The sequence below is a fragment of the Crinia signifera genome, chromosome 2, assembly GCF_055691185.1.
Source record: "Crinia signifera chromosome 2, ASM5569118v1, whole genome shotgun sequence".
NCBI lineage: Eukaryota > Metazoa > Chordata > Amphibia > Anura > Myobatrachidae > Crinia > Crinia signifera.
The window spans coordinates 450-144,628 of record NC_139218.1 but is presented as its reverse complement, the minus strand read 5'-3'; the positions used below and the strand labels follow the sequence as shown (position 1 = coordinate 144,628).

The window sequence follows — 144,179 nt, the reverse complement described above, 5'->3', positions numbered from 1 at the left end:
CTGCTATCTCAGGGAGACAGGGAGATCACCGCTATCTCGGGGAGATGGGGAGATCACTATCTCAGTGTAATCATCACCATCATCACAGCTACAGTATCTCAGGGAGACCAGGAAGATCACCACTATAAGGGAGTCAGGGAGATCACTGCTACAGGATCTCAGGGAGAAGTCATGGGCAGAAAGTATAACATATGGTGCCTAATATGTATACTCTGTTTGGTATAATTTCTCACTTCTCTCTCCTTTAGGCTCTTGTTGCTCTCTTGAAAGGAGAACGTTTTAGGAATTTGGATTCTGTTATTGTTTATTGTACGCGAAGAGAAGAGACGCAACGTTTAGCAGCGCTGCTCCGTACTTGCCTGCAGGGGACAATTGTGCAGAAAAGTCACACAGCTGAAGGGGAAGAGAATCCAATCTCTGTACGGAAGAAACTTCAGGGTGAGTTGTGTGATTGATACTGGCTAATATAGAGTATAAGGGGAAGGGGGTGATCACAAATAGAAGTGAGATATTTGCAGCAGGGATGAAGTAACGTGGCCACAAACAGCACATTTGATGGCTTAAAGTATAAATGCTGTCATTGGAATGTATCCTAATATATAATATTAGGATTAGGCAGCACCTAGCGATATTCAGTGTGACGCACATGGTAAGGGTGTATACACACGGGGCAATTTTATTCTTTGGGACGTCAGGAGCCACAGGCTTAACGTTGGGTAGTGAAGTGAGAGAGAGAATTCCAGCACCCAAGAGGTTAAACTTCTCCTGCTTCCCAGACAGCCAGGCTCCTCCCCTCTTCTACCCTGTCTCCAGGCCAGATAATTCAGTTTCTTAGGTGCTAGCAGGAGCCAACATGCACCTTATACCCCTTTTACACCAAAATCCCTGGTCGGACCCTGGTCTTTGAACACGGAAGTTTCCAGGGTCAGACCCTGCTTCATACCCCATTTACACAGCACTTCAACCTGGGTCGGACCTGGGTCTGCACCATTTACACTGAACCTGGGTCAGCCCTGCTTTTCCCTATGGATGACATTAAAAATTTAAATTTTAGGACTGATAAACTGCCAGCCAACCTTCCCTCAATGATTTAAATAAAAATTAAAAGACATGAAAAGTTAGCATTGAAAAATGTTGGTTGGTTTATTTAGCAAAATATTTTGTCAAAAAGTTATATTCAGTGATGAAGCGCACATAGCAGTATAAAAGTGCAGCATCACCCATGTGCTCCCCCCAGTCCTCTGCCCCTGCAGCAGCAGTCAGTTGGTCGACCTAAAGATGGTCAACAGTCATTAGGTCGACACCACTAGGTCGACATACTGCAAGGTCCACATGGGACAAGGTCAACAGGACATTAGGTCGGCATAGGATTTTGCACTGTTTAATGAGCCGACATATACCGACAGGCGGTATTTCATGCCCTAATATCCACTAGGGCAGTGATGGCTAACCTTGACACTCCAGCTGTTATTGAACTACACATCCCAGCATGCCGGGCTGAAATAAGTAGCCTTACTTCTTTAATTTATTTTATTTTTTTCATTCTTCTGGATCAGTGAAGGCAGAAGCACAGGGGGTCTATTACACCATTGGTGTGTGACCGCAACCGTTCCTGGGCACTCAGGAGACTGCACCAGGACACCGATGACAGGTAACACTCTCCCTGTGCAGCCTGATGTTGGGGACTGGCGGGCTGAGCTAACAAGAGGATGGCTGGTCCACCACCCGCTCCTTCTGGACCACCAGGGGAAAAGGTGTGTGGGCATCAGCACCAATAGCGGGCCGCCCTGTGCACACCGGATCCCTGCTATCTTACCGGCGCTGCATGAAGTCACTTCCTTGGGGGCCATTTGTTAGCAGGGGGGTGGGCTCTACTCACACAGCCACTCCCCCTGGGACAGTAGGCGGCACATCACACAGTGATTCCTGCCACTGATCCCTCCTGCCCTCAGCACGTGTAGCAGGGACACGGAGATCCACTCCTTCACTGCCAGAGAGCCTGGGCCAGTCCTCCCTGTACCTCTCCTCACAGGTTACAGAGTTGTGCTCCAGTCCACCATAGCTGCTTAAGGAGCTTAGTGCCATTTATTTCTTTGCATTGTATGCCTGTATGCTTACTGTGTACTGTATAACACTATCACTGCCTGTCCGCACTATACTGTATTATCTGTACCATATAGGCTGCCTGTCTGTCATTGCATTGTATGCCTGTATGCTTACTGTGTATTGTATAACACTATCACCGCCTGTCAGCACTATACTGTGTTATCTGTTCCATATAGGCTGCCTGTCTGTCTTTGCATTGTATGCCTGTATGCTCACTGTGTACTGTATAACACTATCACCGCCTGTCAGCACTATACTGTGTTATCTGTACCATATAGGCTGCCTGTCTGTCTTTGCATTGTATGCCTGTATGCTTACTGTGTACTGTATAACAATATCACCGCCTGTCAGCACTATACTGTGTTATCTGTTCCATATAGGCTGCCTGTCTGTCTTTGCATTGTATGCCTGTATGCTTACTGTGTACTGTATAACACTATCACTGCCTGTCAGCACTATACTGTGTTATCTGTACCATATAGGCTGCCTGTCTGTCTTTGCATTGTATGCCTGTATGCTTACTGTGTACTGTGTACTGTATAACACTATCACTGCCTGTCAGCACTATACTGTGTTATCTGTTCCATATAGGCTGCCTGTCTGTCTTTGCATTGTATGCTTACTGTGTACTGTATAACACTATCACTGCCTGTCCGCACTATACTGTGTTATCTGTACCATATAGGCTGCCTGTCTGTCTTTGCATTGTATGCTTACTGTGTACTGTATAACACTATCACTGCCTGTCCGCACTATACTGTGTTATCTGTACCATATAGGCTGCCTGTCTGTCTTTGCATTGTATGCCTGTATGCTTACTGTGTACTGTGTACTGTATAACACTATCACTGCCTGTCAGCACTATACTGTGTTATCTGTTCCATATAGGCTGCCTGTCTGTCTTTGCATTGTATGCTTGCTGTGTATTGTGTACTGTATAACACTATCACCGCCTGTCAGCACTATACTGTGTTATCTGTACCATATAGGCTGCCTGTCTGTCTTTGCATTGTATGCCTGTATGCTTGCTGTGTACTGTATAACACTATCACCGCCTGTCAGCACTATACTGTGTTATCTGTACCATATAGGCTGCCTGTCTGTCTTTGCATTGTATGCTTACTGTGTACTGTATAACACTATCACTGCCTGTCCGCACTATACTGTGTTATCTGTACCATATAGGCTGCCTGTCTGTCTTTGCATTGTATGCCTGTATGCTTACTGTGTACTGTGTACTGTATAACACTATCACTGCCTGTCAGCACTATACTGTGTTATCTGTTCCATATAGGCTGCCTGTCTGTCTTTGCATTGTATGCCTGTATGCTTACTGTGTATTGTGTACTGTATAACACTATCACTGCCTGTCCGCACTATACTGTGTTATCTGTACCATATAGGCTGCCTGTCTGTCTTTGCATTGTATGCTTACTGTGTACTGTATAACACTATCACTGCCTGTCAGCACTATACTGTGTTATCTGTACCATATAGGCTGCCTGTCTGTCTTTGCATTGTATGCCTGTATGCTTACTGTGTATTGTGTACTGTATAACACTATCACTGCCTGTCCGCACTATACTGTGTTATCTGTACCATATAGGCTGCCTGTCTGTCTTTGCATTGTATGCTTACTGTGTACTGTATAACACTATCACTGCCTGTCCGCACTATACTGTGTTATCTGTACCATATAGGCTGCCTGTCTGTCTTTGCATTGTATGCCTGTATGCTTGCTGTGTATTGTGTACTGTATAACACTATCACTGCCTGTCCGCACTATACTGTGTTATCTGTACCTATAAGTTGCCTGTCTGTTTCACTGTGTTTAGTGTATACAGAGTCTGGTTTTGTCTTCCAGGGGTAAATCCAGTAAGACAGAGCCCCAGCATGGTTGTCTTGCACAACCTGTAATGCGGGCCTATCCCCCCAGAACTATGTCCAGTACAGCTTATGCGCAAGCTGCTACAATACACAGGTCCCACCCACAGCTTCAGCCTCCTCTCAGTTGCCTGCCTGGGCCCCGGTGCTTACTCAGATGTTGGCACAGCTGGTAGATAGGCCCCAGCAGCCTGTGATGCCATCCTCCTCCCTGGCTGGATTGACCCCCCAGGCGTTGGAGTCACTGTGGGTGAGGTCATGATCTTCCTCTGTTCAGGGCCTACAAAAAAAACGGTACTTGTTTCCTAGCACGGCCACCACGATTTCTATCGTGGTGGTCGTGTCGGAAAAAATCGTGTCGGGTGCATACCAAAACGCACAAGACGCGACCGACGCGATGTACCCGATTTCTCCATAGGCTTCAATGTTAAAATAATTTAACATTGAAGCCTATGGAGAAATCGGGTCCATCGTGTCCATAGGCTTCAATGTTACATTATTTTAACATTGAAACTGAGTCCATTTAACATGGGAAAAAATGGTAAAAGGGCCAATATGGCCCCATTTCTCATTGGGTATGGCCCCGTCATGTGTGTAAAAAATAATGGCCCCCCATTGTGGGCGCCACCCCCACGGTCGACGCGAACCCGAAGCGTGGCGAGCGCAGCGGTGCGCGTCCTCCGACCTTTTCATTCCCCTACTATCCACGTCGGCGTGGAGTTGAGAATAGATTAGTGTGGCGAGCGCAGCGAGCCACCGAGCCCGAAGCGTGGCGAGCGCACGCTGATACCTTCACAGATCCCTGCGTCCCCTCGCGGGCTTCACAGGTATCAGCGTCCCCTCGCGGGGCTCGCTGCGCTCGCCACACTAATCTATTCTCAACTCCACGCCGACGTGGATAGTAGGGGAATGAAAAGGTCGGAGGACGCGCACCGCCGCCCCACGCGGGCTCGCTGCGCTTGCCACGCTTCGGGTTCGCGTCGATCGTGGGGGTGGCGGCCACAATGGGGGACCATTATTTTTTACACACATGACGGGGCCATAACCAATGAGAAATGGCCCTTATTCGGCCTTTTCCCATTTTTTCCTATGTTAAATGGACTCAGTTTCAATGTTAAAATAATTTAACATTGAAGCCTATGGACAAATCGGGGGCATCGCGTCGGGTGCGTATAGGCTTCAATGTTAAAATATTTTAACATTGAAGCCTATGGGGAAAGCGTGGGCATCGCGTCGGTCGCGTTGTGTGCCTTCTTAAGGCACACGACCGACGCGATGTACCCGAGTACTGCTTTTTTCAAAGGAAATCGCGGGCATCGTGTGCCTTAAAGTTAAGGCACACGATGCCCGCGATTGTGGCCGTGATATGAAACAAGTACCAAAAAACCTTACAGGGTAGACCTGATAAGCGCAGGGCTACGGTCAGGGAAAGCTCTTCATCTCAGCCCCTCCATCAACATGACTCTGACACGGACTGGGAGGATGAACAGGAGGAGGAACAGGAGGAACCTATAGATGTAGATGCTGATGCTGACGAGGAGGATGCCTCATGCAAAGAGGACACCCCATCACGCATTGATGTGGCGGCTTTAGTCACAGCGGTTAAAGAGGCCCTTCATTTACCGCTTTACCCGCTTAATCGCCTAAATCCTTGGGCCCTATTTTCAAATGTCCTAAACCAGGCATGTCCAAATTACGGCCCTCCAGCTGTTGCAAAACTACAAGTCCCATCATGCCGTGCCACAGTTTTGCTTTTAGGTAATGCTAAAACTATGGCAAGGCATGCTGGGAATTATGGTTTCACAACAGTTGGAGGGCCATAGTTTGAACATGCCTGCCCTTAGCGGACTCTAGCTTTATTTCCTAAAATCCTCTCTGAGGCTTGGAAAGGACCAAACAGGAAGTTTACCCTGCGTAGACGTTTTGCATCCTTTTTACCCCCTCCCTCAGGATGATAGGGTCCTCTGAGAAACCTCAGGAGAAATCCTCCTAAGGTAGACGCACATGTGGCTAAGCTAATGAGATCCTCTACGCTGCCAAAACCAACTGCGTCCCTCAAAGACCCAGCAGATTAGAAGTTGGAAAACAAAATAAAACTTCTCTACTCCACTGCAGGCGCAGTAGCTAGGCCTGCCCTAGCATCAGCCTGGGTGGCAAAGGCCATGGTGGAATGGGCAACTACTCACGCAGCTGAAGGTGTGCCCGCGGAGAACCTTCTATCATTGATATGGTACATCAGGTCGCCCTCTATTTAGAGGAGGCAGCGCTTGATACTGCCACCCTGACCCCCTGAGTTCGACAGTTGCAGCACAACGTTCCTTGTGGCCGTGCTCTTGGAAGGCGGCCCTGACTCTAAGGAAACCTTAGAAGTGCTTCCCTTTGTAGGTTCCCTTTTGTTTGGGTCCAAGCTAGATAAAATTGTAGCTACGGTGGCAGCTTCTAAAGCAGCTTTCCTGCCATTCGCTCCTACAACAGGCACATGGGTTCAGGATGTTGTCTCTCGAGGATACTCCCCAACCTTTCCGGAATTGTCCATCAAACTCGTTCTTTTCAACAAGTTCTCCAAGGGACTTGGGAAAAGCGCAGAGCTCTGGAGCAGGCCATCCAGAAGCTCCTGTTATCTGGGGTCATATCTCCGATCCCTGCGCCTCAGCGAGGCACAGGTTTCTAGGTTCCTCTTCCTTACTTGATTTACTTGACAGTGCATTAACCTAGAATCTACTTTTAAATGGGAAATTAATAAACATTATAATTAAAACTTTTTAATATATACATACCAAGAGTGTACCAACAAAGAGAGTCTACTTTTCTCTTCTATATCTTGAATCTACCCACTTGACTCTGGGGAGCACTGCCAACACATTAAAATCAGCCATAAAAGGCAAAAAAAATTAAGTTGGCTATCTCCTATTATCTTTTGAACTCGAGAGACAACTACTTTGTGGCAACACCAGTGTATGCTTTGATGATGTGGCAACACCAGTGTATGCTTTGATGATGGACGCCCTGTCAGCCTTGTGGCCATTGCTCTGATGTACTCCTTCTCTCCCATTTTGTTCCTCCTGAGAGTGATCCACAAGTTGAAGGCAGAGGGCAGCACACTGATCCTGGTGGCTCCCAGTTGGCCCAGATGGATCTGGTTCTCAAATCTAAAGGCACTGTCAGCGGCCCCTTCGATCTTATATACCCCTACGTCCAAACCTGCTCACTCAGGGACCGTGCCTACACCCTGATTTGCAGCATCTGCTTTTGACGGGGTGGCTGTTGAGACCTCCCTGTTAAGGGCAAGAGACTTTAACTCTAGAGTATTCTCAACCATTCTCAGGGCACGCAAACCTTCTTTGGCTGGTGCTTACCATTGCATCAGGCATGCTTACTTTTCCTGGTGTCGTGTTCGCCAATTCAATCCCAGGACTTTCCGCTTAGCCATGTAGTAGTAGTAGTACGTTTATTTATAAGGCGCCGCAAAGTGTCCGCAGCGCCGTACATAGCAAACAAAAAAAAAAATTACAAGGTAACGTACAGGGTATGTTGAAAAATACAGTATAAATAGGGGTATAGCTGGTAGAACTAAAATCAGCATCAGTTCAGAAGTAGGTGTCAAAATTGTCGAGGAGACTGAAGATGAAGTAGAGGAAGGGAAGAACAGGACAGGAGTACAGGTGAGGTAATGAGGTAGGGTGAGTACTTGAGGAAGGAGGACCCTACTCATAAGAGTTAACATACTAAAAATAGGTGGGTGGACGAACGAAATACAATAGGATAAGTAGGAACGGAGGAAGGATAGGAGGATAAAAAGAGGTTAGGAGGAGGGATAGGCTAGTCGAAAAAAGTGGGTTTTGAGGGAGCGCTTGAAGGAGGTAAGGGAATCAGATAGCCTGATGGGTGGCGGGAGGTTGTTCCAGTGCAGGGGGGCAGCGCGAGAGAAGTCTTGGACACAGGAGTGGGAGGAGGTGATTAGGTGAGAGGTCAGTCGGCGGTCAGCGATGGAGCGAAGAGGACGGGAGGGAGTGCGGATAGAGATCAGTGAAGAGAGGTAAGGAGCTGTGGAGGAGGAGAGAGCCTTGTAGGTGGTGGTGAGGAGTTTAAAGAGAACTCGGAAAGGAATGGGGAGCCAGTGAAGAGATAGACAGAGGGGGGAGGTGGAGGTAGAGCGGCGGGAGAGGAAGATGAGCCTAGCAGCAGCGTTAAGAATGGATTGGAGAGGTGCGAGGCGGGTGAGAGGTAGCCCAGAGAGAAGGATGTTGCAGTAGTCAAGGTGGGAGATGACAAGAGAGTGAATGAGAATTTTGGTCGCGTCAGTGGAGAGGAATGGTCTGATGCGTGAGATGTTGCGTAGGTGAAAGCGGCAAGACTGTGAGAGAGCACGAAAGTGGGGGGTGAAAGAGAGGGAGGAGTCAATGATGACACCGAGGCAGCGCGTTTGGTCGGTGGACGTGATCTCGGTTTCACCAATGCTGATGGAGATAGTGGGAGAAGAGGGGATGTTCGGGGGATGGAAGATTAGAAGTTCAGTATTAGCCATGTTTAGTTTCAGGAAGCGTTGGGTCATCCAGGCTGAGATGGCCGTGAGGCATTCGGAGACCTTGGACAGGAGTAATGGGGATAAGTCGGGGGAGGAGAGATAGATTAGGATATCATCAGCATAAAGGTGGTAATGAAAACCATAGGAGCTGATGAGGGTGCCCAGAGAGGTGGTGTAGAGGGAAAAGAGGAGAGGGCCAAGGACTGACCCTTGGGGAACACCGACTGGCTGCGGGGTAGTAGGAGAGGAGGAGCTCGGAGTGGAGACGGAGAAGGAGCGATCGGAGAGGTATGAGGTGAACCAGGAGAAGACCGTGCCAGTGATGCCAAAAGAGCGGAGGGTGTTGAGCAGGAGAGGGTGGTCAACAGTGTCAAAGGCAGCCTACAGATCAAGCTGGATGAGGATAGAGAAGAGGCCTTTGGATTTAGCCGATAGTAGATCGTTAGTGACTTTGGTCAGGGCAGTTTTAGTGGAATGTAAAGGGCGGAACCCGGATTGGAGGGGGTCTAGAATGGAGTTAGCAGTAAGGTGGTTTAGGAGACGATTATAGGTCAGACGTTCTAGGAGCTTGGAGGCAAAAGGGAGGAGGGAGATGGGCCTGTAGTTGGATGGAGAGTTGGGGTCCAGATTTGTTTTTTTGAGATTTGGGGAGACAAGAGCGTGTTTGAAGGAGGAAGGGAAGATCCCAGAGGATAGGGAAAGATTAAAGAGGTGAGCCAGGTGAGAGCAGACTGACGGACTGAGACGACGGATAATATTGGAGGGGATAGGATCGAGCGGGCAGGTGGAGGGAGAAGCGGATTGAAGGATAGAGTGGACTTCAGCAGCAGTGGTGGGGTAAAATGAGGACAGGGGTTGGAAGGAGGGGAGTGGAGATGTAGGAGGGGAGGAGGGAGAGGGTGAGGTCATGGCGGCAGTCCTGAGAGAGGAGATTTTGGTTGAAAAGTAGGTAGCAAAATCAGCGGCTACGATGGAGGACGGAAGAGCAGGAGGAGGGGGGGAGAGCAAGGAGTTGAAGGTGGCAAAGAGCCTGCGGGGATTGGATGATTGGGAAAGGATGAGGGACTTGAAGTAGGATTCCTTGGCCAGAGCAAGGGCAGAGCTGAAGGAGGAAAGAATGAATTTGAAATGGAGATAATCCGCAAGGGAGCGTGATTTCTTCCAGCAGCGCTTAGCAGTGCGAGAGCACTTTTTAAGGAATCGGGTGATAGGCGAGTGCCACGGTTGGGGGTTGGAGCATCGAAGGGGGATAGAGGAGGGAGGGCAGGCAGAGTCCAATGCCGAAGATAAGGTGTCATTATAGAGGGAGGCGGCGAGGTTCGGGCAGGACATGAGGGCGATTGGGGCGAGAAGAGGACACAGCGTGTTTGAGAAGGCAGCAAGATCAAGTGTGTTGACGTTATGCCGTGAGACAATGCGCTTGGGAGGGGGGGAGGGGGAAGCAGTGAGGGAGAAGTAGATGAGGTGATGGTCAGAAAGAGGAAAAGCCGAGATAGTGTTGTCAGTAAGGGAACAAGAGCGAGAGAAGACGAGATCGAGGGAGTGTCCTTGGATGTGGGTGGGAGAGGTAGTCCACTGAGATAGGCCAAGAGAGGAGCAGAGAGAGAGGAGTTTGGAGGTGCCAGGATCAGCGGGGTTATCCAAGAATGACAGATGGCAGGTCAGAGGAGAGGAAGTGTGGAAGCCAGGCGGCGAAGTTGTCAAGAAATTGGGAGATAGGGCCAGGGGGGCGGTAGATTGCAGCAACACGGAGGTGGTAGGGGTAGTACAGACGGATAGAGTGAGACTCAAAGGAGGAGAAAAGGAGAGAGGGTTCAGGGTGAATGACACTGTGGGTGCATGAGGCTGAGAGGAGAAAACCCACACCGCCACCTTGGCGACCGTCAGGCCTGGGAGTGTGAGAGAAAGAGAGGCCACCGTGGGAGAGAGCAGCTGGAGAGACAAAATCAGAGGTGGAGAGCCAGGTCTCGGTGATAGCAAAGAGGAGGAATGTTCTAGAGATGAATAGGTCATGGATGGCAGGGAGTTTGTTGCAGATGGATCTGGCGTTCCATAGTGCACAGGAAAGAGGGGGGGTGGGTTGTGTATTTATGTGGATAAGGTTTTTGGGATTGCAGAAACGAGGGGGGGTCGTTGGGAGGGTGGGGGTGCGGGGGCGAGTGGTCAGGATAGGTATGGGATGGGAGGGGGGAGGAGCAGTTGGAGAAAGTGAAGTTGAGAGATTAACAGCCATGAGGAACCGAAGGTGAGAGGGTAGGTTAGTGAAAGCAGACAGAGGGATTTGGGAGGACAGACAGCGTCTGTAGTAGATTTGCGAGGATGTGGTAGAAAACAGAGTGAGAGAGAAGGTAACAGGCAAGGAACTACTGTCAGAGAGGAGACAAGTGGGTAAAATCAGGTTGATTGAGTAATCCAATTAAGTATGAAACAACAACAAGTGAGAGGATGAAGGGAACAGAGAAGGTCAGAAGTGAGGCAAATGTGAGCAGGCGTGAAGAGGGAAACGGAGTGCAATAAATGTGTGGCAAAGATAAGAGAAAATAATAGTGAATGAGTAAAATGAAATACAATGTTGGAAAAAATATAGATAAAATGAATTACATGTCAAAATTGAGCAACAATATTACAATAAAATAGAATATGAAAATTTAGACTGTGTTCAAACTCACCTTTTCAGTATTCTAACTCACCTGCTTCAGTTTCTAACTCACAAGTCACTTAAGTAATCAAGCTTCACTTTAGTCTGCAAGCTTCCCTCTCAATGAGCATTGGTTCTGTCTTTCTTACAGAAGGAGTAAAACAAGGCATTTTGGTACTTGTTTCCTAGCACGGCCACAATTTTCCCATTGAAATGCATTGAAAATAGTAAAAATCGCGTCGTATGCGGCTAAAAAAGCCTTAAATGGTCCAGACGCGATGCCCACGATTTCCCCATAGGAAACAATGTTAAATGGCTCAATGTACCCGCGATGCCCCCGATTTCTCATAGGGAACAATGTTAAATACCTAAATTTCAACAAATCATCATAGGGAACAATGGTAAATGGGCCAGAAAGCCCCAAAAACACCCCAGAACAGTGAAATGTCCCCCCAAAAGTACTTTACGCCACCCCGCGATCAACGCGAACCCGAAGCGTGGCGAGGGGCGGCGGTACGCGTCCTCCGACCTTTTCATACCCCCACTATCCACGTCGGCGTGGAGTTGAGAATAGAATAGTGTGGCGAGCCCTGCGAGGGGACGCGGATACGTTCACAGGTATCCGCGTCCCCTCGCGGGGTTCGCTGCGCTCGCCACGCTTCGGGCTCGGTGGCTCGCTGCGCTCGCCACACTATTCTATTCTCAACTCCACGCCGACGTGGATAGTGGGGGTATGAAAAGGTCGGAGGACGCGTACCGCCGCCCCTCGCAGGCTCGCTGTGCTTGCCACGCTTCGGGATCGCGTTGATCGTGGGGTGGTGTAAAATACTTTTGGGGGGACATTTCACTGTTCAGGGGTGTTTTGGGGGGTTTATGGCCCATTTAACATTGTTCCCTATGATGATTTGGGTAAATTGACCCATTTAACATTGTTTCCTATGGGAAATCGGGGGCATCGCGGCTAAATTGAGGCATTTAACATTGTTCCCTATGGGGAAATCGCGGCCATCGCGTTGCGACCATCGCACCCGTTTTTTTTAGTGCTTGCGATGCCCCCGATTTTTTCCTCACGATGCCCACGATCATGATCGTTGTGGCCGTGCTAGGAAACAAGTACCAGCATTTTTTCCCCCAGCTCACTGAATAGTATTAGTAACCAATCTTGAACACTACATGATAATAGAATTCAGAGATATTGGTTACATATACCTGCGCAGATGTATGCTATGCCCCCAAGCCACATCAAGGCTTCTCTGTATATTGGGGGTCCCTAGCACTGTATCTAGGTGCAGGGTGTGGCACCCCAAAAAACTATCATGAGCTAGGAGGTCCAGTGCGGCATGCCAGTGAGATACTATAGTGTTAGTAATAATTAGTGATAGGAAGCCAAAGCTATATATAAAGAGAGATAAAAAATGAAATGTAATTAAAATGAGAGAGATAGTGTTAGTGAGGGGAAAGTGTTATTAGAATGTAAGGGCGTGCCGCACTAAAGCCACCCAGCCCTGGGCTGGGTGGCTTTAGTGCGGCACACCCTTACATTCTATTAACACTTTCACCTCACTAACACTATCTCTCTCTTATAATTACATTTCACTTCTTACAGAAGGACCTGGAGACTGGATTGCGCTTATCATCTTTGAAGGTACAGGTTTCGGCTTTGTCCATCTTGTTCTGCATTAGGTTGGAGTTGTTGCCGGTCTGCACCTTCCTGCAGGGGGTCCTACATATCTAGCCTCCTTTTTGTTCCCCCGGTAGTCTCGTAGGACCTTTCCCTGGTACCCGCTGCTCTTCAGGCCCCACCATCTGAGCCCTTACGGTCAGTGGACCTTTGCTGGCTCACCTGGAAGACAATTTTCCTGTTAGCAATTGCTTCAGCCAGGCGAGTGGCTGACCTGTCAGCTCTGTCCTGTAGGTCCCCGTTTCTGATCTTCCATTCTGATCAGGCGGTTCTTAGAACTGTTCCATCTCACCTCCCTGAAGTGGTGTCTAGGTTTAACATAAACCAGGAGATTGTGGTCCCAGCCTTTCAAGGGTCGGATGCTTCTCCTGCGCAATCTTCCTTGGATGTTGTCCGTGCCTTGTGCATCTATGTTCGCCACACTAGGGGCCGCATTTATCAAGTAATATTTGTGGCAAATTCCCCCAAAACACCTGTTTTCGGGGTTAGCTGCAAATATTAAGTATCCTCCTAATGTATCAAAGGGGACCGCAGCAGGAATCTCCAATCCTTGCTGCAATCCCCCCTTCACCACTGCTGGCCGCATCCGCCATAGGTTTCTATGGGGGATGCAAAGCTGCTCGATGTATGTATGAACATCGGGCAGCCCGGCTGTGCACCACTAGGCTATCGCCATTGGGCTGTTTGGGGCCATGCAACAGCTGGGCAGATTTGCAAGGCGGCGACTTGGTCATCCGCCAATACCTTCTTTTAGCCAGAGTGTACTTGCTGCAGCCCAGGTGTGTCCCCACCCTTAGTTGGTTGCTTCAGGACATCCCAGCATTAGCCCTGTGGCCCCTGATGTGTCCTGAAGATTAAAGGGAGATTTATGTGTTAACTTTTAAATCTCTTTCTTCGAGGCCTTCAGGTGCCACAGGGATCCCTCCCTGCCGCGCCTGTTTTAGTTATGTTACAGTTAATAGTTCCTCCGTTGATTGAACTCACATCTGTTCAGAATGTGTTTCTGTATGGTGCTTCTCTTCCTTCTCTCGTCTCCTGCCCTGGCTTGTTAAAAGCTGAGTTGCCTGGCCTGGAGGCTGGGTAGAGGAGGGAGGGGAAGGGAGGGGGAGGGGAGGGGGGGGGGCTGGTCTGCCTGGGAGGCAGGAGAACTTCAACCTCTAGGGTGCTGGAAGCTTTTTCTCCCACTCCACTACCCAACATTAAGCCTGTGGCTCCTGACATCCTTGAAGAAAGAGATTTAACAGGTAAAACATATCAAATTTTTGCCACTTTTCTAAGGGATTTGTCTAGATTGCTTAGAAATTAAGCACACATTGCCCCATGTGTACACCGCCATCGCCTACTCAATTCTTTAGCTCATGCAAATCAAGATCTAGATAGATCTACTGCGTGTGCAACCGAGTAAGGAGAGTGAGGCAGCACCAAGTAAGAAGAGTGTGAGGCAGCACCAAGTAAGGAGAGTGTGAGGCAGCACCAAGTAAGGAGAGTGTGAGGCAGCACCAAGTAAGGAGAGTGTGAGGCAGCACCAAGTAAGGAGAGTGTGAGGCAGCACCAAGTAAGGAGAGTGTGAGGCAGCACCAAGTAAGGAGAGTGTGAGGCAGCACCAAGTAAGGAGAGTGTGAGGCAGCACCAAGTAAGGAGAGTGTGAGGCAGCACCAAGTAAGGAGAGTGTGAGGCAGCACCGAGTAAGGAGAGTGTGAGGCAGCACCGAGTAAGGAGAGTGTGAGGCAGCACCGAGTAAGGAGAGTGTGAGGCAGCACCGAGTAAGGAGAGTGTGAGGCAGCACCGAGTAAGGAGAGTGTGAGGCAGCACCGAGTAAGGTGACTGTGAGGCAGCACCGAGTAAGGAGAGTTGTGAGGCGGCACCGAGTAAGGGGAGTTGTGAGGCGGCACCGAGTAGGGTTAGTGTGAGGAAGCACAGAATAAGGTTAGTGATTATAAGTTATAGTAAGGTGAGTGCGAGGCAGCACTGTGTAAGGTTAATGTGTGGCAGCACTGTGTAAGGTGAGTGTGAGGTCTCACCGTGTAAGGGGAGTGTGAGGCGGCACCGTGTAAGGGGAGTGTGAGGCGGCACCGTGTAAGGGGAGTGTGAGGCGGCACCGTGTAAGGGGAGTGTGGGTCGGCAATGAGTAAGTGGAGTGTGGGTCGGCACCGAGTAAGAGGAGTGTGAGGCGGCACCGAGTAAGGGGAGTGTGAGGCGGCACCGAGTAAGGGGAGTGTGAGGCGGCACCGAGTAAGGGGAGTGTGAGGCGGCACCGAGTATGGGGAGTGTGAGGCGGCACCGAGTATGGGGAGTGTGAGGCGGCACCGAGTAAGAGTTAGTGATTAGAAGTTATAGTATGGTTAGTGTGAGGCGGCACCGTGTAAGGAAAAAAAAAAAAAGAGGAAGCAGCACTGGTACTACAATGAAGTATTACACACTCTCAATAAAGATTTAAAATAGATAAATAATTTTATATAATAAGGAAATATATTAAAACATTGACATATGTGAATACATTGAATATAAAATAAAATAAAGAAAAAATTAATTAAGAGGGGTATCTCACTCTCAGGATGGACGCTTGATGTTAAGTCCAATGTAGGGTAAGTGCACTTAGCCCAATTGCTGGTGTTGGGGAATCACTGTACCAAGGTGGATGGGGGAATGACATCACAGGTCCTCGCTAGAACACGGAACTGTATCTTTTTTGCCGGTGGAGAATCCTGTGAAATGCAAATTTCTTGGATGCCCAAATAGTCCCCACTGATTGAAGTGGGGTCACCAATGGCCGCTGGAGGATGGGTGGTGCTGCAAAGTTGCTTGGATGACAGGGTGGGGGGGGAGGGGGGGGGGGGTCCACTGTCTGTGATGGGGGGGGGGGGGGTTTGAGTGGTTTTACCTCAGTGGGCACTCTGGTATATGTCCATCGGTGGTATTGGGGTACCGGTGCAAATGGTGATTAGTGAATTGCACCTGGAGCTGCCCACTGGGCCACTGATATTGGTGGTTTTGATTTCTGCAGTGTACCCCTTGTGGGAGAGGGGTGGGGTGGCGGTTGTCCTTGCACAGTGTAAGGGGACTGTGAGGCGGCACCGTGTAAGGGGACTGTGAGGCGGCACCGTGCAAGGGGACTGTGAGGCGGCACCGTGTAAGGGGACTGTGAGGCGGCACCGTGTAAGGGGACTGTGAGGCGGCACCGTGTAAGGGGACTGTGAGGCGGCACCGAGTAAGGGGACTGTGAGGCGGCACCGAGTAAGGGGACTGTGAGGCGGCACCGAGTAAGGGGACTGTGAGGCGGCACCGATTAAGGGTTAGTGTGAGGCGGCACCGATTAAGGGTTAGTGTGAGGCGGCACCGAGTAAGGGTTAGTGTGAGGCAACGCCAAATAAGGGGAGTGATTAGAAGTTATAGTAAGGTTAGTGTGAGCCGGAACAGTGTAACGGGAGTGTGAGGCGGCACCGTGTAAGGGGAGTGTGAGGCGGCACCGTGTAAGGGGAGTGTGAGGCGGCACCGTGTAAGGGGAGTGTGAGGCGGCACCGTGTAAGGGGAGTGTGAGGCGGCACCGTGTAAGGGGAGTGTGAGGCGGCACCGTGTAAGGGGAGTGTGAGGTGGCACCGTGTGAGGCGGCACCGAGTATGGGGAGTGTGAGGCGGCACCGAGTATGGGGAGTGTGAGGCGGCACCGAGTATGGGGAGTGTGAGGCGGCACCGAGTATGGGGAGTGTGCGGCGGCACCGTGTAAGGGGAGTGTGAGGCGGCACCGAGTAAGGGGACTGTGAGGCGGCACCGTGTAAGGTGAGTGTGAGGCGGCACCGTGTAAGGTGAGTGTGAGGCGGCACCGAGTAAGGGGAGTGTGAGGCGGCACCGTGTAAGGGGACTGTGAGGCGGCACCGTGTAAGGGGACTGTGAGGCGGCACCGAGTAAGGGGACTGTGAGGCGGCACCGAGTAAGGGGACTGTGAGGCGGCACCGAGTAAGGGGACTGTGAGGCGGCACCGATTAAGGGTTAGTGTGAGGCGGCACCGATTAAGGGTTAGTGTGAGGCGGCACCGAGTAAGGGTTAGTGTGAGGCAACGCCAAATAAGGGGAGTGATTAGAAGTTATAGTAAGGTTAGTGTGAGCCGGAACAGTGTAACGGGAGTGTGAGGCGGCACCGTGTAAGGGGAGTGTGAGGCGGCACCGTGTAAGGGGAGTGTGAGGCGGCACCGTGTAAGGGGAGTGTGAGGCGGCACCGTGTAAAGGGAGTGTGAGGTGGCACCGTGTGAGGCGGCACCGAGTATGGGGAGTGTGAGGCGGCACCGAGTATGGGGAGTGTGAGGCGGCACCGAGTATGGGGAGTGTGAGGCGGCACCGAGTATGGGGAGTGTGCGGCGGCACCGTGTAAGGGGAGTGTGCGGCGGCACCGTGTAAGGGGAGTGTGAGACGGCACCGAGTAAGGGGACTGTGAGGCGGCACCGAGTAAGGGGACTGTGAGGCGGCACCGTGTAAGGTGAGTGTGAGGCGGCACCGAGTAAGGGGAGTGTGAGGCGGCACCGTGTAAGGGGACTGTGAGGCGGCACCGTGTAAGGGGAGTGTGAGGCGGCACCGTGTAAGGGGACTGTGAGGCGGCACCGAGTAAGGGGACTGTGAGGCGGCACAGAGTAAGGGTTAGTGTGAGGCAACGCCGAATAAGGGGAGTGATTAGAAGTTCTAGTAGGGTTTATAACCTTCCATTGGCTTTTACTAATATTGGAGAGAATACAGCCTAATAAGTGTTATCTCTGCAGCCAAGAGTAAAATCCGCCGACCTCTGAAGTGGATGGTGGACTCATACCATGCTGGATTATCAGCGGCAGAGCGCCGGCGGGTACAGAACAACTTCATGAGCGGCCAGCTGCGGATAGTGGTAGCCACTGTGGCATTTGGCATGGGTCTAGACAAGTCTGATGTGAGAGGCATAATTCACTATAATATGCCGAAGAACTTTGAGAGTTACGTTCAGGAGATTGGGAGAGCCGGACGTGATGGCAAGGATGCTCACTGCCACCTATTCCTCGCCCCTGATGTAAGTACCCTCCACCTGCTGCTGCGATCACACTGCTGTTGTAGTGTCTGAGATCAATTCCTCTGGCTGGTCAGGCATCTCCCCGTCTCCCTTGCCCCCATGTCTCTTCCTCGCCCCCATGTCTTTCTTCCTCGCCTCCATGTCTCTCTTCCGCGCCCCCATGTTTCTCTTCCGCGCCCCCATGTCTCTCTTCCGCGCCCCCATGTCTCTCTTCCGCGCCCCCATGTCTCTCTTCTGCGCCCCCATGTCTCTCTTCTGCGCCCCCATGTCTCTCTTCCGCTCCCCCATGTCTCTCTTCCGCTCCCCCATGTGTCTCTCTCTCGTTCCTGTGTCTCCCGTGCCCCCCCATCTGTTCCCATCTCTCTTTCATCCCGTTGTCTCTCTCCTCCATCCCCATATCTCTCTTGTCCACGTGTCTCTCTTATTCCCACATCTGTCTCCCCGTCCCCATGTCTCTCTCGTCCTCATGTCTCTCTCTCGTCCTCATGTCTCTCTCTCGTCCTCATGTCTCTCTCGTCCCCATGTCTCTCTCTCCGTCCCCATGTCTCTCTCTCCGTCCTCATGTCTCTCTCTCGTCCTCATGTCTCTCTCTCGTCCTCATGTCTCTCTCGTCCTCATGTCTCTCTCTCCGTCCCCATGTCTCTCTCTCCGTCCCCATGTCTCTCTCTCCGTCCCCATGTCTCTCTCTCCGTCCCCATGTCTCTCTCTCCGTCCCCATGTCTCTCTCTCCGTCCCCATGTCTCTCTCTCCGTCCCCATGTCTCTCTCTCCGTCCCCATGTCTCTCTTGTCCCCATGTCTCTCTCTCTCTCGTCCCCATGTCTCTCTCTCTCTCTCTCTCTCTCTCTCTCTCGTCCCCATGTCTCTCTCTCTCTCTCTCTCTCTCGTCCCCATGTCTCTCTCTCTCGTCCCCATGTCTCTCTCTCTCGTCCCCATGTCTCTCTCTCTCTCTCTCTCTCGTCCCCATGTCTCTCTCTCTCTCTCTCGTCCCCATGTCTCTCTCTCTCTCTCGTCCCCATGTCTCTCTCCTCCTTTCGACCCCATGCCTCTCTCCTCCCCTAACGTCTCCTTAAAGAGTAATACATCCACCTGGACTATAAGCAATTAGTGCTGACGTCTGTGTGTGGTGGGAGCCACAGGTGCCCTCATTCTATGTATAACCAGATTTCTCCCACTGAAACTTCCCTCTGCTGCTGTATGACTGTCTTAATAAGAATGGATTTTGAACCAGATAAAATTTATATTGTAAACGTGTGTGTTACTCCCTGAAGGCCCTGCACCCTATACATCACTATATGGTAGTAACAATAGGATAATTAGGGGTTCTTAAACATTACGGCTAGTGGACATTCCAGTGACTCCTGTGTGGAATAGAGCACTCTGTAGTCTGATATACCCACCTGATACTGGGGAGGCAGCAGTCATAGTGTACGTGACGGGAGAGCGTCCCCTCGGTACCGTACTAAAATGTGCCCCATAGAGCATAATCCAATCCCTGTACATTCATGCACTTCAGTTCTCCACCCCTAAAGACTCCCCTTATATTGGCTGCCTGTATATCCCTAGGCCATACACATCACAGCACCTAATCTCCCAATCCCATCTGTATTGCTGCTGAGCCAATCTGTGGATTATTGTTCAACCTCCTGGGCCCTGTGTCTGCCATCCATGCCCAGCCTGTTATTGTGTGCAGCCCAATGGAATATAATGTATTCGCAGACATTGAACCTTCATATCATTATTGTATTACAGTCCCAGGATTTGAATGAGCTGCGTAGACATGTGTATGCGGATTCTGTGGATTATTTTGCAGTGAAAAGACTCGTACAGAGAGTGCTCCCTGGGTGCAAGTGTGGAGACCTACAGAGGAAACGAGAGGCGCTACGCAGGGTAAGGAGACCGGATCATACTGAGTATTGTTACTGGATGTCTCCTCTCCTAGACAGTGCTGCCATGTCAGGAGTATCCTGTGACATCACTGATACATGTATCACATCCCAACCAATCATATGCTGCTATGTCCTGAGTATCCTGTGACATGACTGATACATGTATCACATCCCAACCAATCATAATGCCCGGACCATACTGAGTATTGTTACTGGATGTCTCCTCTCCTAGACAATGCTGCCATGTCCTGAGTATCCTGTGACATCACTGATACATGTAGTACATCCCAACCAATCATAATGCCCGGACCATACTGAGTATTGTTACTGGATGTCTCCTCTCCTAGACCGTGCTGCCATGTCAGGAGTATCCTATGACATCACTGATACATGTATCACATCCCAACCAATCATAATCCCCGTATCATACGGAGTATTGTTGCTGCCTGTCTCTTCTCCTAGACAATGCTGCTATGTCCTGAGTATCCTGTGACATCACTGATACATGTATCACATCCCAACCAATCATAATGCCCGGACCATACTGAGTATTGTTACTGGCTGTCTCCTCTCCTAGACAGTGGTACCATGTCCTGAGTATCCTGTGACATCACTGATACATGTATCACATCCCAACCAATCATAATGCCCGGACCATACTGAGTATTGTTACTGGCTGTCTCCTCTCCTAGACAGTGCTGCTATGTCCTGAGTATCCTGTGACATCACTGATACATGTAGTACATCCCAACCAATCATAATGCCCGGACCATACTGAGTATTGTTACTGGATGTCTCCTCTCCTAGACAGTGCTGCCATGTCAGGAGTATCCTATGACATCACTGATACATGTATCACATCCCAACCAATCATAATCCCCGTATCATACGGAGTATTGTTGCTGCCTGTCTCTTCTCCTAGACAATGCTGCTATGTCCTGAGTATCCTGTGACATCACTGATACATGTATCACATCCCAACCAATCATAATGCCCGGACCATACTGAGTATTGTTACTGGCTGTCTCCTCTCCTAGACAGTGCTACCATGTCCTGAGTATCCTGTGACATCACTGATACATGTATCACATCCCAACCAATCATATGCTGCTATGTCCTGAGTATCCTGTGACATCACTGATACATGTATCACATCCCAACCAATCATATTGCCCGGACCATACTGAGTATTGTTACTGGCTTTCTCCTCTCCTAGACAGTGCTGCTATGTCCTGAGTATCCTGTGACATCACTGATACATGTAGTACATCCCAACCAATCATAATGCCCGGACCATACTGAGTATTGTTACTGGATGTCTCCTCTCCTAGACAGTGCTGCCATGTCAGGAGTATCCTATGACATCACTGATACATGTATCACATCCCAACCAATCATAATGCCCGGATCATACGGAGTATTGTTGCTGCCTGTCTCCTCTCCTAGACAATGCTGCTATGTCCTGAGTATCCTGTGACATCACTGATACATGTATCACATCCCAACCAATCATAATGCCCGGACCATACTGAGTATTGCTACTGGCTGTCTCCTCTCCTAGACAGTGCTGCCATGTCAGGAGTATCCTATGACATCACTGATACATGTATCACATCCCAACCAATCATAGGCCCTTATTCTGGTTGGTGCGGTCGAGCCGCATATGCGGCTGCGACCGCACCAGAGGAATCCCCGCCCACCCTACGGATCGCCACGGCCGTCCGTACACGGACGGCTGGCGATCCGCATAAAAATGGTGGAGGCTACGCCTCCACCATGGTGGGAGCTGCCCCCTGCATTCGATGGTCGTCGACCATCGAAGGCAGGTCCGCACGCCGCGGCAGCTCCCGCAAGCTGAGACCACACGGACAATCGTCCGTGTGGTAGCTTGTATGGGGGCTGAAAGCTGACATCCGGCGACGTCAGCTTTCCGCCCCCATGAGTTGCGTCATGGCCTCATTACCATGCGTACGCCCCGCGTTTGCATGGGAACGCCCATGAAACGCGGGGCGTACACATAGGGAAATGAGGGCATGATGCCTCTCACGCCCCTATACGCCCCCTTTGCGGCGGACGAAATCCGTCTGCGGCGAAGGGGGCTGCACATGCGCAGATTGACCTCTGCGCATGTGCAGAGTAAAAACATCGGCGGTACGGCCGCACGCGGGCCGTACCGATCCGATTAGAATAAGGGCCATAATGCCCGGATCATACGTAGTATTGTTGCTGCCTGTCTCCTCTCCTAGACAATGCTGCTATGTCCTGAGTATTCTGTGACATCACTGATACATGTATCACATCCCAACCAATCATAATGCCCGGACCATACTGAGTATTGTTACTGGATGTCTCCTCTCCTAGACAGTGCTGCCATGTCAGGAGTATCCTATGACATCACTGATACATGTATCACATCCCAACCAATCATAATCCCCGTATCATACGGAGTATTGTTGCTGCCTGTCTCTTCTCCTAGACAATGCTGCTATGTCCTGAGTATCCTGTGACATCACTGATACATGTATCACATCCCAACCAATCATAATGCCCGGACCATACTGAGTATTGTTACTGGCTGTCTCCTCTCCTAGACAGTGCTACCATGTCCTGAGTATCCTGTGACATCACTGATACATGTATCACATCCCAACCAATCCTAATGCCCGGACCATACTGAGTATTGTTACTGGCTGTCTCCTCTCCTAGACAGTGCTGCCATGTCCTGAGTATCCTATGACATCACTGATACATGTATCACATCCCAACCAATCATAATCCCCGTATCATACGGAGTATTGTTGCTGCCTGTCTCTTCTCCTAGACAATGCTGCTATGTCCTGAGTATCCTGTGACATCACTGATACATGTATCACATCCCAACCAATCATAATGCCCGGACCATACTGAGTATTGTTACTGGCTGTCTCCTCTCCTAGACAGTGCTACCATGTCCTGAGTATCCTGTGACATCACTGATACATGTATCACATCCCAACCAATCATATGCTGCTATGTCCTGAGTATCCTGTGACATCACTGATACATGTATCACATCTCAACCAATCATAATGCCCGGACCATACTGAGTATTGTTACTGGCTTTCTCCTCTCCTAGACAGTGCTGCTATGTCCTGAGTATCCTGTGACATCACTGATACATGTAGTACATCCCAACCAATCATAATGCCCGGACCATACTGAGTATTGTTACTGGATGTCTCCTCTCCTAGACAGTGCTGCCATGTCAGGAGTATCCTATGACATCACTGATACATGTATCACATCCCAACCAATCATAATGCCCGGATCATACGGAGTATTGTTGCTGCCTGTCTCCTCTCCTAGACAATGCTGCTATGTCCTGAGTATCCTGTGACATCACTGATACATGTATCACATCCCAACCAATCATAATGCCCGGACCATACTGAGTATTGTTACTGGCTGTCTCCTCTCCTAGACAGTGCTGCCATGTCAGGAGTATCCTATGACATCACTGATACATGTATCACATCCCAACCAATCATAATCCCCGTATCATACGGAGTATTGTTGCTGCCTGTCTCTTCTCCTAGACAATGCTGCTATGTCCTGAGTATTCTGTGACATCACTCATACATGTATCACATCCCAACCAATCATAATGCCCGGACCATACTGAGTATTGTTACTGGCTGTCTCCTCTCCTAGACAGTGCTGCCATGTCCTGAGTATCCTGTGACATCACTGATACATTTATCACATCCCAACCAATCATATGCTGCTATGTCCTGAGTATCCTGTGACATCACTGATACATGAATCACATCCCAACCAATCATAATGCCTGGACCATACTGAGTATTGTTACTGGCTGTCTCCTCTCCTAGACAGTGCTGCCATGTCCTGAGTATCCTGTGACATTACTGATACATGTATCACATCCCAACCAATCATATGCTGCTATGTCCTGAGTATCCTGTGACATCACTGATACATGTATCACATCCCAACCAATCATAATGCCTGGACCATACTGAGTATTGTTACTGGCTGTCTCCTCTCCTAGACAATGCTGCCATGTCCTGAGTATCCTGTGACATCACTGATACATGTATCACATCCCAACCAATCATAATCCCCGTATCATACGGAGTATTGTTGCTGCCTGTCTCCTCCTAGACAATGCTGCTATGTCCTGAGTATCCTGTGACATCACTGACACATGTATCACATCCCAACCAATCATAATGCCCGGACCATACTGAGTATTGTTACTGGCTGTCTCCTCTCCTAGACAATGCTGCCATGTCCTGAGTATCCTGTGACATCACTGATACATGTATCACATCCCAACCAATCATATGCTGCTATGTCCTGAGTATCCTGTGACATCACTGATACATGTATCACATCCCAACCAATCATAATGCCCGGACCATACTGAGTGTTGTTACTGGCTGTCTCCTCTCCTAGACAATGCTGCCATGTCCTGAGTATCCTGTGACATCACTGATACATGTATCACATCCCAACCAATCATAATGCCCGGACCATACTGAGTGTTGTTACTGGCTGTCTCCTCTTCTAGACAGTGCTGCCAAGTCCGGAGTATCCTGTGACATCCCTGATACATGTGTCACATCCCAACCAATCATAATGCCTGGACCATACTGAGTATTGTTACTGGCTGTCTCCTCTCCTAGACAGTGCTGCCATGTCCTGAGTATCCTGTGACATCACTGATACATGTATCACATCCCAACCAATCATAATGCCTGGATCATACGGAGTATTGTTGCTGCCTGTCTCCTCTCCTAGACAGTGCTGCCAAGTCCGGAGTATCCTGTGACATCACTGATACATGTATCACATCCCAACCAATCATGATGCCCTGACCATACTGAGTATTGTTACTGGCTGTCTCCTCTCCTAGACAGTGCTGCCATGTCAGGAGTATCCTATGACATCACTGATACATGTGTCACATCCCAACCAATCATAATGCCTGGATCATACGGAGTATTGTTGCTGCCTGTCTCCTCTCCTAGACAGTGCTGCCATGTCCTGAGTATCCTGTGACATCACTGATACATGTATCACATCCCAAACCAATCATAATGCCTGGACCATACTGAGTATTGTTACTGGCTGTCTCCTCTCCTAGACAGTGCTGCCATGTCCTGAGTATCCTGTGACATCACTGATACATGTATCACATCCCAACCAATCATATGCTGCTATGTCCTGAGTATCCTGTGACATCACTGATACATGTATCACATCCCAACCAATCATAATGCCCGGACCATACTGAGTGTTGTTACTGGCTGTCTCCTCTCCTAGACAATGCTGCCATGTCCTGAGTATCCTGTGACATCACTGATACATGTATCACATCCCAACCAATCATAATGCCCGGACCATACTGAGTGTTGTTACTGGCTGTGTCCTCTTCTAGACAGTGCTGCCAAGTCCGGAGTATCCTGTGACATCACTGATACATGTATCACATTCCAACCAATTATAATGCCCTGACCATAAGGAGTATTGTTACTGGCTGTCTCCTCTCCTAGACAATGCTGCCATGTCCTGAGTATCCTGTGACATCACTGATACATGTATCACATCCCAACCAATCATATGCTGCTATGTCCTGAGTATCCTGTGACATCACTGATACATGTATCACATCCCAACCAATCATAATGCCCGGACCATACTGAGTGTTGTTACTGGCTGTCTCCTCTCCTAGACAATGCTGCCATGTCAGGAGTATCCTATGACATCACTGATACATGTATCACATCCCAACCAATCATAATGCCCGGACCATACTGAGTGTTGTTACTGGCTGTCTCCTCTTCTAGACAGTGCTGCCATGTCAGGAGTATCCTGTGACATCACTGATACATGTAGTACATCCCAACCAATCATAATGCCCGGACCATAAGGAGTATTGTTACTGGCTGTCTCCTCTCCTAGACAGTGCTGCCATGTCCTGAGTATCCTGTGACATCACTGATACATGTATCACATCCCAACCAATCATATGCTGCTATGTCCTGAGTATCCTGTGACATCACTGATACATGTATCACATCCCAACCAATCATAATGCCCGGACCATAAGGAGTATTGTTACTGGCTGTCTCCTCTTCTACCTATAATGTCTGGAATCACAGTGGGTCAGAAGGTAGTGACAGTCATTTGTTGTGTTAGTCCTTTGGGTGAATCCGGGGTATGTATTGTAGTGTGATGTGTGCTCCCAAGCCTCATTCTAATATGGCTGGTCTTGGAAACCATAAGGGGAAGGATTGCTACACGCACTCCTATTCCCAGTCTTCATTCAGTGCTATTAGAGGAGCTTGTATCAAGCAGTGACCTAGGAACGTTCTCGCTGGTTTCCCCTGTTACCCGCTCATTTCTCTGATGTGCTGGGATCATGTCACTTGTCCTCCTTGTCATTGTGTCTCATCTCCTGCAGGGTTGTGAAGTGGACGATGGAGAAATGCTGGATTTCCTAGAGCAATGTGCAGAGGGGGAATGTAAGAAGCCACCAGTGCAGCGGATATGCCACAGACATGAGCGTGTTCTGCCCATAGAGGAGACCGTGCAGGCCCTGGATATAAGGGAGGAAGGTCAGCTACTGGTCTGCCATATATGTTGGAGCTTTGCCATCTGGCAGTACAGCTGGGGTCACTTGTCAGTCTGCGGCTGTGAAGGGCAGGGTGACCGGCGGCTGTGAAGGGCAGGGTGGCCGGCGGCTGTGAAGGGCAGGGTGGGTGACCGGCGGCTGTGAAGGGCTGGGTGGTTGGTTGGCCGGCGGCTGTGAAGGGCTGGGTGGTTGGTTGGCCGGCGGCTGTGAATGGCTGGGTGGTTGGTTGGCCCGCAGCTGTGATGGGCTGGGTGGGTGGCCGGCAGCTGTGAAGGGCTGGGTGGGTGGCCGGCGGCTGTGAAGGGCTGTGTGGTTGGTTGGCCGGCGGCTGTGATGGGCTGGGTGGGTGGGTGGCCGGCGGCTGTGAAGGGCTGGGTGGTTGGTTGGCCGGCGGCTGTGAAGGGCTGGGTGGTTGGTTGGCCGGCGGCTGTGAAGGGCTGGGTGGGTGGGTGGCCCGGCAGCTGTGAAGGGCTGGGTGGTTGGTTGGCCGGCAGCTATGATGGGCTGGGTCACAGTCATTACAGTATTGTAGGGTTGGGCTACTGTCAGATGCAGAACTTACATTGGTGCAGCAGGAGCATTGCACTGGGGCCCCTGAGAACAAAGAGGCCCATTGCTGTCCACACCAGCAATTACTTCTTAGGTTGAGGTAGAGGAGGGGCAAAAATTATGTTTTTGCACCTGGGCCAGTTATCAGAAGTTCCACTTTTGGCTACTGTATTGGGTTGCCTAGTGCTTACATTTGTCCAACCATGTCCTTAACTTTATCTTAGGTATCGAAACTCTCTTGTGCTACTTGGAACTTCATCCTTGTCACTGGCTGGAGCTTCTTCACCCCACTCTTTCTATGTGTCGTGTTACCTGCTACAGTGGCCCCCAGCAGCTCCGCACACTAGCTCGCAGGTAACAGTGTGTCACACTTCCCCTGGTGTATATCTGTGTGCCTGTGGTTATACACTAATGCTGGTAACGTCCCTTCCCCTGGTGTATATCTGTGTCTCTGGTTATACACTAATGCTAGTAACGTCCCTTCCCCTGGTGTATATCTGTGTGCCTGTGGTTATACACTAATGCTAGTAACGTCCCTTCCCCTGGTGTATATCTGTGTCTGTGGTTATACACTAATGCTGGTAACGTCCCTTCCCCTGGTGTATATCTGTGTGCCTGTGGTTATACACTAATGCTAGTAACGTCCCTTCCCCCGGTGTATATCTGTGTCTGTGGTTATACACTAATGCTGGTAACGTCCCTTCCCCTGGTGTATATCTGTGTGTCTGTGGTTATACACTAATGCTGGTAACGTCCCTTCCCCTGGTGTATATCTGTGTGCCTGTGGTTATACACTAATGCTGGTAACGTCCCTTCCCCTGGTGTATATCTGTGTGCCTGTGGTTATACACTAATGCTGGTAACGTCCCTTCCCCTGGTGTATATCTGTGAGCCTGTGGTTATACACTAATACTAGTAACGTCCCTTCCCCTGGTGTATATCTGTGTCTGTGGTAATACACTAATGCTAGTAACGTCCCTTCCCCTGGTGTATATCTGTGTGTCTGTGGTTATATACTAATGCTAGTAACGTCCCTTCCCCTGGTGTATATCTGTGTGCCTGTGGTTATACACTAATGCTAGTAACGTCCCTTCCCCTGGTGTATATCTGTGTCTGTGGTTATACACTAATGCTAGTAACATCCCTTCCCCTGGTGTATATCTGTGTGTCTGTGGTTATACACTAATGCTAGTAACATCCCTTCCCCTGGTGTATATCTGTGTCTGTGGTTATACACTAATGCTAGTAACGTCCCTTCCCCTGGTGTATATCTGTGTGTCTGTGGTTATACACTAATGCTAGTAACGTCCCTTCCCCTGGTGTATATCTGTGTGTCTGTGGTTATACACTAATGCTAGTAACGTCCCTTCCCCTGGTGTATGTCTGTGTGTCTGTGGTTATACACTAATGCTGGTAACGTCCCTTCCCCTGGTGTATATCTGTGTCTGTGGTTATACACTAATACTAGTAACGTCCCTTCCCCTGGTGTATATCTGTGTCTGTGGTTATACACTACTGCTAGTAACGTCCCTTCCCCTGGTGTATATCTGTGTGTCTGTGGTTATATACTAATGCTAGTAACGTCCCTTCCCCTGGTGTGTGTCTGTGGTTATACACTAATGCTGGTAACGTCCCTTCCCCTGGTGTATATCTGTGTGTCTGTGGTTATACACTAATGCTGGTAACGTCCCTTCCCCTGGTGTATATCTGTGTCTGTGGTTATACACTAATGCTGGTAACGTCCCTTCCCCTGGTGTATATCTGTGTGTTTGTGGTTATACACTAATGCTAGTAACGTCCCTTCCCCTGGTGTATATCTGTGTGTCTGTGGTAATACACTAATGCTAGTAACGTCCCTTCCCCTGGTGTATATCTGTGTGCCTGTGGTTATACACTAATGCTGGTAACGTCCCTTCCCCTGGTGTATATCTGTGTGTCTGTGGTTATACACTAATGCTGGTAACGTCCCTTCCCCTGGTGTATATCTGTGTCTGTGGTTATACACTAATGCTGGTAACGTCCCTTCCCCTGGTGTATATCTGTGTGCCTGTGGTTATACACTAATGCTGGTAACGTCCCTTCCCCTGGTGTACATCTGTGTCTGTGGTTATACACTAATGCTAGTAACGTCCCTTCCCCTGGTGTATATCTGTGTGTCTGTGGTTATACACTAATGCTGGTAACGTCCCTTCCCCTGGTGTATATCTGTGTGCCTGTGGTTATACACTAATGCTGGTAACGTCCCTTCCCCTGGTGTATATCTGTGTCTGTGGTTATACACTAATGCTAGTAACGTCCCTTCCCCTGGTGTATATCTGTGTGCCTGTGGTTATACACTAATGCTAGTAACGTCCCTTCCCCTGGTGTATATCTGTGTGTCTGTGGTTATACACTAATGCTAGTAACGTCCCTTCCCCTGGTGTATATCTGTGTCTGTGGTTATACACTAATTCTGGTAACGTCCCTTCCCCTGGTGTATATCTGTGCCTGTGGTTATACACTAATTCTGGTAACGTCCCTTCCCCTGGTGTATATCTGTGTCTGTGGTTATACACTAATGCTGGTAACGTCCCTTCCCCTGGTGTATATCTGTGTCTGTGGTTATACACTAATTCTGGTAACGTCCCTTCCCCTGGTGTATATCTGTGTGTCTGTGGTTATACACTAATGCTGGTAACGTCCCTTCCCCTGGTGTATATCTGTGTGTCTGTGGTTATACACTAATGCTGGTAACGTCCCTTCCCCTGGTGTATATCTGTGTGTCTGTGGTTATACACTAATGCTGGTAACGTCCCTTCCCCTGGTGTATATCTGTGTCTGTGGTTATACACTAATGCTGGTAACGTCCCTTCCCCTGGTGTATATCTGTGTCTGTGGTTATACACTAATGCTGGTAACGTCCCTTCCCCTGGTGTATATCTGTGTGTCTGTGGTTATACACTAATGCTGGTAACGTCCCTTCCCCTGGTGTATATCTGTGTGTCTGTGGTTATACACTAATGCTGGTAACGTCCCTTCCCCTGGTGTATATCTGTGTGTCTGTGGTTATACACTAATGCTGGTAACGTCCCTTCCCCTGGTGTATATCTGTGTGTCTGTGGTTATACACTAATGCTGGTAACGTCCCTTCCCCTGGTGTATATCTGTGTGTCTGTGGTTATACACTAATGCTAGTAACGTCCCTTCCCCTGGTGTATATCTGTGTCTGTGGTTATACACTAATGCTGGTAACGTCCCTTCCCCTGGTGTATATCTGTGTCTGTGGTTATTCACTAATGCTAGTAACGTCCCTTCCCCTGGTGTATATCTGTGTGCCTGTGGTTATACACTAATGCTGGTAACGTCCCTTCCCCTGGTGTATATCTGTGTGTCTGTGGTTATACACTAATGCTGGTAACGTCCCTTCCCCTGGTGTATATCTGTGTCTGTGGTTATACACTAATGCTGGTAACGTCCCTTCCCCTGGTGTGTGTCTGTGGTTATACACTAATGCTAGTAACGTCCCTTCCCCTGGTGTATATCTGTGTGCCTGTGGTTATACACTAATGCTGGTAACGTCCCTTCCCCTGGTGTACATCTGTGTCTGTGGTTATACACTAATGCTAGTAACGTCCCTTCCCCTGGTGTATATCTGTGTGTCTGTGGTTATACACTAATGCTGGTAACGTCCCTTCCCCTGGTGTATATCTGTGTGCCTGTGGTTATACACTAATGCTGGTAACGTCCCTTCCCCTGGTGTATATCTGTGTCTGTGGTTATACACTAATGCTAGTAACGTCCCTTCCCCTGGTGTACATCTGTGTCTGTGGTTATACACTAATGCTAGTAACGTCCCTTCCCCTGGTGTATATCTGTGTGCCTGTGGTTATACACTAATGCTGGTAACGTCCCTTCCCCTGGTGTATATCTGTGCCTGTGGTTATACACTAATACTAGTAACATCCCTTCCCCTGGTGTATATCTGTGTGTCTGTGGTTATACACTAATGCTGGTAACGTCCCTTTCCCTGGTGTATATCTGTGTGTCTGTGGTTATACACTAATGCTGGTAACGTCCCTTCCCCTGGTGTATATCTGTGTCTGTGGTTATACACTAATGCTGGTAACGTCCCTTCCCCTGGTGTATATCTGTGTGCCTGTGGTTATATACTAATGCTGGTAACGTCCCTTCCCCTGGTGTATATCTGTGTGCCTGTGGTTATATACTAATGCTGGTAACGTCCCTTCCCCTGGTGTATATCTGTGTGTCTGTGGTTATACACTAATGCTGGTAACGTCCCTTCCCCTGGTGTATATCTGTGTGCCTGTGGTTATACACTAATGCTGGTAACGTCCCTTCCCCTGGTGTATATCTGTGCCTGTGGTTATACACTAATGCTAGTAACGTCCCTTCCCCTGGTGTATATCTGTGTGTCTGTGGTTATACACTAATGCTAGTAACGTCCCTTCCCCTGGTGTATATCTGTGTGCCTGTGGTTATACACTAATGCTGGTAACGTCCCTTCCCCTGGTGTATATCTGTGTGTCTGTGGTTATACACTAATGCTAGTAACGTCCCTTCCCCTGGTGTATATCTGTGTCTGTGGTTATACACTAATGCTAGTAACGTCCCTTCCCCTGGTGTATATCTGTGTGTCTGTGGTTATACACTAATGCTGGTAACGTCCCTTCCCCTGGTGTATATCTGTGTCTGTGGTTATACACTAATGCTGGTAACGTCCCTTCCCCCGGTGTATATCTGTGTGTCTGTGGTTATACACTAATGCTGGTAACGTCCCTTCCCCCGGTGTATATCTGTGTCTGTGGTTATATACTAATGCTAGTAACGTCCCTTCCCCTGGTGTATATCTGTGTGTCTGTGGTTGTACACTAATGCTGGTAACGTCCCTTCCCCTGGTGTATATCTGTGTGTCTGTGGTTATACACTAATGCTGGTAACGTCCCTTCCCCTGGTGTATATCTGTGTGTCTGTGGTTATACACTAATGCTGGTAACGTCCCTTCCCCTGGTGTATATCTGTGTGCCTGTGGTTATACACTAATGCTAGTAACGTCCCTTCCCCTGGTGTATATCTGTGTGCCTGTGGTTATACACTAATGCTAGTAACGTCCCTTCCCCTGGTGTATATCTGTGTCTGTGGTTATACACTAATGCTGGTAACGTCCCTTCCCCTGGTGTATATCTGTGTCTGTGGTTATACACTAATGCTGGTAACGTCCCTTCCCCTGGTGTATATCTGTGTCTGTGGTTATACACTAATGCTAGTAACGTCCCTTCCCCTGGTGTATATCTGTGTGTCTGTGGTTATACACTAATGCTAGTAACGTCCCTTCCCCTGGTGTATATCTGTGTGTCTGTGGTTATACACTAATGCTGGTAACGTCCCTTCCCCTGGTGTATATCTGTGTGTCTGTGGTTATACACTAATGCTGGTAACGTCCCTTCCCCTGGTGTATATCTGTGTCTGTGGTTATACACTAATGCTAGTAACGTCCCTTCCCCTGGTGTATATCTGTGTGTCTGTGGTTATACACTAATGCTGGTAACGTCCCTTCCCCTGGTGTATATCTGTGTGTCTGTGGTTATACACTAATGCTGGTAACGTCCCTTCCCCTGGTGTATATCTGTGTGTCTGTGGTTATACACTAATGCTGGTAACGTCCCTTCCCCTGGTGTATATCTGTGTGTCTGTGGTTATACACTAATGCTGGTAACGTCCCTTCCCCTGGTGTATATCTGTGTGTCTGTGGTTATACACTAATGCTGGTAACGTCCCTTCCCCTGGTGTATATCTGTGTGTCTGTGGTTATACACTAATGCTGGTAACGTCCCTTCCCCTGGTGTATATCTGTGTCTGTGGTTATACACTAATGCTAGTAACGTCCCTTCCCCTGGTGTATATCTGTGTGCCTGTGGTTATACACTAATGCTGGTAACGTCCCTTCCCCTGGTGTATATCTGTGTGCCTGTGGTTATACACTTATACTAGTAACGTCCCTTCCCCTGGTGTATATCTGTGTCTGTGGTTATACACTAATGCTAGTAACGTCCCTTCCCCTGGTGTATATCTGTGTCTGTGGTTATACACTAATGCTGGTAACGTCCCTTCCCCTGGTGTATATCTGTGTGTCTGTGGTTATACACTAATGCTAGTAACGTCCCTTCCCCTGGTGTATATCTGTGTGCCTGTGGTTATACACTAATGCTAGTAACGTCCCTTCCCCTGGTCTATATCTGTGCCTGTGGTTATACACTAATGCTAGTAACGTCCCTTCCCCTGGTGTATATCTGTGTGTCTGTGGTTATACACTAATGCTAGTAACGTCCCTTCCCCTGGTGTATATCTGTGTGTCTGTGGTTATACACTAATGCTGGTAACGTCCTCTCCCCTGGTGTATATCTGTGTGTCTGTGGTTATACACTAATGCTAGTAACGTCCCTTCCCCTGGTGTATATCTGTGTGTCTGTGGTTATACACTACGTCCCTTCCCCTGGTGTATATCTGTGTGTCTGTGGTTATACACTAATGCTAGTAACGTCCCTTCCCCTGGTGTATATCTGTGTGCCTGTGGTTATACACTAATGCTAGTAACGTCCCTTCCCCTGGTGTATATCTGTGCCTGTGGTTATACACTAATGCTAGTAACGTCCCTTCCCCTGGTGTATATCTGTGTGTCTGTGGTTATACACTAATGCTGGTAACGTCCCTTCCCCTGGTGTATATCTGTGTCTGTGGTTATACACTAATGCTAGTAACGTCCTCTCCCCTGGTGTATATCTGTGTGTCTGTGGTTATACACTAATGCTAGTAACGTCCCTTCCCCTGGTGTATATCTGTGTGTCTGTGGTTATACACTAATGCTAGTAACGTCCCTTCCCCTGGTGTATATCTGTGTGTCTGTGGTTATACGGGATGCGGTCATTCGTCAGACTGCATTTAGGTCTACAGTCATTAGGTCGACCCCACTAGGTCGACTGGCAGGAAGGTCGACCTGACTTAAGGTCGACATGGGCCAAGGTCGACATGACTTAAGGTCGAATTTGCATAAAGGTCGACATGAGGAAGGTCGACTGGTCATAAGGTCGACATGGGTTTTTCACCTTTTTTTGAGTCGACATGTGCCGACAGGCGGTATTTCATGCCCTACCATTCACTAGGGCGTGGTGGGAGAATAAAATAGTGTGCTGAGCGCAGCGAGGCACCGTGCCCGAAGCATTGCGAGCGATGCGAGGGTCCGATTCTCATTGCCAACTGTGTCCATGTCGACTGTGTCGACATTCGGATAAAAAAACAGTGAAAAACCCATGTCGACCTTATGACCAGGCGACCTTCCTCATGTCGACCTTTATGCAAATTCGACCTTAAGTCATGTCGACCTTGGCCCATGTCGACCTTAAGTCAGGTCGACCTTCCTGCCAGTCGACCTAGTGGGGTCGACCTAATGACTGTAGACCTAAATGCAGTCTGACGAATGATCCCATTCCGGTTATACACTAATGCTGGTAACGTCCCTTCCCCTGGTGTATATCTGTGTGTCTGTGGTTATACACTAATGCTAGTAACGTCCTCTCCCCTGGTGTATATCTGTGTCTGTGGTTATACACTAATGCTAGTAACGTCCCTTCCCCTGGTGTATATCTGTGTGCCTGTGGTTATACACTAATGCTAGTAACGTCCCTTCCCCTGGTGTATATCTGTGTCTGTGGTTATACACTAATGCTGGTAACGTCCCTTCCCCTGGTGTATATCTGTGTGTCTGTGGTTATACACTAATGCTAGTGACGTCCTCTCCCCTGGTGTATATCTGTGTCTGTGGTTATACACTAATGCTAGTAACGTCCCTTCCCCTGGTGTATATCTGTGTGTCTGTGGTTATACACTAATGCTAGTAACGTCCCTTCCCCTGGTGTATATCTGTGTGTCTGTGGTTATACACTAATGCTGGTAACGTCCCTTCCCCTGGTGTATATCTGTGTGTCTGTGGTTATACACTAATGCTAGTGACGTCCTCTCCCCTGGTGTATATCTGTGTGTCTGTGGTTATACACTAATGCTAGTAAAGGTAACAAGTAATGTATATCGTCTGCAATAGCACAGCGGTCACTTACCTGTTCCTGACTGCTGCTGTGTTTTCTGTGTCCTAGCGGTCATGTGACTGCTCCCCTATATCCTTTACCCTCCCTTTAGTGCCTCACCCTATTCTGCTTTTCCTTCCACAGTTGCCCTCCCATAGCCGTAGCCCTTGCTCGGGAGCGTCTATCTGGTGTGAATCACACTCATGTCAGTACTGTGGAGTTTAATGTGGTTGAACTTGCAGACTCCATGGGTTGGGAGGTCCTTCCAGTTAAGAGAGGTTTACGTGACCTGCAATGGCATTCGCACACTACAGGTCAGTATTGTGTACCATAAATAAGACAGTGGGAAGTGAAATCAGTATGTGTACAATACCTATAGGAGAATGTATTTGATGTTCAGCATAGCGAATAAGTCACTGCCCCTACCACGCATGTTCAGGAATCCTATTGTGGACAGCACTGGAGAAAGCCTGGATTCTGGAGTGTGATGTGGCCACCCGGGAGGTACATGTAGGGAGCACTGCCTTAGCTACTATTATTATTAATATTATTTATATGGCGCCACAAGGGTTCCACAGCGCCCAGTTACAGAGTACACATAATCAAACTTGAAACCAGTAACTTACAGTTGAAGACAATACAGGACAAATACAGAGTAAATGATTATAGGAACATCAGCCGATTGCTGCAACATAAGTATCAAGGTAACGCAGTAAGAAAGGATAAGCACATGAGGTAAGAGGGCCCTGCTCGTGAGAGCTTACATTCTAAAGAGGGGGGGCAGACAGACATGGGAGACACCGGAGGGGTAAATATGGGGCAAGGAACAGAAGGTTTGGTTTTGGTGAAGAAGTGGGTCTTAAGAAGCACGTGAATAATCTTGGAGGTAGGAGTGGGAGGAGGTAATAAGTCGGCAGGAGAGCCGACGGGTGTTAGCCGAGTGAAGGAGACGAGTGGGAATGTAAAGGGATATACTGTAAGGTCAACTATCCACCCAAAGTACTACTATCTACCCGCGGCACTGTCCCCGGCTACTATCTACCCGCAGCACTGTCCCCGGCTACTATCTACCGCGGCACTGTCCCCGGCTACTATCTACCCGCAGCACTGTCCCCGGCTACTATCTACCCGCAGCACTGTCCCCGGCTACTATCTACCCGCGGCACTGTCCCCGGCTACTATCTACCCGCGGCACTGTCCCCGGCTACTATCTACCCGCAGCACTGTCCCCGGCTACTGTCTTCCCCCCCCGGCACTGTCCCCGGCTACTGTCTACCCCCAGCACTGTCCCCGGCTACTGTCTACCCCCAGCACTGTCCCCGGCTACTGTCTACCCCCCGGCACTGTCCCCGGCTACTGTCTTCCCCCGGCACTATCCCCGGCTACTGTCTACCCCCAGCACTGTCCCCGGCTACTGTCTACCCCCTGGCACTGTCCCCGGCTACTGTCTTCCCCCCGGCACTGTCCCCGGCTACTATCTACCCCCAGCACTGTCCCCGGCTACTATCTACCCCCAGCACTGTCCCCGGCTACTGTCTACCCCCCCCCCCCCCCCGGCACTGTCCCCGGCTACTGTCTTCCCCCCTGGCACTGTCCCCGGCTACTGTCTACCCCCCTGGCACTGTCCCCGGCTACTGTCTACCCCCAGCACTGTCCCCGGCTACTGTCTACCCCCAGCACTGTCCCCGGCTACTGTCTACCCCCCGGCACTGTCCCCGGCTACTGTCTTCTCCCCGGCACTGTCCCCGGCTACTGTCTACCCCCAGCACTGTCCCCGGCTACACTGTACCCCCCGGCACTGTCCCCGGCTACGATCTACCCCCGGCACTGTCCCCGACTGTCCCCGGCTACTGTCTACCTCCAGCACTGTCCCCGGCTACTATCTACCTCCAGCACTGTCCCCGGCTACTGTCTACCCCCAGCACTGTCCCCGGCTACGGTCTACCCCCCAGCACTGTCCCCGGCTACTGTCTCCCCCCCCCCCCCCCCCCCCCGGCATATATATATATATATATATATATATATATATATATATAGCAGATTTCCAGGTGATGGCCGGCACTCCAAATACCAGAGAAAACAAAACCGGGTGCCCTCCCAGGGGAAGAGAGACGAGGGCTCGCTCCAATATATAGGTGTACAGCGGGTGTCACTCCAGCAAATAACGACAGTAATCACGGTCTGTGTTCCAATGTTTCAAATGTTATTTCAACATTTTTCATCAGGGTGCAATAAACAATACAATAAGACGGTATTTATACCTTACCGAGTCAGTGAAGGATGACCCCCGTTAGCAGAGACTTCCGGCGTGCGGCAGGGGACGGAGTGCACGCTCGTCTGACGCGATGAACGTTGTGCGTCGAGGCGACGAGGATGCCGGAAGACTGCACTGATCACAGCGAGCTGGATCACGTGTCAGCCTGAAAGCGTCCTCTGACCCCCGCGCTGACGCACAACGTTCATCGCGTCAGACGAGCGTGCGCTCCGTCCCCTGCCGCACGCCGGAAGTCTCTGCTAACGGGGGTCATCCTTCACTGACTCGGTAAGGTATAAATACCTAAATACCGTCTTATTGTATTGTTTATTGCACCCTGATGAAAAATGTGGAAATAACATTTGAAACATTGGAACACAGACCGTGATTACTGTCGTTATTTGCTGGAGTGCCACCCGCTGTACACACACATATAGGCATCAAGAATTAACCCCGTAGCAACGGGCTTTAGATAAGCAGCACTTATATGTAATTGGCTTTACGGGTGTGGTATTATATATAATGGGCATTAAAAAGTGTGGCATAATGTGTAATGGGCATCATGGTGTTTAGTGTAATGGGCATTATGGTGTTTGGTATAACGTGTAATGGGCATTATGGCATGTGGTATACTATATAATGGGTGTGTGACATGTAATCAGCATTACGGTGATTTTGGCGCGCACTGTCCATGTTATCCCTACTTAGAAATAAATTGAGTCCTGGCATAATGAATAATGGGCATCAGTGTGTGGTATATCATGTAATGGGCATTACGGTATGTGGCATAACATGTAATGAGCATGGTATGTGGTATACTATGTAATGGTTGTGTGACGTGTAATTGGCATTATGTTGTAAAATACCCGGCACCGTGGGAGCATATGTATCTGGCACTATTGGAGGCATATGTGTATTAAACCCATCCAAGGGGTCCAAATAGACCACGCCCCTTTTTTGGCGCGCCCGCCTTCGGCGGGCACATGTTGTTGACTCTTTAGCTAGACTACAGATATTTTTCGGCTCTTTACCTCTGACCGGTTGGCCACCCCTGATCTAAGAAAATGGGCCTGCCTGCAACAGTTAGTAGACTCCCTACTACAATCCAGAGTGATTGTACCAGTGCCTCAACAGCAATGAGGTCAGGGATATTATTCAACCCTATTTTTGGTACCCAAACCAAACTGATCTTTCAGGCCTATTCTAAACCTGAAATCACTGAACAGGTTTGTGAAGGTGTCAAAGTTCCGCATGGAGACCCTGTGGTCCATTGTATTAGCAATGGAGCCGGGGGACTATATGGTGTCTCTGGACAGTTAGGGTGCCTACTGACCTGTACCTATTACTGAGTCTCACCAACGTTTCCTGCGGTTTGCCATACTGCCCCATCACTACCAGTTCCAGGTCCTCCCATTCGGGTTGGCCATGTCACCGAGGATCTTCAAAAGTTATGACAGCCATGAGAGCCTCCCTCAGATGGCAGGGTGTCCAAGTCCTCCTGTATTTGGACGATCTCTTCATCCTGGCCAGTTCATGGTAAACATCACCTTCATCTAGCAAAGGATTTCTTGCAAACACACACATATGGAAGAAATCTGCCTTGGTCCCGTCCAGGCAGATGTTACATCTGGGAGCCCTATTACACTCCAAAGCTCAGAAACTAATTCTCTCTCAGGAGAAATGTCTGCAACTGCAGGACAAGATTCAACACTTGCACCTCCATAGAGTCACAATACACCAGGCTATGCAGATTTCGGCATGGTGCTTCCGCTGAATAGCTGCGCAAGGCAGCAACATAGTTCTCGGTCCACACATTTCTGAGGTTCTATGCCTTCAATACTTTTGCTTCCCAAGATGTGCATTTGGGCGCAAAGTTCTACTGGCCCCTCAGGCATCTGCCCATCCTTAATTTACTGCTTTGGGACATCCCAGATATTATCCCTGTGGGACCTAGGAACCCTGAAGAAGAAAATGGGAGTTATGCGAAAACCTACTTTCGGTTAACTCCCTTTCTTTGAGGTTTCTGCGCCCACCCTAGTATGCCTGATGTATATAGGGCAACAGACTGTGGTCATTGGTCCTCCTTCCTCTTGTAGGAGCGAGTATGTACCATGCCTTTTTTATTTGTGTCTTCTGTCCTCTTCTGCTTCCTGCTGGGGCTGGTTAAATAAGCTACTGTCCTAGCATAGAGGCGGGGTTATAGGGGAGAGGAGCCAGGTATGATGGGAAGCCTAAAGCTTTGGAGAGTTGGTGCACGGTCCTCTGCATCTGCCTACAACCCAATGTTATCCCTGTGGGCCCAGGAACCTCGAAGATAGGTTTTACCATAACTCTGAATCTACAGGACCCGGCGGAACTGACCAGATCCTCCGGCCCTACTTTTAAACAACCTAAGCGGACCCTGGTCGTATTTCCCAAGTCTAAGGACGAAGATACCCTAACGGAGCCCTGGGATATATACCAAATAGAAAGTATACACTTCCTAGAAAGTTTGCCTCCCTTTACCCCCTCCCTCAGAAGGATAGTCCATTGGGAAATGGCCCCCAGAGTAGACGCACTGGTGGCCAAACTTGTGCGATCCTCTACGACCTGACTCTAAGCCAGAGGATAAGCCCTCCGCATGATGGGACGGTGCTCCACCTGGGGGTCCCAAGATGAGGGGTTGCCTGCTGCAGTTCTCAGATGTCTGGCTGAAATCCACAACAGATGCATAGGTTCAGGACGTGGTCTTCCGAGGCTACTCCATAACCTTTTGGCGGCGTCCACCAAGCTCATTCTTTTCCACAAGTTCTCCAAGGAACTTGGAAAAGCGCAGAGCTCTGGAGCAGGCCATCCAGAAGCTCTTGTTGTCTGGTGTAATAACTCCGGTTCCTGTGTCTGTGCGAGGTACAGGTTTCTACGACAGCCTCTTCCTCGTCCGGAAGCCCAACGTGTCATTCCGCCCCATCCTCAATTTAAAACGGCTCCACAAATTCGTCAGAGTCCCAAAGTTCAGAATGGAGACCTTGCGATCCATAGTCGTAGCTTTACAACCAGGGGACTACATGGCATCCCTGGACATCCAGGACGCATACCTGCATATCCCCATCAGACCAGAACATTGACTGTTTCTGCCGTTTTCACTACAGGACTGTTATTTCCAATTTCTGGCCTCTCAACAACACCTCGGGTTTTTACAAAGGTCATGGCAGTGATGTGCAGCAGAATTTGTAATCAGGGTATCCGGATACTGCTGTATCTGGACAACGTGCTGATCCTGGCACAATCACAACCCTAACCCCCTCCCCCCCCCCCCCCCCCCCTGTAGGGCATATGTTACATCATCTGACACCCCCCCTGTAGTGCACACGTCAAATCTGCCCCCCCCCCCCTCTCTGCAGTGCACACGTTAAATCTGCCCCCACCCCCCTCTCTGCAGTGCACAGGTTACATCTACCCACCTCCCTCTGCAGTGTACGTTACATCTGCCCCCTCTCCTCTGCAGTGCACAAATTACGCCCCCCACACACACACACACACTCTGCAGTGTGGACGTTACTTCTGCCGCCGCCCCCTCTCCTCTGCAGTGCACACGTTACCTGTGCCCCCCCCCCCCACTGCAGTGCACACATTACATCTGCCCCTCCCCCTGTAGTGCACATGTTACATCCCCCCCCCTCTGCAGTGCACACGTAACATCTGTGCTCCCCCTGTAGTGCACATTATTTTGGCCACTATGAGAACATCTGTCCTGTGACCAGGTGTGAATTAGACCCATAGAGCAGTGTGTGAGGTAGATTTCAGGAAATTACTATATTATTATCCTTATATAGTATAGTAAGAAAGTCCCCAAAGCGCGCCTGTCTGTCTGTCTGTCTGTCTGTCTGTCTCTGCCTTTCTGTCTCTGCCTTTCTGTCTCTGCCTTTCTGTCTCTGCCTGCCTGTCTCTGCCTGCCTGTCTGTCTGGATGCGGCAATCTTGAAAACAGCTGGATGAATTTTTGTGCAGTTGTCATTAATATGTAGCGCTGTTCTCTGGGAAGGGTTAAGGTATAATAACTATTGTCCTAGCCCATATAGGAGCCGAGCAACAATGATTTAAGTGATTCAAGTTTATCATTGGCGCGTGCCATGTGTGATAGTATATAAAGCGGGAAGGAACGCAGCGTTCGGCCATGTACCCATGCGGGGTCGCTAGCTGTATATAATGGAAATGTATTTAAGGATTTCCCAGTCAGAAGAAGATTGAGGCAGTGATTGTGCTGAGGTTGCTGATCTCACAAGTGGTACTTCTATTTGCTTTAGGATTCCGGGGTACTGGCAGAAGTGGGGTACTGGCAGAGTTCAGCAAGCTCTCGTTTCACTTCCGTTCCTATGGGGATCTGACAGATGAGGAATTGGAAGAAGTGTGTGATTTTCTATACCACAAAGTGACTTCACGAGAGGCGACAGCGCTGCGACAGCTGCAGACTTGTTACAGAGTATTCCAGAGGTGTGTACCTATTGTGTGATTCCCTGGGCTTATCGTCCTAATGTGTATTATCCTGAGCATACGCAGGATCCTGGCTTCATCACCCAATGTGTATTATCCTGAGCATACCCAGGGTCCTGGCTTCATCACCCCAATGTGTATTATCCTGAGCATACACAGGATCCATGCTTCATCACCCCAATGTGTATTATCCTGAGCATACACAGGGTCCTGGCTTCATCACCCCAATGTGTATTATCCTGAGCATACCCAGGGTCCTGGCTTCATCACCCCAATGTGTATTATCCTGAGCATACACAGGATCCTGGCTTCATCACCCCAATGTGTATTATCCTGAGCATACCCAGGGTCCTGACTTCATCACCCCAATGTGTATTATCCTGAGCATACCCAGGGTCCTGGCTTCATCACCCCAATGTGTATTATCCTGAGCATACCCAGGGTCCTGGCTTCATCACCCCAATGTGTATTATCCTGAGCATACACAGGGTCCTGGCTTCATCACCCCAATGTGAATTATCCTGAGCATACCCAGGGTCCTGGCTTCATCACCCCAATGTGTATTATCCTGAGCATACACAGGATCCAGGCTTCATCACCCCAATGTGAATTATCCTGAGCATACGCAGGATCCAAGCTTCATCACCCCAATGTGTATTATCCTGAGCATACACAGGGTCCTGGCTTCATCACCCCAATGTGAATTATCCTGAGCATACACAGGGTCCTGGCCTCATTGCCCCAATGTGTATTATCCTGAGCATACACAGGATCCTGGCTTCATCACCCCAATGTGTATTATCCTGAGCATACGCAGGATCCTGGCTTCATCACCCAATGTGTATTATCCTGAGCATACACAGGGTCCTGGCTTCATCACCCCAATGTGAATTATCCTGAGCATACGCAGGATCCAAGCTTCATCACCCCAATGTGTATTATCCTGAGCATACACAGGATCCAGGCTTCATCACCCCAATGTGAATTATCCTGAGCATACGCAGGATCCAAGCTTCATCACCCCAATGTGTATTATCCTGAGCATACACAGGGTCCTGGCTTCATCACCCCAATGTGAATTATCCTGAGCATACGCAGGATCCAAGCTTCATCACCCCAATGTGTATTATCCTGAGCATACACAGGATCCAGGCTTCATCACCCCAATGTGAATTATCCTGAGCATACGCAGGATCCAAGCTTCATCACCCCAATGTGTATTATCCTGAGCATACCCAGGGTCCTGGCTTCATGACCCCAATGTGTATTATCCTGAACATACCCAGGGTCCTGGCTTCATCACCCCAATGTGTATTATCCTGAGCATACGCAGGATCCTGGCTTCATCACCCCAATGTGTATTATCCTGAGCATACCCAGGGTCCTGGCTTCATCACCCCAATGTGTATTATCCTGAGCATACACAGGGTCCAGGCTTCATCACCCCAATGTGAATTATCCTGAGCATACGCAGGATCCAAGCTTCATCACCCCAATGTGTATTATCCTGAGCATACACAGGGTCCTGGCTTCATCACCCCAATGTGAATTATCCTGAGCATACACAGGATCCAGGCTTCATCACCCCAATGTGTATTATCCTGAGCATACGCAGGATCCAAGCTTCATCACCCAATGTGTATTATCCTGAGCATACGCAGGGTCCTGGCTTCATCACCCCAATGTGTATTATCCTGAGCATACGCAGGATCCAAGCTTCATCACCCCAATGTGTATTATCCTGAGCATACCCAGGGTCCTGGCTTCATCACCCCAATGTGTATTATCCTGAGCATACCCAGGGTCCTGGCTTCATCACCCCAATGTGTATTATCCTGAGAATACCCAGGATCCTGGCTTCATCACCCCAATGTGTATTATCCTGAGCATACCCAGGGTCCTGGCTTCATCACCCCAATGTGTATTATCCTGAGCATACGCAGGATCCTGGCTTCATCACCCCAATGTGTATTATCCTGAGCATACGCAGGGTCCTGGCTTCATCACCCCAATGTGAATTATCCTGAGCATACCCAGGGTCCTGGCTTCATCACCCCAATGTGAATTATCCTGAGCATACCCAGGGTCCTGGCTTCATCACCCCAATGTGTATTATCCTGAGCATACGCAGGATCCAGGCTTCATCACCCCAATGTGTATTATCCTGAGCATACGCAGGATCCAGGCTTCATCACCCCAATGTGAATTATCCTGAGCATACACAGGGTCCTGGCTTCATCGCCCCAATGTGTATTATCCTGAGCATACGCAGGATCCAGGCTTCATCACCCCAATGTGTATTATCCTGAGCATACCCAGGGTCCTGGCTTCATCACCCCAATGTGAATTATCCTGAGCATACCCAGGGTCCTGGCTTCATCACCCCAATGTGTATTATCCTGAGCATACGCAGGATCCAAGCTTCATCACCCCAATGTGTATTATCCTGAGCATACGCAGGATCCAGGCTTCATCACCCCAATGTGAATTATCCTGAGCATACACAGGATCCTGGCTTCATCACCCCAATGTGTATTATCCTGAGCATACGCAGGGTCCTGGCTTCATCACCCCAATGTGTATTATCCTGAGCATACGCAGGATCCCGGCTTCATCACCCCAATGTGTATTATCCTGAGCATACGCAGGATCCAAGCTTCATCACCCCAATGTGTATTATCCTGAGCATACGCAGGGTCCCGGCTTCATCACCCCAATGTGTATTATCCTGAGCATACGCAGGATCCTGGCTTCATCACCCCAATGTGTATTATCCTGAGCATACGCAGGATCCAAGCTTCATCACCCCAATGTGTATTATCCTGAGCATACCCAGGGTCCTGGCTTCATCACCCCAATGTGAATTATCCTGAGCATACCCAGGATCCAGGCTTCATCACCCAATGTGTATTATCCTGAGCATACGCAGGGTCCTGGCTTCATCACCCCAATGTGTATTATCCTGAGCATACGCAGGGTCCTGGCTTCATCACCCCAATGTGTATTATCCTGAGCATACACAGGGTCCTGGCTTCATCACCCCAATGTGTATTATCCTGAGCATACCCAGGGTCCTGGCTTCATCACCCCAATGTGTATTATCCTGAGCATACCCAGGGTCCTGGCTTCATCACCCCAATGTGTATTATCCTGAGCATACGCAGGATCCTGGCTTCATCACCCCAATGTGTATTATCCTGAGCATACGCAGGATCCTGGCTTCATCACCCCAATGTGTATTATCCTGAGCATACACAGGGTCCTGGCTTCATCACCCCAATGTGTATTATCCTGAGCATACCCAGGGTCCTGGCTTCATCACCCCAATGTGTATTATCCTGAGCATACCCAGGGTCCTGGCTTCATCACCCCAATGTGTATTAGCCTGAGCATACGCAGGATCCAGGCTTCATCACCCCAATGTGTATTATCCTGAGCATACGCAGGATCCAGGCTTCATCACCCCAATGTGAATTATCCTGAGCATACGCAGGGTCCTGGCTTCATCGCCCCAATGTGTATTATCCTGAGCATACGCAGGATCCAGGCTTCATCACCCCAATGTGTATTATCCTGAGCATACCCAGGGTCCTGGCTTCATCACCCCAATGTGAATTATCCTGAGCATACCCAGGGTCCTGGCTTCATCACCCCAATGTGTATTATCCTGAGCATACGCAGGATCCAAGCTTCATCACCCCAATGTGTATTATCCTGAGCATACGCAGGATCCAGGCTTCATCACCCCAATGTGAATTATCCTGAGCATACACAGGATCCTGGCTTCATCACCCCAATGTGTATTATCCTGAACATACCCAGGGTCCTGGCTTCATCGCCCCAATGTGAATTATCCTGAGCATACCCAGGATCCCGGCTTCATCGCCCCAATGTGTATTATCCTGAGCATACCCAGGGTCCTGGCTTCATCACCCCAATGTGTATTATCCTGAGCATACCCAGGGTCCTGGCTTCATCACCCCAATGTGTATTATCCTGAGCATACGCAGGATCCAGGCTTCATCACCCCAATGTGTATTATCCTGAGCATACGCAGGATCCAGGCTTCATCACCCCAATGTGAATTATCCTGAGCATACACAGGGTCCTGGCCTCATTGCCCCAATGTGAATTATCCTGAGCATACCCAGGGTCCTGGCTTCATCACCCCAATGTGTATTATCCTGAGCATACGCAGGATCCAAGCTTCATCACCCCAATGTGTATTATCCTGAGCATACGCAGGATCCAGGCTTCATCACCCCAATGTGAATTATCCTGAGCATACACAGGGTCCTGGCTTCATCGCCCCAATGTGTATTATCCTGAGCATACCCAGGGTCCTGGCTTCATCACCCCAATGTGTATTATCCTGAGCATACCCAGGGTCCTGGCTTCATTGCCCCAATGTGTATTATCCTGAGCATACGCAGGGTCCTGGCTTCATCACCCCAATGTGTATTATCCTGAGCATACCCAGGGTCCTGGCTTCATTGCCCCAATGTGTATTATCCTGAGCATACGCAGGGTCCTGGCTTCATCACCCCAATGTGTATTATCCTGAACATACACAGGATCCTGGCTTCATCACCCCAATGTGAATTATCCTGAGCATACACAGGATCCTGGCTTCATCACCCCAATGTGTATTATCCTGAGCATACGCAGGATCCAGGCTTCATCACCCCAATGTGAATTATCCTGAGCATACGCAGGATCCAGGCTTCATCACCCCAATGTGAATTATCCTGAGCATACGCAGGATCCAGGCTTCATCACCCCAATGTGTATTATCCTGAGCATACCCAGGGTCCTGGCTTCATCACCCCAATGTGTATTATCCTGAGCATACACAGGGTCCTGGCTTTATCACCCCAATGTGTATTATCCTGAGCATACCCAGGGTCCTGGCTTCATTGCCCCAATGTGTATTATCCTGAGCATACACAGGATCCTGGCTTCATCGCCCCAATGTGAATTATCCTGAGAATACCCAGGGTCCTGGCCTCATTGCCCCTGTGTGTAATACCATAACCCATCACATATGTAGTCAGCAGACAGCACATACATGGCAGCATTGTGGAGGCACAGAGTGATGGGAGGAGTCTGATATACCATAACCCATCACATCACACGTGTAATCAGCAGACAGCACATACATGGCAGCATTGTGGGGGCACAGAGTGATGGGAGGAGTCTGATATACCATAACCCATCACATCACATGTGTAGTCAGCAGACAGCACATACATGGCAGCATTGTGGAGGCACAGACTGATGGGAGGAATCTGATATACCATAACCCATCACATCACATGTGTAGTCAGCAGACAGCGCGTACATGGCAGCAGTGTGGGGGCACAGAGTGATAGGAGGAGTCTGATATACCATAACCCATCACATCACACGTGTAGTCAGCAGACAGCACATACATGGCAGCATTGTGGAGGCACAGAGTGATGTGAGGAGTCTGATATACCATAACCCATCACATCACACGTGTAGTTAGCAGACAGCACATACATGGCAGCATTGTGGAGGCACAGAGTGATGGGAGGAGTCTAATATACCATAACCCATCACATCACACGTGTAGTCAGCAGGCAGCACCTACATGGCAGCATTGTGGGGGCACAGAGCGATGGGAGGAGTCTGATATACCATAACCCATCACATCACACGTGTAGTCAGCAGACAGCACATACATGGCAGCATTGTGGGGGCACAGAGTGATGGGTGGTGTCTGATATACCATAACCCATCACATGACACGTGTAGTCAGCAGACAGCACATACATGGCAGCATTGTGGAGGCACAGGTGATGGGAGGAGTCTGATATACCATAACCCATCACATCACACGTGTAGTCAGCAGACAGCACATACATGGCAGCATTGTGGAGGCACAGAGTGATGGGAGGAGTCTAATATACCATAACCCATCACATCACACGTGTAGTCAGCAGACCGCACATACATGGCAGCATTGTGGAGGCACAGAGTGATGTGAGGAGTCTGATATACCATAACCCATCACATCACACGTGTAGTCAGCAGACAGCACATACATGACAGCATTGTGGAGGCACAGTGTGATGGGAGGAGTCTGATATACCATAATCCATCACATCACACGTGTAGTCAGCAGACAGCACATACATGACAGCATTGTGGAGGCACAGAGTGATGGGAGGAGTCTAATATACCATAACCCATCACATCACACGTGTAGTCAGCAGGCAGCACCTACATGGCAGCATTGTGGGGGCACAGAGCGATGGGAGGAGTCTGATATACCATAACCCATCACATGACACGTGTAGTCAGCAGACAGCACATACATGGCAGCATTGTGGAGGCACAGGTGATGGGAGGAGTCTAATATACCATAACCCAACACATGACACGTGTAGTCAGCAGACAGCACATACATGGCAGCATTGTGGAGGCACAGAGTGATGGGAGGAGTCTGATATACTATAACCCATCACATCACACGTGTAATCAGCAGACAGCACATACATGGCAGCATTGTGGGGGCACAGAGTGATGGGAGGAGTCTGATAAACCATAACCCATCACATCACACGTGTAGTCAGCAGACAGCACATACATGGCAGCATTGTGGGGGCACAGAGTGATGGGAGGAGTCTAATATACCATAACCCATCACATCACACGTGTAGTCAGCAGACAGCACATACATGGCAGCATTGTGGAGGCACAGAGTGATGGGAGGAGTCTAATATACCATAACCCATCACATCACACGTGTAGTCAGCAGACAGCACGTACATGGCAGCATTGTGGGGGCACAGAGTGATGGGAGGAGTCTAATATACCATAACCCATCACATCACACGTGTAGTCAGCAGACAGCACATACATGGCAGCATTGTGGAGGCACAGAGTGATGGGAGGAGTCTGATCTACCATAACCCATCACATCACACGTGTAGTCAGCAGACAGCACATACATGGCAGCATTGTGGAGGCACAGAGTGATGGGAGGAGTCTAATATACCATAACCCATCACATCACACGTGTAGTCAGCAGACAGCACATACATGGCAGCATTGTGGGGGCACAGAGTGATGGGAGGAGTCTAATATACCATAACCCATCACATCACACGTGTAGTCAGCAGGCAGCACCTACATGACAGCATTGTGGAGGCACAGAGTGATGGGAGGAGTCTGATCTACCATAACCCATCACATCACACGTGTAGTCAGCAGACAGCACATACATGGCAGCATTGTAGGGGCACAGAGTGATGGGAGGAGTCTGATATACCATAACCCATCACATCACACGTGTAGTCAGCAGACAGCACCTACATGGCAGCATTGTGGAGGCACAGAGTGATGGGAGGAGTCTGATATACCATAACCCATCACATCACACGTGTAGTCAGCAGACAGCACATACATGGCAGCATTGTGGAGGCACAGAGTGATGGGAGGAGTCTGATATACCATAACCCATCACATCACACGTGTAGTCAGCAGGCAGCACCTACATGGCAGCAGTGTGGAGGCACAGAGTGATGGGAGGAGTCTAATATACCATAACCCATCACATCACACGTGTAGTCAGCAGGCAGCACCTACATGGCAGCATTGTGGGGGCACATAGTGATGGGAGGAGTCTAATATACCATAACCCATCACATCACACGTGTAGTCAGCAGACAGCACATACATGGCAGCAGTGTGGGGGCACAGAGTGATGGGAGGAGTCTGATATACCATAATTCATCACATCACACGTGTAGTCAGCAGGCAGCACATACATGGCAGCAGTGTGGAGGCACAGAGTGATGGGAGGAGTCTGGTATACCATAACCCATCACATCACACGTGTAGTCAGCAGACAGCACATACATGGCAGCATTGTGGAGGCACAGAGTGATGGGAGGAGTCTGATATACCATAACCCATCACATCACACGTGTAGTCAGCAGACAGCACATACATGGCAGCATTGTGGAGGCACAGAGTGATGGGAGGAGTCTAATATACCATAACCCATCACATCACACGTGTAGTCAGCAGACAGCACATACATGGCAGCAGTGTGGGGGCACAGAGTGATGGGAGGAGTCTGATATACCATAACCCATCACATCACACGTGTAGTCAGCAGACAGCACATACATGGCAGCAGTGTGGAGGCAGAGTGATGGGAGGAGTCTAAAATAACAGACAATTCAACAGATTTTTCAGACCCCTTGAATCAATGACTGAGATTAGAGAAGTAATCAGCAACATGGAGTCACGAACCCGTGCTGATAAGGTCAGGACCCACAGTTTGAGAACCGCTGCTTTATACATATTGGATGATCGCTCTGTGAGGACTTGTCGCAGTTACTGCCCATCTGCTCCAAGTGCTTTATTCGCATATATTTAGTCTAATTGTGTTTTTGGATCGAGGCCACATACTGTCCATACATAAACATACGCACACTCTTATGCACACACACTTTAGTGTCCTCCACATATTCTCTCAACACTGAAGACGTGGAGGGGCCCATTTACAATGTGATCTCATGGCATGCGCGGTGAGCCCTAACCACAGGTATGTAGCCCATTGGCGATGCTGCCCTATATTGTGGAATCAGGAAGTATTGCATCCCCATAGAAATAGGTGTTTTGGGGAATAGCCGCTAATATTAAATGATAAATTGCCCAAAGTGCGAATAGTCTAAAAACGTTAAACTACCATTTTCCACTTGTACCATTGTCTGTCTTCTCTGCACACGACCAGTAATGACGCTGTTGTTATTGTGTAACAGTGTGGCCTACAGGAGCAGCACAGCTTGTGCAGAACAGGTGAATGCAGAGCGCAGCGCACAGCTCAAGTTCTTGATTCTGGAGTATTTTTCGGGCTGTACGTCGCTAGAGACTAATGAAGGGGATGATCCGGCAGAGGAGCTGAGTGGCGTGAAGGTAACAGATCTGATATAATGTTGAGGCTATATGTGTGGCTTATGAGTGTAGCTGGCCAGCAATGGGGCTTCCAACATAGCCTGTGTTCTAGTGTGCCCCTGAACTTGCAGGCTACGTGGAGATCAGGTTTATGATGGGACTCTAGCATTAGGTATGCGGATGGTGTAATTGCGTGGAGCTGGCGGAGGGGGTGGGGAGCTGAGGGATGGGGAGGAGCTGGCTGAGGGGGAACCTGTGGGGGAGGGGGCAGGCAGGCTGAGGGGATGGGGAGGAGCTGGCTGAGGGGGAACCTGTGGGGGAGGGGGCAGGCTGGCCGAAGGGGTGGGGGGATGGGGAGGAGCTGGCTGAGGGGGAACCTGTGGGGGAGGGGGCAGGCTGGCCGAAGGGGTGGGAGGGGGGAGGTAGAGAAGCTGGCTGAGGGGGAACCTGTGGGGGAGGGGACAGGCAGGCTGAGGGGTGGGGGGATGGGGAGGAGCTGGCTGAGGGGGAACCTGTGGGGGAGGGGGCAGGCTGGCCGAAGGGGTGGGAGGGGGGAGGTAGAGAAGCTGGCTGAGGGGGAACCTGTGGGGAGGAGGCAAGCTGTCTGAGGGGATGGGTGCTGGCTGAGGGGATGGGTGCTGGCTGAGGGGGCAGGGAGCTGGAACAGTACAAAGTTTCTTAATCTTCAGCATTATTGTCTATAACCTATAACAATGATGACGTTATAGTCACATGTGATTATCCTTCTCAGTCATGTCTTCTGCTCATAGGTCGAAGATTGGAAGGACCAGGTCTCCTGTGATGTCCGTCTTTTCCTCTCCATTCGCCAGGAAGAACGATTCTCTGGAAGAGCCATTGCCCGTATTTTCCATGGGATCGGCAAGTGGATTTATATCACTGTGGGGTCCATGTAATATAGGATGTCATCCCTAATGTACAGTATGTCCCCACAGACACTGGGAACGGAGCTCATCCCTGTGGGGATCTGCGCATGCACGGGTAGCACCGACCCCCGACTGATTGTCCTGCCGGTTACCATGGGCTATCCCCATCTCAGAATGGCTAGCCCGGGGACCCGAAGGTGATGCTGCCCAGTGTTTATCCCCACAGAAGTCTTTAGGGGCTGCGAGTGGACCGGATTGGAGATTGTGGTCCCTCCTGATACATTTAGGGGATGCTTCATATAAACTGGTGTTTTCAGGGAATTAGCTCCAAATATTTCATAATAAATGGGCCCCTATAAAACATTATTTGTTTTTCATTCAGTTGAGACATCGGAGTATCAGCATAAACATGAGACAAGAAGGTGTTTTCTGGGTTATTGGACTCCATGGCAGCCTGATGTGGTATAATCCTACATCTGGGATAGGAAGATGGGGGGGTTCATCGCATCTATGGAGGGTGCTACACAACAGGGCATGTAAGAATACAGCTACCCAGCATGTGTGAGCTACATGCAGAACCAGCCAGTAACTGAGCACCTGGGTAACACCATGCTGTGCTGCAGGGGGGCAGATGTAACATGTGCAGAGAGTTAGGTGTGGGGCGGGCTTATCCTAGCTCAGTACTACATTGCAGTGTGAGAATACAGCTGCCCAGCATGTGTGGGCTACATGCAGAACCAGCCAGTAACTGAGCACCTGAGTAACACCATGCTGTGCTGCAGGGGGGCAGATGTAACATGTGCAGAGAGTTAGGTGTGGGAGGGATGTGTCCTAGCTCAGATTTACATTGCAGTGTGAGAATACAGCTGCCCAGCATGTGTGAGCTACACACAGAACCAGCCAGTAACTGAGCACCTGAGTAACACCATGCTGTGCTGCAGGGGGCAGATGTAACATGTGCAGAGAGTTAGGTGTGGGGCGGGCTTATCCTAGCTCAGTACTACATTGCAGTGTGAGAATACAGCTGCCCAGCATGTGTGAGCTACATGCAGAACCAGCCAGTAACTGAGCACCTGAGTAACACCATGCTGTGCTGCAGGGGGGAAGATGTAACATGTGCAGAGAGTTAGGTGTGGGAGGGGTGTGTCCTAGCTCAGAGATACATTGCAGTGTGAGAATACAGCTGCCCAGCATGTGTGAGCTACATGCAGAACCAGCCAGTAACTGAGCCCCTGGGTAACACCATGCTGTGCTGCAGGGGGCAGATGTAATATATGCACAGAGTTGTGTGGGCTACATGAAGCAGCCAGTAACTGAGCACCTGGGTAACACCATGCTGTGCTGCAGGGGGGCAGATGTAACATGTGCAGAGAGTTAGGTGTGGGGCGGGCTTATCCTAGCTCAGTACTACATTGCAGTGTGAGAATACAGCTGCCCAGCATATGTGTGAGCTACATACAGAACCAGCCAGTGACTGAGCACCCCCATAACACCATGTTGCACTGCAGGGGACAGATGTAACATTCACAGAGTTGTGTGGGCTACATGCAGAAGCAGCCAGTAACTGATCACCTGGGTAACACCATGCAGCACTGCAGGGGGGCAGATGTATCCTGGGCAGAGAGTTAGGTGTGGGAGGGGCATGTCCTAGCTCAGAGATACATTGCAGTGTGAGAATACAGCTGCCCAGCATGTGTGGGCTACATACAAAAGCAAACATAATCCATGTATTTCCCCCCATGGGTGCTGTATTTTCAGCATAGTTTGTCCAGGTGCAGTGGTAATTGCTGTGTCCTCTTCAGAGTTCCTGGTCCACAGGGATGACATTGGGGGGTTGTAGGTGGATCCAGAGGATCAGGCACCAATCTTCAAAGCTTTGGAAGTTCCCAGCATGCCTGACTCCTCTCCCCCTTATGACCCTGCCACCATATACAGAACATCAGTTTTTTTGTTGGTGCCAGCAGGAACAGGTGCACTGTTTTTTACTCCTGGGATTACCTCGGGCGATTCCCAGCTTTTTTTTAATGAGCTCAGCGCTGACAGAACGACTTCAGTGCTGCCGCTCCGGCACTCCCGCCAGCATCCATCCCAGCTAAATGACTCATACCAGGCGGAGTGGACGGAAGTGCTCCCCGGTGTTAGCGCCTCCAGGACAGCATGGCCGGATAAGTGCTTTTAAAGAAAACAAATCTCTGTCCGTGACTGTGGGATAGGAGGCATCCCACAATAGCAGGGACTCCAATATACCACCAGGGTACTGAGCGCAGGCAGGAGATTAGTCCCCATTGGACAGGGGATTAGTCTCCATTTCTTATAAGGCTCGTTATACCGGTGGGGTAGAAAAGTAAGCGTATTAGACAGAAGCTGGCAGCCATCTCTGGAAGCTGGACAGATCTCCTGGATGCGGGGCAAGTCTCCCCTGTAAACCAGTTTCTAATGAGAGGCTTTACAGCACTCACTGACCTACTCTGTTGCTGATAGTGTAGTGTTCATTGTGCTTTACCAAAGTAGATTGTACTTGCTGTTGCACGTATATTTTAGCTGTGTGACTAACTATGCTAACTTTGTTATAACTGCTGTTACCCTCCTGTTGGTGTCTATCACTACTGCTCACCTGGAACCAGGTGTACTAAGGGCCAGGGTTATTATAGTCACTCATTTAAAGTCATAGAGGCTCACGTGTGACCGATACTGCCGTTGTTTGCTAAGCATGACTAGTAAACAGAAACGCTCTCCTCCTACACTGCTTTCATGTGTTTTGTGTGTAGCGGGGTTAAATGAGCAGGATATTATCCACGAGGGCCACTGTGCCAATTGCTGCGGGCCTCTCCACACCATTCCCATCAGACTCTGTCTACCCTAAAGGCTGAGGAGCCACCTTGGGCAGCATTTTCACAACTTATAGGTACCTTAGTGGACCATTTAAATCCAGTTGTGTCCTCTGCACCCCAACTTGTATCACCAGTAGCCCCCCCTTGGATGGAATCCCTAGCTGGTTCTGTGCAAGCTTTGATACAAGTTGTTCACAAGGTTTCATGGGGGTCTAAAAGGCTTAGACATCGTTTAGAACCGACAATTAAAGGGGAGGAGGAAGTAGATACCTCAGAGGAATGTGACAGACGATCCATCTGTGATAATTATAAATGTTCCAGATCTAATAACAGCAATTAACGCGGTACATCACCCTGACGAAGAAGAACATACCCTGTTGCTAAGAAAACTGATGTATTTAAATTACGTAAAATAATTAAATCTGAATTCCCTCACTCTGAACATCTTATGGAGGTCAGACATGATCAGTGGAAAACTCCAGGAAAAAAAGTTTCCTATACTTAAAAGGATTTACTCCAAATACCCATTCCCATTGGATGATTGTAAAACATGGAAAAAACCACTGCCAGTGGATTCCCATGTAATAGATTTGTTAAAACCTTCCGTGTTACCCGTAACATCCAGTGCCTCTCTTACGGACATAACCAATAGACGTCTAAAATCCATTTTAAGTCTCACTGGCACAGTTAACAGGCCCACCATTGCTGCCTCCTGGGCAGTAAGGGCAATTGAGGCCTGGGTTAAGGTTATTTAAGATGAATTACCTCAGGAGGCTTTATAACATCAAACAAGCTGCAGCCTATATAGGTGAAGCCGTTACGGATGCAGGTCTCTTAGCAGCTAAAGCTTTAGCAACCTCAGTCCTAGCCCGGTGCATGCTTTGGCTAAGATCCTGGAAGGTGGCTATGGAGTCCAAACATGCTTTAGATTAAGTACTCCCTTTATCAGGGGAAGTGTTGCTGGTTTTCCTCTAGTGGAATCCTCACCGTGACCAAGAGGGCCTTCCTTTCGTGCCCCAGAAAAAACCAAGCAGGGTTTTTCCAGGCAGGCAGGTTCTGCAAAACCCATTAAGCCCAAACCTAAACAACCTTGGGCCACTAGACAGCCCCCTGCTAAGTCAGACAAACCTGCAGTCTGACGGGACGGGCCTCCCTTTGGGGGATGCCAAGGTGGGGGGCCGTCTTCTCATTTTTTGCCCAGGAAATGGCTCAGGACCACTTACGATGTTGGGAAAGAGAGATGGTGACTCATGGATATCTAGTGTCTTTCAAAAAACGGCCACCACAACTGTTTTTTCCTATGAGCCTTCCAAAACATTCACACAAGGCAGCTTGCCTAAAGCAGATAGTGGAATCCTTACTCCTATCAGGAGTTATTGTTCCAGTACCTCCACAGTAAAAGGGATGGTTATCATTCAACCCTCTTTTGGTACCCAAACCAAATGGAACATACAGACCCATTCTAAACCTCAAGTCCCTCAACAAGTTTGTAAAGGTACACAAATTGTGCATGGACATGTTGCGTACCATTGTGTTAACAATGGAGCTCAGGGATTACATAGTGTCACTAGACATTCAAGATGCTTATCTGCATGTTCCCATTGCGGCAGCACATCAGCGGTTCCTCCACTTCGCAATTATGGGACACCACTATCAATTCCAGGCCCTACTGTTCGGGTTAGCCTCGGCTCCCAGAATCTTCACAAAGATAATGGAGGTTATGATGGCGGCATCAGGGCATAAGGAAAATACCCTACTTATATGATCTTTTGTTACTAGCCACTTCCAAAGAGGTCCTTTTCAGCCATCTTCAAATCACTATGATTTCTCTTCAGAGACACGGGCTGATCTGAAGAAATCCATCTGGTTCCATTCAGACAGATGATACACCCAGAGGCTCTCCTAGACTCGATTCTGAGGCCCAGCGTCTTTTCATACCCCAAGAAAAGAGTTGCCTTTTGCAGGAAAAGATTTGCCAGCTTCTTCAACTGCACAGGATCACTATTCATCATGCCATGCAGATTCTTAGGGCTCATGGTGTCTTCATTCGACATGATTGAGTGGGCACAATTCCACTCTCGCCCTCTGCAAAAATTAATCTTGCAGAGATGGGACGGTCACCCTCAACATCTCCGGTCTCAAACTTTATCCCTCACCTCAGTGGTAAGAGCTTCTCTAACAAGGTGGCTGGACGAGACTCATCTCACTGTGGCGCATCCCTTTTGGATCCCACAGTGGGTTACTTCTGACCACAGTAGCAAGTCTACGGGGATGGGACACCCTAGTCGAATACCAGTCCTTGCAGGGATAATGGACTCATGCAGAGTACAGCCTACCCATCAATGACGTGGAGCTAAAAGCAGTATTCAATGCTCTACAGATGGCTCAGGGTCTACTACAAGGCAGACCTGTCCAAATCAATTTGGACAATGCAACAACTATGTTCACACATACACCTTGACAAAGGGGCGCTGCCCCGAAACGTTGGTTGTCTTTCCACTGTTTTTTCAATACAAGTTTTACAAGACCTACGAGTGCCTGTCTCCATTCCTTATCTAAACAGCCTAACAGCACAGGCACCGGGGCGGATGACACCACAGAGTGAGTGCCGGACCGTACTATTATATGTGTGGTATCAACCGCCAGGGAGTCGGACTTAAGTTGCCAGGCTAAACACCCAGGAGAGTGGTCTCTTCATCCTGAGGTGTTTCACCTAATTGTCCAGAAGTGGGGCAAACCAGATGTAGACCTCATCGCATCCCACCAGAACCACAAGGTACCGTTGTTCGGGGCCAGGTCCTGGGACCCTCAGATGCTCTGTCCATACCGTGGTACTTCCATCTTCCTTATGTCTTTTCTTTGGTGGCACTCCTTCCTCAGTTTCTCAGAAAACTAAAGCAGGAAGGAGGAAACCACCTGCTAATTGCCCCAGCATGGCCCAGGAGAAATTGGTTGGCAGATCTTCTATGACTGTCGGTGAAGCCTCAGTTTCTTCTGCCACTACTTCAGGATATACTCAGCCAGGGCCCTTGTCTGCATCCAGATCTGGGTCGGCTGTCTTTGACGGCGTGTTCGGCAAACATGGCCAAAACCATGATCCAGGCTCGTAAACCACCCTCAGCTAAGATCTACTATAGAGTTTGGCACTTATTTTTCCTGGTGCAACTCCAGAGGTTACAACACTAAAGTACAGGTAGACTTTTGACTTTCCTACAACACGGTCTGGATTTGGGATTGCGTTTGGCATCCCATTGGGTTCAGGTCTCTGCATTATCAATATGAGACAAGTTGCCTAAAATCCAGATGTGCATACCTTCTTTCAAGGGGTACATAGAATTCAGCCACCATATATGCCTCCAATTGCTCCTTGGGATGTTTTGGTGGTACTTGAGGCTCTTTCTAAGCCTCCTTTTGAGCCTTTAGCACCAGTGGACTTGAAATGGCTCACGGGTAAGTTGGTCTTTCTCCTGGCAGAGGAGAGTTTTGGATTTACAAGCATTATCTTCTCGCTCTCCATTCTTGGTTTTCCACCAAGATAAACCAGTTATACGTACAAGACATTCCAATCTACCCAAGGTAGTGTCCAAATTCCACATTAACCAAGAAATTGAGGTTCCGGCTTTCAATGCTTCATCTTTATCTTTGAAAGAAATGTCTCTTTTCAAACCTATATTGCTCACACCGAATCTACCAGACGCTCAGATTCTCTATTTTATATGGTTTTCATAAAAGAGGATGGCCAGCGCACAAACAGACATTAGCTCACTGGATCAAACTGGTCATTGCCTATGCTTCCAAAAAAGTGGGTCGACCAGGTTCTAATTCTCAGCACATTCCACTAGGTCAGTGGGTCCCTCATGGGTTGCACGTCATGGTGTTCTGCTGAACAGTTGTGCAAGGCAGCAATGTGGTCCTCGATCCACACGTTTCTGAAGTGCATTTGCTACCCAAGATGCTGCTTTTGGTCGCCAGGTCCCTCTGGCCCCACAGGCGTCATTCCACCCTAGATAATACTGCTTTTGGACATCCCCAATGTCATCCCTGTGGGACCAGGAACCCTGAAGAGGAAATTAAGAGTTATTGTAGACCTACCTTCGGTTAACTCCTTTTCCTTGAGGTTCCTGGTACCACCGGGCGCTCACCCTGATACGCCTGGGGTGATGGTGGGGACGTCTGCGACTTTGTCACTGGTCCTTTTTTCTCTATGTATGAGTGAGTGTGATACAGTGTCCATAATCTCTATTCTTTCCTTCTCTGCTTCCTGCTGGACTTGTTACTTAACAGATGTCCTGTACATGGAGGCGGGGCTAAAAGTAGTCAGGCATGCTGGGAACTTCCAAAGCTTTGGAGATTGGTGCCTTATCTCTGGATCCACCTACAACCCCCCCAATGTCATCTCTGTGGTCCCAGGAACCTTGAGGAAAAGGAGTTAACCAAAGGTAGGTCTACCATAACTCCTAATTTTTTTGCTTTGCCAAGTTAGATTGAGACCTGGAGTGTGTGTACGAGAGTATCTCTGCTATGGGGACATAGAATTGTGTATTTCTGTTGCAGGCAGTCCATGTTACCCTGCGCAGGTGTATGGGAGAGACCGAAGATTTTGGAGGAAGTATCTTCATCTGGATTTTAACAAAGTCATGCAGCTTTGTAAGGAGGAGATTATTCGGCTGAAATAAGTTCCGGGAGGGGTGAAGAGAAAACTGGCAGTCTTCACTTGAGCATACTATAATACTACCTCAATTGTTTTATACGCGATATGTTAAATAAATCTTATTTCAAGTAAAAGGAAATCCGTATTTTTACTTTGCGTGTGATTGTGCACGATTGATTTTCCTTATGTTAAGTCAGGGCCGGCTCCAGGCCTACTAGCGCCCTGTGCGAGAGATTGTGGAGCACCACCGAAATTCAACTAGATGCATTATTATTAATATTAAAAACAGACATTTCTCTTTCGTCCATCCTGGTGACACAGCTAACCATGCAATGTAGTCAGGTCCAGAGGAGCCAGGCACCTATGCTATGTCTTTGAGACAGGCTCCTCCCCTGCTGCATCCCAGAAGATCCCAGTTTCGTTTAGGTGTCCACAGGAGTGGGTGCATATGCTATGGGGTTGGGTGATGCAGCCAGATTAAGGTGACCATACATCAGAAAGACCGGTCTAATGTGGGGTACACACCAGGACGATACAGCCCAAAACGAGCACCATCGTCCTGGTGTGTACCGGGCATTACAATCATGATTGTGTCCAATTTCCCTTCAATTCCCTGGCAATCCTTGGTGGTTTTAGGACACACAATGTACTCACAATCTGTCATACAATCCATCTGCTGCATGATTGTATGATTGAAGCTTCATTTAAATAGGGGGCTGGCCTACTAGGATCAAAAGGATAGGAGTACCAAAAATCCAGTTTTTTTTTTTTTTTTTTTTCAGATCAGAGGTCCAATCCTCCAATCTCCCAGGGCCGGCATTGTATGATTGTGTGCACACAATCTGCATACAATCCATTGAGATTGTATGATTGGGTACAATGTCTTTCTGATGTATGGCCACCTTTAGAGTAAAGCTGGCCATACATTTACAGATTGATTGTCAGATTGGAACAAAAACCTGGTAATGGATGAGAGCAAATGACAGTTGACCATTTGCTTTGAAATGCTGGAAAACTGGCAAAAACTGTCATTAAGATATTACCAGGTTTTTGTCCCAATCTGACAATCAATCTGTAGATGTATGGCCACCTTAAGTTAGGATTTTTTATTTTAGTAATTTCTCTTCGCAAGCAGCAGGCTCAGTGTGAGGAAACAGAAGCACTTTCCTGTCAGAGTCCTGTGAGCTGGTAAGAAAGCATTGCTTTCTCCCAGCTCAGTGAAAAGACCTCCCTGCCTTATAATGGAGAGGTCTCCTGAGGGGACACTTTACCGGCTCCATTAGAGGGGGGGGTCTCAGGTGACAGTACCCCTCACTATTGTAACAACATTTTAAAGGGCTTACTGGCGCACTCCATAGGAGGACAAGCCAGTTACAGGGCTCGGTGGGGCACTCCAATGTGATTTTTTACAAGGGGAGTGACTGGGAGAAAGAAGAATCTGCAATGGGGAGGGAGTCAAAATGCACACCCCCCCCGCTGAAGCAGGGACTCTTCCTGGCTGAAGATTGGGCCTTTTCCCCTCTGCACATGGAGCTGAAAGAATCCTTTCCTTATCACAGTCTTAAAGCTGAGATTGTTCTGCAGCTGTGCCTTCCTGTGACCACTGTGGGTCAGCGACAGCAGCAGCTTACAGATAAGTTCCACTGGGTCATTACTCTGTATAGCGCCTGGTATTGCACTGTGTTAGCACAATATGACAGAAAGGTGTAAATGTGCTGTTGCTGAGGAGGGGATATTTGCAATGTTTGTTTACTGCAAGTTTTGCGGAGTAAAATGAACATGTGAACATTTGGACCAGGGGTATTTGTGCCCTGCATGCGAAGCAGTCTGAACCTGCGTGGGCGGCAGAACTGTAGCAGACTTAGTACAGGCTCTGAACAGGCACAAGGAGGACCTTAGCAGTTCTCCTAGGCTAATTCCATCATCTCCGTCTACGTTGCACACCCCTCCACTCATACAGGAGGACCTTGTCTTGTTACAAGTTATGCAGCACACCGTGGAGGGTGGGCATAACATGAGTTCCTTTATGGAACAGTTTTTGAGGGCACAAACTCCCCTTGCTTGTCTCAGACCCTCCTTAGGTTTGATTCTGAGAAGGAAGGGCAATTTTCAGATGAAAATCCTTGGGGGCAGAAGGAGGATATTGATGCCTCTGCACCTGGAGTGGAGGATTTCATTTTGGCGGTGGACCCAGTTCTGCCGGAGGGATTTTTCAAACGGCGGCGCAAGTCTGGGTTGAATTTCCCTGCAGACCGGGGTTTATCTGGCCTTATAAGTGAGGCATGGAAAACGCTGGATAAAAGGGTTGTTATGCCCACGAAGTTTGATAATCTGTATCCCATGCCTGAGGATCATATAAAGTTGTGGGATAAAGTTCCCATTGTGGATATGCCAGTGGCCCGTCTGTCGAAGGCTACGGCCCTTCCTATTTAGGGGGCGGCATTTAAGGACCCTGTCCATAAAAAGATAGAAGGCTGCCTAAAGTCCACCTTTTGAAGGAGTGGGGTTTGTATTACAGCCCGTAATTGCTTCTAATTGGGTCTCAAAAGGCCATGATTGTATGGGCGGATGCATTGTGTGCTGAACTTCAGCCAGATACAGAATTGTTCGGTTTGGCTGAGAAGTTGCGGCAGAATATATAATCGAGGCAGGACAGGAAGAGTGTTATGGCTCAAGGCTTGTGTCAGGTCCTCCGGCCGCCGCCGGTTCTGCAGAGCATTGCGCCGCATGCATTACTCACCTGCACGGGCGCTGTACTCCTGGCAGTGCTACACCCGTCACTCAGCGCTTCCCCGACTTGGTGTCACTGGCAGGGACGGCGGTAGGTCCTCTGGGGGTCCGGCTGTTCCCGTGGTCGGCTCCTGGGACAGGCGACGCCATCTTGCTTGTGGCATTAGGCAGAAGGGAGCAGGGTCTGATATAACCTCTGATTGAAGGTTGGGCCTGTGACATCACTGCCTGGAGGAATAAAAGGCTGGGCCGCCTATCCTCCAATGCTGCTGCTACTTCTGCTTTCTGCTCAGTGTCCTGCTGACAGCCAGTGAGAGTGTACACAGCTCCAGGTCTCTCTGAGTCCTGTTTGCAATCAGAAGCATCTCGTTATCCTTTCAAGTGCCTCCTGAGTTCAGTTAACCCTTCAAGTGCCTCCTGAGTTCAGTTTACCTTCCAAGTGTTTTCTGAGTTCCGTTAACCCTTCAAGTGCCTCCTGAGTTCAGTTTACCTTCCAAGTGTCTCCTGAGTTCCGTTAACCCTTCAAGCGCCTCCTGAGTTCAGTTTACCTTCCAAGTGTCTCCTGAGTTCCGTTAACCCTTCAAGTGCCTCCTGAGTTCAGTTTATCTTCCAAGTGTCTCCTGAGTTCTGTTAACCCTCCGAGTGTCTCCTGAGTTCTGTTAACCCTCCGAGTGTCTCCTGAGTTCTGTTAACCCTCCGAGTGTCTCCTGAGTTCTGTTAACCCTCCGAGTGCCTTCTGAGTTCAGTTCACGTTTCAAGTGTCTCCTAAGTTCTATTATTATTTCAAGCGTCTCCTGAGTACAGCTATATCCATCTGTTCCAGCAAGCGTCCTAATCTCCTTGGAGGCTCCTGATTGGGGGGCCGCGACCTGCTGGGTGGACGCAGCTAAGTCCAAATCCCCTTGCGGGGGTCCCTGGTGAAAACCGCCACTCAGTTAGACTCCGCGCCTCTGATTAGGAGTATAGCCAAACTCCTTGGAGACTCCTATGAGACGCCAGTATATTCGACCAGCAGTTCTTTCTCCACCATTGGCATCCGTGTCAGAATCCACGCCCCCAGTGGATCCACAACAATCCGTTGTGACAGCTTGGGAGGCAGACAGTGAATTTAAGAAGTGTCATGGATTTTTCAGTGGATGGAGCTTCATGTTCCGGCCCTGTCTGCAATTTTTATTCTGGGGATCCGGAATGTAGAGGCAGATTTCCTCAGCAGAATGCAGTTACAAGAGGGAGAGTGGGCCGAACACCTGGAGGTGTTCCAGGCTCTGACGATCTGCTAGGAGCTCCCAGAGGTGGATTTGATGGCCTCCTGTCACAATTGTCAAGTTCCCCAGTTTTGTTCCATTAGCAGGGATCCATTGGTATGGGCTGTGGGTGCAATGACAGTGCCTTGGATCTTAAGGTTGGCTTATGTCTTCTCTTCATTTCCCATGATAGCTCGGGTGCTCAAGAGGATAAAGGATCAGTAGACCCGGGTTATTCTGTAGCACCGGATTGGTCCAGAAGGGCTTGGTACTCAGACATTCTTCGGCTGTCGGCAGTACCAACCTGGCGTCTTCCTCTGCGTCCGGATCTGTTAAGACAGGGACCGTTCTTTCATCAGGACCTAGATCGGATAAATGTGACGGCCTGGCTTTTGAAACCTCCTTATTAAAAAAAGAAGGGGTTTTCAGATGCTGTGATTCATACGATGCTGAAGGCCAAAAAAAAGTTATAGTTGGTGTGAACGGCAGAAGGTTCACACTTCCAGATTTAAACTGTCTAGGCTTCTGGATTTTCTCCAAGATGGATTCTTGGCTGGGTCTCAAGTCTTTGGAAGTGCAACTTTCAGCCTTGTCAATTTTCTTTCAAGGAGGGGCAGACCTTTTTGCAAGGCATGGTACGCATTAAACCACCTTATCGCCAACCAGTGGCGCTGTGGGATTTGTAACTGGTGCTTTCAGTGTTACAGAAACCACCTTTTGAACCTTTGAGGTGTGCTGATCTAAAGTTCCTTTTGTGGAAGCTTGCTTTTCTCCTTGCCAATGCATCTGCTAGGAGAGTCTCGGAGTTGGGGGCTATATCTTGTAAGCCTCCTTTCCGTGTATTTAATGATGATAGGGCCGTTCTGCGTATGGTCCCAAAAGTTCTCCCAAAGGAAGTCTCAGCATTTCATTTAAATCAGGAGATTGTGTTTTGTCCTCCTGAGGATACTAGAAATAGGGACAGGTTATCACGGTTGAATGTGGTTCGCACTCTGCGCGTGTCTGGACAGAGTCAAATCTTTTCGTAAGACAGATGCTTTACTGTTTCTTTACGATGTACATAAGAATGGTTGTTCGGCATCCAATCAAACCATTGCAAGATGGTTGAGGTCGGTGAATGCCTTTGCGTAAACTAAAGTTGGTAAACCAGTTCTGGCTAGGGTTAATGGGCATACCACAAGGTCAGTTGCTGCCTCATGGGCTGTGCATCACAGGGCTTCAGCAGAGCAGTTATGCAGGGCTGCCACCCGGTCCTCTGTTCACACTTTCACAACATTCGACCGTTTCCATGAGTTTGCATTGGAGGATGCTTCATTTGGCAGTCTCCGGGGCAGTGGACCTGAGCGTACCCTCCCGAAGGACTGGCTCTGGAATGTCCCATGGTTAAGCTGTGGTTAAGCTGTGTCACCGGGATGGACGAAAGAGAAAAAGGTATTTTTGTAAGAACTTACCGTTCGTATCCGTTTCTTTGAATCCATCCTGGTGACACAGCGATCCCTCCCTTTTACACTCATAGGAACATGAACAGGTATAAACTTACTAAGTTTCATGGGTACTTGTTTCCTAGCACGGCGCCCGTCGGGTACCATCGCATACCTTAACTTAAGGTATGCGATTTAAGGTATGCGATGGGACCCGATCAGAGCCGAACGACCCGATTTTCGGGCTTTAAAGACATTTTTAATCCAATTAAAAAATCGGTTGCATCGCATGCCATTATAATGGCATGTGATGCAACGTGACCGACCCGATTTTTACATTGGACCCAATGTAAAAATGGTCCCTGAGACCCGATTTTACATTGGACCCAATGTTAAATGCCCCCCAGACCCGATTTTTAATTGTATACCCACCCTGATGGTTAATTATTATGTGAAATTCCCCCCCATTGTTAACGCAATGCCACGTCAACCTGAAGCGTGGCGAGCGGCGGCGGTGCGTGTCCTCCGACCTTTTCATACTCCCACTATCCAATTCGTCGTGGAGCTGATTTTATATAGTGTGGCGAGCAGACGCGTAATACGTGTGAAGTAATGCAGGGCTCGGTGGCTCGCTGCGCATGCCACACTATATAAAATCAACTCCACGCCGACGTGGATAGTGGGGGTATGAAAAGGTCGGAGGACGCGTACCGCCGCCGCTTGCCACGCTTCGGGTTGGCGTTCATCGTGGTGTTAACAATGGGGGGGTATTTGACATAGTAATTACCCATCAGGGTGGGTATACAATTAAAAATTGGGTCTGTGCGGGCATTTAACATTGTAATCAGCCATGAGGGTGGCTGTACAATAAAAAAATCAGGTCGATTTGGTCGCATCGCATGCGATTTGGTCGCATACGATGCGATCGACCCGATTTTTTTTCAACCCGATTTCATACAATTGAAATCAGTGGCACCGTGCTAGGAAACAAGTACCGTTTCATGTTATGTGGATTGAGCATAATGATATATTCAGGCGCTGTGCTGAGTAATGTAAAGTGAGTTAAGGTGCAGACCAGCAGCAAAACCCACTTACAGAAAACCTAAAAGGCGAGTCAATCCAAACACTGGTAGGATACTGGCAACATAGCTTTTCAAATGCGATGGTAATGAACTGAAGTAAATTCCTTTATGGTCCTTAACATTGTCGCAATCACGAAAGAGGAAATACTGTGTTTTTTCGGCAAGGTGGTCTCAACAGCCATGCCGTTAAATGAAGACGACGTAAGTTTAGGAAGACGAATGGTCCTTGGTGCAGGTTGTCTTGTAACGGCAGATGCCATGGGTCGTCTGCGGGGAGGCGAAGATCTGCGTACCACGCCCTCCGAGGCCAATCTGGCGCAATCAAGATCACGGCAGTAGACTCTCTTTTGATGAATTTTAGTAGATGCGGCAACAATGCAAGTGGAGGGAATGGGTATACCAGCGTGTATTATTAACATGGGACTAAGAGCCTCCCAATTGTCTGTACCCAGGAAGAACACTGCTGACAGACTTGTTGCATACTGTTCTGCCCAGTGAAGGATTGGCCCAACCTCTTGCATGGCTCCTTGACTTCGAGTGCCATCTTGCTAATGATATACATGGCTGCTGTTGTGTTGTCTGACTGTATTTTAATCGCCATGCCTCTGAGCAGATTGTCTGCCTGCAGCAGTGTTAGATGAATGGCCCGTAACTGTAGGACATTGATGGAGAGCAGTGTTTCCCTGCTGGACCACTGGCCCTGTAACTGTAACCTCTGAGGCTGGCGTCCGTCCAGTTCCAAATGCCAAATCAGCAACCCTTAAGGAGATTGGACGTGTTCAACCACCACTGCAGGGATAGACACATTTCTTGTTTAAGAGTTACCATCTGATACATACGTAGAAGGGAACCCGTCCACTGATCGAGTGGGTCCCTCTGAAAAGTCCTGGACCAGTAACATCTGTACGAAAGCACCTCGAAGGAAGATGCCCAAGAGTCTTATACAAAGGTTCACCAGCACTTGTTTTGCCAAGGACTGCACGGATTGTACCTTGTCTAGAGGCAAGACAATGCATTGTTGTTTCGTATCGAGAATGAAACCTATCCGTTGTGAGTGTCAACTGCGATTTTTTTAAATTGATGAGCCAACCATGCTGAACTAAAATATGCACACTTGTATCAGAGCTTCCTCTGATTAAGCTTTTAAAATAATGTTGTTGAGATAAGGCACTATGGTGTTACCCTTGAGTCTGAGGGACGCCACCATGTAAGCCATTATCTTGGTAAATATGCGAGGAGCTGAGGAAAGACCCACTGGAAGAGCTTTGAATTTAAATTGTAGATCTCGCACTGCGAACCTCAGATAGCTTTGTTGTTGCTCTCAAATTGGCATATGGAAATCAGCATCTTTTATATCCATGGACATTAAGAATTCTCCCTGTTCCAGGCTGACAATCACTGACTGGATGGATTTCATCTTGAACCGATGTTATACAACATAGTCATTTAAGGACTTTAGTTTTAGGATTGACTGCCAAGAACCGTCCAGTTTCACCACCAGAAATAAATAAATAAAATATTTTTCAGTGTTGGTCTGGCCAGACTGGCGTAGACCGTTGCTAGCCGACATTAGAGCATCCCGCTTGGTATGTAAAGCAGGAAGACCTGTTTTGAAGAACCGACTGGATGGCTGGTACACTAATTCTAGTCTGTAACCACCAGTCATGATCTGATTTACCCAGGTGTCCCTGAAGGACTCCTGCAAGGCATCCTTGAACAGCAACAGTTGGGTGCCCACTGTGGGATTCCCCCAAGTGGGACAGGAGCCCATCATGCCATGGGCTTGTCTGTCCGCTTGGCACCCTGTTGACGAGAACCTGCTGCAGCCCCGGCTGAAGAGCAGGCCCCTCTACCTAGTCTACCACTTTAGTAGGGGAATGATCCCCTGGATCTGCCCCTGTATGCCGGAGGCCTTCAAAAAGATGGACCCAAATAAGGTCACCAGGTTAGATGAAGGTAGAAAAGAAGATTTACCTCCAGTAGCCTGCAAAATTAACTGGTCTACTTCCTGGTCAAACAACGTCACCCGTAAAAGGCAAGGCCTCAACCAACCTTTTAGTTTGGTTCTACTTGCCAAGAACGCAACCACAACGTGCATCTTGCAAAAAAAGCAGAGGCTGATATCCTGGACCCGAGGTCTATATCTACCGATGCTTCACCCAAATACACCTCTGACTCTGATATGTTTAGCCAGAGTGATCAATTCAGAGTTAGGTCGGTGGTCTTCTAGGCCCTGAGTAAGCTCAGTAGCCCATTTTTCCATGGCTTTGTTTATCCACAAACTAACTAACGCAGGTTCAAGAAGGTTACCTGCTGTAGCGTAAATAGTTTTAAGCGTGCTTTCCATTCTGAGGTCGGCTGGCTCCTTAATAGCGATTGAACCAGGAATGGGCGGAGTAGATTTTTTTTTTTTGAAAGACGTGAAACAAACGTGTCTGCTGGTGGCGGCATTTCCCATTTAAGACTATCCTCAGGGGGAAAATGGGTATAAAGTTTTAAACCGCCTAGACAGCTGATACTTTCAGGTGCTTTCCAAGCCTATTAAACAAATTTTGGGGAGAAAGAGACCAAGCTCCTGTGTATGGAAAGGATTGAAAATTTGGGTAATACAGACCCCCCCTGAATTGGCAGCCACCGTAAGAAAAATGTGTAACCCACCTGTGGCAAAAATTGTATCCAGTCTGGCTGAAAAAGAACACCCACACTACCCGGAAGGCATGCCAAGAGCTGAAAACCAGGGAAGCTACATGAGCCTATTTGTACAGCCTCAAATATATTATGCTATACCGCAAAGCTGTGCAGCCAGATGTAGTTCGGAATCCGTAGGCAAAATACTATAAAGCAGCACAAAATTCTGCTTTAAGTTTTTCCATAGCTGAAAAACATCCATGCAAGGTTAATCCTGGAACAGCTGTCTCTGGTCTATTGTGACAGATTTAAGGTTATCTAGTGGATTCCTAAAGGTCGCTGTACCCAGAACAAAATGGTGAATGTAGCGGCCATCGTGGGAGCTAGATCAACTTTGACATAATTATTTGGAAGCAAAATTTACGAAAAAGGGAAACCGGTTATCTGGCACCTTCTAGGTCATCATGATGAGAATGAAGGGATCCAAATAATGGTAAGTAACGACTTTCCTGCTCTGACTGAATGGGCCGACCGTGATCCACTTGGGGTTCTATGTTCAATTTGATGGGGGTTAGAAAAAAATATATACCTAATATTGAGGATGAGCTGAAGCGAGGACCCTTCATACAATTCCATAGTAAGCAACAGCCTAGGGTGAATGGATGAGGCAGAGAACCAGGTAAACGGGAACGATATAGCAATGTGGCAGATCCTGCAGAGTACCCCCTCGCAAGTATGGGGAAGACATACACACAGACAGGTACATGGTTTGAGCCAACACCATTACTCCAGCACTGTGAGGCAATAATGCCAACTACTATGTATACAGTGCTGCCCTTATGACTGCAGGCTGGTTCTAGTGGTGGGCCATACCTCTAAAATATATTGTACATATGGCAGATAGACCCATCTACATGGAACAGAACCAGGATGGGACATGCAGTGGGTGGGCACTGATCGATAAAGGGACATTCACAGAACTATTATTCCAGAACAAGCACTGATCTGCTGAGAGCCAAAGGTACCACCATGAGTGACAGCACCCGCTGATGTCTGTGCCTTAATGTGAGATCTGTATATGTGTGTGTGTATATATATATAAAATATATATAAAATATATATAAAATATATATAAAATATACATAAAATATACATAAAATATACATAAAATATACACAGGCAGGCAGGCCGGCACTCCACAGCCATCCAATGTACCTGTCCAGGTGCCTTCCTAGGTATGTAAAAATACCATAAATATGTCTGTTGTGGATGGCGGCACTCGTTGGGCTTGAGTAAAGAAATCACACCAGGCTGTGGGTCTTGTTTCCGTCGATCAGACTTTTTTCAAGAACAATTGCATACAACCGTGTTGCGTACATACATCAGTTAAATAGAGAAGTGCAAGAATGGATTAGGGTGCTCCCGCCCCCTGCCGCGCATTCCCAATATGTTACCTGTCTTCCTCTGCATCCATGACCGATCGCCAGGGTGTCATTGAGATGAGCTGCGGGCGTCTGGCGCCTAGCGATGATGCCTCCTTCCCACTGACCGAACTCTCAGCCCCAATGACGTATCCTGCGGCTCCCGTCATGGTGCTGGGTCCGGTGAGCATTTGTAGATCACATTGGGACGCTTGGCTGGTTGCCGTGGCTACCAGGCTCCAGCACTGTACAGTGGAAAAATATAGTGAAAAATACTGCATAAGCGATTAAGTTTCAATGAAACCAGCATGATATAAACACAAAAACATGTGACCGTTCTAAATATACAAACACACTACGTGAAAAAAACTTTGTGCAAAAAATATATATATCAAATTCGGGGAAAACTAAAATCTTAAAAAATTGTCAAAGGAATGCTATAAGCAATATAGTGACCTAAAGTGGTGGTGTTACATAATAAGGTTGAGTAACACCCGGACTAGAAGCGATGAGAATTGTGGAAATACTGCTAACTCCTGTATGTCTAACAACTACGTTCTTTCCACGATAAAAACAGTGTAGATGACTGTTAAAAGGATTAAATTCCTACATTTTAGTTCAGACAGAAAGCTGGAGTGCTAAACCTTCCTGATTCTCAATACTAAATATACTATATCTGGTTTCTTAATATATTGTTAGGTTTATAAATAGAAAAATATGAAAACAAGGGAAAATGAAAAATTGTCAAAATTCATTCCATCACTTAGAAACTACTATGATCCTGTTTTATAGAAAGCATGTAAGGGATCATTTAACCCCATTGGGGCTACTGTATTCATGCGGAATATCCAGGAAGCTTCCAATTGTAGAAGTTTCTTCTCCCAATCTCCTCCTCGTTTTGACAAGGGCACATGATCAATTACTTTATAGGACAATGGCGCCAATGAATGTCGATGTTCTTTAAAATGTTTTGCGACCGGTTGGTCAACTTCTTTGCCCTCCATGGCATGCCGGATCGCCATCCTATGCTGTGCCATCCTAGTCTGAAAATTGCATGTAGTTTTCCCGATGTATACCAGGCTGCACGGGCAGCGCAATGCATAAATCATGACCACCTTCCAAATCCAACACCCATCTCTATTAACAGAAACTCTCCGCATCAATTGGCAAGAGAAGCTGAATTCAGAAATAGAGGAATATAAAAAAATCTTATCAAATATAAAAAAGAAAAACAAAGTAAAGTGAACACTGATTACCAAGAACAAAAAGTCTATCAGTGGGTAACGGGAAGAGCGTCTGGTAACAGACCACAATTGTGCAGACCAACGCAACAGAGATACAACCGTTATAATACCGGCCAGCACAGCGATAAGACATTGTCACAGATCGACATCGAGAATTCACCCACTTCAACTACATCCAGGCCCCCTTTAGGGGTGAGCACAAGATCTGCCCTAAAAGACACAGGTCGAGGACAAGGAGGAGTGGACAAAACAAAAGGAAAAGGCAAACGGACGTACAACAGGAAGAAAACTTAGTAGTGAACCTGTCGGACAGACCACTAACCCCTTTCGAGATGAGGTTGCTAAGTAATAGTCTGAGTTACATCCCAACAAATACCTTTATTCGGTAAGTGGACCTTGGAAATTTACAAGATCTATTAAACTCAAGGAACACTTCGCAGAGTCTTCAGAAACAACCTACAAAAAAAACGATACAACAAAAATCTAAATTTGATCCACAGTCTCATAACCCCTCGATAAAAGTTTTAACAGACTCCTGAACCATGAAGTGATGAAATATCAGAAAGCCACGAGACAAACAACTAACCGTACACAGTACAATCTTCATAGAGATGAGTATCTAGCTTTAAAATCTCTATGCAAAGATCCCTCAATAATAATTTAACAGGCGGATAAAGGTGGCGCTGTCGTCATACAGAACACGGACGATTACAGATCAGAAATTTATCGATCACTAAGAGACCCAGCCGTCTATGAAAGTCTCACAACAGATCCAACTTTGTTATGTTCAACAATGAATTCTTCATGCAGAGACAAGGATGCGCGATTGTCTTCCCATGTGGAATTTTACCAATGTTAGCGAATTTTTACATGTTCTAAGTGGAAAAATAGCTATTTTTGGACAATGAGGAATTAATGTCACACGTTAAAATCTTTCTGCGCTACATAGTCGATATACTCGTTTCTGGACTGACCCTAAACAAATATTTGAAGAAAGTATGGCCAAAATCAATGTAACAAACAAATTTATCAAATTCACATATTCGTGTGATTTTGAAAAAATACACTACCTTGATGTATTACTATCATGGGATGGGAAATTGATTACTTCCAACATATACCATAGACCCACTGACTGCAATAATGTCTTGCAAGCCGCAAGTCACCATCCCACTTCATTAAACAAGGGTCTTCCCTATTCTCAATTTTTAAGAGCTATGAGAATCTGCCAGGATGCACCATCAGCTGAAAGGGAAATAGACCAGATGAGGATACGACCTGACAGAGCTTCAAGAAGCGAAAGTAAAGGCATTAAGGCACAGTGAGGTAAAAGAAACATTAACCTCTAAACCAACAAAAAACATGAGTTTTCTATACTATATAAAATCAACTCCACGCCGACGTGGATAGTGGGGGTATGAAAAGGTCGGAGGACGCGTTCCGCCCCCCCTCGCTGGGCTCGCTGCACTTTGGTCTCATTGTAAGCACCCATCACAGCACATGTCATGGATGCTTGTACAATGAAATATCGCATCGCATTTGCTGCATCGCATCCAGTGCCATGCGATCCAATGCGACATTTCATTGTATAAGCACTCCTGTACAGTTAACATGGACATCGCATCGCATCGTACAGTACTATAGACACTACGTGATGCGTGCGATACTATGCGATATTTCATCGGACACATATGAACGGTACGCGATGCGATTTCACTACCCTGAATAGCCCACTCCGCAAATGCCGTAGTGGGCACCGTGATAATACACAAGTACCAAATATTAGCATTAAGGGCAGTATTCAATGTCAAAATTCGGCATGTGCAGCGACTCCTGTTTAGGATTTGCTGCACTGTCGCCGTGTTCCAGAGGGCTGGAGCCTTCGCTCTTCGCGAATCTTAACCCCTGCGCCGGGGGACGGCAGCAGACAGGGAGATGGAAGTCTACCTGCCTGCCCCAGAATGTATGTGTGGGGGGGGGGGGGGGGGGGGGGGAGAGCTAGCAGGGGACCGGGTAGGAGCCGCGAACACTGCTCCCGATCGTGCATATGTAATGATCGGGAGCAGTGAATATATGAATATGTAAGAGCGTCTCTTAGCTTCCGGCCCCCCTGCTGGCTGTTAAGTGTAAAAAATAAAAATTTTAATTAAATATATATTCAATTGCTGTAAGCACATGAATAAAAATAGCATGCCCCTTCACAGAATAAAATTCCTGATTTTTTTTTTACACCAAATTTAAAAAAAAAAAACTTTATTTTTAAAGGAGTTACAGTAGCAGTATTTCCACAATTCTCATCGCTTCTAGTCCGGGTGTTACTCAACCTTATTATGTAACACCACCACTTTAGGTCACTATATTGCTTATAGCATTCCTTTGACTTTTGTTAAGTTTTTAGTTTTCCCCGAATTTGATATATATATTTTTTGCACGTAGTGTGTTTGTGTATTTAGAACGGTCACATGTTTTTGTGTTTATATCATGCTGGTTTCATTGAAACTTAATCGCTTATGCAGTATTTTTCACTATATTTTCCACTGTACAGTGCTGGAGCCTGGTAGCCACGGCAACCAGCCAAGCGTCCTCACGTGATCTACACACGCTCACAGGACCCAGCACCATGACGGTAGCCGCAGGATACGTCATCGGGGCTGAGTTCGGTCAGTGGGAAGGAGGCGTCATCGCTAGGCACCCGCAGCTCATCTCAATGACACCGCGGCGATCGGGCATGGACACCGAGGAAGACAGGTGATCAGGTGACGTAGTGGGAATGTGCGGCAGGGGGCACCATAATCCATTCTTGCACTTCTCTATTTAACTGATGTATGTACACTCATATGGTTGTATGCAATTGTTCTTGAAAAAAGTCTTATCGACTGAAACAAGACCCCACAGCCTGGTGTGATTTCTTAATTCATATATCGATACATACATATATATATATATATATATATATATATATATATATATATATATATATATATATATATATATTGCTGTAGGGCCAGCACACACAAATTTCAAATAGCAACAGCTGGGGTGCCAACTTAGGCTTGCAGTCCATGGGGTACAGCCAAATATAAGTGCTCTTTATACTGGACTATATATATATATATATATATATATATATATATATATATATATATATATATATATATATATATATATATATATATATATATATATATATATATATATATATATATATATATATATATATATATATATAATAGGATTTTAATACCTACCGGTAAATCCTTTTCTCGTAGTTCTTATGGGATACAGGGAGTCGTTCATAACGATGGGGAAAAGAGCTTATCCGAAGGAGACAGGCACATATAAAAATTTATACAGGGTGTACTGGCTCCTCCCCTCTGCTCCCCTCCCTCTAGCTTCAGTTAAGTGAACTGTGCCGAAGGAGAAGAACAATATGAGAGGAATATGTGTATATTTACCGTGGTGAGATTCATCCAGCACACCCAACATTCAACATAACAGACCACATTAGCAACCCCATAACCTGGGAAGTCTAAGGGCCTAAGAACATGTCAACATGACAACTATTTTGAACTGTGTTCCAACTGGAACAATGCATAGAATTATCACCTAAGTGACAATTTACACTCGTGGACCTTTAAGGTACACTATGAAAGATTAAGTTACCTAGGTAACCTACACCCTATGTCCGCCAGGAACAAGAAGGGTAGCAGAAGGATCCAGAATTGGTCCATATCTCACAAAGTGAGCAAGGCAAACCTCCGCACAGAGGCGGGTGCCCTGTATCCCATAAGAACTTCGAGAAAAGGATTTACCGGTAGGTATTAAAATCCTATTTTCTCTATCATTCTTATGGGATACAGGGAGTCGTTCATAACGATGGGGATATACCAAAGATATCAGAACGGGCGGGATTGTGCGGAACCTATTGCCGCAGCACCGCTTGCCCAAACTGAGTATCCTCAGTGGCCAGAGCATCAAACTTATAAAATTTGACAAAAGTGTGTTGGCCAGACCATGTGGCTGCTCTACACAATTGTAAGGCCGAAACTCCTCGGGCAGCCGCCCAGGATGTCCCCACGGAACGAGTAGAGTGAGCTTTCACCCCAACAGGCATAGGCAGCTTTGCTACCGCATAAGCCTGTTTAATGGTTGCACATATCCATCGTGCAATAGACTGCTTGGAAGCAGGACGTCCAATCTTTTGGGCATCATAAAGGACGAAAAGTCCATCAGTTTTACGAATCCTTGCTGTTCTCCTGATGTAGACACGGAGAATCCTTACTACGTCCAAGGACGTCGGCACCTCAGAATGAGGCCCACCAGCAGGAACCACAATTGGCTGGTTCACATGGAACGCAGACACCACTTTGGGCAGAAAACGCGGGTTAGTGCGTAATTCTGCCCTGTCCTCAAAGAATATCAAATAAGGACTCTTGCAAGTCAATGCCCCTAGCTCCGAGACCCTCCTAGCCGAAGCTAGGGCCAGTAAGACCACTGTCTTCCAGGTTAAATATTTCAGGTCAATTTCCTCCCAAGGGCTCAAACCAGGAGGATTTAAGGAACTGCAGCACAACATCCAAGTCCCACGGTGGAGTAGGGGCCACAAAAGGAGGTTGTATATGCAATACTCCTTGCAGAAATGTCTGCACTTCAGGAATATTAGCCAGTTTCCTCTGGAAGAAAACTGATACCGCAGATACCTGCACCTTCAAAGTGCCTAGGCGTAGGCCGAGATCCAGACCAGCTTGAAGAAAGCTAAGAAATCTTTCAAGTCTGAATTCTGATGGAGAAAACTTTCCCTTTTCGCACCAACCCACATATCTTTTCCAGATATGGTGGTAATGTGCAGCTGTTACCGGTTTCCTTGCACTTGTCATAGTTCTGATGACCGAAGTGTGAAACCCCTTCTGAGTCAGGATCTGCCGTTCAACTTCCAGGCCGTCAAACGCAGCTGTTCCAAGGCCTGGAAGACGCACGGTCCTTGCATGAGTAGATCTCTTTGCAGGGGTAGGCGCCACGAGTCCCTTTGCAGACTTAGAAGTTCCGGGTACCACGTTCTTCGTGGCCAGTCTGGGGCCACCAGAATCACCTCGGTTCCTTCTCTTCTTATCTTCCTTAGCACCCGAGCCACTAGGGGAATCGGTGGGAAGACATAGACCAGGCTGTTGAACGTCCACGGTATGGAGAGGGCGTCCACTCCTTCTGCCTGAGGGTCTCTTGCCCTCGAGAAGTACCTGGATACTTTCCAGTTGTTTCTTGATGCCATCAAGTCTACCAGTGGGGTCCCCCACCGAGCCACCAGAGAATTGAATACCTGGTGGTGTAGACTCCATTCCCCGGGGTGGAGCTCGTGGCGACTGAGGAAGTCTGCTTCCCAGTTGTCCACCCCGGGTATGAAAATGGCCGAGAGCGCTTGGCAATGACTCTCTGCCCAGGACAGGATCTTCGATGCTTCCCTCATACAGGGCCTGCTCTTGGTCCCGCCCTGTCTGTTCAGGAATGCCACAGTGGTGGCGTTGTCTGATTGTATACGGACCGCCTGACCGCTGAGGAGAGGGCCCGCCTTCAGAAGTGCGTAATACACAGCACGTAACTCCAGGCTGTTGATATGGAGGCGTGTTTCCCATAGGGTCCACTTGCCCTGAAAGGACTGACCCATGGTCACTGCCCCCCATCCCGTGAGGCTTGCATCCGTGGTGACTAAGACCCAATCCTGGATGCCAATCCGACGCCCTGCCAGCAGGTTGGGCGTGTGGAGCCACCACTGTAGTGACAGTCTGGTCCGAGATGACAACGCAATGCGCCGGTGCATCTGGTGGTGTGAACCGGACCACTTCCCTAGGAGATCGAGCTGGAAAATCCTGCTGTGAAACCTCCCGAATTGGAGAGCCTCGAAAGAGGCGACCATCTTTCCCAATAGGACAATGCACTGGTGTACTGTCACCTGGGGGGTCCTTAGCAAGTCTGTGACCAGCCGCTGGATGTCCAACACCTTGTCCTGTGGCAGGGACACTCTCATGAGAGCTGTGTCCATCACCATGCCCAGGAACTGGAGTCTCTGTGAAGGGATCAGAGAAGACTTTGCCAGATTCAGGAGCCAACCATGGCCCGACAGGGTCTGTATGGTAACTTGTAGAGCTGTCTGTAGTTCCTGTGGCGACCGCGCCTTTACTAACAGGTCGTCCAAGTATGGTATCACACAGATACCCTTTTTTCTTAAAACCACCATCATCTCCGCCATCACTTTGGTGAATATGCGCGGGGCTGAGGACAAGCCGAATGGCAGTGCGCGAAACTGATAATGCTCGTTTAACAGCGCAAACCTCAGATATCTCTGATGAGGGGGCCATATTGGGATGTGAAGGTAGGCGTCCTTCACATCTAGGGACGCCAAGAACTCCCCCTCCTCCAGTGCCGCTATCACGGCCCGCAAGGACTCCATCTTGAATTTGGTTACTTTCAAGAAGGGATTCAGGGATTTTAAGTTCAGAATTGGGCGCACTGACCCGTCCGGTTTCGGAACTACAAATAGGTTCGAGTAATAACCCTGCCCCCTCTCTAGGGGAGGGACCCGGGTTATAACCTTGGCCTGCACCAGCTTTTGGATTGCTTGCTGCAACACCACTTGGTCCTCTGGGGACGCTGGGAGGCCTGATTTGAAGAACCTCTGAGGTGGCTGAACTGCAAACTCCAGCTTGTAGCCGTGCGTAATAAGAGCCTGTACCCAAGAATTGAGGCACGAGGCTTCCCAAACCTGGCCGAAGAACGCCAGTCTGGCTCCCACCTCTGCCGGAGCTAATGGTGGAGCCCCACCGTCATGCTGCGGGTTTCCCTGCAGCTGCCCCAGATGGCCGCTCTGCGGTGGCCGAAGCGGAAGGCTTCCTGGATTTACCACGGGAGCCTCTTGCAGCGTTTGAACCACCCCTTGCTTTAGGGCGGAATTTACTAGCCCGAAAGGACTGCTGCTGGGAGTGAGCCTGAAAAGGACGCTTCGGCGCCTGTGGAGTGGATGGCAGGAAAGTGGACTTTCCCGCCGTGGCTTTAGAGATTAATTCGTCTAAATCACTGCCAAATAACCTGCCACCTGTGAAGGGGAGGTTTTCTACACTCCTTTTGGAGTCAGCGTCAGCTGCCCACTGCCGGAGCCAGAGGGATCTGCGCCCTGACACTGCCATGGCTGAGTTACGGCCGTTAATGGCTCCTAACTCCTTCTGCGCTTCACACAGAACTTTAGCAGTGTCCTGAATATGGTGTAATTTTTCAGACACCTGTGCAACTGTCATGTCGCCCAGAAGACCTTCCTGTATCTGGGAGGCCCACGTGTATATGGACTTGGCCATATAGCAACTAGCTAATACAGGACGCTGACACGCGCCACTAGCAGTAAAAATGGACTTCAAAGTGTTTTCAACCTTTCTGTCCGTGGTGTCTTTAAGTGAAGACGACCCTGGTACTGGGAGTACCATCTTTTTGGCTAAGCGAGACACAGAAGAATCAACCTCCGGTGGCTCCTCCCACACCTTACGTCCCTCAGGGTCGAAGGGAAATGTGGACTTAAACTTTTTAGCCACTTTAAACCTCATTTCTGGGTTATTCCACGCTGACTTGAATGTACTTTCCAGGTCAGCCTGCTCAGGGAAAACTACCTGTTGCCTTTTCTGTGTAGCAAAGAAGGTATCACCTGCTGTGGATTCAGCTAAGGGAAGGTCCAACACCTCCCTGATCGCCATAATCAATGGCTCTGTGCCCCGCAGTAGTGACTGTGAAGCATCAGGCTCGTCATCACCTGCGTCTGCATCATCCATATCATCACCATCATCCCCATCGTCAGCCCCGGAATCAGGGGTTTGAGAGGGGGTTTTCTCTTACGAGTATCCCCAGGGGTGGGAGTAATTACATCCACTCTGGCAGAGAGGACAGCTGGCACAAACTTATCACTGCACACCATACATGTAAGTTTCCTCACCATTGTGACAAACAAACAGTCTCCCCTCACACAGCGCGCACACACAGTGGATATGCAGTGTGAAATAACCAGATAAATACTATGTTAGCCTTATCTGATCTGTACAGCTTAACCAAGCCAGTGGGGTGGTGTACAGAGGATAATGGAGGAGACCAATACACCTGATAACCTTAGCTCTCCGATTAGAAGAGCTGGTAATACAGTACAGTAATCAATAACAGTACTTTACAGTGTAAGCAGGCAAGTGCACAAGTACACAAGCGCTGAAAACCTGAAGCTGTCTCTGCAAGCAGATTCCCTCTGATCCACACCGCTGAGGAGTGTCTGGAGCAGTATAATGGCGTTTCCAGCAGCCAGGGAAGAAGCAGGAAGCAGGTTTTGGCGCCCTCACAGAGCTGGTCTCACTCTGGGTAAGCTCCGCCCAGCGTAATGGCGCCGGAGCTTACCTGCGTTTTATACTGAGACTGACATTGGGGAATGTCCAAATCCTCTTTGGTAACTGCCCTGGACAAAACAGGAACTGTACCCTGTCTCAGTGTAGGCAGGGGGTTACGCGGTCCCTGTGCAGGGCACCGCCATACCGCCGCCATTTTGCCGCACAATAACCCGGGGACCCCACGGCGGGGGACCCCGGGGTAATACTCACCACTGACGTCTTCAGACTGGACTAGGGGTGTGCGGCGTGCCAGGGGTGTGCGCGCTGCAGCGCAATGCCCGCGGTAACATCACCCACTCAGGACGGTGGTCCTGTGGCAGGGACAGCTCGGTACCTTGAAGTGGCCAGCAGCTGAACCCTTCCCCTAGTCTCCCACGACGCAGGGCTGCTGTTAAGTCCAAACAGCAGCCCCAAAATAATAAAGAAAATAAAACAGAAGAAAAACTCTCTGGAGCTCTTCCTGATGCGTGCTTCTCCTGAGGCACAGTTCTCAAACTGAAGCTAGAGGGAGGGGAGCAGAGGGGAGGAGCCAGTACACCCTGTATAAATTTTTATATGTGCCTGTCTCCTTCGGATAAGCTCTTTTCCCCATCGTTATGAACGACTCCCTGTATCCCATAAGAATGATAGAGAAATATATATATATATATATATATATATATATAGATAGATAGATAGATAGATATAAAAGCAGAAGATAAAGGTGCTAGAAACATTTTCTACCATGACACTTGGCTGAGTGTCCCTGATCTCCTCTGCAGCACTACCAATGTGACAGGCTTACAGTGTGTATTGTGTGCTCCCAGCATAGGTATTGCATTGCGTATTCCCAACGGTCAGTGACTGTGCAACTGCCATAGGGGGAGAAGCCTTTACAGTCTTGTAAGCACAACTCCCTGTGGCAGCTGAACTCTGTGATCTCACCCAGCTCCCTGCACTGCAGAAAGACACTAAACTAAACTACAGCACAATGTTCCCTACTCCATCGAATTCTGGGGTCTGGGCAGAGGAGCTTACTTTTCATGCTAGAGTTTAAGTGCCAGCTCCAGACACAACCTGCAGTCCCTTGGTCCAGTGTCCTCCAGCCTTGCTATAAGAGAAACACGTTCCTGTTATTTGTAAATCCTCGATAACATACATGTAATAGCGATAGGAATTCACAGAGAAAACCAAATACTTTATGAAGGTCATTTAACACCAACAGGAGCTATAGTTCCATCTAGCATCTTCTATCCCTGACACACATGGAGAACGTCCAGGTTCTGTCGCCATCTTACGGCCATTTTATATGACATCAGCTTTCCCATAACAACCTACATTTGGTTTTTGTGAGAGAATCTAGAACCTTCACCTCTAATGGCTACAATAAAATAATGGAGTTAGGGTGAGTTCCAGATTACAGTTCCCAGAAAGACCATGTAATACGCACATTGTGTGTTAGTGTATCCCAGACAGGTTGTGTAACCAGTATCACCAGGAATTACTGTCAAAGGGGCCCAGAAATCTGACCTCAGGCTCCATCATGAGATGACCAGAATATCCTGCGCTAATGATCTGGAAGCTTGGGTTGTGCTCTATGAGATCAGCAGATGGGCACAGACTCCGCCGGCTGTCACATAAATGCCATTAGTCACAAGTCTCCTTTTAAACAAAAGCAGATCTAGGAGATTATTATCTTTACTGGTCCCATTTGTGCATGAATCCTGCGTCACATGCTTCCACAAAGCCCTCCGTTCCTCTCTCCAAGCTGTGATGAAGGCTCTGATGTGTGAGGAGCCTGGCCAGGTCGGGGAACTCTTTATCACACTGGGGACAGCAAAAGCTCTGCAGTCTATGATAGCGATGTCCTCTTTGATGCCTGAACAGATTAGAACTCTGAGTGAAGGTTTTCCCGCACTCACACACATATGGTCTCTCTCGAGTGTGCACTCTATGATGCATAATAAGGTGAGATCTACATTTAAAGCTCTTTTCGCATCTCTGACACTGAAATGGTTTCTTCGCCGACTTCCCCAAATGTGTTTTACTTGCTTCACTTGAGTGTTCTATTTGTAAGGTTTGATCTGTATTAATGCTCTGTTGTGACACCATGTGGGTCTTTGTCGCTTCATTGCGTTTAGTGCTGGTGTGTGACGGAGGTTTGGGAGCACTGGAGGACTTTACTGGTTTCTCATGTTTCTTGCCCAATGTCGGGGCGGTTTGTTCCGTGCTAACATCAGTTCCCACAGCACAAGTCTGGGATTGGGGGTCGCTGGGTGAACCTTCCTGCTTGATCTGAATAATGGGCACGTTTTCTACTGAAACAGAGAAAATTATAAAGAACTGAAGTTTGGCAGAACATTTGAGTGTATCTTTAATATTTACTATACAAATCGGCACACGTAGCACAACCATACTGGCCTCCCGGCTAAAACCTTATATCAAGATGACCTCGATCTCATTTGCCCCAGTACGTTATATTGAACAATCCATAACATCTAGAAAACATTTCTTGCTTGATATTTTTCAGATCACGTTTCGCCCTTTCAGGGGTGTGAATGTCTGGATACAAATGTAGGTTCTGGTTTTAATCAATACTCAGAGTTATGCCATAATAACACCTTTCAGGATCTAGTCCTTATAACTTCTTCCATTAACCGGAAGAAATCAGCCAAGTCATTTAGAGATGAATAAAGTTGTCTCTTGCAGACATATAGAGCATTGGATCTACCTGTAACGTTAGCTGAGTATTGGTTATAATCTGCAATAACAGGTCTTACAGGATACAGGTGTCCTTCATATGTCACACTCTAGAATGCCTGACTGCGTATGTACAGATAGAGCCTGCCAACGTGTGCATAGCAGCGCAGTAAGTCGCACACCATGGCGTATCACCACAGCGCATGCGTCAGATGTCTAATGTAAAGCTATAGCGCAAGAATCCGCATTGAAATGCACTATAGCGCAATAATTACTTTACTGTACGTTACATTTTCTCAGAAAATACTATTGCAGAGACGTGCGTCGCATTACGTTACAGGGATACGGTCATTGGGTCTACAGCAAGTTGGGTCGACATGGATCAATGTGGACATGTCATTAGGTCGACACAAGCATTAGGTCGACAGTCAAAAGGTGTTTTTCAGTTTTTTTTAGCCCGCAGGCGGTATTTCATGCTCTACCATCCACTACGGCGTGGTGGGAGAATAAAAGTGTGTGCCGAGCGATGCAGTGCACTGGGAACTGTGCCCATGTCGACCCCAACTCATTTATAACAGACTATGGGGAGAAGTGAGCGAGTATAGGACATGCATGTACCCCATTCTCAGCAAACGGCGCACCAAGACCGCTCACTGCGGAGACATCTGACGCATGCGGTGATTTATCCTGTACTGTAGGTTATTCTTGTGTAAGGGCAATGCTGTACGTGTGTCTCATTATACTACACTGGTTAAACACAGATTTATGCTACAGCACCAAGAGTGATCCTATGCCATTGCTTATGCTGCATCGGCTACAAGAACTGTGGGACTGGGACGCTCCACCTGACCACTGTACATTACATGGCCCATTTGCCAGAGCTTGTATTGTACTGTACAGATGGAGATGCAGCACCGAGTGTCTCCTATGCAAGAGCCGCCCATTCTCACTGTGTGTGCACAGTATACAAAGCAGTGAAGATCCAGTTGTCACAGTGTACTGCTAGGGGACTTGGATGCACACATACAGTACAGTCCAGCATCTGGTTAACGCTTGTACAGAGAGTGCCGCAGCGCCATTTACCTATAATGAGATGTGCTGTTGGACTGTACTGTATGTGTGCATCCGAGTCCCCTAGCAGTACACTGTGACAACTGCATCACCAGTGCCGACCACAGCGATATATAGACACTGGAGGCTGAAGGCCGAGGATAAACAGCTGTAACAATATCAGGATGGCTCACAGATAATGACTAGGTAGACACCAAAAGGTCGACATTGCCGTAAGGTCTATATGGAAATGTTCGACACACGAATAGGTTTGCGGGAGTTTTTCGCAATTTTTACTTTATGAGGCTTTACCAGCCACGTGGACTCTGATTGGCCGCGGTGAAGTGGGCCGAGCACAGCGAGGGGACGTACTACACTAATTGTGGCTCCACAAACTCATGTCAACTTTTCATGTGTCAACCTTTTCCATGTTGACCTTTTAGTGTCAACCTACTGACTGTCTCCCAGGACATTGTGTGCTAATCCGCACCCATGCAGAACAGGTTTTCTTGATATACACATTTTATTTCTCATTTCCACCTTATTGTTTCTGTACAAAAGATGATTCGTTTCTCTCCACATAAATATTCTGCTTCTATAAATAGGGATGACACAAATGGCAAACTCCTCTCGTGGGACATTGTACTGAGATTCACAGCAATCCCTGGTCACAGGCCTCCGGCGAGAGGCTGTGAGTCTTCTGATGGGAGACCAGTCTGGACAGTTCCGGGAAGGCTTTGTCACACGAGCTGCAGGAGTAGGTTTCCTCCCCGAGGTGCAGCCTATGGTGCCGCAGTAGAGAAGAGTTGACCTTGAAGCTTTTGCCGCACTGATTACAGGTGAAGGGCCGTTCCTCTGTGTGTGTTTTCTGGTGGATATGAAGGTAAGAGCTCTGTGTAAAACTCTTTCCACATGTGTTACAGATATATGGCTTCTCCCCCACATGCACCCTCTGATGTCTAACAAGTGTAGAGTTGACACGGAAACTCTTGCCACAGTCAGCACATGCATAAGGTCTTTCTCCTGTGTGTGTCCGCTGATGGATGATGAGGTATGAGCTCTGAGTGAAGGTTTTCCCACACTCTGTGCATACATAAGGCCTCTCGCCACGATGTCCTCTTTGATGCCTGAACAGATTGGAACTCTGAGTGAAGGTTTTCCCGCACTCACACACGTATGGTCTTTCTCGGGTGTGCACTCTCTGGTGCATAATAAGGTGAGATCTACAGTTAAAGCTCTTCTCGCATCTCAGACACTCAAATGGTTTCTTTGAAGAAAGTTTCTTCCCCGACTTGCCCATATAGGTTTTACCTTGTTCACCTGAGCTTATTCTTTTTATTGATTGCTCTGTGTTCATATTCTCTCGGACAATCACTTTAGTCTTTGTCGCTTCATTGCGTTTAGTGCTGGTGTGTGACGGAGGTTTGGGAGCACTGGAGGACTTTACTGGTTTCTCATGTTTCTTGCCCAAGGTCGGGGCGGTTTGTTCCGTGCTAACATCAGTTCCCACAGCACAAGTCTGGGATTGGAGGTCGCTGGGTGAACCTTCCTGCTTGATCTGAATAATGGGCACGTTTTCTACTGAAACAGAAAATCAAACACAACTGAAGTTTCACTAGTTGTTGAAAAACGATAATACCTTAAATTGTCTTTCGCCTTCTTTTTTTATATGAGCAATTTTATACTTGTGTTAAATCCTTATTTAGTGCAGACTCCCTAATTTCCCAAACCTTTGCCCATAGTGCCTCCCTCTAAGCCCCATGTCTGCCGAAGCCTCGAGTTATGCCTTTCCAAGTGCCACAGAATATATCCTCTGTACTACTTGCCTATTGGGGACACTGGGCCAATGTTAAAGCTGCCTCTAAGGGTGGGTACCAACAATGACATTCACCTTTCTTCCATGGATGCAAACAGATTATGGTGAAAATATGAATCGATAAGCAGGTGGCAGCCATACACAGCTTCTCAATGAGGGCTCCAACTATACAGGAGAACCTCATTCCTCCATTCAAAGTTTCAACTCCACATTCCGAACATCTAATAACAGTAGGGATAACTAAAAGGAAGTAGGAACACCTACAACTCACAACACAAAATGGTTTTGCTCACCCACTACATTGTTGTAGTCCTGATGTTGGACTGGGCTCAAAATATCAGATTGTTACCTGATAATATGCTTTTCTTTACTCCACTATGGCCGCCATCACCTGTAGGTTTCTCCCTTATTGGATAGCATTCGGAAAGGGAAAAAAAGACACAGCTCCTCTATATAAGGCTCCTCCTTGCCTCTGTGTCTTTAATCTCTAGCTCCAAACAAAAACCGTTCATTTCACCATAACACATAACATAGGGTAGGGAATCTATGCTACCATGGTGGAGTAGAGGAAAGCATATTATCAGGTAAGAATCTGATATTTCCTCTACCTCCCCCATGACAGCCATCACCTGTGGGTCATACCCTTGCAGATTACTCACTGGGTTATACAAACCAACAAATTGAGGAACCTTTTCTCTTCATTTTTTTTTTTTCTTTGTGTTTTTTTTTTTCTTTGTGTTTTTATTTTTTTCTTTGTGTTTTTTTTTTTTTTTTAATATATATATATATATATATATATATATATATATATATATGTCCTGCAGATTCCTTTTGGCTCTTGAATTTGAGCTTGAGGAAATAAGGCGGCACTCCAAGGATTTGAGTAAAATGTAAAAAAGTTTTATATAGACATGGTGATAATAAAGGACATCTACAACGACGTTTCAAGGCCCACTGGCCTTTTCATCAGGATGCTGTCAAATGTACATATATATATAATTTATGTATGGATGCCCATCCTGCAGCTTTACATAAGTCAATTATGGATGCCGACCCCTTTTCTGCCCAGGAGGTCGCCATCGCTCTTGTAGAGTGTGCTTTTAACCCCTTTTGGGGTAATTGCTTATTTAATTCATAAGCTTCTATGATGCAACTCCTGATCCATCTGGCAATTCTGACTTTCAAGGCCGCACGACCCTTGTTCTTGCCTTCTGTTAGGATGAACTAATTTTTTGTTTCCCTAATCTCGTGACCTTTGAACATAAATTTTTAATGCTCTGACTACATTCAGTGTGTTCAAACGGGCTTCCTTGACATTTACTGGGTTTGCGCAAAAGGAGGGCAACACTATCTCTTGGTTTATGTGAAAATCTGAGACGACTTTGGGCAAGAACTGTGGATTTGTACGAAGAACCACCTTGTCCTCAAAAAAATTTAGGAATGGCTCCTCCGCCCACAAGGTCTGTAGTTCTGATACTCTTCTTGCTGATGTAATTGCTACCAAGAAGACATCCTTCCATGTGAGTAATCTATACGGAATCTCCTGTAATGGCTCAAATGGTTTTTCTGTAAGTGCGTTTAATACTAAGTTTAAGTCCCAGGGTGCTAATGGCTGTTGAAACCGTGGTCTTATCTTCTTGGCCGCCTGTACAAACCTATGTATATAGCGGTCGTCTGCTATATTCCTATCCAGCATGGCTGCTTAAGCTGAAATTTGTACTTTTAACAAGCTGACGGACAATAGTTTTTCCAAACCTTTTTGTAAAAAGTCCAGAATAGTGGATATTTTGCTCTGGTTTTCCTTGCACAAAGATCTGTATTTCAGCCACATTTTGTAGTACGTTAGAAGTTGAAGTTTTCCTCGCCTTGAGCAAGGTAGCTACTACTGACCCTGAAAAACATTTATTCTTCAAGGTTTTGGCTTCTTTAGCCACACCTTCAAGTTCCAAGTCAATGGCTGTTGTCGACGAACTTGGCCCTGTATCAAAAGTTCTGATGTCTGAGGAAGCTTCCAACTGAAGTAGCTTGGGGAACCATGCCCTCCCCTCGGCCAATATGGCAATCACTTTTGTGTTCTCTCTCTAAGCTTTCCTCAGAAATCTCGGAATTATGGGAAATGGTGGGAAAGCGTAGGCCAGATACATTGACCATTCTGCTGTCAGTGCGTCCCAATGATCCGCCTGAGGATCTTGGAAACTTGAAAAATAAATGGGAACTTTTTTGTTCTGAGCTGTAGCCATAAGGTCCACTTGCGGAATTCCCCACTTTTCCACTAGGACAGTGAATACCCCTCTGTTTAATTCCCATTCTCCTGGAAGACACATTGTTCTGCTCAGTCCATCTGCTAATTGGTTTTCCTTGCCTGCCAGGAAGATGGCCATAATGTTCAATACATTGTTTTCTTCCCATATCAGCAGCTTTTCCACTTATCTCATTATACTTTGACTCCGAGTGCCCCCTTGTCTGTTGATGTAGGACACAAGTGCTTGATTGTCTAACCGAACAATCACATCCTTGTTGATCAATAGACTGTTGAAATGCCAAGATGGCTGCCCTCATCTCTCTCAGATTGGAGTAGATCGGTCGTGACCAGTTTGTCCAGTGCCCCTGAGCTGCTACTTTCCCACAAACTCCTCCCCAGCCTTTTTAACTGGCTTCGGTGGTGGTCACTTGATCTACAGTCGCAAATGACTTTCCTAATTCCAATCTGCTTTTGTGTGACCACCACCTTATGGCCCTTATTCAGATCGGATTGCAGTACAAATTTGGTTGGAAAATGGGCAAAACCATGTGCACTGCAGGTGGGGCAGATGTAACATGTGCAGAGAGAGTTAAATTTGGGTGGGGTGTGCTGAAACTGAAATCTAATTTGCAGTGTAAAAATAATGCAGCCAGTATTTACCTTGCACAGAAACAAAGTAACTCACACAAATCTAACTCTGCACATGTTACATCTGCCCCACCTGCAGTGCACATGGTTTTGCCCATTTTCAAACCAAATTTGTACTGCAATCAGATCTGAATAAAGGCCATTGGGGCAGATGTATTAAGCCTTAACGAGATAAATGCAACGGTGATAAGGAGAGATAAACGTCCAGCCAATCAGCTCCTTACTGACTTGTTTCAAACACAGCCTGTAACATGGCAGTTAGGATGTGATTGGCTGGACGTTTGTCTTTCCTTATCACCCTTGCATTTATCTCTTGCTAAAGCTTAATACATCTGCCCCATTGTCTTCTTTCGCTCTTTTTGACAGTATCATTTTCTGTGTAAGATCTCAGTTCTGCAGCTTTCACATGTGGAATCTAGCCCATTGAACGGTCTCTAAGGCCACGGCCATAAGGCCTGAGATTCTCATACATTCTTCCGTAGATATTACTGCTCTTCCTATCATTGATAACATCAATTGAACCAGCTTCTGTTGTCTTACTGGAGTCAATTTTACTCTCATTGATTGAGTGTCCAGATAAAATATCTGAGGGTGATACTGGTTTGACGGTTTGAGCTGAATCTCTTCTGCGTTTGAGCCATCCGTGCTTTGATAGGTACTGCAGTGCCCTTTCCGTATGTTCTGCTACCAACTCTTTTGTGTTTGCCACAATCAGAAAATCATCCAGATACGGCCAGACTAATATACCTTCGCGCCTTAGATTTGCGACGACTACTACCAGTACTTTGGTGAATCTTCTGGGTGACGTAGCTAGGCCAAACGGCAGTGCTGTGAACTGATAACTGACTCCTCTGATGCAGAATCTTAAAAAGTTCTGATGACCCAGAAATATTGGCACATGAAGGTACAGTATGCGTCCTTTAGGTAGACAGAGGTCATATATGCATTTCTTTTTAGATCTGGTAGTACCGCCTTTGATTCCATTCTGAAGGTTCTCACTTAAACCGGTTTAACCTTCTTAGATCTAATATCGTTCTGAACACTCCTGATGCTTTTTGCACCACACAAAAATCTGGTGTACCACCCCTTGCCTATTTGTGACTGGGGTGCTTTTATCACCACTTTTTGCCTTATCTCCTCCAGACTTGACAACAGTGCCTCTCTTTCCACTATATCCTTGGGTATCAGAGATTCTGTAAAAAAGATTCCTGGGAATTTCTTGAATTCTATTTTGTATCCTGTCCTTATTATCTCTAGGAACCACCTGTCCGTCGTGGATCTCTCCCAGGTGCTTCTGAATTTTAGCAACCTGGCCCATACCGCCTGGGATCTGGCGTCATTGAGTGTTCTGTCGCGATGAAAATCTGCCCTCTTCCTCTTTGGGCCCGAAAATTCATCCTTGAAGACCAATTGCTCCTTCTATATCCTCTGCCTGGTCGATAACAGGACTCTCTGTAGTCCTGTGGCTGGTACTTAAAATACCTATTGGTTGGACTTTTTTTTACTTGTAATGATTTGGTCTAACTGTGCACCAAACAAATAGTCGCCTTGAAATGGTAACAGTAATTTGTTCTTTGATTGAACATCTGCGGCCCAAGGTTTGAGCCAGAGTGCCCTTCTAACCACCGCTGCCGTAGCGCTAGCCCTTGCTGCCAACCTCACTGAGTCCATAGATGCTTCGCATAAGAACTCCACAGCTAGCTGAATGTTTTGCACCATTTTGTGCAAGTCGGACTTTCTGATCCCATCAAGCATGTCGGCCTCCAGTTGTTGACACCACTCTCTCAACACCCTCAATGTCACAGCCATTGATCCCACTGGTTTTAAGGCTGCACCGTTTCTAAGGTGCTGTTTTCTTAAGCCTAGTTCAATGTGACTTTCCATCAGATCTTTAAATATATTTGCGTCCTCGAGAGGTAATGTAGTTTTCTTAGATATCCGTGCTATCACGGCGTCTAGTTTAGGTAATTCTTCCCTCGTTGTTACCTGATACTGCTGAAAAGGATACGTTTTGCTCATTTTAAAAAGTACTGTCACCCTTTTGTCAGGGTGCTTCCACTCTTCTGCCATCAATTCTTTAAGAGACTGGGACAGGAAAAGTTTTACTTTTCTTCTTTTTAGCTCTGAACAGCTCCTCTTGCAATTTCAAATCCTCCTGAGTAGCCTCTATATTAAGAGATTTATGAATCAGGGTAAGTACATTATCGACCATATCCGAATTAAAGTCCATTTCAGACTTATCCAGTACAGTCTTTTCCTCATCCTCAAATGCTTCTGCCCCTGCTTCCTCCACTGAGTCTGTTGATCCCTCACTCAACCTGGCGCGGCTTCTTTTGCCAGTTATTTTCACCAAGTCCATATATATTGCTTACCATAGCTTCTATAAAATAAATATATAGAGCCCAAAAACAACTTACTTTAGTGGCTTACCCCGACTTTTTAGTGGTCTGCCTCTTTTTCTCCTCCATAATGCTTTCGGATACAGCCGCCTATTAAATCATAGAATCCATTCAAAAAAGACTCCTCCAATTTTAGTATATGCGCTGCCAAGCTTGCACCCTTAATGAGCAAATATGCCCCAAAATAAAAATTTACTTACCCCGTGAGAATAAACGAAGTGCGCCATGTACAGCACCGCTCGTAGCACCCAGCACGTTGATGGTATAGGAGAGCTTGGTTCCTGCTTCCGGCATCACATGCGGCTTTTACCTCTCAGCCGCCGCATCACTGTGATGCACAGAGCTCCCTGATGACGTCCACCCGTTTTTGCTGATGAACCCGGGCAGGCGGACGCGGCTAGTAAACACCCCCCCAGCCAGCTAGGACACCGTCGCTTGTAGCCGCCCAGCACCTGGGGATGGCATGCGACTATGGATGCTACTGAAGGCTAATAGAACCTTCCATCCCCGCCGGGACGCAGTAGATGGCGGTGGAAATGAGACCAGTCTTCCCAGGGTAAGCCACCTTTGAATCCAACATACTACCCATGAAGGGAAAGGGGGAAAAAAAGACACAGAGGCAAGGAGGAGCCTTATATAGAGGAGCAGTGTCTTTTTTTCCTTTCCAAATACTACTCAATAAGGGAGAAACCCACAGGTGATGGCTGCCATGGGGGAGGTAGAGGAAAGATCATGTTCTCTTATCAAGATATAGAGCAATGCCCTTAATGCCAGGATAATGAAGTGAAACTTTGCAAGCATAACCGAAGCATGACCACTTCCCAACTCAATGTAACCAGGATCCACACCAACACCCACAACTGAGGTTCTGTGTCCTTAACCAACAAACTGAAGACTGACATGACGAGTATTTTCGGATCAAATAGTGGCCATATTTTACATACGGCCGGTTAGTAAAGTTGGAATAACCATTCAAAGTTGCTGTGAGACATCCACAGGGAGAGGTAGTGGGTGACTAGCGTGGCAATGAGGGACATAGAAAGATCATAGGTTAGCAGGGGGTGGAAGTGGGTAACAGGAGATTGCAGAAAGTGACAGGGTGGTAATGGAGGATAACAGAAAGATGGCAGGGGTGACTGGATGGAAGAGGGAGGCAGAGGATGTTTAATGAATGAGTTATCCCATCCCCCTCCACATCCTACCACTGCGTTCCCCCCCATCCAGACACAGTCTGTGTCCTGTGCACTGATTCTCCCCCCTCATGCTTCCCAGACCCAGGGGACCCATGGATGACCACCCCCATACTTATACCTACTGAAGCTTCTATTTACTCTGCATGTTCTCCTCTTTCAGCTCCGCTCTTGCCCATTTGACAATCCCCTTCTTTGTTGCCTTTCTCCAGTCTCCTGGCCTTTGATTTTTCTCTTTTGTCCATAATTGCATCTATCCATCAGGACATTTCCTCTCCATCTGTGATGTCATTGCCAACCAGCCTCTCATCCTTCTCTCGCCACCTGTCCTCTACCACATTCCTACTTGTCATCTGTGATGTCATTGCCAACCAGCCTCTCGTCCTCTTCTCTCGCCACCTGTTGTCCTCTACCACATTCCTACTCGTCATCTGTGATGTCATTGCCAACCAGCCTCTCGTCCTCTTCTCTCGCCACCTGTCCTCTACCACATTCCTACTCGTCATCTGTGATGTCATTGCCAACCAGACTCTCGTCCTCTTCTCTCACCACCGTTGTCCTCTACCACATTCCTACTCGTCATCTGTGATTTCTCTCAATACTTGATCCCACGTCTTTAACCTCTCTCTGCCAACTGGTAATGTCCCCTTCAGTGGTTCTCAGGGTATGCCCAACAGTTCATTTTTCCCAGGTCATCTAGCAGGATCACAGGTGTATTTATTACTCACTGACACAGTTAGACCTAATTATTTCACTTGTGATTCTATGAGGATACCTGGAAAACTTGAACTGCTTATGGTTCTAAGGTCAGAGTTTGAGAACCTATGCTATTTGTTTTCTACTGCTTTTCATCTTACTCGGTTCATGGTCTCTCTGTGACACCATCGGTGCTGCTTTATGCCTTCTCTTCTATACTCTTCATCTGACTCAGTGACTCTTCCACCCTTATAGAACCCAGTTTAAACTCCTCCTCCGCAGTCCCCCTCTGCACTTCCTCCGTTGGTCCTGAGCCTCCAGCAGTATTAATGGACCTTGAGAAGATATAGGGGTCGCTATTCACCATCACATTACCTCACAAGGGACTGCAGCTGCTAGGCCATTGCTGAACCCCTAACTCTGCAGGTCTAGTCCTCATCCATGGTATACAGTTGTACCTCACATCTTATACTCTGGTCAGACGCTGTCTCGCATGCTCCTCTTTCACCATGGTCTGGCAGAAATGAATTTGTTATACAGTAATTCTAGAATCCATGATTCATAAGTGGAACATCATTGGTTACAGCAGCTTCCATCATGTCCATGATATTGTTTAGGGTTTTCAACCAGTTTCATGCTTGGAATTGATCTAGTTTTCTTCCTTCCCTCCTTTTATTGAGTCTTCCAGGTTCAGTAGTTTTTCTATGAACTTTCTCCATGGATCCTGGCTTCTGAAGTTCCTGCAGTTCACACCTTTCCAGTTCCCTCACCTGGAACATGACTTTTCCTGGGTGCTTCAGATAATGAGATTTCCTAATAATTTTCCAGAATTAGTCTTCCATGAAATACTTTTTACAGCAATAAACTGTTGAAGACTTAAGGGAACAGTACTTCCCTCCCTGGGCATAGTGTCTGTTTGGATACCCTATGGGGGTTATGGGAATATCGGACTATGGCAGCGGGAATGAGCACTCTCAGCATTGACAACCAGGGTGCTTGGGATTTCTTAACACCTGTCCCATCATTCAGTGATCTAGTGAGAAGTACTTTGCTAGAAAGGTCCAGGTATGGCTGTCATTACAACCTTCTTGAGGGTAGCCTCCTGTGCCTTTCCCTGTACTGCCCTTTACTTACTGATAAGACCCTTGTGTCAAGGAAGACGGGGCAGACAGACCAACTAACAGGACTGTGCTGTTACTGTTGTCGCATACCCTTGCTCGGTGCCCTGCCTCTAAAGATATGAACCATAAGCTGCAGTCTTTGTCCTCCTACAGCAGAGTTCCTTGTGTCCAGTTCTCACACACCTAATAATTCTAGACTGCCTTCATTGTACCCAGCTTAGACACAAATCCCTCCTCCCCACCCCCCACAGAATCTGCAAGGCCGTAATGTCCTCAGGAGCCTGTGCCACTCAAAAAAAAACAAAAAAAACAAAAAAAACAGAGAAAGGGGTCGCATTGGGTGGACGCACACCTAGTATTAATCTTTTTATTTTCTAAAACATCACTTTTATTAAGTTGCTTTAAATATCCTTTCGACCCTTCCTCTTATGGGACGATCAGGGAAAACCTATTCGCTTCGGTGAAATTTTAAGAGGTTAAAATGAAGACAAAGACAACAATTAGAAATATAGAAACAGGCTCCAAAAGAACAAAATTGTGTATAGTGCTGACAAAGTATCAGTGTGATGTCACTTGTAACAGTGTGATAACATCCCTTGGTAACAGAAGTGTATATCTATGTGTTTGTGGCTTGTTATCGGTTCCCCTGCTGCTAAGCAGTCACAGTACAGTTGGAAAAGTTTTACATTTATTTGTAGTTTATCAACTCGCACTCAGTGTCTGACAATAGTTATACTAGTGGTCCTAGCATTCAGCCCAGAAGGGTTTGAGAAACACAGATACAAAATAATATTCTTTAAAACACAATGGGGAAGATGTATTAAGCAGCCCATATTGACTGCAAAATAACGGGCCCAGCTTCTCCTGCGATTTAACGCCTAGGCAGCTGTTAATACATTGCCCGACCACTAATTACTGGGGGGAATTGCAGGAGACAGCCCCTGAGTAACGCTAGTTCATACACTGCCCCACAGTATCTGTGTTTCTTAAACCCTTCTGGGCTGAATGCTAGGACCTTTAAGAGAAAATATTGTCTCCAACACTTCTGCGCCTCAACCCTTCCACATGCATAAATAAACAAGAATAGAATATGTGAACTCTTATCTTATTGGTCAAATGATAATCCTTGTTGCGATATCTCCAGTTTAAATCATGCAAAGGAGAAATATACAAAAACAATCATAGCGGAATCCAGTTTTTAATACATAATCAAAGTGACGGTACTTGTTTAGTTTCACGGCGGCAGCGGCCGTGCGTCTGAGTCCCCTTGCGGGGCTCGGTGGCTCGCCCACGCTGCGGGCTCGGTGGCTCACTGCGCTTGTTGCCACGCTATCTAAAATTAACTCTATGCCAACGTGGATAGTAGGGGTATGAACTATCTTCATTGGCATAGAGTTCATTTACCTTGTTTTTGATAGTTTAGTGAGCGCAGCAGCCGGAAGTTCACGGGGGCCATACTGCCGCCGTGAAACTAAACAAGTACCTAAAAGTCCATTTAAATCCTTCCATGCAAGAGACAAGTTACAATTACCAAGTAAAATTGAGAACTTATAGGCACAAAGTTCTCTACATAGGCATATAAACAATTAAAAGGGTGATCCACTCCAAACACGTCAGAATAGGAGAGAAAAGTCTGCAAATTACCAAATCTTGTGGAGAACCAGTCAAAAAACTAGATTCTCAAACAGGCACAATCTGCAGCTCCACGCTGATCCCGGACTTCTGCAGTCAGTCCTCGAGCAGCGTCCTCTCCTTCCTACTCCAGCACTGATGGTGGGTCCCCTCTAATGTCAGGCCAACGCGTTTCCACCACGTCCGTGTTCTTTGTCAAACCAGAAATCTCTCTGCACATGTTACATCTGCCCCCCTGCAGTGCACATCGTTTTGTCCAGCTAAGAAGGAATTTGCCTCTAAGAGTGAACTAGAATAAGGCACAGAGTGCGAGTTGATAAACTACAATTAAATGCAAAACATTTCCAACTGTACTGTGACTGCTTAGCAGCATGGGAACCAGTAACAAGCCACAAACACATAGATAACATCCCTTGGTAACAGAAGTGACATCACACTGATACTTTGTCAGCATTTTTAGGGTTAGGGTTATAATTTTTTTGGAGCCCGTTTCTATATTTCTAATTGTTGCCGATGTCTTAATTTTAACCTCTTAAAATTTCACCAAAGCGAATAGGTTTTCTCTGATTGTCCCATAAATGGATATTTAAAGCGACTTAATAAAAGTGATGTTTTAGAAAATAAATAGAATAATTGTAGGTGTGCGTCCACCCAATACAACCCCTTTCTCTGTTTTTTGCCTAAGTATCTAGGTTGCTTAGGATTGCACCCCGCAGCTGCGGCTAATCTTACCTAGTGCCTGTGCCACTCATGGTCTATTGGCTGCCGGGAAGCAACACGTATAAGTAATGCGGTGATTACACGCTCTGTCCCATCTGAACATGACCCTGACACGCTGCAGACAAGGTTCTCTGTTCTGTACATTGCTCACCTGGGAAGTCAGAAGAGGAATTGCTTCGATAGGTCTCGGGGAAGCTGTTCATCAGCGCATTTGTGTTTGTAGTGTCTGTAAATGTGGTCATGTAGAGATCTCTGCAGGAGTCTGGAAATGTCCTTGGGAAGGTACTAACAGCAGCTGCCGAATGATTCATGTACACGCCGGTGGTTGTGCTGGTATGACCAGAGGAATTGCTGAAGGGGGAAAGGCTGCTGTTCTTTAGGGGATCTAAAAAAGTATTTTGGTAGGAATCGGAGAGGGGACTCTTGGAAGTTTCCATCTGAGAATCTGCATAAGGGTTTAGTGTGAGCGTGTGGGCAGCATTTGCCATGACGTCTGAAGGATTGTTCTCAGTCACAGCCATGTCCTCTTCTATCTCACTTCCCAGCGGATTCTCAGTTTTCACATTAAAAGATCCTGGTGAGAAGAAGAGCACAAGTTACTGACCCACTTCAGTCCCTGACCAATTACATGGCCACAGGAGGAAAACCCCCAACCAGGAATCTCACATTGTGCCACTATAGGAAATAAACTGCACGTTGTAGATTTCTACCTACATTTGGGCCGATTTCATCCGTCCTCAACGGAACAGAAATCGGGTGAGAGTGATGTACCCTCAGGTCTGGAACGTAGTCCGGAGTCAGAGGTTGAACCGGCATGAAGGTCCCACTTCCGATCTCGGAACTCCCTCCCAGCGGTGCGGAAATGGGTTCGCATGCGATCAGTCACAAGTTAAAGGACAGCATGTGATGGATCGCATGTGACCTTGCTGCCCGAAAAGGACCTGGGCGATTGGCTGGGCATACACTGCTGCGAGAAAGAGTAGTGTATGGCAAGTTTTACACATCGTAATTTAATACAAAGCATCATCTGGATGGCCACAGCTGCATTGTGATCATTAACGAAATGCCATGAGCAGTTCTCCAACATTAGCCACAGAACCTTGGCTCATGCTATACAGGTGGGTCCCTTCCTCTACCCACTACATGGGGGGGAGCCCTTCCTCTACCCAGTGCATGGGGGGAGCCCTTCCTCTACCCACTGCATGGGGGGGAGGGGAGTCCTTCCTCTACCCACTACATGGGGGGAGCCCTTCCGCTACCCGGTGTGCCTTGAGGAGCGGTGTTGGGAACGCCCGTGTCGGTGTGCCTTGAGGAGCGGTGTTGGGAACGCCCGTGTCGGTGTGCCGTGAGGAGCGGTGTTGGGAACGCCCGTGTCGGTGTGCCGTGAGGAGCGGTGTTGGGAACGCCCGTGTCGGTGTGCCCGGAGGAGCGGTGTTGGGAACGCCCGTGTCGGTGTGCCGTGAGGAGCGGTGTTGGGAACGCCCGTGTCGGTGTGCCCGGAGGAGCGGTGTTGGGAACGCCCGTGTCGGTGTGCCCGGAGGAGCGGTGTTGGGAACGCCCGTGTCGGTGTGCCCGGAGGAGCGGTGTTGGGAACGCCCGTGTCGGTGTGCCCGGAGGAGCGGTGTTGGGAACGCCCGTGTCGGTGTGCCCGGAGGAGCGGTGTTGGGAACGCCCGTGTCGGTGTGCCCGGAGGAGCGGTGTTGGGAACGCCCGTGTCGGTGTGCCCGGAGGAGCGGTGTTGGGAACGCCCGTGTCGGTGTGCCCGGAGGAGCGGTGTTGGGAACGCCCGTGTCGGTGTGCCCGGAGGAGCGGTGTTGGGAACGCCCGTGTCGGTGTGCCCGGAGGAGCGGTGTTGGGAACGCCCGTGTCGGTGTGCCCGGAGGAGCGGTGTTGGGAACGCCCGTGTCGGTGTGCCCGGAGGAGCGGTGTTGGGAACGCCCGTGTCGGTGTGCCCGGAGGAGCGGTGTTGGGAACGCTCATGTTAGTGTGCCTAGTGTTCACACTAGGCTGTTTTCGTGGGGCACCGCGCCCTGCCCAATTTTTAAAGGGCAAAATGCACCCTTCCCATTTTGCGGCGCCCTGCTAAAACAAGCTAGCCGTCGGTCCCCGCTGCAGGCTTCTGCACGACCCCAAGGCAGAGTTCGGTGGGTGAGCCTGCCCTCATTGGTGGCGTCGTTGGACGAGCCTGCCCACATACGTCGCATACGAAGTGCCCCTTTTCCTCAAGCACCCTGCCGTCCTGGGATGCTGGAGGGAACACTATGGAGCGATGTATATATATTACTTGCTATGACCTGAATGCAGGACACTGCTGATGTAATAGTTACCTAAGGATTGAAGGGTCTGCTCATTGTCCGATATTAGGTCACTGTACAGATCCCGTTGCTCCTTTTCTACATGTACCCATTCTTCAGCGGATAAGGTCACCACACTGTCCGGTGGCATTGGGCCCTGAGAGATCATAGGGAGAGACAGAAAGAGTGAGGTTATCTTGGAATCACAGAGAGGGAGCTGTAGGGATCGCTAGGTGTGTGCAGCTGCTTATCTGTATTGTAAGGTTCTTGGGTGCGACTGAAATAATACATAGCCACTCCTGCCCGTGGGGTCTACTTGGAGCACTGACCCTCTCTACCAGGACCGATAACTGTGCTTGTAGTCCTCCTGTACTTATGGTTTCTATCTGATGTAAAGTGGCCACAAGGAGCCTGACTATATTCCATTACTTCTATTAGCAAAGAAGATTATTACATGGGGGGAATCAGACACATTGGGGTAACTCGGTGACAGACAGGACATGGGGGGAATCGCACACATTGGGGTAACTCGGTGACAGACAGGACATGGGGGGAATCTCACACAATGGGGTAACTCGGTGACAGACAGGACATGGGGGGAATCAGACACATTGGGGTAACTCGGTGACAGACAGGACATGGGGGGAATCTCACACAATGGGGTAACTCGGTGACAGACAGGACATGGGGGGAATCACACACATTGGGGTAACTCGGTGACAGACAGGACATGGGGGGAATCACACACAATGGGGTAACTCGGTGACAGACAGGACATGGGGGGAATCACACACATTGGGGTAACTCGGTGACAGACAGGACATGGGGGAATCAGACACATTGGGGTAACTGTGACAGACAGGACATGGGGGGAATCAGACACATTGGGGTAACTCGGTGACAGACAGGACATGGGGGGAATCTCACACAATGGGGTAACTCGGTGACAGACAGGACATGGGGGGAATCTCACACATTGGGGTAACTCGGTGACAGACAGGACATGGGGGGAATCGCACACATTGGGGTAACTCGGTGACAGACAGGACACGGGGGAATCTCACACAATGGGGTAACTCGGTGACAGACAGGACATGGGGGAATCAGACACATTGGGGTAACTGTGACAGACAGGACATGGGGGGAATCAGACACATCGGGGTAACTCAGCGACAGACAGGACATGGGGGGAATCACACACATTGGGGTAACTCGGTGACAGACTGGACATGGGGGGAATCAGACACATTGGGGTAACTCGGTGACAGACAGGACATGGGGGGAATCGCACACATTGGGGTAACTCGGTGACAGACAGGACATGGGGGGAGTCACACACATTGGGGTAACTCAGTGACAGACAGGACATGGGGGAATCACACACATTGGGGTAACTCGGTGACAGACAGGACATGGGGGGAATCTCACACAATGGGGTAACTCAGTGACAGACAGGACATGGGGGGAATCAGACACATTGGGGTAACTCGGTGACAGACAGGACATGGGGGGAATCAGACACATTGGGGTAACTCAGTGACAGACAGGACATGGGGGGAATCACACACATTGGGGTAACTCAGTGACAGACAGGACATGGGGGGAATCACACACATTGGGGTAACTCAGTGACAGACAGGACATGGGGGAATCACACACATTGTGGTAACTCAGTGACAGACAGGACATGGGGGAATCACACACATTGGGGTAACTCAGTGACAGACAGGACATGGGGGAGTCAGACACATCGGGGTAACTCGGTGACAGACAGGACATGGGGGAATCACACACATTGTGGTAACTCAGTGACAGACAGGACATGGGGGAATCACACACATTGGGGTAACTCAGTGACAGACAGGACATGGGGGAGTCAGACACATTGGGGTAACTCCGTGACAGACAGGACATGGGGGAATCACACACATTGGGGTAACTCAGTGACAGACAGGACATGGGGGAATCAGACACATCGGGGTAACTCAGCGACAGACAGGACATGGGGGAGTCAGACACATCGGGGTAACTCGGTGACAGACAGGACATGGGGGAATCACACACATTGTGGTAACTCAGTGACAGACAGGACATGGGGGAATCACACACATTGGGGTAACTCAGTGACAGACAGGACATGGGGGAGTCAGACACATTGGGGTAACTCCGTGACAGACAGGACATGGGGGAATCACACACATTGGGGTAACTCAGTGACAGACAGGACATGGGGGAGTCAGACACATTGGGGTAACTCCGTGACAGACAGGACATGGGGGAATCACACACATTGGGGTAACTCAGCGACAGACAGGACATGGGGGAGTCAGACACATTGGGGTAACTCCGTGACAGACAGGACATGGGGGGAATCACACACATTGGGGTAACTCAGCGACAGACAGGACATGGGGGAGTCAGACACATTGGGGTAACTCCGTGACAGACAGGACATGGGGGAATCACACACATTGGGGTAACTCAGCGACAGACAGGACATGGGGGAGTCAGACACATTGGGGTAACTCCGTGACAGACAGGACATGGGGGAATCACACACATTGGGGTAACTCAGCGACAGACAGGACATGGGGGAGTCAGACACATTGGGGTAACTCCGTGACAGACAGGACATGGGGGGAATCACACACATTGGGGTAACTCAGCGACAGACAGGACATGGGGGAATCACACACATTGGGGTAACTCAGCGACAGACAGGACATGGGGGAATCACACACATTGGGGTAACTCAGCGACAGACAGGACATGGGGGAATCAGACACATTGGGGTAACTCGGTGACAGACAGGACATGGGGGGAATCACACACATTGGGGTAACTCAGTGACAGACAGGACATGGGGGAGTCAGACACATTGGGGTAACTCGGTGACAGACAGGACATGGGGGGAATCACACACATTGGGGTAACTCAGCGACAGACAGGACATGGGGGAATCAGACACATTGGGGTAACTCGGTGACAGACAGGACATGGGGGGAATCACACACATTGGGGTAACTCAGTGACAGACAGGACATGGGGGAGTCAGACACATTGGGGTAACTCGGTGACAGACAGGACATGGGGGAGTCACACACATTGGGGTAACTCGGTGACAGACAGGACATGGGGGAATCAGACACATTGGGGTAACTCCGTGACAGACAGGACATGGGGGAATCACACACATTGGGGTAACTCAGTGACAGACAGGACATGGGGGAGTCAGACACATTGGGGTAACTCGGTGACAGACAGGACATGGGGGAGTCACACACATTGGGGTAACTCAGTGACAGACAGGACATGGCGGAGTCAGACACATTGGGGCAACTCAGTGACAGACAGGACATGGGGGGGAATCACACACATTGGGGTAACTCGGTGACAGACAGGACATGGGGGGAATCAGACACATTGGGGTAACTCGGTGACAGACAGGACATGGGGGGAATCACACACATTGGGGTAACTCGGTGACAGACAGGACATGGGGGGAATCGCACACATTGGGGTAACTCGATGACAGACAGGACACGGGGGAGGGGTTCATCACACACATTGGGGTAACTCGGTGACAGACAGGACATGGGGGAATCACACACATTGGGGTAACTCAGTGACAGACAGGACATGGCGGAGTCAGACACATTGGGGTAACTCAGTGACAGACAGGACATGGGGGGAATCACACACATTGGGGTAACTCAGTAATAGTCGGGACATGGGGGAATCTGTCACTGAGTTACCCCAATGTGTCTGATTCCCCCATGTCCCGTCTATTACTGAGTTACCCCAATGTGTCTGACAGGACATGGGGGGAATCACATACCTCATTTACTAAGTGAAGGATCCCTAGGACTAACTTCATGATTTGATCCACCAGAGGCTTCTTTTCATTAGTTTGTCTATCAAGTGACAGACACCGCGCGCTTTCCCCGGATGTCACCATTTCACCCTGGAAGGATACACGACCATTAACCATGTACACAAAGTCTACATCGGCATTGCACAGGGTTATAATAGGACACCTAAAGAGAAACGAGCAGTGACCCGGAGAAAACATTGCGCTTTTTTTAAATTATTTTAAATGCAATTTTTAAATATCACTCAAAAATTAAATCTCTTGTAGCATCAGGATTCCAAAATAAAACTTTGGGAATTAATTAACAATATGAACAAGATTTGTGATTTTAAATAAATAAATAAATAAATATTGGCTTTTTGAGAAAATCTTGATTTTGAAAAAAGTGTACAGTTTATAGAAACAGACTACGGTGTTATAGGTCACATAAGATCTATAAAACTCTAAAGGTGCCCATACACGGTACAATTATAATATGCAATTTGGACTAGACTAACATTAACTCAATTAGGTGAGCTGCAATTACAGAACATTTTTATTGATGCTTTAAGAAGTCATTTAACTTCAGAAATGTTGTAAAGCATAAACTAAAAGGTGCCTCAGAGGAAGAAGTCACCAAAAAACAGCACATTATACCTCATGGCACAGCCCCACCAAGGCTCAGCCCCCCCATCTTCCAGTATAGACAGGATCCGCCCACTTTGTGCATCACTCCTCCCCTTCCTCCAGGTCTGTCTGAATGAGGAGAGGGAAGATCATCTATGGGCAGCCATGAAGTGTTTAGAAGAAAAGGAATTTCCGTGAGTATAATCCGCCGTTTCCTTCTACCTACTGCATGGCAGCCCTCACTATGGGATCATGGGGGGGGGACGGGGGGGGGACAGGGACAGGGGATACAATATGGAAGGTAGATACTACACGGGATACAATATGGAAGGTAGATACTACACGGGATACAATATGGAAGGTAGATACTACACGGGATACAATATGGAAGGTAGATACTACACGGGATACAATATGGAAGGTAGATACTACACGGAATACAATATGGAAGGTAGATACTACACGGGATACAATATGGAAGGTAGATACTACACGGGATACAATATGGAAGGTAGATACTACACGGGATACAATATGGAAGGTAGATACTACACGGGATACAATATGGAAGGTAGATACTACACGGGATACAATATGGAAGGTAGATACTACACGGGATACAATATGGAAGGTAGATACTACACGGGATACAATATGGAAGGTAGATACTACACGGGATACAATATGGAAGGTAGATACTACACGGGATACAATATGGAGGGTAGATACTACACGGGATACAATATGGAGGGTAGATACTACACGGGATACAATATGGAGGGTAGATACTACACGGGATACAATATGGAAGGTAGATACTACACGGGATACAATATGGAGGGTAGATACTACACGGGATACAATATGGAGGGTAGATACTACACGGGATACAATATGGAGGGTAGATACTACACGGGATACAATATGGAGGGTAGATACTACACGGGATACAATATGGAGGGTAGATACTACACGGGATACAATATGGAAGGTAGATACTACACGGGATACAATATGGAGGGTAGATACTACACGGGATACAATATGGAGGGTAGATACTACACGGGATACAATATGGAAGGTAGATACTACACGGGATACAATATGGAAGGTAGATACTACACGGGATACAATATGGAGGGTAGATACTACACGGGATACAATATGGAGGGTAGATACTACACGGGATACAATATGGAAGGTAGATACTACACGGGATACAATATGGAGGGTAGATACTACACGGGATACAATATGGAAGGTAGATACTACACGGGATACAATATGGAGGGTAGATACTACACGGGATACAATATGGAGGGTAGATACTACACGGGATACAATATGGAAGGTAGATACTACACGGGATACAATATGGAAGGTAGATACTACACGGGATACAATATGGAAGGTAGATACTACACGGGATACAATATGGAGGGTAGATACTACACGGGATACAATATGGAGGGTAGATACTACACGGGATACAATATGGAGGGTAGATACTACACGGGATACAATATGGAAGGTAGATACTACACGGGATACAATATGGAGGGTAGATACTACACGGGATACAATATGGAAGGTAGATACTACACGGGATACAATATGGAGGGTAGATACTACACGGGATACAATATGGAGGGTAGATACTACACGGGATACAATATGGAAGGTAGATACTACACGGGATACAATATGGAAGGTAGATACTACACGGGATACAATATGGAGGGTAGATACTACACGGGATACAATATGGAAGGTAGATACTACACGGGATACAATATGGAAGGTAGATACTACACGGGATACAATATGGAAGGTAGATACTACACGGGATACAATATGGAAGGTAGATACTACACGGGATACAATATGGAGGGTAGATACTACACGGGATACAATATGGAAGGTAGATACTACACGGGATACAATATGGAAGGTAGATACTACACGGGATACAATATGGAAGGTAGATACTACACGGGATACAATATGGAGGGTAGATACTACACGGGATACAATATGGAGGGTAGATACTACACGGGATACAATATGGAAGGTAGATACTACACGGGATACAATATGGAAGGTAGATACTACACGGGATACAATATGGAGGGTAGATACTACACGGGATACAATATGGAAGGTAGATACTACACGGGATACAATATGGAAGGTAGATACTACACGGGATACAATATGGAGGGTAGATACTACACGGGATACAATATGGAAGGTAGATACTACACGGGATACAATATGGAAGGTAGATACTACACGGGATACAATATGGAAGGTAGATACTACACGGGATACAATATGGAAGGTAGATACTACACGGGATACAATATGGAAGGTAGATACTACACGGGATACAATATGGAAGGTAGATACTACACGGGATACAATATGGAAGGTAGATACTACACGGGATACAATATGGAAGGTAGATACTACACGGGATACAATATGGAAGGTAGATACTACACGGGATACAATATGGAAGGTAGATACTACACGGGATACAATATGGAAGGTAGATACTACACGGGATACAATATGGAAGGTAGATACTACACGGGATACAATATGGAGGGTAGATACTACACGGGATACAATATGGAGGGTAGATACTACACGGGATACAATATGGAAGGTAGATACTACACGGGATACAATATGGAGGGTAGATACTACACGGGATACAATATGGAAGGTAGATACTACACGGGATACAATATGGAGGGTAGATACTACACGGGATACAATATGGAAGGTAGATACTACACGGGATACAATATGGAAGGTAGATACTACACGGGATACAATATGGAGGGTAGATACTACACGGGATACAATATGGAAGGTAGATACTACACGGGATACAATATGGAAGGTAGATACTACACGGGATACAATATGGAGGGTAGATACTACACGGGATACAATATGGAGGGTAGATACTACACGGGATACAATATGGAGGGTAGATACTACACGGGATACAATATGGAAGGTAGATACTACACGGGATACAATATGGAAGGTAGATACTACACGGGATACAATATGGAAGGTAGATACTACACGGGATACAATATGGAGGGTAGATACTACACGGGATACAATATGGAAGGTAGATACTACACGGGATACAATATGGAAGGTAGATACTACACGGGATACAATATGGAAGGTAGATACTACACGGGATACAATATGGAGGGTAGATACTACACGGGATACAATATGGAGGGTAGATACTACACGGGATACAATATGGAAGGTAGATACTACACGGGATACAATATGGAAGGTAGATACTACACGGGATACAATATGGAAGGTAGATACTACACGGGATACAATATGGAAGGTAGATACTACACGGGATACAATATGGAAGGTAGATACTACACGGGATACAATATGGAAGGTAGATACTACACGGGATACAATATGGAGGGTAGATACTACACGGGATACAATATGGAGGGTAGATACTACACGGGATACAATATGGAAGGTAGATACTACACGGGATACAATATGGAAGGTAGATACTACACGGGATACAATATGGAAGGTAGATACTACACGGGATACAATATGGAAGGTAGATACTACACGGGATACAATATGGAAGGTAGATCCTACACGGGATACAATATGGAAGGTAGATACTACACGGGATACAATATGGAAGGTAGATACTACACGGGATACAATATGGAGGGTAGATACTACACGGGATACAATATGGAGGGTAGATACTACACGGGATACAATATGGAAGGTAGATACTACACGGGATACAATATGGAAGGTAGATACTACACGGGATACAATATGGAAGGTAGATACTACACGGGATACAATATGGAAGGTAGATACTACACGGGATACAATATGGAGGGTAGATACTACACGGGATACAATATGGAAGGTAGATACTACACGGGATACAATATGGAGGGTAGATACTACACGGGATACAATATGGAGGGTAGATACTACACGGGATACAATATGGAGGGTAGATACTACACGGGATACAATATGGAAGGTAGATACTACACGGGATACAATATGGAGGGTAGATACTACACGGGATACAATATGGAGGGTAGATACTACACGGGATACAATATGGAGGGTAGATACTACACGGGATACAATATGGAAGGTAGATACTACACGGGATACAATATGGAAGGTAGATACTACACGGGATACAATATGGAAGGTAGATACTACACGGGATACAATATGGAAGGTAGATACTACACGGGATACAATATGGAGGGTAGATACTACACGGGATACAATATGGAGGGTAGATACTACACGGGATACAATATGGAGGGTAGATACTACACGGGATACAATATGGAGGGTAGATACTACACGGGATACAATATGGAGGGTAGATACTACACGGGATACAATATGGAGGGTAGATACTACACGGGATACAATATGGAGGGTAGATACTACACGGGATACAATATGGAAGGTAGATACTACACGGGATACAATATGGAAGGTAGATACTACACGGGATACAATATGGAGGGTAGATACTACACGGGATACAATATGGAGGGTAGATACTACACGGGATACAATATGGAGGGTAGATACTACACGGGATACAATATGGAAGGTAGATACTACACGGGATACAATATGGAGGGTAGATACTACACGGGATACAATATGGAAGGTAGATACTACACGGGATACAATATGGAAGGTAGATACTACACGGGATACAATATGGAAGGTAGATACTACACGGGATACAATATGGAAGGTAGATACTACACGGGATACAATATGGAAGGTAGATACTACACGGGATACAATATGGAAGGTAGATACTACACGGGATACAATATGGAAGGTAGATACTACACGGGATACAATATGGAGGGTAGATACTACACGGGATACAATATGGAAGGTAGATACTACACGGGATACAATATGGAAGGTAGATACTACACGGGATACAATATGGAAGGTAGATACTACACGGGATACAATATGGAGGGTAGATACTACACGGGATACAATATGGAGGGTAGATACTACACGGGATACAATATGGAGGGTAGATACTACACGGGATACAATATGGAAGGTAGATACTACACGGGATACAATATGGAAGGTAGATACTACACGGGATACAATATGGAAGGTAGATACTACATGGGATTCCGACCACTTTATTCAGAGGTTCAAATGGGGAAGATGTCAGAGAACTAAGAAACAAACAAAGCGAGACACAAATGATTTGGGATGCGGTTGGCAGGTCGACACAGGAAAAAGGTTGACAAGCTTTAGGCCGACAGGTTCAAAAGGTCAACGCATACAATAGGTGTTTTTTCATACTCGACTATCCAAGTGGACATAGAGGGAGAATATAGCGAGGGACCAGGCCCGACGCGGTACACATATACAGTGTCCATGTCCACCTATTGTATGTGTCAGCCCCTATGATCCACATCCAATGATTTACCCCGGGGTCTCCGTCTTATCCAATAACCCAGGGCGTCTATTCCAACCCTTAGAAACTAACACGGTGGTTCCCTCCCTGGGGTACTTGCAGGGGTGCCCTGGGCTGGTGGTTCCCTCCCTGGGGTACTTGCAGGGGTGCCCTGGGCTGGTGGTTCCCTCCCTGGGGTACTTGCAGGGGTGCCCTGGGCTGGTGGTTTACAATCATTGTTTCCTAGCACGGCGCCTACTAAGCTCATAGTGTGTAGAGGGCTATTCTGCGTAAGAACATCGCATCCACTTTCTGGGCCTGCAATGCGATACGATTTTACATAGTCATTTATTCACTGCTCTGTATTCCGCGTCCGCTCGCCACGCTTCGGGGTGGCGCTGATAGTGGTTTATGAACACATTCACCCCTGAGAAATCAGGCAACTGACACAGTAAGGACGACATGTGTTGACTAAGAAGTATAATTTACTTAAATAACTCATAAACCATAAAATAACAGGTAATAGAAACAATTCATTTAAAACAGTAAAGATTAATTAAGGAAATGTAATCATGATCAAATAATGTAATTGTCCTTCGCTAGCAGTGTCAGGGCGTGGAGGATACGCTGAAAAGGGTCATCCCCACCCAAAGCTTTCCACCACATGAACTCCTCAAGGTATGATTGTGCCTTGCGGTGCCCCGATGGAGTTTATTGTGCCATTTACATGCGCCCCACATCCTTTCAATGTTCTGTGTATGGACCCCCGTTGATGGGTCGATGAAATTGTATCGGTGGTTCACCTGGGCGTGCTCGTATCCAGCCAATCGCAGCTATTCTGTGCTGTACGCCCTCCAACAGTCCGTGTATATAATAGATCCAGGCTCTACGTTGTCGATGATAGCCGACATTAATGTGCTGGCATCGCGGGTCGCCACCATCGTCAGGAGACATTGCCCCGTTTCCCTGCAGATTCCCCCAAATACCCACTGCTGGGGTAACATCCGGCCTACATTGCTTTGCCTCCTGACGAATTAGGTTTCGTCCACCTCCACTATGCGGTCTGGGCCACCAATACGGCGGTGTGGCTGCGCCATTCGATCCATCAGGCAGGCCTCCCGCATCCACTTATTGTAGAGTACTGCTGTTTTCTTGGACATAACCAGCTGATGCTGGAAGTACTCTATCGAAGTCATCTCCTGCGCCCAAGAGTATATGAACCTCACCAATGTGAGGAAGGGTAAGCGGCACCTGGCGAAAAAGTGTGCCTTTTGCCGACAAACCCTTACATGGCACCGCCACATACCTTCCTTAAGACTCAGCCGCATACTGTGTCCATTGGCGCAATTCGCCGCCACCTGCAGTAGATGATTGCTTAAAGAAATCAATTGCCTCCGCCTGCGGCAATGAAAACAAATTCAGCGCAGCAGCCATTTCAATCCAAATTAGGAAAACACCAAGAATAAATGACTAGGTTACAAATGTACGTCCACTCCTCTCACAAAATCACCTCAGAGTGATTTCTGTGAGGATGTGACAGGATGCGTGATTAACAGTGAGTGGGAACGGGAGACAGTGAGTGGGAACAGGAGTGAGTGAAATCGCATCGCGCACATTGTATGTCACTATATTGCGGCGTGCGATTTCAGTACGTTAGCGTACGTCCAAAATCTGGGTGCTGTGCTAGGAAACAAGTACCAATATATGTACTACCAGAAGCAAATTCTGCCCATCGCCACATAACAGAACGTACATATGACATATGAACCAAATTTACTTCATTTTAGATTTTCTTCTAAAATATTTAGTATCAAACGAAAAAGGAGGTTTAAAAAAACAAAACAGTTTTCGGGGTTTTTACCGCATTTACATATGTATCAACGCGGGACCACCAGAGGGTAACGCCTAACGGCTGTTACCCTATAGAAGCCTATGGGCTTCTTGTCGCATCCCCCCCTCAACTGCTCTCTGGGGAGCCTCCTGCTGTGCTGCCCAGATCCAGTCACCTCCTCCCTAGCAGCAGTACTTCCCCGTCCAGGTGCAGGGAGGAGGAGGAGCCTAGGAGTCCCTGCAGCAGGAGGTGAGAGGGACCAGTGGGCACCCGGCGCCTTCACAAGAGACCCAGGAGCAGAGAACTGCCCAGGGGGAATGTAACACACACAGGCCCTGAATGACATCCTGCTCAGACAGACCTTCGGCATTTTAGGGGATTCTGTATAGAAGTCATGGTGACAAGAGATATGGGTGTGCGCGCGCGCGCACACACACACACACAATAGGTATATGCCCGATGGGTAACAGAGTGGTATATAGTATGTGATAAGAGGATTTATAACCACAGAGTGTAACAAAGAACAGTGGATAGAAATATATTATATAAAGAGCAGACGGAAGAAAGGAAAAACAAGCACAATAGTCACATACCATGCAGAGACTGGTACAATACACTGCAATGCCCTCTCATCAGCTACTGGGCTTCTATGGGAGCAGGTAGGATAAGTGCTCAACAATAGATGTTTTTACAGGGGAGGCAGACAACACTCCTGGAGACCTGAAGATGGCTGCCGATGTCTCAGAGAGAAGGAGGAAAGTGAAAGCAGCTTGAGAGCGGGAACTCTGAAGTGGACTGGCTCCCAAAGCCGAGGGAGAGGTTACAGGCCAATGCCACCTCCCATATGCTGGTCTTCCCCCAACTGTACTATGGAGACCTGTGTAAACCGGGTGTGTGGCCGGAGACCCCGGCACACATGGGGCATGGCGGTTGTGGAGCTGAAAGGGTTAACCCCTTCAGCCCCAGTGCCATCTTGGACATGGGGCGCTTGGCGCCAAAGTAAAAAAATGTTTTATTCACATTGTGTATGGGCGCCGTGGCCCCGGTCAACCTCCGGCAAACCCCGGTGCCGTCCAGCTGTAACCCCCATCCTCCAGTGGAGAGGGAATGCAGCATGGCCGAGCAGTGTGCTTGGAGATGCTGCAGCCGGGATGCTGTCCTGGGCTGCAGCTCTACAGAAGCCGCTGCTATACAGCAGCGCACTGGGAACTGTCGCTGCCAAGAGTCCGGGCATGGCAGGTTGGAAGCTGGCTCCCCAGCGCAGCCAGTCCAGTGTTAAGGAGCCCCTGCAGCTGGGCTGCAGGCCTCAAGGGAGCCCAGAGCTGGGCAAAATGGGTTAAATAAAGATATTTTAAATGTATTAATATATGTGAATCACTGAGCTGGGAGACTGAGGGTCCGCAGCTGCAGTGTTATGTGGTGTCGGAAGCCTGTGCCGGGCACTGGCTCCGTATGATGTATAAAGTGTAATTTAAATGTATTTTAAATGTGAAAATGACTTAAGGAAGGAATTCCTGTGATAAGGAGATGAGATGCTAAACAGCCTTCTCCTGTGAGTGGTCAATACACCGCAGGTGGTGGACTATGTGTGTCACTGAACCCAGGCCATCCTGTGTGCGAGGTGCTGGTAATGCACAGACATTTGTGTTTCTTTATGTAAACATGTCCAGAAGATCTTAAGGGTTAACAAAGAATTGCTGATTCTGCGCCAAAATTTATTTTAGAGGGAGTAGCAGCTCTGATAGGGTAAATAACAAAGAATCAAAGCGCTGGGGAGAAGGAAGGAGATAGATAGATAGAAAGAATAAGTGAAAAACAGATATAAAATAATAAAAAATTGCTTTTTTGCTACAATCTATACCTATATAGCAAAGCCGCAAGCCATACCAAGTGCAGGACCATCACCAGAAGTACGAGTGCCGAAACCGGCAGTAGCCTCATGGGATCCCCGGCGTATACTGACACGGTACTTTAGTTAGGGCTAGTTAGCACTCATCTGCCACTTATTGGTCTCCAGCAGTTGCTTAAAGACTTTGCCCAAAGGTCAAAAAAGAGCTTAAACATTCATGCCGCTTTTTATTATTTTACTTGGTATTGCATATCTGTTTTTCTCACTTATTCTTTCTATCTATCTCCTTCCTTCTCCGCAGCACTTTGATTCTTTGCCATTTAACATGTCCAGGAGATAATCAAAGGATCTCCACCTTTCCTGGAAGTCCCCTAAGGAAATTGGACTCATCCTTTTTAGAATGTAATCTTGATTCGTTATGCACTGGAAGTAAGATGTATGTTTGATATGCAAATCCTAAAGGTATAGGGGAGGATCTGACAATGCTACTGTGTTTTCTGTCTATAAAAAGAGGGCTTCTGCCCTGTGTAATATTGTACTTCTGCCTGTATCTGAATGCTGTAACATCTGTATGCTGTACCTCCAATGATAGAAGAGATCTCTTCAGATCTATTGGCAATAAACCATCTTTTGCCCAAGACGGCTACTTTCATCTTGCAACCAACAGAATTACTGCAATAATTCCGTTCTCTGGCTGTTCTGGGTATAGCATCCAGCGTCTCTGAGTTCCGCTCTGCCAGCTACCGAAGCAGAGGTCTGGTCCGTGACCAGTGGGGAACCAACCGACACCTGTCGGGGGTGTGCCAGCAGCGTGTCGGCGCACACTCTACAGCAGGTAGTACTCAGATGCCAGCGTTTGGGCCTGAGGAGGTAACCTTGGTTCCAGATGCCACGTATTAGGAGTCTGGTGGTGGCAGTGATAACCCCGCCCACTGCGTAGTGGGCGGAGTCAGTAACAGCCGGTTACTGATGGTAACAGGGAATTGGCCAGGTCCCGTGAGACCAGGAACCGCTATCTGTGGACCCGAAGGGCGTAGCCAGAGCGTAAGGGCAGGTGTCTGGTCACAGGGTGGTCTAATGGAGTCCCTGCCTCTGGCGACAGTGTAAACACCAGCACTGCGGCAAGACAGCAGTTTTAGCCACTCTCACAGAGAGATCTTAGCTGCTCCTAATGTGCCGGTCACATTGTCTAAGGATTCCAGTGCCTTGCGGTGGTAGACACCGGGCTCCACCTCTGACACAAAAGGAATCTGAAAGAAATTAAGAAAAGTATCAACCTTCCCTTGCCGACACTTGGTCTGACCCACAGCTTTCATTTGGTAATCCATATGTAAGCAGTTCAGAGAGTGGCGCACTGCAGCAATGAGATCTTCCACACTGGAGCTGGAGGACAACAGCCTCCAGAACTTCCCTCCCCTTCTTCATCCCAATCTGCTAATGGCCTGGGAGAAGGAAGATGCCCATGTACCTTACTAGGATCCCCAAATTAATGGAAACTTTTTCAAACCCCGACTCTGTGCGCTCCAAAGTATGAAGCCAAAGGTCGATCAGATACTCCTGAAGAACCACAAAGTGACTGTTTCCTACATTGAGAAACCAGATGCAGCAGTCGCTTCACTGTGAGAGGCTGATTAACCCAGAGGCGGTGCCCATACCGGCTCCCCAACCCAGAGGCGGTGCCCATGCCGGCTCCCCAACCCAGAGGCGGTGCCCATGCCGGCTCCCCAACCCAGAGGCGTGTCCATGCCGGCACCTCCAACCCAGAGGCGGTGCCCATGCCGGCTCCCCAACCGCGAGGCGGTGCCCATGCCGACTCCCCAACCCCGAGGCGGTGCCCATGCCGGCTCCCCAACCCCGAGGCGGTGCCCATGCCGGCTCCCCAATCCCGAGGCGGTGCCCATGCCGGCTCCCCAACCCCGAGGCGGTGCCCATGCCGGCTCCCCAACCCCGAGGCGGTGCCCATGCCGGCTCCCCAACCCAGAGGCGGTGCCCATGCCGGCTCCCCAACCCAGAGGCGGTGCCCATGCCGGCTCCCCAACCCAGAGGCGGTGCCCATGCCGGCTCCCCAACCCAGAGGCGGTGCCCATGCCGGCTCCCCAACCCAGAGGCGGTGCCCATGCCGGCTCCCCAACCCCGAGGCGGTGCCCATGCCGGCTCCCCAACCCCGAGGCGGTGCCCATGCCGGCTCCCCAACCCAGAGACGGTGCCCATGCCGGCTCCCCAACCCAGAGGAGGTGCCCATGCCGGCTCCCCAACCCAGAGGCGGTGCCCATGCCGGCTCCCCAACCCAGAGACGGTGCCCATGCCGGCTCCCCAACCCAGAGGCGGTGCCCATGCCGGCTCCCCAACCCAGAGGCGGTGCCCATGCCGGCTCCCCAACCCAGAGGCGGTGCCCATGCCGGCTCCCCAACCCAGAGGCGGTGCCCATGCCGGCTCCCCAACCCAGAGGCGGTGCCCATGCCGGCTTCACAACCCAGAGGCGGTGCCCATGCCGGCTCCCCAACCCAGAGGAGGTGCCCATGACGGCTCCCCAACCCAGAGGCGGTGCCCATGCCGGCTCCCCAACCCAGAGGCGGTGCCCATGCCAGCTCCCCAACCCAGAGGCGGTGCCCATGCCGGCTCCCCAACCCCGAGGCGGTGCGCATGCCGGCTCCCCAACCCAGAGACGGTGCCCATGCCGGCTCCCCAACCCAGAGGCGGTGCCCATGCCGGCTCCCCAACCCAGAGGCAGTGCCCCTCATATGTGCAAAAGTACTTGGTATGTCCCAAAATAAACAGACACCCCTGTAAAAAACTAACAGTTGAAGCAAGTGTATAATATGATTATTTATTTCTAAAGTTTCTCAATGGTTCTGTAGGGATGATCGGTGAATGACTGGGGGGTGATGATCAGGGGATGATTGAAGGGGGTGAAGATCACGCATAATTTTTAACCTCTTCAGTGGCAATCCCGAGAATTTTCCGGGCTGTGCCTCAGTGCCCAGTCTGGCAAGCCCGGAAAATTCTCGGGATTGCCACTGTTTACAGCCGGGCAGCGCTGCTGAGTTCACTCACTGAACTCCGGCAGCTTCAGTGCTTCCCGGCTCCCTCCCCTCTGCGGCGCTTCTGGCTCCCTCCTCCTCCCCCCTCCCCTCCGGGTTTTGTATGAAGTCCCCGGCGCCGGCTTATGACAAGCCGGCTGCCGGGGAAAGGGACGCAGTGCTGGGGGGGCGCAGGTTCGGGCAGCCGCTGAGTGACAGTTCAGCGGCGCTGTCCGGACCCAGGTAGGCGGTGGTGGGTTTTTTAAAGGGAGCGCTCCCCATAAAAAACTCGCCCAGTGGGGAGCGCTCCCAAAAAAAAAAAAACCACCACTGAAGGGGTTAAAGGATTTACGGTTTTTGAAAAATGAAAACGGCATCACAGCTCATGGGACCGGCCACATAGTGGTGGGGAATTATTTATGGCCTCTCCAGGTTTTCCTACACTTTCCTCCTACAGTTCAAACACATTCCAGTAGGCCGATAGAGCAGGGTGCATTAGGTAACGGGGTGATAGATGACCCACACCCTATGTTTGTGTGCACAGCGACCTGAGAAGACGGAAAATGCTGCACTCTCCAGAGGGATAATGATGCATTTGGATGGGATTTGCCCAATAAAGATTTGTCATTTATTTCTCATAACTCCTCGCTGCCATGTTATGTGTTAGACTAATGCAAGGTAGGCTCTCTCCGTCCACCCGCATCCCCTGTAGCCGCCGAGGTTATGGTATAAATCATAGACAGACTCATAGTAGACGGTTATATGGTCAACCACTTATGGTCGATCAGTAAAAGTAGCAGCCGCGGTCCGCATCCCCTGTAGCCGCCGCGGTCCGCATCCCCTGTAGCCGCTGCAGTCCGTATCCCCTGTAGCCGCCGCAGTCCATATCCCCTGTAGCCGCCACAGTCCGTATCCCCTGTAGCCGCCACAGTCCCTATCCCCTGTAGCCGATGTGGTCTGTATAACATTACCGCACTCCAATATACAATTACTTCCATCACTATCTGGGACTTTCCGGCTTTGGTGGAGACACGTACATGTAACCATATAATCAGGGCAATAGAGAAGAACACAATACAGTTCAAGTCATCTCATGTTCCCACCTCTGCAGTCAGAAGATGCAGGATTGCAAGGGCATGCCTGACCACTCGCTGTGACAGGGGCTTGCCGTCTGGGAATGGATCCGTATGCAGGGAAAGAGCAGCCATTGAATGTTCAGCTTCAGTCTGAGGTGAGTAAAATGACAAAAGCAGTAATTACACATGTGTTACCATTTATATACATGGGTACATACACAAATAAGCAGAACAGTGACTTACAGCTGAATACAACAGAGGACAAGTACAGAGTATATAACCCAGGAGACAGTGACTGACAGCTGAATACAATAGAGGACAGGTACAGAGTATATAACCACAGCTGCATCAACAGAGGACACTGACATAAGTATCAGGGGGCAGAGAACAAGGGATCCGCAGCGCCCTATTACACAGTATATAACCCAGGAGACAGTGACTGACAGCTGAATACAATATAAGACAAGCACAGGGTATATAACCACAGCTGCATCAGAAGAGGACACTGACATAAGTATCAGGGGGCAGAGAACAAGGGATCCGCAGCGCCCTATTACACAGTATATAACCCAGGAGACAGTGACTGACAGCTGAATACAACAGAGTACAAGTACAGGGTATATAACCATAGCTGCATCAGCAGAGGACACTGACATAAGTATCAGGGGGCAGAGAACAAGGGATCTGCAGCACCCTATTACAGAGTATATAACCCAGGAGACAGTGACTGACAGCTGAATACAACAGAGTACAAGTACAGGGTATATAACCACAGCTGCATCAGCAGACAGCACTGACATAAGTATCAGGGGGCAGAGAACAAGGGATACGCAGCACCCTATTACACAGTATATAACCCAGGAGACGGTGACTGACAGCTGTATACAATAGAGGACAGGTACAGAGTATATAACCACAGCTGCATCAGCAGAGGACACTGACATAAGTATCAGGGGGCAGAGAACAAGGGATACGCAGCACCCTATTACACAGTATATAACCCAGGAGACGGTGACTGACAGCTGTATACAATAGAGGACAGGTACAGAGTATATAACCACAGCTGCATCAACAGAGGACACTGACATAAGTATCAGGGGGCAGAGAACAAGGGATCTGCAGCGCCCTATTACACAGTATATAACCCAGGAGACAGTGACTGACAGCTGTATACAATAGAGGACAGGTACAGAGTATATAACCACAGCTGCATCAACAGAGGACACTGACATAAGTATCAGGGGGCAGAGAACAAGGGATCTGCAGCACCCTATTACAGAGTATATAACCCAGGAGACAGTGACTTACAGCTGAATACAATATAAGACAAGTACAGGGTATATAACCACAGCTGCATCAGCAGACAGCACTGACATAAGTATCAGGGGGCAGAGAACAAGGGATACGCAGCACCCTATTACACAGTATATAACCCAGGAGACGGTGACTGACAGCTGTATACAATAGAGGACAGGTACAGAGTATATAACCACAGCTGCATCAGCAGAGGACACTGACATAAGTATCAGGGGGCAGAGAACAAGGGATCCGCAGCGCCCTATTACAGAGTATATAACCCAGGAGACAGTGACTTACAGCTGTATACAATAGAGGACAGGTACAGAGTATATAACCACAGCTGCATCAGCAGAGGACACTGACATAAGTATCAGGGGGCAGAGAACAAGGGATACGCAGCACCCTATTACACAGTATATAACCCAGGAGACAGTGACTTACAGCTGTATACAATAGAGGACAAGCACAGGGTATACAACCATAGCTGCATCAGCAGAGGACACTGACATAAGTATCAGGGGGCAGAGAACAAGGGATACGCAGCACCCTATTACACAGTATATAACCCAGGAGACGGTGACTGACAGCTGTATACAATAGAGGACAGGTACAGAGTATATAACCACAGCTGCATCAACAGAGGACACTGACATAAGTATCAGGGGGCAGAGAACAAGGGATCTGCAGCGCCCTATTACACAGTATATAACCCAGGAGACAGTGACTGACAGCTGTATACAATAGAGGACAGGTACAGAGTATATAACCACAGCTGCATCAACAGAGGACACTGACATAAGTATCAGGGGGCAGAGAACAAGGGATCCACAGCGCCCTATTACACAGTATATAACCCAGGAGACAGTGACTGACAGCTGAATACAACAGAGTACAAGTACAGGGTATATAACCATAGCTGCATCAGCAGAGGACACTGACATAAGTATCAGGGGGCAGAGAACAAGGGATCCGCAGCGCCCTATTACACAGTATATAACCCAGGAGACGGTGACTGACAGCTGTATACAATAGAGGACAGGTACAGAGTATATAACCACAGCTGCATCCACAGAGGACACTGACATAAGTATCAGGGGGCAGAGAACAAGGGATCTGCAGCACCCTATTACAGAGTATATAACCCAGGAGACAGTGACTTACAGCTGACTACAATAGAGGACAAGTACAGGGCACATAACCATAGCTGTATCAGCAGGGGACACTGACATAAGTATCAGGGGGCAGAGAACAAGGGATATGCAGCGCCCTATTACAGAGTACATAACCCTGGAGACAGTGACTGACAGCTGTATACAATAGAGGACAAGTACAGGGCACATAACCATAGCTGCATCAGCAGAGGATACTGACATAAGTATCAGAGGGCAAAGTACAAGGGATCCGCAGCGCCCTATTACAGAGTATATAACCCAGGAGACGGTGACTGACAGCTGTATACAATAGAGGACAAGTACATGGCACATAACCATAGCTGCATCAGCAGAGAACACTGACATAAGTATCAGGGGGCAGAGAACAAGGGGTCCGCAGCGCCCTATTACAGAGTATATAACCCAGGAGACAGTGACTGATAGCTGAATACAACAGAGGACAAGTACAGGGCACATAACCACAGCTGCATCAGCAGAGGACACTGACATAAGTATCAGGGGGCAGAGAACAAGGGATCTGCAGCACCCTATTACAGAGTATATAACCCAGGAGACAGTGACTGACAGCTGACTACAACAGAGTACAAGTACAGGGCACATAACCATAGCTGCATCAGCAGAGGACACTGACATAAGTATCAGGGGGCAGAGAACAAGGGATCTGCAGCACCCTATTACACAGTATATAACCCAGGAGACAGTGACTTACAGCTGTATACAATAGAGGACAATAACAGGGCACATAACGATAGCATCAGAGGGCACAGACATAAGTATCAGGGGGCAGAGAACAGAAGGATTTGGGGCCATCCTAGATGGTTTTAAGTAGGAGAAGGAAAAGCGCATAAGGGAAGAGGGCCCTGCTCGTGGGAGCTTACATTGTAAATGATGTACCCTATCTTACACCCTTATCTAAAGCTGGATACACACCTACAGATTTATCTGTTCTATCTGGTGGGAACAAAAACCTGGAAATATATGGGAGGAAAGGACATTCAAAAATTTGCTCCCAAACGCTGGAAAACAGACATTGGTTAGTCAGACAAACGGTTTAAGGGCAATACCAAAGTAACGGATGTAACTTACCGCTACAATGTTTGAGGTAAACATCTAGATTACTTCAAATTTAAAATGCAAAGAAGCAAATTTTACCACAATTGTATCTACCACTGGTGAATAAAAAAATAGGATTTTAGGTACCTACCGGTAAATCCTTTTCTTGTAGTCCATATGGGATACTGGGTTGAATACTATGGGAATAGAGATCCTCCATAGGAGAGACAGGCACATTAAAACTTTCAGTGTGGGTGCACTGGCTCCTACCCTCTATCTCCCTCCACTAGTCAGTTAAAGAAAAACTGTGCCGAAGGAGAGCTATGTGAGGAGGTATGTGAACAATAATGTGGTGAGATTCTCACAGCACACCCAAACCAAACAAAAATAATAAAGAAGGTGAATCATAACAACTTCTGAGTTCACCAATAACTATTGAAGAACACAATAGGCAAACAATATACTGTTAAGGCACTGAATAGGGTCAGCCAATACACTAAAGCCAGGTATTATCAGCCTGGTAACATAAGATATACAATACAAAAAAGGGGTTTTTAGTGTGGCGCCCCTCAAGTGGGAATGATGGTTGTATTAATTCAAAAAGAGACCATACCGTCTCCTCGTGGTGAGTTCGTGTCCATCAAAGGCGGTGAAAAAAATGATAGGGAAAATTCACAATGTTCAGCGGAAACCGGACCATGAAAAGAGAAGATACACAACAAACAGTGGTCTCAGTCTCTGGGATATCACACGTATTCAAGATGATATTGGGGGATATATGGGGTCCTTCTATGCACCCAGGTGTCTTCTTTAATCGTTTTTTAGGGAACACCTCGTGTGGTCAAATGGAGGGCACGCTCACATGTATGCTTACATATGCATATCGGGTGGTAAACCTATCAAGGTATCTTTTGGAACATCATAAATTTTCCTGTAGGTTTTGAACGATTGGGCTCCCAATTTTCAGTCAAGGGTGTAGTTTATCACGATCATGAAAAAGAAATAATTTTTCAAGATGGTTTTAGTAGGTGTTCATGCCCACATATATATTCCAGTTTAGACCGGGGAAGTATATAGAGTCTTTTCTAAAGCCCGGAGTGTTGTGTTTACTCAAATTAAGGGTCACCTCGTGCAGACAATACGTCTCTGTGCTTACATGTATGCTTACATATGCAAACAGGGGAAACACTTATCACGGTATCTTTTTATGATATCACATTCATTCTCATCAACCTCCAGGAAGTGTGCTTACGTGTATGCTCACTTTAATATAATTGTGGATCCTCTCATCAAGGTATCTTTCATATCTCAAACAGAGGAGATGTCCATCCAATGTGTTATCCAAAAAACAAATCCTTTTATTCTCAAAGCAATACCACCTTGAAAAAGACCAACGGGTCGAAACGCGTTGGTGCGGTACCTCCTGGCCACTTGCTGTACAAAATTTTTTTGCCTTCCTGGACACCCCAGCTTTGAACTGGTGAGTCACCCCGGGTTTTTTTTCCATCTTACTCCCAGTGATAAAGTGAGGAGAAAAGGAGGCATTTTAAATATCAGCTTTTATAAACTTTTATATATCTTTCTGTCGTGTATTGCTTTGAGAATAAAAGGATTTGTTTTTTGGATAACACATTGGATGGACATCTCCTCTGTTTGAGATATGAAAGATACCTTGATGAGAGGATCAACAATTATATTAAAGTGAGCATACACGTAAGCACACTTCCTGGAGGTTGATGAGAATGAATGTGATATCATAAAAAGATACCGTGATAAGTGTTTCCCCTGTTTGCATATGTAAGCATACATGTAAGCACAGAGACGTATTGTCTGCACGAGGTGACCCTTAATTTGAGTAAACACAACACTCCGGGCTTTAGAAAAGACTCTATATACTTCCCCGGTCTAAACTGGAATATATATGTGGGCATGAACACCTACTAAAACCATCTTGAAAAATTATTTCTTTTTCATGATCGTGATAAACTACACCCTTGACTGAAAATTGGGAGCCCAATCGTTCAAAACCTACAGGAAAATTTATGATGTTCCAAAAGATACCTTGATAGGTTTACCACCCGATATGCATATGTAAGCATACATGTGAGCGTGCCCTCCATTTGACCACACGAGGTGTTCCCTAAAAAACGATTAAAGAAGACACCTGGGTGCATAGAAGGACCCCATATATCCCCCAATATCATCTTGCATACGTGTGATATCCCAGAGACTGAGACCACTGTTTGTTGTGTATCTTCTCTTTTCATGGTCCGGTTTCCGCTGAACATTGTGAATTTTCCCTATCATTTTTTTCACCGCCTTTGATGGACACGAACTCACCACGAGGAGACGGTATGGTCTCTTTTTGAATTAATACAACCATCATTCCCACTTGAGGCGCCACACTAAAAACCCCTTTTTTGTATTGTATAACTATTGAAGAAAGTCAATACATGACAACAAGGCAACAAGCCCTAACAGTGTAAGGAACAGTGTCTTACAGCAGAAATGCCGCACAGAGGCGGGCTCCCAGTATCCCATATGGACTACGAGAAAAGGATTTACCGGCAGGTACCCCAAATCCTATTTTCTCTACCGTCCAATGGGATACTGGGTTGAATACTATGGGGAGGTCCCAAAGCTACCAGCACGGGTGGGAACTTGCGGAATCTGCTGTAGAACCACTTGTCCGAACTGGGAATCCTCCCTGGGTGTGTCAAATCTGTAGAACTTGACAAACGTGTTATTCCCTGACCAAGTTGCGGCCCTGCATAGCTGCAGTGCCGAGACTCCTCGGGCAGCCGCCCAAGAGGTCCCCACAGATCTGGTGGAATGGGCCTTCAACGACGGAGGAAGGGACAAACAAGCCGATGCATAGGACTGTTGTATCGTGCATCGAATCCAACGTGCTATGGTCCTTGTAGAAGCAGGAGAGCCCTTCTTTTGCGCATCGTACAACACGAATAGACTATCCGTTTTCCGGATTCTAGCCGTGCACTTAACATACACCTTAGAAACATAGAATTTGACGGCAGATAAGAACCACTTGGCCCATCTAGTCTGCCCCTTTTTTAAACATGTTACCTCAAACCATATTTGATCCTTATTTTTTTGTAAGGATATCAATATGCCTATCCCAAGCATGTTTAAATTGTACTACTGTATTTGCGTCTACCACCTCTGATGGTAGGCTATTCCACTTATCTACTACTCTTTCTGTGAAGTAATTATTCCTCACATTTCCCCTGAATCTTCCTCCCTCTAGTTTCAGTACATGTCCTCGTGTTCTGTTGCTCCTCTTCCTGTGAAGAAGGTCTCCTACCTGTACCTTGTTAAAACCCTTGATATATTTGAAAGTTTCTATCATGTCCCACCTTTCCCTTCTCTGCTCTAAAGTATACATATTAAGATCTTTTAGTCTTTCCTGGTACGTTTTGTGATGTAGGCCATGCACCATTTTAGTTGCCCTTCTTTGTACAGTCTCTAATGTATTTATATCCTTCTGGAGATATGGCCTCCAGAACTGAACACAATACTCTAGGTGAGGTCGTACCAATGACCTATACAGTGGCATTATTACTTCTTTCTTTCTACTGCTGATACCTCTCCCTATGCAACCAAGCATCTGACTTGCCGTCTTCATTGCTTTGTTACATTGCCTACCTGCTTTTAAGTCCCCTGAAATAGTGACACCTAGATCCCTCTCTTCCTCAGTAGTTTCCATTATAGTGCCATTTATACTATATTTAGTCTAAGTGCATGATTTTGCATTTTTTGGCATTAAACTGTAGTTGCCATGCTCTTGACCATTCCTCTAATCTACCTAGATCCTCTCCTGGTGATTCTACCCTGTTGCATACCTTTGTGTCATCTGCAAAAAGGCACATTTTACCCTCAATTCCATTTGCAATATCACCAATAAAGATATTAAAAAGCACAGGTCCAAGTACAGATCCCTGGGGTACTCCACTTGTAACCTTTCCCTCCTTTGACTGTACTCCGTTTAGTACAACTCTCTGTTTTCTGTCCTGTAACCACCTTGAGGATATGTACCACATCCAAAGAGAGAATTATCTCCAAATGTACCGTGCTGGAAGGAACAACAATAGGTTGGTTGAGGTGGAATGCGGATACAACCTTCGGCAGGAACTGCGGCCTAGTCCTGAGCTCCGCCCTATCCTCATGGAACACCAGGTAAGGACTTTTACAGGACAATGCCCCAAGCTCAGACACTCGCCTGGCTGAAGCCAATGCCAGCAGGACCAGTCTGCCAAGTAAGATGTTTCAACTCAGATTGTTCCAAAGGAACGAACCAAGAGGATTTGAGAAAGGTAAGAACCACATCCAGGTCCCAAGGCGCAGTGGGTGGCACAAAAGGAGGCTGAATCCTCAGCACCCCTTGCAGAAAGGTTTGGACCTCAGGCAAAACCGCCAGTTTATTTTGAAAAAATACAGACAGAGCCGAGATCTGGACCTTCAAGGAACCCAACCGGAGGCCCAGCTCCAAGCCGGCTTGAAGAAATCTTAACAGATTGTTAAGACGAAATACAGCTGGTGGCAAGGTATTTCTTTCACACCAAGCTATGTATTTCTTCCATATCACATGATAGTGAGAAGCCGTGACTGGTTTCCTGGCACGCGTCATGGTGGTAATGACCGAGGGATGTAGGCCCTTGTGGTCTAATATCTGCCGCTCAACTTCCAGGCCGTTAAACGCAGCCGCGGTAAGTCCTGAAAGACGAACAGTCCCTGGAGGAGAAGATCTATTATTTGAGGAAAATGCCACGGGTCTTCTACCTGCATGGCCTGAATGTCCCCGTACCAGGCCCTTCGAGGCCAGTCTGGTGCCACTAGGATGGCTTCTGCTCTCTGGTGCCGAATCCTTTTTAGCACCCACACCAGCAACGGGAGGGGTGGGAAGAGGTACAGAAACTGGAAATCCCATGTCCAAGTCAGGGCATCCACTGCTACCGCCCCTGGATCCCTGGTCCGTGCACAGTACCTGTCCACCTTGCGATTCAACCATGAGGCAATAAGGTCGATCTCAGGGAGCCCCCAAAGATCCACAATGTCCTGGAACACCTGAGGGTGAAGTCCCCACTCCCCGGGGTGGAGATCGCGACGACTGAGGAAATCCGCCTCCCAGTTCTCGACTCCCGGTATAAAGATTGCCGACAGGGCCTTCACATGGCATTCTGCCCAGGAAAATATCTTGTTGGTTTCCCTCATACAAGGCATGCTCCTCGTCCCTCCTTGGCGGTTGATATAAGCAACCGTAGTTGCATTGTCGGACTGGACTTGCACCGCCATGCCCTGCAGCATCGGCTCCGCCTGTAACAGGGCGTAGTAGACTGCCCTCACTCACCTCCAGGTTGTTTATATGCAGCATGGATTCCAGTGGAGACCAACGGCCTTGTAGACGGACTCCCTGTATCACGACTTCTCAACCTCTGAGACTGGCATCCGTGGTAAGCAGAAGCCAGTCCTGGATCTGGAAACAGCGACTCGCCAAGAGATTTGGCTAATTGAGCCACCACTGCAGGGAGAGTTTGGTCTGGCAAATCCTCCTGTGCATTTGCAGAGGGGATCCCGACCATTTTGTGAGGATATCCAGCTAAAAGGTCTTGGAGTGGAACCGGGCATACTGGATGGCTTTGAATGAAGCAACCATTTTGCCCAACACCCTGAGGCAGAGGTGCACCGAGACCCGAGGGTTTGTTAGGACCTCTCTTACCAATTCTTGTATTACAGAAGCCTTTTCGACCGGCAGGAATACCTTCTGCTCCACCGTGTCCAGAGTCATACCCAGGAACACCATTCTCCGGCTCGGGATCAACAAGGATTTTGGTATATTTAAAATCCACCAGTGGTCCCTCAGTCCCTGCATCGTCAGATTGAGTGCACTTCTCAGGGCCTCCTCCGATCCGGCCTTGATCAACAGGTCGTCCGGGTAGGGTATCACATTGACCCTTTGGAGCCTGAGAAGAACCATCATTTCTGCCATGAGCTTGGTAAAGACGCGCGGGGCAGATGACAGCCCGAAGGGTAGCGCCTGAAATTGGTAATGGCTGCTTCCAACTGCAAATCTGAGAAAGACTTGATGGGGAGGCCAAATCGGGATGTGCAAGTAGGCGTCCTTGATGTCTACGGAGGCCAGGAACTCTCCTTGTTCCAGGGAGGCAATAACCGACCTGAGCGACTCCATTTTGAATTTGAACACCCGAAAAGAAAAGGGTACAGTGACTTTAGATTCAAAATGGGCCTTACTGAACCGTCCGGTTTTGGGACAAGGAACAGGTTTGAATAGTAACCCTGACCTTGTTCCTGTCTTGGCACAGGTAGAATTACCTTTGAGCTTGTGAATTGCTCCCTTAAGAGAACCTGATCCTTCAGAGGCTGGAAGGGCCGACTTGAAGTAATGTCGGGGAGGGGGCATGGCGAACTCCAGCCTGTAGCCTAGCAAAATAAGACTCCTGGCCCAGGAATCTAGGCACGAGGCGTCCCACACATCGCTGAAGTGCGACAGTCGGGTCCCCACCTCGGACAGTCTCGTGGTGGGTGCACCCAGTCATGCGGCCGGCATGGAAGCAGCAGGGGCATTGGAACGGTCCTGATGACCAGAGGGATTTGGCTTCCTGAATTTGCCTCTTGTGCCTAGGCTAGCATTTGAGGCGCCTCTGGCCTTTGGGCGGAACTTGGACCCGCGAAAGGACTGCTGGGAGGGACCAGTGAAAGGGAGCTTTACAACAGTGGGTGCTGACGGGAGGAAGGTGGATTTACCTGCCATAGCCTTGGAAATCCAGTCGTCAAGCTCACTACCAAAGAGCCTTTCCCCCCATGAAAGGGATGCTTTCCACATCAGCCACCTGGCGCAACCACAGTGCCCGCCGAGCCGACACGGCCATAGCGGAATTCCGTGCGTTTATAGCCCCCAATTCCTTCTGTGCCTCACAAAGCACCCGTGTCGTGTCCTGAGTATGATGCAGATTTTCACCTATCTGAGCCACAGACATGTCCCCCAGCAAACCCTCTTAGATCTGCGTAGCCATCCAACAACTGGCCAAAACCTGGCGTTGGGAAGCCCCACTGGCCGTGTACATAGACTTCAGCGATGTCCTCATCATCATCTGTGTCAGGGGCCATTGCAGTAGCAGGCCGCTTCTGAGGCTGAGCAGGAGGAGGGGTGAAAATATCAACCCTGGCAGACCAAATGGCTAATTCCCTTTGCACCCTCTGCGTCTGCTGTGTATTTGCAGATAGCTGGGAAGAAACAGAGTCCATCAGTGTTTTAATGCTGCTGGCCCAAGCAGGCTCCTGACTGTCTGCCTGTGACCCATCCACAAGTTGTGGGGGTACCCCACTAACCTGAGAGGTCACACCACTAGGCTGTGGTAGCATACACGGCTCACAGGTAACCTGTGACTGTGAAGCTGGTATGAACTTTGTGCTGCACACCATGCATGTTAACTTTTTCACCATGATAAAGCAACAGGACACCCCCAGCAGCGCACACACGCACACACACACAACACCCATACTGATGTACTGTAACTCTACACAGTATAAGTGTAATGCACCTCTGTATTAGAGACTATGGTGTGTGTACAAGTGGTTAACTAGCCAGTGGGGTAGACTCAGAGCAATATGAGGGGCATAGGCGTGCGCAGCCCATTGTTTTAGGGGGTGCACCATTGGAGGGGTGTGTCCATCACCGCCTTCTGGGCGTGTCTATAAACTCTTATTGGGCATCAATGCACACAAAATACAAGGTGACTTATTTATGCACTGTTGAAAGAATCATACCCCTTAAATACATTAGAAATCTGGACAGTGCGTGCCAAAGGCGCGCTGCAAAAATTTACACTGTAATGCCCATTCCACATAATGCCAAATACCATAATGACCATCACACATTAAAGCCCATCTCACATAATGCCACACACCAAAATGCTCATTCTACATAATGCCGCAAATTGTAATGCCCATTCCTAATATTGACACACACTTTAATGCCCATCAAGCATAACTACCAACCATAATGGGAGACCCAGCGGGCGGGAGGTGGGATAGAGCAGGTAGGAGTCGGAGACCAGACAGGCGGGTTGTGCGACGGAGCGGGTGTGCGCGCTGTGCGCCATAACGTCTAAATGTCAGAGCGGGGCCGTGGGGGCTGACATTATGGAGCTGAGCGATGCAGCGCCGCAGGTCCATCCACACAGCAGCACCCATTATGTCCCCAGCCGCCGTGATGTTTGGCGTGCTGGAGACCGGCGGCGGCAGGCAAGTAATGCAGCAGTCCTGACTGCCGCAGGTGCTGCTGAAAATCTATTTTGCGTGCAATCCTGTGGGGGGTGCCGGGTCATTAGGAGGTGCCTGTGCACACCTGGCACCCCCCGTGCGCACGCCTATGATGAGGGGACCAGTACACCCTAAACCTTAGCTCACAGATTTGAGTGAACTGGTAACGCACAAAGGACAAAGTGATATTGGCATACAGAGTGTAATATAACTCAGCTAGGCAATGCTGCTGCGCTGTTATAACTTGCTGTCTCTGCTGCTGCTGCAAAGGATCAACTCCACCACGCCGCTGAGGAGCTGTAATGGTGACCTCTGGATGCATGAAGAAGCAGGAAGCAGAGACAGGGCACGCCCAGCAGAGCCTGGTCCCGCTCTGAGCAAAGCCCCGCCCCCTTACATGGAGCTGGCGCTTCTAGCGTTTTTAAACTGGCATATAAGGTGCTTTTCACATATAATAAAAAACGCCTTGGGCATCCCTGGTGGTCCAGCGGCATCACCCTATGCCAGTGGGATGAGGGGGGGGGGGTCGCGCGGCCCCTGCGTGAGGGCCACCGCTACTGCCGCAGCTATCTTGCCGCACAAAACGGTTGGGGTGTCCCCTTGTGGGACCCCCAACCTTTACTCACCACTGACGTCTTCAGACCAGTCAGGGGTGTGCGGCAGCTGGGGAGCTTGCTCGCTACAGCGCAATGCTGTGCGGTGACAAGCCCCACACAGGACAGATGTCCTGCAGCAGGGTCAGCTCTGTGCCTTAAGAGGCCAGGGACTGACCCTACCCCTGACACCCACGAAGTAGGACAGCTGCTTGGTCAAAGCAGCGCCCCAAAATAATAAACTAAATAAAATTTGAAGAAAAACTCTAGAGCATCCAGAAAGCACTGCCTCTCCTGAGGCACATTTTTCTAAACTGACTAGTGGAGGGAGATAGAGGGGAGGAGCCAGTGCACCCACACTGAAAGCTTTAATGTGCCTGTCTCTCCTGCGGAGGATCTCTATCCCCATAGTATTCAACCCAGTATCCCATTGGACGGTAGAGAAATATGAAGTATGAACAAGCCTCACCATTGTTGTCTGCTGTAAATCAATTAATTGTTTAAATGTAATGGATGTAACCAGGATAGGACATGGTAATTTCTGAAATAAAATACATGTCTAATTTCTCTGAAACTATAACAAATATTTATTCTATACTTTTTTAACAATAAAGCAAAAACCACACAGTTTTCACAAAAGTTTTTTATTATTACCTTGACAATATTCAAAGGAATGTGCATGTGTAACAGATGTAACCAGAAAATCGTCACGGATGAAACCATCAAATACAGCAGAAGTGGCTAGAAGGTCGATTGCGATCTACCCGTCAATCGCAAACCTTCCCCCGGTAGATGGTGATAATTTTTACAAGTTTAAAGTCCCCGTTTGTGCACTTTTTCTTTTGAAACCTCTCCTGGCTTCTGCATTACTAGTAGTGCACTACGCAGGTGCACGGTAAGTTCTTACAAAAATCTCCTTTTCTCTTTCGTCCATCCCGGTGGCACAGCTAACCTTGGGACATTCACGAGCCGGTCCTTTGGGAGGGTACGCTCAGACTGCCAGTTCTCATCACTGCCCGTCCGAATGAAGCGTCCTCCAAAGCCAACTCATGGAACCTGTAAAATTTGGTAAAGGTGTGAACAGAGGACCAAGTGGCATCCCTTCAAAACTGCTCCGCTGTAGCACCATGACGCACCGCCCATGAGGAAGCAACTGACCTGGTGGTATGTGCATTAATTTGAGAAGGAACAGGTCTACCCACCTTGGTGTAAGCAAAGGCAATTACTGACCTTAACCATCTGGCAATAGTCTGCTTAGAAGCAGGCCATCCTCTCTTATGCACATCATACAAAACCAACAACAGATCTGTTTTGCGGATGTCCTTTCCATGTAAATTTGCAAGGCGCGAACTATGTCCAACTTCCTTAATTTGTCCCTATCTCTTGCCCCTTCTGGAGGGGAAACATCAGGAGCACAATCTCCTGGTTTAAATGAAAGGAAGAAACCACTTTTGGTAAAAACTTAGGTACTGTTCGAAGCACAGCCCTTTCTTCATGAAAAATTAAATGTGGAGATTTACAGGACAAAGCTCCCAAATCCGAAACACGTATAGCCAAAGCAATGGCTAACAAAAAAGTCGACCTTAATGGTTCAAAGGGAGGATTCTGCAACCCTAACCAACGATAAATCCCAAGGCGCCACCGGCTGCCTAAATGGAGGCTTTAACTGGTAACGCCCTGCAAAAAGGTTTGAACCTCAGGTAAAAAAAGCTATCCTTTTCTGGAAGAAAATGGACAGAGCAGAAAGCTGTACTTTTAGAGACTGTAATACCAAACCAGTTGAGAAACTATCCTGAAGGAAATCTAACAATCTAGACACCTTGAACCTGGAGGTGTGCACTTTCTGATGCTCACACCACCTGATGTAAATTTTCCAGACTCGATGATAATTAGCAGCAGAGACTGGCTTACGAGCCCTAAGCATAGTCTGGATCACTGCATCAGACAATCCTTTCTTCTTTAGTAGGAAGGTCTCATAAGTCAGGCCGTCAAATTGAGCCGAGCTAGGTCCAGGTACAGAAATGGCCCTTGTCTTAGAAGGTCCTGACGAAGAGCAAGGGGCCAAGATTCCATTGATAACTTCAGAATGTCCGAATACCACGACCTCTTGGGCCTGTCTGGTGCAATCAGAATGGCCTGCACTTGTTGAGACTTCACCCTTCTCAACAACCGTGGTATCATTGGGAACAAGGAAAAATGTAGATCAGCTGAAAGTGCCACTGAACCGTCATGGCATCCACCACCCAAGTGGTTGGGTCCCTGGTTCTGGAACAGAATCTCAGAACCTGACAATTGTTCTTGGATGCCATTAGATCCACTTCTGTGAGCCCCCAGCGACTAACAATCTCCTGGAATACCTCCGGATGTAATGACCATTCCCCCTCCAGCAGGTCCTCCCTGCTGAGGAAATCCGCTTCTACATTCCGGATCCCCGGAATGAAGACAGCAGACAGAACCGGAATGTTGATTTCTGCCCAGCTGAAGATCCGCAAGACTTCCTGCATAGCCATCCTGATGCGAGTCCCGCCCTGATGATTCAGGTAAGCCACTGTTGTGGCGTTGTCTGACTGCACTCTGATCAGAAGGCCCTTCAGACAATCCTCGGCGTGTAGGATAGTCTCCCAAACTGCTCGAAGTTCCAATATATTTATTGGGAGTCTGGATTCCTGTTTGAACCACAGGCCCTGCAACCGATGGTGAAGGGCAACCGCCCCCCATCCCCTGAGACTGGCGTCGGTCGTTATCACCACCCAGTCCTAAGAGCAAAGTGACCGCCCCCGTTGCAACATCTCTATGTCCGTCCACCAGAGTAAGGACTCCTTTGTCTCCTGAGAGAGAAGTAATCTTTCTTGTTTCATGGTTTCCACATTCCCTGACCAACAGGAAAGGATGTTCCATTGATATGTTCTGTAATGAAACCTGGCAAACTGAAGCGTCTCGAAAGTCGCCTCCATTTTGCCGAGGAGCATCACCCCTTGCCAAACTGTAGGCCTTGATGCCTGCAGTAACAGTAATAACAGCTGACGGATGTCCCTTGCTTTGGACTCTGGTAGGAATACCCGGTGTAACTGGGTGTCCAGGATTACTCCCAGAAACAGCCATCTCTGTGAGGGAATTAAATGGGATTTGGGCAGATTGAGCACCCATCCCATGTCCTGCAAGAACCGTGTCGCCACTGATAGATGTTCCAGTAACTTTTCCTCTGACTCTACTTTGATTAGCAGATTGTCCAAGTGACTCAGCCTGAGTGACACTGCCATGACAGCCATCACCTTTGTGAATACCATCGGCGCTGTGGCCAGACCAAAGGGTAGGGCCTGGTATTGTAAATGGGTCTCCCCTATCGCAAAGCGAAGTAAGGACTGATGCTCTTTGCATATCGGTATATGCAGATATGCATCCTAAATGTCCACGGATGCCAAAAATTCCCCTGGCTCTAAGCTGCCAAGCACTGAGCGCTGACTCCATGCAGAAGTGATCCACCAAAATGTGTTGGTTTAAAGAATTTAAATTCAGTATGGGTCTGACTGACACGTCTGGTTTGTGCACCAAGAAGAGGATTGAATAAAAACCTTTCTTGTGTTCCTCCTGAGGAACCGGGACCACAACCCCTTTTCCCTGAGAGCCAACGCCGCCCCCAAAAGGACTGTGTGCGAACTGGCTTCCCTTGGCAAAGGGGTTGGAAGAAATCTCCAAGGAGGATCCCCCCCTGAGATTGACAATTGAAAGGCCCCAAGGGTCTGAGGTTGGAATATTCCACCTGTCCCGAAACTGCAGGAGGCGACCCCCCACTCTGAGACCAAAACAGGGAGCCTCAACCCCGTCATGCAGAGGATTTGCCCTCTCCTTTTGACACTGGCTTCTTACCAAAAGCCCCAAACCTGGATTTTGAGGCTTTCCCTTTACCGGCTGGGAATCTACCTCTTCCCGCCTGTCCTTTGCTGGATGCTCCCCCTCGAAAGAAAGAGCGAAAAGCATGCTTAAAACACTCCAAACTTTGAGCCTGAAGCTTTTGCAGTGGTAGGGAGAAATGTACTCTTTCCCCCTGTGGCTTGCTTTATGATAGACTCCAGTTCAAAACCAAAAAGCAACTCCAAAGTCTCAAGGGTTTTCTCTGACTCGCTGTCTGCATCCTAGGCCTTAAGCTAGAGGGCTCGCCTAGAGGACACAGATGTGTTGGATACCTTAGATGCCATTTTAGCGCCTTCTTTCACAGCCTCCGTGATATACTCTGCTGCACATCTGAGTTTTTCTGCCAGGATAAACGCCTCAGAATCAGGCCGTAGCTGATCTCCCAAAGTCCACTTAATCATAGCTTTCGCTACCCAAGCTGAAGCAATAATGTGGCGGAGTGTATAGCCCACTCCCTCAAAAACTGCTTTAAGGCATCCTTCCACTTTTATTGTCTACTGGGTCCTTAAAGGCTGCACCACCTTGGACTGGCAGGGCTGTATCTTTTGACAATTTAGCCACAGGAGCGTCTACCAACGGGACATTCTCCCACAATTTCACATGCTCCTCAGGCATGGGGTACATATTTGCAAACCTCTTGGACATAGTCACTTTTTTACCAGGGACCTTCCAAGCTTCCCCTAACAAGGAGACCATACCTTCATCCTCATTCTCTTGAAAACACAATGAGCCTGCACCTTGTCCTCCTCTGACAAGTCTAACGCCTGTTTTACGGCCAGGATTAAATCCTCAATGCCCGGGACAGAAGCATCAGCCTCTTTCCTTTGGTCCCAAGTTAAGTCATCTGCACAGACACCATCATCATCCTAATCTAAGGACAACAGAGAAGGTGTAGCTGAAGGCCGCCTGGAGGAAGGACTCTCAGGGGTTTTTACAAACTTGAACCTGAATGACCTGCAATAACATGGGGTCCCCTTGGGAAGGAGCAATGGATCCCATAGAAGTCTGGGAGGAAGAACTAGGGCCAGGAGACTTAATTCAGTTATCCTTCTGCCTATTAAGAGCCTCAGCCAAGGCATTCATAGACCTTTCCCAACGCAGCAGCCCACGCAGGTTCAAGCTGCTCAGATCTCTGGGCATGCGCATCACTGGGCACAGATTCGCATGAAGGGCAAAGGTCCCCTTGATCCATCTGTTCACATGTTAATTTTACCCCGCAAATACTGCAGTCCAATAACATGCACGTGCCCCCCCACACACACACACACACACACACACACACACACACACACAGCAGCACCATCACCCATGTCGGTCATTATAACCCACGGTGCACAATGTCAGACAAAGCACAAGGCAATGTATACAGTGTACTTATCTGTCTGCTTACTGTAAGTGACCTCAGCGGGGATAGCGCTTTCCAGGAGAAACAGCACCATGTGTACTTTTGGAAGAAACAGCCAGGCTTCAGCTCCGCAGTATGGAGAGAAAATGGTGCCCGCACACAGAGTAGGAAGGGACCAAGTCCCTGCTTCAGCGGGGTAGGAAACCAGAATTGGCACCTTTCCCCCTTTAGCAGCTCCCACAAGTGTTCCTCCTCACCTCCACTGCCTCCCCTTCACTCTGGGATCACTTGGAGTCATCCAGCTGTGCCGGACACCTGTAATAGACTTCACCTCCCTAGTGTGATTTCAGTCTATAAACCTGATGTTGGGCTAATGACTGTCAGGATCCTGGCTATCGTACCCCTGTACCACACCCATGGTGTGGTGAGGTGTTGGGGGAGAAGGTGGGTACAGGGACTCCTGATCATTGTTTTATGGCCCCCATATTTTTAAAAAGGGTTACATTGCTGTTATTGGGGGGGGGGGGGGGGGTAGGCAGCAGTCCCAGGGAATGGGGTTTTACAAATGCCCCCATGTGTCCCATATCAGTCCAGGGGTGCCCGCTTGTGTGCCATATAATACCATGGGTGCCCCCATGTGTCCCGTATTAGTCCAGGGGTGCCCGCATTTGCGCCATATAATTCCATGGGTGCCCGCATGTGTGCCGTATAATTACATGGGTGCCCCCATGTGTCCAGTATCAGTTCAGGGGTGCCCTCATGTGTGCCATATAATTCCGTGGGTGCCCACATGTGTACCATATCAGTCATTGGGTGCCCCCATGTGTCCCGTATCAGTCCAGGGGTTCCCGCATGACATCCCGCTGAGAACTTTCGGTGTGTAACGTGTATTACAGTGTGTATGCCATCATGTGTAATGGCTATTATGTGGTGTGGTATAATCTGTGTAAGAGGATTTCAGTGTGTGCCATAATGTGTAATTGTCATTACGACAGAATATGTAATGGCCATTTCAGATAGACCATGTTTAATAGGCATTCTCCCATATGAAAATAATCAAATCCAAATATAGATCAAGTCTAACTGATGACCACCTTGACGCCTGCTTATGATTAGGAACGAGTACCTACTGCCCTTAGTATTCAAAGCTTGCTGATGCCATGCAGTGCAAGTCATCTCATACCTAAATTTGCCGTGATTTCTCAACATAATGACGCCGATAGATCATGGTAAGTAAGAGTACAAAAAGTAGATCCCGGGCTACAAAAGTCCCCTGAAATACAGCAATGAGGAAATGAAGAAAGGCCCCTTGCATTAACTGGTACAGGGTCATTTTCCAATGTTCACAGATGGGTACCATATCTCATCATCTTGTTTTGGCCATAACCACCTCTGGCTTGATGCATCACCTGCCCTCAGAACTCTCCATTCTCATTTACATCAGTGACAGTCCCATAACATTCATCATTGTCTTAGTTTACTAGAGTCATCTTTCTTAGCCATGACATTTGCATCAACACTTTGTTGTACTGTACATGTGGTGGCTGAGAGACATGTACATCCTTAAATCTTCTCAGAAACCATTAGAGATCTGGTAAATTTCATGCATTTACTCATCTTTTTACCCAAAATCTGGTAAAAAAAATAACAAAAAACCTAACGGATGTAACACCAAATATGTGCCACATTTAACTCTTTCACTAACATAAAACCACATGAAATACTGAATATCAATATATAATTTCTGACATTACATGTCCTCAACTTATTTATTAGCAGTTTCTTATAAAGAGCATACATATTCCGCAGCGCTTTACAGAGAATATTTGAACATTAACAGTATCAGTATCTTGTGTTATATACTACAATAATCAAAGTTTACTACACTTGTTTTCTGAAATCAGCAATAGATAATCAGTGGTCACAACCAGTGTCTGCCTGATGCCTGGTAGCCATTACTGAAATAAGACAAAATGGCAGCATGTCATGAGACACACTGTTACCAACCAAATTTTTTCAATTACTATAGACTATAACACAAAAAGGTGGTATATCAGCGCTAAACCCCACAAAACAATGTCCCTCAAATATATATCCTTTTGGTGTGGACCATATACACTGCTGTGTACGTATATTTCTTGAAAAAAAAAAAAATATATATATATATATATATAATATATATATATATATATATATATATATATATATATATAAACCACAGAAGAGATCGCACAACACTTGTTATTCACAATTGGTTGACTGTGCCCGGTCATAAATCAATATTCAGCACATCCCTGTCGATGACAGAGAACACCAGCACCAGTCCATATATGGATTTTAAAGCAGATTTATTGGTCCTAACTAGGACATATCAATGCTCAAATGCATAATATAGTGACATGACACCCAAACAGGCGAATACTCATCATTTAAACAGTCATCTAAGGATCGTTATGATGAAAGGGACCAGAACAGAGAGAAAGGACATGGAGAAAGGGAACCAGAACAGAGAGCAGGAAGAGACCAAGTCTCTGCTTCAGCGGGGAAGCCTATTGGCGCCTTTTCCCCCTTTAGCCGCTCCTCACCTACAGTGTCTCCCATCAGAATGGGACCACTTGGAAGTGCCCAACTACGCTGGACTCCTGTAATAGGCATTAACTCCATCTCTGGATTTCAGCCTATAGACCCCTGAAAATGATGGCCGCCATAGCGAGGGGTCCATCCCCCAAGATCCCCCCTAAGCAGGGAGCCGGTTCAGTACTCACCGTGGGGACCAGGAAACCTCTCTTTATAGAGTTTAGCGCCCCGTTAGAGAGGGCAGACAGCGTCCCTCAGCACACAGAGAGCTGACAAGACAACCAAGACAGCCTCTGCTGTGCTCTCAGTGTGTGTGAACTTCCTCTGGAAGTTACACACTGTGCCTGCACAAACTAGTGAATATTAATAAAATAAAAAACACCTAGCTACTCTAACACAAAGAGGCTGCAGCATGCAGTCAGCACAGCACCCACTCCGGTGGGCACCTAAAATGAACTGCCGGATTCTGGGATGCAGAAGGGTGGAGCCTGCCTCTCACAAGACAGCATAGGTGCCTTGCTCCTGCGGACCCTCCTACATCCCATGGTTGAGCTGTGTCACCAGAATGGACGAAAGAGAAATTCATATTTTGAATATACAAACTTTTTTATTTTGACCCATGTCCACTTTTTGTTGGAATTGCCCTTACATCAATCTGATATAACACATTGTTCCAAGCAATTGTTTTTGAGTATTTTTCAGCATTTGCACTCGCTGGGACATTACTACAATAGATCTGTAATGCTGTACCCTTTATTTCCAGTGTATCCCCTATAGCAGTGTAGCATACAGGTGTTCAGCAGGGTATATAGGTCACAGTACAGGGTATATACAGAGTATACAGCACCCCCAGTGTATCCCCCTATAGCAGTGTAGCGTATAGGTGTACAGCAGGGTATATAGGTCACAGTGCAGGGTATATACAAAGTATACAGCACCCCCCAGTGTATCCCCCTATAGCAGTGTAGCGTATAGGTGTACAGCAGGGTATATAGGTCACAGTGCAGGGTATATATACAGAGTATACAGTACCCCCAGTGTATCCCCCTATAGCAGTGTAGCGTATAGGTGTACAGCAGGGTATATACGTCACAGTGCAGGGTATATACAGAGTATACAGCACCCCCAGTGTATCCCCCTATAGCAGTGTAGCGTACAGGTGTACAGCAGGGTATATACGTCACAGTGCAGGGTATATACAGAGTATACAGCACCCCCAGTGTATCCCCCTATAGCAGTGTAGCGTACAGGTGTACAGCAGGGTATATACGTCACAGTGCAGGGTATATACAGAGTATACAGCACCCCCAGTGTATCCCCCTATAGCAGTGTAGCGTATAGGTGTACAGCAGGGTATATACGTCACAGTGCAGGGTATATACAGAGTATACAGCACCCCCAGTGTATCCCCCTATAGCAGTGTAGCGTACAGGTGTACAGCAGGGTATATACGTCACAGTGCAGGGTATATACAGAGTATACAGCACCCCCAGTGTATCCCCCTATAGCAGTGTAGCGTACAGGTGTACAGCAGGGTATATACGTCACAGTGCAGGGTATATACAGAGTATACAGCACCCCCAGTGTATCCCCCTATAGCAGTGTAGCGTACCGGTGCACAGCAGGGTATATACGTCACAGTGCAGTGTATATACAGAGTATACAGCGCTCCCAGTGTATTCCCCTATAGCAGTGTAGCGTACAGGTGTACAGCAGGGTATATACGTCACAGTGCAGGGTATATACAGAGTATACAGCTCCCCCAGTGTATCACCCTAAATCAGTGTAGTGTATAGGTGTACAGCAGGGTATATACGTCACAGTGCAGTATATATACAGAGTAAACAGCACCCCCAGTGTATCCCCTAAAGCATTGTAGCGTATAGGTGTACAGCAGGGTACATAGGTCACAGTGCAGGGTATATACAAAGTATACAGCACCCCCAGTGTATCCCCCTATAGCAGTGTAGTGTATAGGTGTACAGCATGGTATATAGGTCACAGTGCAGGGTATATATACAGAGTATACAGCACCCCCAGTGTATCCCCCTATAGCAGTGTAGCATACAGGTGTTCAGCAGGGTATATAGGTCACAGTACAGGGTATATACAAAGTATACAGCACCCCCCCAGTGTATCCCCCTATAGCAGTGTAGTGTATAGGTGTACAGCATGGTATATAGGTCACAGTGCAGGGTATATATACAGAGTATTCAGCACCCCCAGTGTATCCCCCTATAGCGGTGTAGTGTATACAGCAGGGTATATAGGTCACAGTGCAGGGTATATACAGAGTATACAGCACCCCCAGTGTATCCCCCTATAGCAGTGTAGTGTATAGGTGTACAGCAGGGTATATAGGTCACCGTGCAGAGTATATACAGAGTATACAGCACCCCCAGTGTATCCCCCTATAGCAGTGTAGTGTATACAGCAGGGTATATAGGTCACAGTGCAGGGTATATACAGAGTATACAGCACCCCCAGTGTATCCCCCTATAGCAGTGTAGTGTATAGGTGTACTGCAGGGTATATACGTCACAGTGCAGGGTATATACAGAACCCCCGGTGTATCCCCTATAGCAGTGTAGTGTATAGGTGTTCAGCAGGGTATATAGGTCACAGTGCAGGGTATATATACAGAGTATACAGCACCCCCAGTGTATCCCCCTATAGCAGTGTAGCATACAGGTGTTCAGCAGGGTATATAGGTCACAGTACAGGGTATATACAAAGTATACAGCACCCCCCCAGTGTATCCCCCTATAGCAGTGTAGTGTATAGGTGTACAGCATGGTATATAGGTCACAGTGCAGGGTATATATACAGAGTATACAGCACCCCCAGTGTATCCCCCTATAGCGGTGTAGTGTATACAGCAGGTATATAGGTCACAGTGCAGGGTATATACAGAGTATACAGCACCCCCAGTGTATCCCCCTATAGCAGTGTAGTGTATAGGTGTACAGCAGGGTATATAGGTCACCGTGCAGAGTATATACAGAGTATACAGCACCCCCAGTGTATCCCCCTATAGCAGTGTAGTGTATACAGCAGGGTATATAGGTCACAGTGCAGGGTATATACAGAGTATACAGCACCCCCAGTGTATCCCCCTATAGCAGTGTAGTGTATAGGTGTACTGCAGGGTATATACGTCACAGTGCAGGGTATATACAGAACCCCCGGTGTATCCCCTATAGCAGTGTAGTGTATAGGTGTTCAGCAGGGTATATAGGTCACAGTGCAGGGTATATACAGAATATACAGCACACCCAGTGTATACCCCAATAGCAGTGTAGTGTATAGGTGTACAGTAGGGTATATAGGTCACAGTGCAGGGTATATACAGAGTACACAGCACCCCCAGTGTATACCCCTATAGCAGTGTAGTGTATAGGTGTACAGCAGGGTATATACGTCACAGTGCAGGGTATACACAGAGTATACAGCACCCCCAGTGTATCCCCCTATAGCAGTGTAGTGTATACAGCAGGGTATATAGGTCACAGTGCAGGGTATATACAGAGTATACAGCACCCCCAGTGTATCCCCCTATAGCAGTGTAGTGTATAGGTGTACTGCAGGGTATATACGTCACAGTGCAGGGTATATACAGAGTATACAGCACCCCCGGTGTATCCCCCTATAGCAGTGTAGCGTATAGGTGTACAGCAGGGTATATACGTCACAGTGCAGGGTATATACAGAGTATAAAGCAGCCCCAGTGTAACCCCCTATAGCAGTGTAGCGTATAGGTGTACAGCAGGGTATATACGTTACAGTGCAGGGTATATATACAGAGTATACAGCACCCCCAGTGTATCCCCTATAGCAGTGTAGCGTATAGGTGTACAGCAGGGTATATATGTCACAGTGCATGGTATACACAGAGTATACAGCACCCCCAGTGTATCCCCCTATAGCAGTGTAGTGTATAGGTGTACAGAAGGGTATATATGTCACAGTGCAGGGTATATACTGAGTATACAGCACCCGCAGTGTATCCCCTTATAGCAGTGTAGCATACAGGTGTACAGCAGGGTATATAAGTCACAGTGCAGGGTATATACAGAGTATACAGCACCCCCAGTGTATCCCCTATAGCAGTGTAGTGTATAGGTGTACAGCAGGGTATATAGGTCACAGTGCAGGGTATATACAGAGTATACAGCACCCCCAGTGTATTCCCCTATAGCAGTGTAGTGTATAGGTGTACAGCAGGGTATATACGTCACAGTGCAGGGTATATACAAAGTATACAGCACCCCCCAGTGTATCCCCCTATAACAGTGTAAAGTATAGGTGTACAGCAGGGTATATAAGTCACAGTGCAGGGTATATACAGAGTATACAGCACCCCCAGTGTATCCCCTATAGTAGTGTAGTGTATAGGTGTAACAGCAGGGTATATACGTCACAGTGCAGGGTATATACAGAGTATACAGCACCCCTAGTGTATCCCCTATAGCGGTGTAGTGTATAGGTGTACAGCAGGGTATATACGTCACAGTGCAGGGTATATACAGAGTATACAGCACCCCCAGTGTATCCCCTATAGCAGTGTAGCGTACAGGTGTACAGCAGGGTATATACGTCACAGTGCAGGGTATATACAGAGTATACAGCACCCCCAGTGTATCCCCTATAGTAGTGTAGTGTATAGGTGTACAGCAGGGTATATACAGAGTATACAGCACCCCCAGTGTATCCCCTATAGCGGTGTAGTGTATACAGCAGGGTATATAGGTCACAGTGCAGGGTATATACAGAGTATACAGCACCCCCAGTGTATCCCCCCTATAGCAGTGTAGTGTATAGGTGTACTGCAGGGTATATACGTCACAGTGCAGGGTATATACAGAGTATACAGCACCCCCAGTGTATCCCCTATAGCAGTGTAGTGTATAGGTGTACAGCAGGGTATATAGGTCACAGTGCAGGGTATATACAGAGTATACAGCACCCCCAGTGTATTCCCCTATAGCAGTGTAGTGTATAGGTGTACAGCAGGGTATATAGGTCACAGTGCAGGGTATATACAGACTATACAGCACCCCCAGTGTATCCCCTATAGCAGTGTAGTGTATAGGTGTACAGCAGGGTATATAGGTCACAGTGGCAGGGTATATACAGAGTATACAGCACCCCCAGTGTATTCCCCTATAGCAGTGTAGTGTATAGGTGTACAGCAGGGTATATAGGTCACAGTGCAGGGTATATACAGAGTATACAGCACCCCCAGTGTATCCCCCTATAAGAGTTTAAAGTATAGGTGTACAGCAGGGTATATACGTCACAGTGCAGGGTATATACAGAGTATACAGCACCCCCAGTGTATCCCCTATATCAGTGTAGTGTATAGGTGTTCAGCAGGGTATATACGTCACAGTGCAGTGTATATACAGAGTATACAGCACCCCTAGTGTATCCCCTATAGCGGTGTAGTGTATAGGTGTACAGCAGGGTATATACGTCACAGTGCAGGGTATATACAGAGTATACAGCACCCCCAGTGTATCCCCTATAGCAGTGTAGCGTACAGGTGTACAGCAGGGTATATACGTCACAGTGCAGGGTATATACAGAGTATACAGCACCCCCAGTGTATCCCCTATAGTAGTGTAGTGTATAGGTGTACAGCAGGGTATATACGTCACAGTGCAGGGTATATACAGAGTATACAGCACCCCCAGTGTATCCCCTATAGCGGTGTAGTGTATAGGTGTACAGCAGGGTATATACGTCACAGTGCAGGGTATATACAGAGTATACAGCACCCCCAGTGTATCCCCTATAGCAGTGTAGCGTACAGGTGTACAGCAGGGTATATACATCACAGTGCAGGGTATATACAGAGTATACAGCACCCCCAGTGTATCCCCTATAGTAGTGTAGTGTATAGGTGTACAGCAGGGTATATACGTCACAGTGCAGGGTATATACAGAGTATACAGCACCCCCAGTGTATCCTCTATAGCAGTGTAGTGTATAGGTGTACAGCAGGGTATATAGGTCACAGTGCAGGGTATATACAGAGTATACAGCACCCCCAGTGTATTCCCCTATAGCAGTGTAGTGTATAGGTGTACAGCAGGGTATATAGGTCACAGTGCAGGGTATATATACAGAGTATACAGCACCCCCAGTGTATCCCCCTATAAGAGTTTAAAGTATAGGTGTACAGCAGGGTATATACGTCACAGTGCAGGGTATATACAGAGTATACAGCACCCCCAGTGTATCCCCTATAGCAGTGTAGCGTACAGGTGTACAGCAGGGTATATACGTCACAGTGCAGGGTATATACAGAGTATACAGCACCCCCAGTGTATCCCCTATAGCAGTGTAGTGTATAGGTGTACAGCAGGGTATATACGTCACAGTGCAGGGTATATACGTCACAGTGCAGGGTATATACAGAGTATACAGCACCCCCAGTGTATTCCCTATAGCGGTGTAGTGTATAGGTGTACAGCAGGATATATACGTCACAGTGCAGGGTATATACAGAGTATACAGCACACCCAGTGTATCCCCCTATAGTAGTGTAGCGTACAGGTGCACAGCAGGGTATATACAGAGTATACAGCGCTCCCAGTGTATCCCCCTATAGCAGTGTAGCGTACAGGTGTACAGCAGGGTATATACGTCACAGTGCAGGGTATATACAGAGTATACAGCACCCCCAGTGTATCCCCCTATAGCAGTGTAGTGTATAGGTGCACAGCAGGGTATATACGTCACAGTGCAGTGTATTTACAGAGTATACAGCGCTCCCAGTGTATTCCCCTATAGCAGTGTAGCGTACAGGTGTACAGCAGGGTATATACGTCACAGTGCAGGGTATATAAAGAGTATACAGCCCCCCCAGTGTATCCCCCTATAGCAGTGTAGTGTATAGGTGTACAGCAGGGTATATAGGTCACAGTGCAGGGTATATTCAGAGTATACAGCACCCCCCAGTGTATACCCTATAGCGGTGTAGTGTATAGGTGTACAGCACGGTATATAGGTCACAGTGCAGGGTATATACAGAGTATACAGCACACCCAGTGTATCCCCCTATAGCAATGTAGTGTATAGGTGTACAGCATGGTATATAGGTCACAGTGCAGGGTATATACAGAGTATACAGCACCCCCAGTGTATCCCCTATAGCGGTCTAGTATATACAGCAGTGTATATACGTCACAGTGCAGGGTATATACAGAGTATACAGCACCCCCAGTGTATCCCCTATAGCGGTGTAGTGTATACAGCAGGGTATATACGTCACAGTGCAGGGTATATACAGAGTATACAGCACCCCCAGTGTATCCCCTATAGCGGTGTAGTGTATACAGCAGGGTATATACGTCACAGTGCAGGGTATATACAGAGTATACAGCACCCCCAGTGTATCCCCTATAGCGGTGTAGTGTATACAGCAGGGTATATAACGCACCCCAGTGATCACAGTCCGGGATCCCGTACTTCCGGTCCGGGTGTTACTGCATTTACCGTTCGCCGGAAACAACAAAAATATCATGTAGTTCCGCCCAGGTGACGTCACAGCTAAAAGTTACAGAGAGAGGCAGTGTAGGAGCAGTGCGATTATCATATCATACCTCGCGATATATCCCGGAGATTAGCGCGGCCAGGCGATTAGAGGGCGTGGCTTTGTGGGTATGTCTCTCTATCGCGAGGCCACGCCCCTGCTTTTGTTGGTATTGGGCATGATCTATTCCCTTTGCTGGCCAGTGAATTGTGGGTATCTGCTAAATCTGTGGTTCTCAACCTCGGTCCTCAAGGACCCCCAACAGTGCATGTTTTCTAGGTATCCTGGCAATTGAACAGCTGCACTCATTATTCACTGACACATTTTACAAGATTCACAGGTGAACTGGAAACCGTGCACTGTTGGGGGTCTATGAGGACCGAGGATGAGAACCACTGGGCTAAAGGACCTTCCACGCCCAGGGGGAGGAGCAAGGCCAGGGGGTATCCACGCCACCACTGGTTACCTTTAGTAACCAGGTGGCGAGTGAAGCGAGCCCACGAGGGTCCGTTTGGGTCCCCTTGCCCAAATGAATTTAGACCTAACTGTGATCTAGGCATAACGCCCAACTTTTGTAGCTGGGAAGCCGCGCGTGCTCCCGAAAAGGGTCGCGGCCTCGAGAAAAGGGGGCGTGGCCTCATGGGATGCCGCGTAATCCGGCCACGCCCCGTTTTCAATGCTCATCGGCGATGAATAGACACAGTGCGCATGCGCACAGCGTCTATTCTTGGCAGGCTGGGGGGCTCCCAACTGTCCCCCCCCACCGCGGGACAATGGCGGCCCCGGGCGGGACGCGGGAACGACCCCGAATATCGGGACGTTCCCACGGTAAGCGGGACAGTTCGGAGGTATGTCTATGTGCCTTATTCAGAACTGTTTGCTAAGCTGTGTCCATTGTCAGCCATAGCAAACAGGTAAATGCAGCCCAACCGGACGCCCCTCC

The 144,179-nt window shown here is 48.0% G+C and overlaps 2 protein-coding genes across 11 annotated transcripts in view; one reads left to right on the top strand and one right to left on the bottom strand.

Annotated features, from left to right (window-relative positions):
* The window catches only part of RECQL4 (RecQ like helicase 4), a 314,021-nt gene extending 254,872 nt beyond the window's left edge, over nt 1-59,149 (top strand). For all 5 annotated transcript variants that reach the window (XM_083171422.1, XM_083171418.1, XM_083171421.1 and 2 more), the window contains exons 16-25: nt 249-438; nt 17,581-17,858; nt 19,609-19,746; nt 26,212-26,365; nt 27,156-27,285; nt 35,151-35,320; nt 41,543-41,729; nt 50,528-50,681; nt 51,431-51,543; nt 58,934-59,149. In XM_083171422.1, coding sequence (XP_083027548.1) covers nt 249-438; nt 17,581-17,858; nt 19,609-19,746; nt 26,212-26,365; nt 27,156-27,285; nt 35,151-35,320; nt 41,543-41,729; nt 50,528-50,681; nt 51,431-51,543; nt 58,934-59,051 — 1,632 coding nt within the window. In that variant the 3' untranslated portion in view covers nt 59,052-59,149. The remainder of the gene's footprint in view (nt 1-248; nt 439-17,580; nt 17,859-19,608; nt 19,747-26,211; nt 26,366-27,155; nt 27,286-35,150; nt 35,321-41,542; nt 41,730-50,527; nt 50,682-51,430; nt 51,544-58,933) is intronic.
* A 21,188-nt stretch (nt 59,150-80,337) lies between these two features.
* On the bottom strand, nt 80,338-143,195 carry LOC146059304 (uncharacterized). 6 transcript variants are annotated; one of them, XR_014470213.1, is made up of 7 exons: nt 143,144-143,194; nt 115,475-115,597; nt 101,524-101,649; nt 97,719-97,842; nt 95,543-95,965; nt 83,468-84,508; nt 81,421-81,495 (listed from the first exon to the last, which is right to left on the bottom strand). XR_014470213.1 is itself a non-coding variant. In XM_083171416.1 (6 exons), exons 2-6 carry the CDS (start codon nt 115,577-115,579, stop codon nt 80,876-80,878), a joined length of 1,398 nt encoding a protein of 465 aa, XP_083027542.1. In that variant the 5' UTR covers nt 115,580-115,597; nt 143,144-143,194; the 3' UTR covers nt 80,338-80,875. The 6 variants fall into 6 exon arrangements, 5 of the variants coding, with proteins under 5 accessions (XP_083027542.1, XP_083027543.1, XP_083027539.1 ...); XM_083171416.1 differs by lacking the exon at nt 83,468-84,508 and having other exon boundaries at nt 80,338-81,495; XM_083171417.1 differs by lacking the exon at nt 83,468-84,508 and having other exon boundaries at nt 80,338-81,492.
* Between the last annotated feature and the right edge of the window lie 984 nt (nt 143,196-144,179).

Bases quoted from the DNA above. Each gene is read 5' to 3' on its own strand.
- LOC146059304 (XM_083171413.1), bottom strand. From the start codon at position 115,579: ATGGCTGCTCTTTCCCTGCATACGGATCCATTCCCAGACGGCAAGCCC. The intron at 95,966-97,718 runs GTAACTATTACA...TCTTCTCACCAG, and splicing joins GCAGACCCTTCAATCCTTAG to GATCTTTTAATGTGAAAACT. The intron at 84,509-95,542 runs GTGAGCAATGTA...TTTCTGTTTCAG, and splicing joins TTCCTCTTCTGACTTCCCAG to TAGAAAACGTGCCCATTATT.